This window comes from Fomitopsis serialis (genome assembly GCF_022376445.1).
Source record: "Fomitopsis serialis strain Sig1Antser10 chromosome Unknown B0H18scaffold_85, whole genome shotgun sequence".
Classification (NCBI taxonomy): Eukaryota; Fungi; Basidiomycota; class Agaricomycetes; order Polyporales; family Fomitopsidaceae; genus Fomitopsis; species Fomitopsis serialis.
The window spans coordinates 1-137,642 of record NW_025955045.1 but is presented as its reverse complement, the minus strand read 5'-3'; the positions used below and the strand labels follow the sequence as shown (position 1 = coordinate 137,642).

General features: G+C 51.8%; 27 protein-coding genes across 27 annotated transcripts; 11 read left to right on the top strand and 16 right to left on the bottom strand.

Annotated features, from left to right (window-relative positions):
* Positions 1-1,520: 1,520 nt before the first annotated feature.
* Positions 1,521-2,610, top strand: B0H18DRAFT_957801 (uncharacterized protein; the record flags this gene model as incomplete). The annotated part of the gene is made up of 3 exons (XM_048042623.1): positions 1,521-1,539; positions 1,619-2,018; positions 2,190-2,610. The coding sequence occupies 3 exons, from the start codon at positions 1,521-1,523 to the stop codon at positions 2,608-2,610; spliced, it is 840 nt and encodes a 279-aa protein (XP_047889137.1).
* A 6,084-nt stretch (positions 2,611-8,694) lies between these two features.
* On the top strand, positions 8,695-9,600 carry B0H18DRAFT_957800 (uncharacterized protein; the record flags this gene model as incomplete). The annotated part of the gene is given in 5 exon segments (XM_048042622.1): positions 8,695-8,700; positions 8,754-8,923; positions 9,028-9,214; positions 9,234-9,332; positions 9,376-9,600. The coding sequence occupies 5 exon segments, from the start codon at positions 8,695-8,697 to the stop codon at positions 9,598-9,600; spliced, it is 687 nt and encodes a 228-aa protein (XP_047889136.1).
* Positions 9,601-9,925: 325 nt separating this feature from the next.
* Positions 9,926-11,122, top strand: B0H18DRAFT_957799 (uncharacterized protein; the record flags this gene model as incomplete). Its single annotated transcript, XM_048042621.1, has 6 exons — positions 9,926-9,928; positions 9,981-10,127; positions 10,174-10,332; positions 10,407-10,641; positions 10,728-10,862; positions 11,055-11,122. The coding sequence occupies 6 exons, from the start codon at positions 9,926-9,928 to the stop codon at positions 11,120-11,122; spliced, it is 747 nt and encodes a 248-aa protein (XP_047889135.1).
* Positions 11,123-14,497: 3,375 nt separating this feature from the next.
* Positions 14,498-14,894, bottom strand: B0H18DRAFT_957798 (uncharacterized protein; the record flags this gene model as incomplete). Its single annotated transcript, XM_048042620.1, has 3 exons — positions 14,498-14,538; positions 14,580-14,828; positions 14,882-14,894. The coding sequence occupies 3 exons, from the start codon at positions 14,892-14,894 to the stop codon at positions 14,498-14,500; spliced, it is 303 nt and encodes a 100-aa protein (XP_047889134.1).
* Positions 14,895-15,620: 726 nt separating this feature from the next.
* B0H18DRAFT_957797 (uncharacterized protein) lies at positions 15,621-16,823 on the bottom strand (the record flags this gene model as incomplete). The annotated part of the gene is made up of 7 exons (XM_048042619.1): positions 15,621-15,733; positions 15,793-15,808; positions 15,940-15,995; positions 16,152-16,257; positions 16,437-16,457; positions 16,598-16,642; positions 16,677-16,823. 7 exons carry the CDS (start codon positions 16,821-16,823, stop codon positions 15,621-15,623), a joined length of 504 nt encoding a protein of 167 aa, XP_047889133.1.
* Positions 16,824-20,137: 3,314 nt separating this feature from the next.
* Positions 20,138-22,341, bottom strand: B0H18DRAFT_1122877 (uncharacterized protein; the record flags this gene model as incomplete). Its single annotated transcript, XM_048034599.1, has 6 exons — positions 20,138-20,640; positions 20,687-20,761; positions 20,817-21,018; positions 21,074-21,276; positions 21,721-22,132; positions 22,189-22,341. The coding sequence occupies 6 exons, from the start codon at positions 22,339-22,341 to the stop codon at positions 20,138-20,140; spliced, it is 1,548 nt and encodes a 515-aa protein (XP_047889132.1).
* Positions 22,342-23,704: 1,363 nt separating this feature from the next.
* Positions 23,705-25,121, bottom strand: B0H18DRAFT_1122876 (uncharacterized protein; the record flags this gene model as incomplete). The annotated part of the gene is made up of 3 exons (XM_048034598.1): positions 23,705-24,129; positions 24,179-24,890; positions 24,948-25,121. The coding sequence occupies 3 exons, from the start codon at positions 25,119-25,121 to the stop codon at positions 23,705-23,707; spliced, it is 1,311 nt and encodes a 436-aa protein (XP_047889131.1).
* A 751-nt stretch (positions 25,122-25,872) lies between these two features.
* On the bottom strand, positions 25,873-26,517 carry B0H18DRAFT_839225 (uncharacterized protein; the record flags this gene model as incomplete). Its single annotated transcript, XM_048039477.1, has 2 exons — positions 25,873-26,354; positions 26,412-26,517. Coding segments are annotated over 2 exons (588 nt in total), but the record flags the coding sequence as incomplete, so codon positions are not given.
* Positions 26,518-33,740: 7,223 nt separating this feature from the next.
* On the bottom strand, positions 33,741-34,780 carry B0H18DRAFT_1122874 (uncharacterized protein; the record flags this gene model as incomplete). The annotated part of the gene is made up of 4 exons (XM_048034597.1): positions 33,741-34,216; positions 34,263-34,337; positions 34,387-34,588; positions 34,637-34,780. The coding sequence occupies 4 exons, from the start codon at positions 34,778-34,780 to the stop codon at positions 33,741-33,743; spliced, it is 897 nt and encodes a 298-aa protein (XP_047889129.1).
* A 731-nt stretch (positions 34,781-35,511) lies between these two features.
* On the bottom strand, positions 35,512-35,986 carry B0H18DRAFT_1122873 (uncharacterized protein; the record flags this gene model as incomplete). The annotated part of the gene is made up of 2 exons (XM_048034596.1): positions 35,512-35,603; positions 35,659-35,986. 2 exons carry the CDS (start codon positions 35,984-35,986, stop codon positions 35,512-35,514), a joined length of 420 nt encoding a protein of 139 aa, XP_047889128.1.
* A 2,217-nt stretch (positions 35,987-38,203) lies between these two features.
* On the bottom strand, positions 38,204-38,945 carry B0H18DRAFT_882567 (uncharacterized protein; the record flags this gene model as incomplete). The annotated part of the gene is made up of 2 exons (XM_048040915.1): positions 38,204-38,784; positions 38,834-38,945. The coding sequence occupies 2 exons, from the start codon at positions 38,943-38,945 to the stop codon at positions 38,204-38,206; spliced, it is 693 nt and encodes a 230-aa protein (XP_047889127.1).
* Positions 38,946-40,658: 1,713 nt separating this feature from the next.
* Positions 40,659-41,206, bottom strand: B0H18DRAFT_1122870 (uncharacterized protein; the record flags this gene model as incomplete). Its single annotated transcript, XM_048034595.1, has 3 exons — positions 40,659-40,703; positions 40,762-40,982; positions 41,041-41,206. 3 exons carry the CDS (start codon positions 41,204-41,206, stop codon positions 40,659-40,661), a joined length of 432 nt encoding a protein of 143 aa, XP_047889126.1.
* A 3,655-nt stretch (positions 41,207-44,861) lies between these two features.
* Positions 44,862-45,864, bottom strand: B0H18DRAFT_882536 (uncharacterized protein; the record flags this gene model as incomplete). The annotated part of the gene is made up of 4 exons (XM_048040913.1): positions 44,862-45,164; positions 45,212-45,417; positions 45,470-45,639; positions 45,689-45,864. The coding sequence occupies 4 exons, from the start codon at positions 45,862-45,864 to the stop codon at positions 44,862-44,864; spliced, it is 855 nt and encodes a 284-aa protein (XP_047889125.1).
* Positions 45,865-51,506: 5,642 nt separating this feature from the next.
* On the bottom strand, positions 51,507-55,986 carry B0H18DRAFT_1122868 (uncharacterized protein; the record flags this gene model as incomplete). The annotated part of the gene is made up of 9 exons (XM_048034594.1): positions 51,507-51,633; positions 51,685-51,968; positions 52,019-52,583; positions 52,645-52,786; positions 52,849-52,927; positions 52,983-53,114; positions 53,166-53,525; positions 53,579-54,684; positions 54,738-55,986. 9 exons carry the CDS (start codon positions 55,984-55,986, stop codon positions 51,507-51,509), a joined length of 4,044 nt encoding a protein of 1,347 aa, XP_047889124.1.
* A 297-nt stretch (positions 55,987-56,283) lies between these two features.
* Positions 56,284-59,348, top strand: B0H18DRAFT_1122867 (phospholipid:diacylglycerol acyltransferase; the record flags this gene model as incomplete). Its single annotated transcript, XM_048034593.1, has 16 exons — positions 56,284-56,427; positions 56,497-56,551; positions 56,608-56,900; positions 56,954-57,174; positions 57,237-57,383; positions 57,715-57,769; positions 57,822-57,863; positions 57,914-57,919; positions 57,970-58,042; positions 58,095-58,174; positions 58,222-58,413; positions 58,471-58,574; positions 58,622-58,682; positions 58,744-58,754; positions 58,817-59,111; positions 59,163-59,348. 16 exons carry the CDS (start codon positions 56,284-56,286, stop codon positions 59,346-59,348), a joined length of 1,965 nt encoding a protein of 654 aa, XP_047889123.1.
* Positions 59,349-59,508: 160 nt separating this feature from the next.
* Positions 59,509-62,663, bottom strand: B0H18DRAFT_661236 (uncharacterized protein). Its single transcript, XM_048039015.1, has 10 exons — positions 62,274-62,663; positions 62,110-62,219; positions 61,964-62,060; positions 61,868-61,910; positions 61,334-61,757; positions 61,155-61,282; positions 60,650-61,105; positions 60,422-60,575; positions 60,256-60,368; positions 59,509-60,187 (listed from the first exon to the last, which is right to left on the bottom strand). Exons 1-10 carry the CDS (start codon positions 62,295-62,297, stop codon positions 59,670-59,672), a joined length of 2,067 nt encoding a protein of 688 aa, XP_047889122.1. The 5' UTR covers positions 62,298-62,663; the 3' UTR covers positions 59,509-59,669.
* A 4,796-nt stretch (positions 62,664-67,459) lies between these two features.
* Positions 67,460-69,481, top strand: B0H18DRAFT_1122863 (uncharacterized protein; the record flags this gene model as incomplete). The annotated part of the gene is made up of 1 exon (XM_048034592.1): positions 67,460-69,481. One exon carries the CDS (start codon positions 67,460-67,462, stop codon positions 69,479-69,481), a length of 2,022 nt encoding a protein of 673 aa, XP_047889121.1.
* A 7,128-nt stretch (positions 69,482-76,609) lies between these two features.
* Positions 76,610-77,355, top strand: B0H18DRAFT_1122862 (uncharacterized protein; the record flags this gene model as incomplete). The annotated part of the gene is made up of 2 exons (XM_048034591.1): positions 76,610-76,934; positions 76,997-77,355. The coding sequence occupies 2 exons, from the start codon at positions 76,610-76,612 to the stop codon at positions 77,353-77,355; spliced, it is 684 nt and encodes a 227-aa protein (XP_047889120.1).
* A 135-nt stretch (positions 77,356-77,490) lies between these two features.
* On the top strand, positions 77,491-79,257 carry B0H18DRAFT_882563 (uncharacterized protein; the record flags this gene model as incomplete). The annotated part of the gene is made up of 2 exons (XM_048040914.1): positions 77,491-78,877; positions 78,962-79,257. Coding segments are annotated over 2 exons (1,683 nt in total), but the record flags the coding sequence as incomplete, so codon positions are not given.
* A 3,951-nt stretch (positions 79,258-83,208) lies between these two features.
* B0H18DRAFT_957787 (uncharacterized protein) lies at positions 83,209-86,242 on the top strand (the record flags this gene model as incomplete). Its single annotated transcript, XM_048042618.1, has 5 exons — positions 83,209-83,238; positions 83,356-83,898; positions 84,313-84,802; positions 85,141-85,420; positions 85,687-86,242. 5 exons carry the CDS (start codon positions 83,209-83,211, stop codon positions 86,240-86,242), a joined length of 1,899 nt encoding a protein of 632 aa, XP_047889118.1.
* A 957-nt stretch (positions 86,243-87,199) lies between these two features.
* B0H18DRAFT_957786 (uncharacterized protein) lies at positions 87,200-90,335 on the bottom strand (the record flags this gene model as incomplete). Its single annotated transcript, XM_048042617.1, has 10 exons — positions 87,200-87,315; positions 87,411-87,845; positions 87,896-88,463; positions 88,518-88,614; positions 88,659-88,849; positions 88,908-89,040; positions 89,091-89,319; positions 89,383-89,584; positions 89,634-90,139; positions 90,188-90,335. The coding sequence occupies 10 exons, from the start codon at positions 90,333-90,335 to the stop codon at positions 87,200-87,202; spliced, it is 2,625 nt and encodes an 874-aa protein (XP_047889117.1).
* Positions 90,336-90,581: 246 nt separating this feature from the next.
* On the top strand, positions 90,582-93,039 carry B0H18DRAFT_957785 (uncharacterized protein; the record flags this gene model as incomplete). Its single annotated transcript, XM_048042616.1, has 8 exons — positions 90,582-90,824; positions 90,881-91,031; positions 91,083-91,264; positions 91,400-91,455; positions 91,515-92,292; positions 92,342-92,512; positions 92,542-92,709; positions 92,761-93,039. 8 exons carry the CDS (start codon positions 90,582-90,584, stop codon positions 93,037-93,039), a joined length of 2,028 nt encoding a protein of 675 aa, XP_047889116.1.
* Positions 93,040-99,500: 6,461 nt separating this feature from the next.
* Positions 99,501-101,979, bottom strand: B0H18DRAFT_957784 (uncharacterized protein; the record flags this gene model as incomplete). The annotated part of the gene is made up of 7 exons (XM_048042615.1): positions 99,501-99,779; positions 99,831-99,998; positions 100,028-100,198; positions 100,248-101,025; positions 101,085-101,257; positions 101,289-101,473; positions 101,526-101,979. The coding sequence occupies 7 exons, from the start codon at positions 101,977-101,979 to the stop codon at positions 99,501-99,503; spliced, it is 2,208 nt and encodes a 735-aa protein (XP_047889115.1).
* A 246-nt stretch (positions 101,980-102,225) lies between these two features.
* B0H18DRAFT_882580 (uncharacterized protein) lies at positions 102,226-105,362 on the top strand (the record flags this gene model as incomplete). The annotated part of the gene is made up of 9 exons (XM_048040917.1): positions 102,226-102,373; positions 102,422-102,927; positions 102,983-103,178; positions 103,242-103,470; positions 103,521-103,653; positions 103,712-103,895; positions 103,955-104,043; positions 104,098-104,631; positions 104,736-105,362. 9 exons carry the CDS (start codon positions 102,226-102,228, stop codon positions 105,360-105,362), a joined length of 2,646 nt encoding a protein of 881 aa, XP_047889114.1.
* An 8,485-nt stretch (positions 105,363-113,847) lies between these two features.
* B0H18DRAFT_957782 (uncharacterized protein) lies at positions 113,848-116,007 on the bottom strand (the record flags this gene model as incomplete). Its single annotated transcript, XM_048042614.1, has 6 exons — positions 113,848-114,069; positions 114,097-114,209; positions 114,267-114,472; positions 114,680-114,939; positions 115,024-115,659; positions 115,714-116,007. The coding sequence occupies 6 exons, from the start codon at positions 116,005-116,007 to the stop codon at positions 113,848-113,850; spliced, it is 1,731 nt and encodes a 576-aa protein (XP_047889113.1).
* An 8,961-nt stretch (positions 116,008-124,968) lies between these two features.
* B0H18DRAFT_882531 (uncharacterized protein) lies at positions 124,969-125,361 on the bottom strand (the record flags this gene model as incomplete). Its single annotated transcript, XM_048040912.1, has 1 exon — positions 124,969-125,361. A coding segment is annotated over one exon (393 nt), but the record flags the coding sequence as incomplete, so codon positions are not given.
* A 1,296-nt stretch (positions 125,362-126,657) lies between these two features.
* Positions 126,658-128,128, top strand: B0H18DRAFT_957781 (uncharacterized protein; the record flags this gene model as incomplete). Its single annotated transcript, XM_048042613.1, has 9 exons — positions 126,658-126,771; positions 126,920-127,013; positions 127,101-127,208; positions 127,352-127,415; positions 127,493-127,532; positions 127,559-127,581; positions 127,675-127,744; positions 127,850-127,912; positions 127,973-128,128. The coding sequence occupies 9 exons, from the start codon at positions 126,658-126,660 to the stop codon at positions 128,126-128,128; spliced, it is 732 nt and encodes a 243-aa protein (XP_047889111.1).
* Between the last annotated feature and the right edge of the window lie 9,514 nt (positions 128,129-137,642).

Below are 137,642 nucleotides of genomic sequence, written 5' to 3'. Positions count from 1 at the left end.
ATAATGATGCCACGTGTCTCATTCGCCGCCGCTGCGCCCGGGTCCGACGAGCGTCCACAACCCGTGGCTTCGCCACGGGCTGACAGGGCGGTTCTTTCACTGCTTCATGTTACTCTTAAGATTACATGCTTGGGCAATGCCAGCCCATATCTGGTTCATTCAATGCTGTGTGTAGCTCTTGTGGTTACATTTTGATTCAATATTTCCTGGCTTGCTGTACACTTTGTTCCATATTTTTGTATCCTTGGTTTTTATAATCTGCTGCAGGGCAATTGTTTGACATTACCACTGTTGTTCCCATTATTTCCCAGTACTGATGTGTCCTATTTTCCTAGTACTGAGGTTTCCTATTTTCCCGGGATTGATATCTTATTTCCCTGAGCTAATATCTCCTGTTTTCCCAGTGCTGATCCACACTGTTTTGCTGGACTGGGATGTGCTTTTCCCCTGGTACTTAGTCCCATTATTGCCAGTGAAATGTGCCTTCCTGGTGCAGACATGTCATATTTCCCACCATTGATGTCCCCTGTATATTCTATTTAGTGGTATCCCATTATTTCCTGTTACTGAGGTCTCCTGTTTTCCCAATATTGATCTTTCCTCATGTCAAATTTATACTCCCCAGGACTAATCTATACTGGTTTCCCCGTGCTACTCTACACTATTTCCCCCAGGCCTGAGATGTCCTGTTCAAGTTTTCCTAGTACTGACATTGCTTGTTTTTCCCGTTACTACCACTGATTTTAGGCATATACTCAATTTTTCCCATTGCATTCCCTTTGTGGTCTTTCAGTGTTGATTTCCCAGGACAAGGATATATTTATTATTTGTGACATTTGTTTTCCTGGTACTGAGAAACTATTGTATTGTGTTTTCCCAGTCCTCATGCATCCCATTTGTAACCTGTGTATTTTTCTACTCATTTTTCCATCACTTCCCCCCTTTTCACATGGAAATTCCACCTCGGGGACACCTCAAGTGGGGCTTGCACAGGCACCCATGGGTGGCAGACACTGGGAGCTTATGGGAGGCAGGTGCACCACATGAGGCCACACAGTGAACATGGATGTCATGTGTGCTCCATGTGGGTGTACACAAAAACCATGCAAGTTACATGCACCACATTGACACTGCCATTGCACTGCTTATAGATATGCAAATTGTCATGTCACTGGAATGCTCCCCATGTGGCTGCACTTGGGCCACACAGGTATTGTTCCTATGAAAGCAAAGGCAAATCGTCTGTGCCCATTGTAGTGCCAACACCTGACAGAACGAGACTTGCCCAATCTGTCATAACATTTCCAAAAGTTGAAGCACCCACATCCAAAAGCAGGGCCACTCTTCTTTACTAACTATTGTTATTGATTTGACCTCAGCAATCTGTATTTTTATTGTAGCATAACAATATTGGCAAAGCCATGTTCATAATTAATGAAACTTGAAGGGAATGGCTCATAAACTTTACAACACTGTCACTATTGGAAATTACTCTGAAGAAAGCTTCAGGATCACCCTAAATGCTAGCAGACTATGAGAGTGGGTCTGAGTGACACAACACTGACTACCTTGCCAGGAATTAATATTTACTAGTAGTACTGCTGTATAAGCACTGCAGAAGTCCATGGGTTCCATGGGTACATGGGTCAAATTCTGGCTACCCATACCCATACCCATGACCCAAATGGGTTACTCACACCCATGCAATGCACTATCTGGCCACCAGTCAGGGAAGCTGTTCAATCCCAGATCAATTTCCTCTCGACTTGGATGCTAGACATCATTGCCCAAGACATCACCAGCACACTGCAGCCCAGCACTGAGCTGTATGGTAGCAGCATCCTCCACCCAGACAAGATCTACAAGTGTGAGGGGAGCTGTGGTCACCTCCATGTCATTAGAGGCTGTGATGAGGATGCTCTTGACATCATCAACCATGACTTGGACAAGATCAGGGAATACAGATGGCTTGCCCAGGAATGGGTGCCTACCCTCCAAGATGGAGGTCAGCTCAGGGTGTTTGTTGCCAACTGGATTATGCACCATACTGTGCATACAATTTCTCCCCTGGACTCATGTTGGCATTACTGCATGCTCACCAATTGATTGCTGCCTGATGAAACACAGTACATCTCCATCCTTGCTCACCATTTGTTTTCTTGCTCATGTGGCTGTCTTCTGACACTTAGAATCCAACTGTGTGATGGTGGTGACAACTATGTGAATGAGGACTGCTTTGCCCATGATGGAGGCACACATGCCCAGTGGACCACTGCAGCACTGCAAGATTTTGTCCTGATGACTCTCCAGCATGTCATAGACAGCAAGACACTCCTGCTTAGGATGGTTGAAGAGAGCTCGTTGGAGCAGTACACCCATGTTGACATCAGAGTCATGCCTGGTGCAGATGGCAAGCTGGCTTGGTTTGTCAACAAGATAAAATGGGGTGTCAGTGCAACTGTGTTTCTCAATGCTGATCCTGATCTCACCTGCCCGATGATCAATGAGGCAGTAGACTCAATACTCACACTTGCTGGGGAGTGGGCCATGCATGGCAATACAATCCCAGTTGTATTGTCTATGTCTTTTGTCTTCTGGCTCATGAAATAATGGCTTCAATCTCACTTATCAAAGGCATTGATATATACTAGTTTGTGAGACCAACTTCCATGTAGTTGTCAAACTGTGACAAAATCATGAGGGAGTATTATAGTAGTAACAGGGGTGCTTACATCAAAGTTGCTCAGCTCATTCCTTATTGCTGTAACACAAGATACAGAGCAGTGAATCCTAAATATTGAGTATCCTAGAGAATGCAAAATGTACACATTTCTTTATCAGAAGGGTTTATTGATCATAGATAGCTATGCCAATATTGCTACACAGCCATTACCCAATGATATGTGTAGTTGCAATGGTTGCAGACTTGTTCTTGCCCAACTGTAGCTGAGCTGCACTGTTTCATCATGTCTGGGACTTTATGTATTATTTCAAAACACTGAACAATAATACTACTTCACTAGTGGGAGACTTGTGTTTCATGGACTGTTTAGGGACTGTTAATTAACCCAATGATGACAATGATCAGCATTGATTGTATAACTTGAACTGAGTAGGTCATATACTTCCCAACATATTGACACTACATTGGCCTAGACCTCCCAATGGTAGAATGTCAACCATGCTGATTTTGGTACACTCATGATACCTCTTCATGGATTTTGGCTCATGCTGTGGAAAAACAGTCACATGTTCTAGATACAGTATAATGGAGTGCCCATCTGCATTTTCCTCCTCATGCCTTATCCTGACATCATTCCATGTTACTGTCAAATATGTAACAAGTTACTAACAGCAATCTGCTAAATGCATTAGATGGGCACGTGATGTTCAACAGGTGCTTCACAAGTTACACTGAGGAGTTCACATTGTTAACAAATGAGGGCATCCACAGATTAGTATCAAAGCTATGCTACTGTCAAAGTTTCCTAATTCATGACTGAGTGATATGTCACAGGCATTATTATGGATATTCAATGGAGAGCAAGAACCTGTAAATGAGGATTTTATCATCAACTTTTTCTTGCACAGCAGCAGGCTGTCTGCATAAGTCTTGCACCCCTTCATATGAATTAAGTGTAGTCCCATACAAGAGCATGGTACTTATGTTGCAAAGTGCTGCCAGAGCTTTCAGTGAGCACAATGACCACTCATTAGTACTTCACTGATTTTTGGGGTGTTTGGGGCCTTTATGAGCCTACACAAGGAGGTTATGTGGCCTCAGAATGAATATCCTGCACATGTGCATGCTTTGTTCCATGCATAATGAAGGCTAGGGAAATTATGGGAGGGTCTGTGAAGCAGGAGCTATCACACAACTTGACTCAGGATTACTACATATGGCAGGTGCCCTCCCTATTGGCAATTTCACACTGGGCAATGCTTTGTGGGCCCAGTAAATACTGTAGAAATGATGGAATATTCCCAGAGTGCATGATTGCATCAGTTCAAGCAACTGGCATATGGTGAATCATTAACCAGCATACATGCATTATATATGTACTGTATCCCACTCTTGTAGTGCTATTGTGAGACATCAAGAGATGCTGATACTCCTGCTCATGAATACATGGGCTATATCAGTGTTTATGTGACCAAATTTGCAGCTTTCCATGCATTTGTAATTTTCTCAATCATTTTGTTTATCTGCTCTGTGCTTGTATTAAGGACAAGTAGAACAGTATACATTCCTACACTCATTGATTCAGGATGCTACGTAAGGCAGTTGCTGAGGAAAATAGTAGAACCACTGTGTTGTGATTGTGAATATACATCAGACAGGGGCTGCGTGGTGTAGTGGCAACATCACGCGCAAGCTCAATGAACCCGGCACCAGATTGCAGAACTGGGTTCGAGCCAGTCCCCTCCAGGAATTAGCCTTCCCATTTGCCACGTGGGGTTTTAGCAGGTATGGGGTGGTCGGATCACACCACTCGAGCCCTGCACTACTTCCAGAACTCGGCTACGGCCGAGGTCTGGAAGTGTGCGTAAGCGCATTTCCTCCCTTTGGTCGGAGTTCAAACACAGGTTTCATCCCTGCTTCCTTAGCGGCCCCAGAGAGACGACTTGTCGACTGCCGAGGGGTGCATCTTGCAGCCAATCTTAGTTGAGCAAATATGTTCCTAAGACCGGGGTGCAACACTCCACCAAAAGAAAAAAAAAGAATATACATCAGACATATTGGGAGCACACACATGGCTGTGTCTAGTCATATTGTTAAATGTGCATAACTCACCAAACCATATATGTACTGGATACCTCAATATCACACTGTCTCAATCCTCAAATATCAAACATTGTGCTCTCATTTTAACTAAATCACTCCAAGATGTCATAGCTCAGTACCCAATGTGGTACTGTATCTTGTACCCTGACTGGCAGCCTTGTGGCACCTGTAATTAAGATGATTTTGACTTCATATGACCCAAAAGCACTTCAGGATGGCTGCACTGAGCCCTTCCGAGTTATTGGGAATTTATAGAATTCTTCTGGGCCCAAAACAGTAGGTTTTGTCCTCAGAATGAAGATTCAGTGCATTTTTGACCGCTTTTTTGCAGTGCCGCGGTGCCAAATGTGACACAGGAGTCACGGCATGTGGCGGCTCGGATATGAGCACCGGGCTTAATGCAACTCCTGGGTTCAGCTTGGAAGATTAAAAGACAAGAGTTGGTATATACACTCTATAGGTAGATAAATAGCAGTTCACGCAATGAATTATTGTGGGCAATCAGTATTGCACCCAGGAGTTGAGTAAGTATCTGCAGTGGCTCAGTGCTCAGCCACCGCTAGTGCAGAGCATGGGTCGTGGGAACCTGCGTGGGTAGCGGGTATGGGTATGCCCAGGTACGGGTACAGGTCACATTTTTGTGACCCAGACCAAACCTGTACCAATGACCACACCCGCCACTCACGCAAACACCAGACACCACTGGCCGTGCCACTGCTGCCACCAACTCAAACAAGAGCGACGCACCAGGGGCAGTTTGCGCATCCCGCCGCGTGAATACCTGCATGTCCGTCGTCCTCTCACTGTTCACGCCCGGCCTCTCATACCCAGCCTCTCTCACCTGCTTGCTCTCGTCCATCTCACCTGTCTCACCCACTTGCCCACTCACGTGCAAGAGCCCCACTTGTCTCACCCACTTGCCTGCTCACGCGCAAGAGCCTCACTTGTCTGCCTACTAGTACTCATGGCTTGTTTGCATACCCACTCCCACCTCTGCTACCTGTTGACGACGCTGCACTGGACAAGTGCCTCGAAAGGATGGACCGCGGCATCAGCAATGCCAAATGTACAGAAAGGAACAGCGTGGAAGACGTACCTTTGCAGCTGACAAAAGGATGGTGGGCACACAGGCGAAGGGCGGGAAAGGTGAGTGCAAACATGGTTGGGCAGGTTTGCTAATAGCGAGCACAGGGTCACGGTGCAGTGACTCCGCGCAGCATTAGTCTGCTGTGCGATGCGTACAACGACCGCCAGTGCGTCGGGCCAATGCCCTGCATGCAGACATAGCCGACAAATGGGTGAACGAGGAGAACACTGGGCGGGAAAGCAGATGGGTGAGTGGACGGGTGTGCAAGTGTATAAGTGGGGATGCGAGCGGGCGTGTGAGCAAACAGGAAAGCGGGCAGGCAAGTGGATGGACAAGCGGGCGGGTGTGCAAGCAGGCGGGAGAGTGGGTGACTGAGCGGGCGAGTGGGCAGGCAGGTGGGCGATTGATCAGGTGGGAAAGCAGGCAGGTGGACAAGTAGGCAAAGCAAGCACACAGGTGGACGAATGGGCACTGGGAAAGCTGGCAAATGGACAAGCAGGTGAGCGCAAATGCTGGTTAATGGGTGGGGATATCATTCATTTGCTCAACAAGCCTGCGCAGGACATGAAGGCTCGTGCTGACACACAATCAGAAGCTGGTGAGTCCCTGGGTTATGTACTGTATCTGCGCACAGGAAAATTGAATGCCCATCCCAGGCTAGCACATAGACAGCCTCGCATGTCCTCCTTGAGCACCGGATGAGGACCTTGCATGTTGATACACCTCTAGGCTATCTAAGCCCCAAAAACGCGATCTAGGCCTCTACGATGCTCCGAAGCTCTTAGAAGATCCACTACAACTGTTCGAAGATTTCGAAGTTTGTAGCCAATCCTGGCTCACCTTAGAAGCCTATCCATGACCTTCTGACACCTCAGTGACCCTATAGGAGCACCTACCCACCTATCTAGACGACCCCAGAGCACGCAGGTTACTCAAAGATGCACTATGTGTTAGAAGACACTCAAACATGTTAGAAGACATGCTACAATGTTAGAAGACGTGCTACGGTGTTAGAAGAACTCCTACAAGACCATAGGATGCTACAGGATGTCCAGTGAGTCCTTGCAGGTCGTCTCACATCCTCGACAAGTGGTTTCGGTTTCCGGTGTCGTGTGATAGCCGGTCGGCCTTTGGACCACTGGTTAGCGAGCCCAAGAGCAGTTGTCACGTGTTATAAGCCATAGCCGGATGTTCGGGGCCATCGGAGGTCCGTAGTGGTGATAGCCGTGTTTCCCTGTATATACCTGGGGACTTGTTCCCCTCGAATCTCAGAGACCCCCTTACCCTCTCAATCTCACCTCGCACGGGCGAGGTTCGTCAGTCAGCCAGTACGTCCGAAGTCAGCAAGTTCGCCAGTCAGTCAGTACGTTCAAAGTCAGTCAGTCAGTTCGCCAGTACGTTTGCCAGCTCGTAGTTGCCCCGAGAGGCTCTACACTTCTTCCCCTGCCGTCGCTCGCCTCCCTTGTCACCTTTCATTCGACACATCTGTCGAAAACCTCCTTCCTACCTTCGAGGCTTAGCCCTCGTCTTCGAACAGTCTTCGATGTCTTCGAAGCTCTCACGCGTTGTTCGGAGTCTTGTCCGTCCTCCTCCTTCTTACCTAGACCACTGTACAGTCCCCTGTACATCTCATAGATGCAGAGGCCTCGCATACCACTGCTCGACCTCACGGTTGGGTTTTTGTGTGGCTTTTGTGTTCTTTTTGGTTGTGTCAACGTATATGGAGGCCCCTGCGCCCAGCGCCCAGCGGAGATCCCAGGGGTGGAGGACTGGGGTGTCCCGCTGCCTGCAGACCATGGGCTCGAGCACAAGAGCGGGCGGGCAAGCCGGTGGGCAGGCAAGTGGCCGGACAGTGAGTGAGCAGATGGACAGGGCAAGCCCGGGGCAGCACCACAAGCACAGCGACCGTGAGCATGCAGGGCAAACACCCAACGCGCAAGCACAGCCAACGAACAGGAGCCGGGCATGTGAGCAAACACGGTGACCGCGATGGTGGTCAACCATGAGCACCTACATGATTGCCCATGCATCCATGTGCCCACCAACCCACCTACTTGCCTGTGGACCCACGGACCCGCCTGCACCCGTACAAAACCCATACCCATTGTCACGGGTCAGTACCCGGGGCGGGAACGGGCACGGGTACACCTCAGGACACCCGCGGGTGTACCCATGCTCTGCACTAGCCACCGCACCAGCACTTGTTGTCCGACTCTGTGTTTTTGAGTGCCAGGCTTAATGCACCTCCCAGGTTCAGCTTGGAAGATTAAGAGACAAGGCTTGGGCTATACATTTTAAAGGCAGATTAATAGCAGCTCACGCAAATAATCATTGTGGGCAATCAGTATATTGCACCTAAGAGTTGAGTAAGTATCTGAGGTAGTAGCTCAGCCACCGCACTGGCACTTGTTGTTCAACACAACACAACTCTGTGTTTTTGTGCAGCCAAACATTCCTATGCTCTGGGTTCAATCCAGGATCAAGCATACTATTCCATTGACCACTATTAGATGTGTCTATATATCAAGGTCAAAGATCCATCTCAGCCTGTCCTCTGCACTATCATCCAAGTCCGAAATTACTAGGAACTATCTTTGATTATCTGGTGCTCAAACAGTCACATGCACTGTGGGAAAAACCTGCCACATTGGGCTCCATGCTAAGTGTTACATTCTCTCCAGTCATAAGAACAATTCCTTTGTACCTCAGGGATTGTAAAACCAAGGTAAATGGGACTCAATATGTCCAGCTGCTTTGGTGACCTTTTTGGGGTTTGAAAACAATTCTCATCAAAACAGCTGGAACAAGGTTAGTCAGGAACATGACAGTGAGTACTTAGCACCCTTTGGACTGCAATTGGGATGTCTCATGTGGGTTCAGATTCTTCAGAAAATCTACCAAAGCACACTGCAATGTGCAGCAACATCAAATAAGTCAGCAGGTCTCATTTCAGTGCTGGTAGAATTGAGACTCAATGGATTCACTCACCGGCAGCATGAGATTTGGTGCACCATGTTTGGGATGGCCACCTGTGGCCCCTTCAAGGGTGGGTTACTCATAGGTACCTGCACCTACCAGGGTGAAAGGTTCTGAAATTGATGGATAGGCCCAAACTACATCATAACAATGGCCAGATGTTGCACTGTAATGTTAGACGCACCCCACCACCATTGAGTGCCCATGAGCACCTAGTTCGGGTGCCTCCAGTGCTCTGTGCTTCCTCCCACCATTTTGGTGCACCTACCACTCCACCTCACTTCTTGAGGATGCTGCCAATCAATGGTAAGGCTCAGCATTCCAAGGCTGTGATCCGTGCAGGGCCTCAGGAGTACCCGCTCAATGTGTTACCACTGTTACCAGTGCAGTGGCCTCATCCGCGGGTGCTGGAATCAACCCCACCCAAAATGGGAGCAAGATGAGGGTGTCCACAAGGCTGAAGGAGAAGATGATGATGATGATGTGATTCCTCTGGCCATATTGTTGAATGAACTCCAGTCTCCAGGTCATCGAGGATGCACTCAAAGCCTATACAAAGATGTTTCCCCAAGCTATGTCAGGTGACCACTTGTGGAAAGAGGTGTTGGACACTTCTGACCGGATGTCAGAGATTATGTCGCTCAGGATTGCTGACCGTGTTGACATTGTGGATGAAATGGGTGTCTGGAGGGCCCGTGTTGCCACATGCTACAGTGAAGGCATACACATCATGAACCACTGTGCAACATAATTTGGCTACCTTGTTGACACCATGAATGGGTCCTCGGCATGACAAGGGGCCCAACCCTGGGGTAACAAATGGCCCCACTGCATCACTAGAAGCAATGATCCATGGGACCTTCCAGACAGAATGGTGTGGAGTGGAACATCTGTGCGGATTCTACAGAGTGAGGTTATCAACTGGGAGCAGGAGGAGATCAGGCTCACAAATAGGTAATGATTGAGAATGCAACCCTCAGCTCCATATTTGGCCCGTTGCATTTGATTGTGACCCTGGAGACTTGAGCTCCATGGCATAACCCAAGGCAGATCATGCTTTGTCAAACACACCCATCATGGTACGTTGCCATTGTAACATGGCTTCAATCTCACCATGCTGATTCTCTGCAGCCCCATGATGGTGATTCCCCTGAAAGTGGAGATGAGGATGCCTTAGGAGAGGACAATGACATGGACAAGGAGGGATCCATAGAGGGTGGTCCACCTGCTGTCTGGGTACCACCCATGGCCTTACCTGCACCCATCAAGAAGACATTGGTGAGCTCTTACATTTCTGCTCCTGAAATGTGATGTTCTGGATGAGTTTCAGAAGGACACAGAGCTGGAGAATGTCATACATGCAGGTGTTGGGAGCCACAAACATCAAAGCATGCAGGTACAGGACTCAAACAACATCCAGCCCAGGCAGTTTCAGAATATGCAGTTGCCAATTCAATGTGGAGCCAGCAACAAGGTCGAGATGGTCCGCACACAGCTCAATGTTGTGCACATGGGTGGCCTAGTGGCCCCTGCCAGATGGACAACCCGCACATGCAGCCTCAGGTTGCGGTGCTGTACACTCTGCCTCAAATTAATTCCCCACCACCCTTGTCTAACCAAGACATTGAGGATGAAACAGAGATGAAGAAGGGGAGGCTTGCAAAGTGCCCTCACACAAGTAATGCCAGCAGAAGCTCATCAACTCCAGCCTCTCCTGACCACAAGAAGATCCAACTGGCCAAACCAGTGCTCTTGTTCCCAACAGAAGTTGCTCTGGTGCATGTTACCAATGGTGGGCAACTCTGTTTGTGTCAAGAAAGAAAAGGGGGGTATTGCTGTTAGCCACCAATATGATTCACATCTGCACTAACAGCACAGTAGCCATGCACCTTATCAATGAGTCTGTTCTCATCTACCTTCCGATTGTGGAGCCATTACAATCCCTGAGGCACAAAGGAATCATTCTTATGACTGGAGGGGATGTAACACTTAGCATGGAGCTCAATGTGGCAGGTTTTTACCACAGTGCATGTGACTGTTTGAGTGCCAGATAAGCAGAGATAAGGAACAGGTACTATGCTATCATTAGCTGAGTCTCAAATTTCAGACTCCCAGACAACGTGACTTGCACCAACACACCAACACACCCAAACAAATGCTGTGGCTGACAATTCCCCATGGACTTGGGCCTCCTGTAATGTCTAGCTTGGAGCCCAATATGGAAAGTGGTGAACATGGCATGTGACCTAACCAATGGCACTGGGCTCCATTAAGATTAATCACTTCATGAACAGCAACCACTCACTAATGGGTATGGCAATTATACAGTCACAGTGTAGCCCTTGTTTCATAGAGTCTACAGTAGTTTTGTTGGGCCCCAATAGTGGCTAGTTGGGCCAGAAAATGCAAAATACAAAAAAAAAACACAAGTGACTTTGCAGAATTTGAACTGCTCATTTCCACCCTAGATATGTAGCACATGACCCATACAGTATAGCCATGTGTGTCAGACATCATGAACATGCTTTATGGTGCCATAACAGAGCTGAGAATGGGCAGTATTGGCTGATTTCATGCTTGTACATGGTATTATTGCTTACCTTCCATATATGGTAATATGTTTTCAACATCAGCATGCCATAGTACTCTATGAATATCTTCTGATTTATCTGCAATTTATGAACCACCAGACATTCACTTTGTGGAGAATTACTGGATTTGGAAGGTTACTCACCATTTAGGGCAATGTGAGTGTTTGTGATACTTCTTGTGCAAAAGCCCTCCCACAACTTGCCTGGAATGTGTATGTTCCTGGAAACATCAGTTACAGATCACTGAGTATGTATACATATCTCTGTTGCACCCAAAAAGGCACAATGGCCACTGTGTCTAGCCAGTCACATGATCCATGACATGGGGTCTCAACTAGGGTAGCGTATGAAAGGGGTGTGTTTGAAACATGGCAATTCTTTACAGTAATTTACATGTTTATTACCTGTAAAATACAGCACTTCCAGAAGGCCATGTGAGAAAGTGTAAAAAACAAAAGTCATGTGAAAATGTTGGCTGCCTCTCGATGCATTGTGTCGGGCCTCGGGCAACGGCTCTTGCATAATCTTCAATCTGGATTGATGTGGCTCAGGGATCTCGATGTGTACAGATTTCTTGTGGGTTTCCTTCCTCAAACAAGCTTTGCAGCAAACATGTAGACTGGATGTAACACTGTAGTAACTGACTGGCATGTCTCAGGCTGACTAGTAACACTTACTATGCCATCATTAGCTGAGTTTCATATTTCAGACTCCCAGACGACATGACTTGCACCAACATCACCAAACAAATGCTGTGGCTCAGTGCTTTGTCCTGGGGTGAGGGCCCAAGAAAGGCTTCGAGTGGTGTCCAATATGGCAACTGGTGAGCATATCATATGACTGGCAGCCAAGCAGCACACAGTCACTGCTGCTAGCACTCACAAATTGTAGTGCACATAGTATACCTATAGCTAGAGTGGCTGGCTGGTCCAGAAAATGAAAAATAAAAAAATCCCCATGTGCCTCTGCAGATGTCACAGTGACTTATTGTGCCTCAGATCTGTTCCATATGCATGTAACCATGTATATATGTGGCACTGACACTGTACAGCTCCGCTGATATTGTGATACAGCCAAAAGCAACAACACTGAGCCATTTGAGCCTCTTTTAATCGATTGGTGTCCATCTACACAATGTATCAATGTCCATGAGAATTCTAGGTACTCATATACTTTTCCCTGATGCTTCCATATATTTGAGAGATTTTCTGTATTTTTGTGGGCTCCATACACCCCATTTCTTGCCCTAATTCCTCTTTGCCAGTGGGTAGTACTCTATATGGCAGTTCCACTATGACAGGCTTTATCTTGCACATAGACACAATCTGGGGATACGTAATGGCCATCCATGCATATGTATTCATGCTACTATGATGTCAGGCTTTCTGTGCTGCAGAGACACTGCCTGAAGCTTGATAATAGGCTTGCATGAGTTCCTGACTGTGAATTTCACCTTGTTATTGAGTATACTGCCCTAGCTGATGCAACAATTGTATCATGGAAGACTATAAGCATGTTGCCTGGTTCATTTTGAATATTGGCTGAATATTCCGCTTTTTTCTGAGTCTATAGAACCACAGTTAAGCACAGTAACAGTCTGCACTTAGATTGCTTACTAAGCACTCATTAAGCACCTGTTGCTGAAGCGGACTTGTAGACAAATGCAGCCCTGCATTTGTGTGCAACTCAGCTCACCCAAAGGGGATTTTGGAGCACTGTCATTGGTTGAACCAACAGCAAACCTTGCCTTCTAAGGGAATCATTCAATCTCAGCTCCCCATGCTGAGTTTTTTGATGGCTTGCCTAATGTGGTCAGCAGCACTGTCTGGACTCTTACTAGAGCACATTCAATGTGGAAAAATCTCACAATATTGATTCTCATGCAATGCACCATGCACACAGGTATGGAGATCCAAATTAGGTATCCCAGTGCTTGTTCAGTGTACTGACCATGGCAAGTGATGGAAAGGCATATGTGCAAATGTTGTTTCACATTACAATCCCTGAGGTACGAAGGTATCGTTCTTATGATGGACCACCATGAAACGCCTTAGTGATTCCTCCGGAATGGCAGTTTGTTCCCACAGTGCATGTGACTTGCAGCCACCCCTATAAGCAGAGATAAGTAACTGTTAGTATGGGTTGCTTATCTGAGTCTGAAATTTCAGACTCCCAGACGACGCGACTTGGACCAACAGATACAAACAAATGCAGTGGCTAAGCGCTCAGTTATGGATATGAGGCCCATGAAACACCTTAGCAGTTCCCCCAATAAGGAAACTGGTAAACATATCATGTGACTGGCAGCTTGGTGGGCCATTGCTCCAAGCGCTCACACACTGTAGGGCCTATATAGCCTCAGCCAGTAACAAATCATAGTATACATAGTATGCTCATCTGATAGCCCTTCATTGAGAGAGTATACAGAAATTCTATTGAGTGTATACAGTGGCTGGCTAACCCAGGAAATGCAAAGCAAAAAAATGCACATGTGCCTCTGCAGATTCAATCTGCTTGTTTATGACTCAAATATGGTCTATATGTACACTGCAATGTATATGTGTAGTTCAGACACTGTGGACTACTCAGTAGCTTCAATAATACAGGTGACAAGGACTATAATGGGTAATCTGAGCATCTTTTGCCATATTATGGCCCTCGCATACAATGTAATGGTAACCATCGCAGCTCAAAGCAATCATACACTTGTCTTTGATGTGTCTGTATATTTCATAGGTTTTCTGCATTTTTCTCAGCCCTACATGCCCCTGTTTGTGTATGATTCCTCTTTGGGAAGGTCACATACTTCATATGGTAATTATGCATCCACTGCTGGCTTTGTCTTGCTCACAGACACAATCTAGGGATACATACCTGAATGTGTACTTACACTACCATCTTATAGGGTTGTCCAGTACATGAGCAGTTCCAAGAGTGAAGTAGCAGGCTTATATAAGCTCACTGGGGCCACAGCAACCATCTTACCAGGTTATTGAGAATGCTATCTGATCTGATGTCAAACCCATGCCATATACAGCTTTATTCACATTGCCTGGCTCATTTTGAATATTGTCTCAATTTTCCGCTTTTTTCTGAGCCTATACAAGCTCTCTTAAGCACAGTAACAGTCCGCACTTACATCGCTTACTAAGCGCCCAGATGCCGTTCGGAGGTGCAACCGTGCGGAAATTTGGCACGGTTGCACCTCCGAACGGCACGAGAGGGATGCCGAGCTGCTCTGATTGGTGCAACAAGCCCTTTTCTGCCCTAATCAGGCAGGCTGCCGAGGTTTTGAGCTGAGTTTGAATCTCAGCCACAGGCTCCTTAGTGGCACTGTACCTGCTGTACTGTGGCCTCACTAAAATGCGGAAAATTCCCAAAATAATCTCTGTGATAGGTATGATGTCATAGAGTCTATAGCTGCTGTGACTTGCCCATTACCTTCACTGGTCATGGCACAATTCACAAAACAAAAAAACATGCAAATGCCTCTGTGCACATGAGTGCATCCCTTTTCACCTCAAAAGTCTCTCTTTTGAAGCCTATATGCTGCCCACAGATTCTCTGACATCTCAAACCTGCTAAATAGGGTAGCTGACCTTCCTAAAATGGTAATTTTGCTTAACCTGCTCAGTCTGGGCTCACAAAATGCAGATAAAATTAGGGAATATTATGTGTAATCAGACTCATCTGTATTTCCTTGTATATGAAGGCAATTCATCTTGTATGGAGGCCCCCACAATATATCACTAGTATGACTTGCCCAGTTGTTTGAAATTCAGGAAACAGAGAAACACATGCATGAATGTGTGGCATTTGACTGGGATACACTGACTGAAATCTAATCAACTCTTATAGCGGTTATAGAGATGATAAACTCATTTGATAGCCCATCATTTCAAGGGTTAATCATACATTGGAGGAATGAAGAACAAAGGACAACATTTAGAGAATCACAAGTGACTGTGCAGATATGAATGGCTTGTTGTCTCTGGAACACATTGCCTATGACCTGTTACGATCCTTGAGGTACGAAGGTATCGTTCTTATGATGGACAGGCCTGAAACACTTCCAGTGGTGCCCAATGTGGCAGTTTTTTCCCACAGGTACACTCATTTGCCCCCAGCTTACCATGTATAATTAACATTTGTTATGGTCAGTTAGCGGAGTTCAAATTTTTCAGACCCAGACGATGCGACTTGCACCAACACCACCAAACAAATGCTGTGGCTCAGTGCTTTGTCCTGGGGTGAGGGCCCAAGAAACACTTCCAGTGGCGCCCAATATGGCAACTGGTGTGCATATCATGTGACTGGCAGCCAGGCAGCTCACTGCTAGCGCTCACACTTACAGGCTGCCCCATAGCCCTAGTTAGTAACAATAGTGAGTGGACTTAGTATACTGATCTGATAGCCCTTCATTCAGAGAGTATACACTATCATTATTGAGTAGCTAGAGTGGCTGGCTGGTCCAGCAAATGCAAAATAAAAAAACCCACATGTGCCTCTGCAGATGTCAAAGTGCCTATTCGTGCCTCAGATGTGTTCCATATGTCTGTGATGACATACATATGTGATTCAGACACTGTACAACTCAGTGGGTGCTACACTACAGCCAAAATCAGCCACAATGAGCCATTTGACCCTCTTTTCACATGTTTTAGTCCATGTACATGGTGTAGTGATGTCTATAATAATCCCAAGCACTCACATTCTCCTATTGGGTGCTTCTGTATATTTGACAGATTTTCTGCATTTTTGTGAGCTCCATGGGCACCACGTCTTGTCCTACTTCCTCTTTGGGTAGGACACCTACTCTATATGGTAGTTGTGGCATGTAGCTGGCATATAGACACATAGACACAATCTGGGGATATATAATGGCCATCCATACATATGTATTCATGCTACTATGATGTCAGGCTTTGTATGCTGCAGAGACACTGTCTGATGTGTGATCATAGGCTTATATGAGCTCACTGAATGTGAATCTCACCGTGTTATTGAGTATACTGCCCTAGTTGATGCAACAATTGTATCATGGAAGGCTATAAGGATTTGACCTCATTCATTCTGAATATCTTTCGAATATTCCGCTTTTTTTGAGTCTATACAAGCCCTCTTGACACAGTAACAGTCTGCACTGACACCACTTACTAAGCACTCATTAAGCGCCCATTGCCGAAGCGGACTTGTATACAACTGCAGCCCTGCATTTGTCTGCAACTCAGCTCACCCAAAAGGGATTTTGGAGCAATGTCATTGGTTGAACCACTGGCAAACCTTGCCTTCTAAGGGAATCATTCAATCTCAGCTCCCCATGCCGAGTTTTTTCTTGCCCAATGTGGTCAGCAGCACTGTCTAGACTCTTACTAGAGCACATTAAATGTGGAGAAATCTCGGAATATTGACTCTCATGCAATGCTCCTTGCACACAGGTATGGAGGTCCAAATTAGGTATCCCAATGCTTGTTCACAGTGTACTGACCAAGGCAAGTGATGCAGAGGCATATGTACAAATGTTGTTTTGCATTTACTGCCCTTACTGGAGAGTCCTACAGGCTGACAATCTTATGCAGGGGCCTATGGCTACCAGATATGAAAAAATCACCATATATGGTAGATCCCTTGCCTGTTTGGGAAGTTGATGATAGATCACCTTTACAGTGTTGCATAAATGGCGGGAAAATGAGCAAAGTATTAGATAACACTATTGTCCCATTGTGGGTTGACAGGACTTATGTGTGTACTTGTGGATGAGATGCAAAGGGATAGCAGAAACACAGAGTCTGGTGCAATAGGCTCAGCCACATGCCATGTGAGGTTCACTCGTCCACAGGTCAAAATTTTGACCTGTGGACGAGTCATCTTGCAGTGTAGTCTCCCAGACTCCACTGAAATATGCTGTTTAAGGGAATTAGCCTCTGACTGGCCTTACTGTATTTGACCAAAGGCTCTCAAGTCCATGTATCTGCTGTACTGTAGCCTTCACAAATACGACAAATCCCCAAAATATTCTCTCTGATAGGTATGATGTCATAGAGTCTGTAGCTGCTGTGACTTGCCCATCAACTTCAGTGGTTATGGCACAATTCACAAAACTCAAAAACCCACATATGCCTCTGTACACATGAGTGCACTGCTTTTAACCTTCAAAGTGACTCTATCAAAGCCTGTAGACTGCCCATTGATTCTCTGACATCTGGGATCTGCTATATAGGGAAGCTGGCCTTCCAAAAATGGCAGTTTCCATTCAGCTGCTCAGTCTGGGCTCAGAAAATGCTGATAAAATCTGGGAATATTATGTACAATTGAATTAATCCATGATTCCTGCTGTATCTAAGAAATTGATCCTGTATAGAGCCCTCAGAGTCTATAACTAGCATGCCTTGCCTATATATTCATAATCCAGAAAAGAGAACCTCTGTGGACAGTGATTCCAAATATGAATAGGTTGTTGTCTCTGAAATACATTTGATATGACCTGTATAGACCATGCACATAGTCCACACAGCATGAGTGTGTCTGGAATGTGCACAGCACTGCTATGAGTGGGGAAATATTGTCATAACATGCCTGTGTTGATTTCTTATAACTGAATGACCATGTATTGAGGTTCCCTCTACTTCAAATATGCTTAGGGATATTCCACAGATCTCCTAGAACATTATCCGATTTTCTGGGACTTTTTTGAGCCCCAAACAAGTCAGTTTCACTGCAGAAACAGTATACACTTACATTGCTTACTAAGTGCTCAATTAAGCGCCTGTTGCCAAAGCGGAGTCGTCGACAGGCCGGAATTCCCACCTGCGCTTCCCACACTATGCCATCAATTAGGCTTGACACATGATAGCATGTGATCGCCCTAGTTAGGCTTCGTCCACACTGATCACCTTACACTGCGTTAAACACTGCGTTAAATCTGGGACTTATCAAACGAGTCCCTGGGCCCTCCGGCTATTCCGGGTACGTCCCGTGCGAGCGCTTGGCCGCTGCTAGCGAGGCAGGGCGCCCGATGCCATCAGGTCCCGTGATGGACGTCCCGTATGGTTCCTCGCTGGATATGGCAGTGCCTCTGGCCTCGCCACATCATCAGGCGCACTCGCCGTCAGCGCGCTCCCGCCACCCACCCCTTTCCCGTTATAGACAGCCCACACGTGACTGCCCATTTCGGTTCTCTGCTGGCACTCCCGCGTGATCCTGGATGATCGGAGCCCGGTGCTCCGCAACGTGATCGCTGGCCCGTGTGCACCGTGCTCGCCGGCACTTCCCCTCTCCTCCCTGCTTACCGCCTACACCGTCGTGCCAGCTCATCACACCTGCTGTCGTGCTCGCTGGCACCCTTGGTCTCGCCCAGTGCTGCCTCCTCGCTGCCGGGTATGTCTGTCTCGCTTCTGGTCGTCTTTGTGCTAATGTCTCTGCCTTCAGCACCGTGCTCGCCGAGCCGGTCCCGCTGCAGCTCAGTGCCATGTGCACTGAGTTGGTTGACGACCTCTGCTTGCCGAGTCACCACCTTCGCCGCCACGGCCGCCTATGTACTGTGCCCGACTTAGCAAGCTCGCTATGGTGAGTGTCATGCTCACCGTGTTCTCCCCATTTCCTTCCCCACTCCCATTCTGTCGACCTTGCCCCCTTCTTGCCTGCCTCCCGGTTTCCTTCCCCACTCCCATTCTGTCGAGCTCGCCCCCTTCTTGCCTGCCTATGTCAAACAAATATGTAGTAGTAAATTCGTAGACCTGTAAGTAGATAGACAATGACATGATTGGGTCCACATAGCATGAGCATTGATGGTGCGATGTGTAGCTCGGGAGTGTCGTGCTCCCGGGCGCGATGTTTGAGGGGCGGGCTAGTCTGTTGCTTCCGGGGTGGAGGAAATGTGGGTGGAAAGGGGTGCATGATGGTCGAGGGGAGCTGTGCCAATGACGTGGTCTCGTACGACGCCTCAGGGTCGCAGACCTCGTTCTCGGTTCTCCAAGCCTCGCTGTTGACCCCATTCCTGACTCGTTCCGTGGTCTCTGTCCTATCTCGCTCTCGTCCTCGTTCCGAACGTGCCTCACTCTCGCTCTGTAGTTGCTACGCTTGCTAAACTTGTTCCACAGTGGTCTTGTTCTCGTTCCGTGGTCGCCCTCCTCGTTCCGCAGGTTCCTGTGCTCGTTCCGCGAGCTCCTAAGCTAGTACTGCTGATCCTTGTACTCGTTCCGCAAGTTCCTATGCTCGTTCCGCGAGCTCCTGTGCTCGTTCCGTGAGTCCTTGTACTTGATTACGTGCCACTGCGTCCACCGAAAGATTCTCGATTGCCCGAGTCGGTCAACACTGACTGACCCGGGGAGCCTCTCCCAGCTCCAGCGAGTGTATGGGGAAATGCGCGAGCTATGCTCGCAGATGTCTAGATTCGAGGTGGGGAGAGCTGAGCTATGTACATGTCTTCGTGGCACTGTATGCCGCCGAAGCTGACTAATAGTAGGTACTTGCTATATATGGTAAGTAATGCGAAATCGCACGAAGTCCATCAGGTACAATAGAAATGGGGTATCGGAAGGAATAGCGAAGGTTGTCAATATGCTCGGAGGGAATGGCACTGACCAGGTAGCTCAAAATAAGGGATATACGTACTGTCCGGGCCTATGTGGGGGGCACTCCCCACAGCGAACACGAGAGATCATACAGCAACATTCGGAGAGGTGAGTCTTACGCATGCTAGTCATCCACATCGTCGGGGACGAACTCAGCGCTCTTCGGTTCTGCGACACGGCGACACTTGCGTGATTGACCCTCGCCATCATCTCCGCTCTCGTCGTCGTCACTGCTCTCCTTCTCCACATCACCGCCCGCCGTTGCCACTGCCGCCGCCGTCGCTGCCTCCTTGCCCTTGCCCTTGGCCCTCGACTTCTTGGGCCGCACGTGCTTCTTTCCCTTGTCCGAGTGCTCCTTCCGCTTTTTGACCTGCCCACCCGCAAGCTTCTCGGCGAAGGATGCCTTGAGCTTCTCACGCTCTTCGGGGGTGGTCTTCTCCCAATGACAGGCACCCGACTGAAGGGCTTGCCACTGTGCTTTGAGAGGGGGGATGCTGGTGCTGAGCTCAGATGGGTTCTTGAACTCGCTGAGGAGCCAACCACGAAGAATGACGCCGCGACGGAAGACGATCTCCTGCTCATAGTTGATGTAATTCATTTGGATGTTCAATTCACCAGTGATCGTGGCTGCAGAGCTGTCAGCATAAAACTTGTAGGGTGCATTTGAACATACCTAAGCCTTCAAGGATCTTCTGCCTTATGAGCTTCTTGAGATGCTCGGCCTTCTCTCGAGCAGTGCGATAGAAGGCTATGTGATTGATGTCATGGTTAGTTGAAGAGACATAAGCAACACACGTACTCACACATGAAATCACAGCCTGCAACCGAGAAAGCCTCCACCAGTGCTCCAATCTTCTCTAGGTCCCATCCCTTGAAGTTGGTACCAAGATAATCGTTGATTTGCGATGCCGTGATGTACCATCGCGGGTCCATAGTGAACTCGTGGTTGTTACGGACCATGAGCACCATGGCCTCAATCCCGACGCGTGCCTTCAAACCTTTCAACTGGGTATTCATCATTAATACAAATGTGACTCGAGCAAAGATTAATGTTGCGCACCAATTCGGTGATCTGTTTCCAGACGTTGTTCGCGTCTGCCAACCGCCCACGCTGATTCAACCGGAAACCCATCTGCCGCGACTCCCTTGCATCCTGAACCTCTTCCTTAAGCTCCTCCTTCGTCTCGTCGGAAAGTTTGTGATACGAGTCTCGATACTCGGTAGACATCTCGATGAGTCCCACGCGATCTCCAGGCTGAGCACCTGTAGTAAGTAGTTAGACTGATAGAATTCTGTCGATTCATGTGTACATTATCTTTATTGGCCTCCATCATGAGTTGACGTTGCCAGCCATTGTACGCGTTCGGTGATGAGCCCTTAGCTCACCTACCCACCGAAAACGCGATTTACGGTCGATACGACAGTACATTAAGTCAGTCCGGTCGACACGCAATCTGTCCTTTCGAGGGACCCGCCCGATGTCCCGTCCGTTCGAGGGAACCACCCGACGTTCGAAGCTCGAATGTCCGTGTTCGGGACCCTTAGTGCCAGAGGCAAGCGGTTTAGAAGTGTCGCTACATTGGTAGGACTCCGAGGCAAGTACATGGCTACGTCAACCTAGCTAGTGACGACCCCGGCAATTCTCGTATCTATGTCCTCGACCACCACACCCATGACCTCCACCTCTACCCCTACGAACAGACGGACCGGCGTCGAAGCCGCGGTCGGTGTTGACGCGTTCGAGCAAGCTCTCGAGCAATCTGACGAGGGTGCCGTGCGTGCGGCGCTGGTCGACTGCGATGTTGTGAATCGCTCGACCCATGGACTCGAGGTTGTCGGGCAGCTGGCGGAAGTCGGAAAGGATCAACAACTCGCGCTGATACTGCGGGTTCGCAAGAGGACGACGCTCGGCCTGGTTAACTTGTTCGAGCAGCACCAAGGTCTCGGACCAGGCGATCGTAGGGTAGGGCGAACCTAGGATATCTCCCTGGTTGCCATCGCGGTGGAAGACCTCGTCGAGGTAACGCATCAACTCGTCGATCTCGGGGAACGACCTAGGAGCAGGAAGTGTATCGTTCGCCAGCAGGATGGCCCAGCTGCGGGACTCGAACAAGAATCGCTGTTCGAAGGTCGGTTCGATGGTTCGAACGATAGTCTAAGTTCGGAGGCACGTACGATCATCCAACGGACTCCGTGGGCCCAAGCCAGCCACTCTCCGGGACTGTTGGCATCGTATCGCGGCTCGACAAGTCCCTCGGTCTTGAGGACCTCTAGGAGGCGGTAGTAGCGGGCAGCATACGCTTCGGAAGTTGGGTCGAGGTGCGGCATGTTTGTGTAAGTCAGGCGAACTCCTGCAGCTGTCTCATATCTTCGAGGACTGTCACCGGCCCCGGTTATGACCTTCGCCGCTCGGGGACGGTCGCCCGTTATGCAGAACCTGCGGAAGGCCGAGTTGGATTCTCTCATGTGTTAGTAGGTCCGGGTCGAGCATTGTGACATTCTCCGATTGGCTGCTTTCCTTATCACTTTCATTCATCATTTCTTGTATTTCTCTTGGCTCTCTTGGTCTTCAGACCGTATTTTCCTGTATATACTCTGGGACTTGTTCCCTTCGAATCTCAGAGACCCCCTTTCCCTCTCAATCTCACCTCGCACCGGCGAGGTTCGTCAGTCAGCCAGTACGTTCGAAAGTCAGCAAGTTCGCCAGTCAGTCAGTACGTTCGAAGCCAGTCAGTCAGTCAGTTCGCCAGTACGTTCGCCAGCTCGTAGTTGCCCCGAGAGGCTCTACACTCTTTCTCCTGCCGTCGCTCGCCTCCCTTGTCACCGTTCGTTCGACACGTCTGTCGAAACTCTCCCTCCTACCTTCGAGGCTTAGCCCTCGTCTTCTAACAGTCTTCGACATCTTCGAAGCTCTCCCACGTCGTTCGGAGTCTTGTCCGTCCTCCCCCTTCTTACCTAGACCACTGTACAGTCCCCCGTACATCTCATAGACACGGAGGTCTCACATACCACTGCTCGACCTCACGGTTGGGTTTTTGTGTGGCTTTTGTGTTCTTTTCGGTCGCGTCATCGGTTTTCGATTTTTTTGCTTCTTCAGGCCACCGGAGAACATAAGGCCAAGGAAATGCTGGGCATCCTTGTCATACTTTGCTGCAAGCTCGTGAGCGTATGCCTCCGAGCTGTCATACCATTTCTGAATGTCGGCATCAATCGCCTCCGACTTAGCTCTTGAAGCTGCCTGCATCGCACGGAGAGTGGCCGAGTCGTGGTTCGGGGGCTTCCTGGTCGTGGGAGCAATTGGCCTCACGGCAATAGCTGCCTGCGGGCCATAAGTGACCTCAGTGGGCATGTGGTCTGAATTCGAGAAGCTGCAGAACACGTCAAGTGACACTCTCAAGCCAATCACGAATTTCAACGACTTACTGTTAAATGAATGGTTGGGCATGCTCAACACAGTGAGCAGAAGACGAGAGGAACAGAAAAAAAATCCAGAGGGTATGGGGAATGTCAAGACAGGCTGAGCTGGCATTGATAATTGCTACATTGGCAATGGGACAACACGTGAGGGGAATCATATAGGTGCATGTGACAGAATTCAACAGACAGATTTTACAAAGTGATATACAGCAGAGCAGTAGACAGATGTACGACGTTCAGAAAGCAAGATTGGTATATCGACTTAGCACGAAGCTCAAAGTCCCTGGTCCTTCTTCATCACAGCCGCCAGCTCCCTCGCCACCTCCATGTGAAGACCATGAAGGTTGATCTCGTGAACATAGTTTTCAGGAAGGGAGTTGCGTTCGAGCTTCCAAAAAGTCTCGTACCAATTGTCGGGAAGACCAAACTCGGCAAGGGCCTTCTTGGAGTGCTCGCCGAAAGGCACAAGCAGAGCGTGTACAGGGTGACACGGAGAAGCCGGTTGCCTGAAGAGAGGGACTCGCTGACTAGGCGGAACATTGTCGCCATACGTCTGTGGGGCGCACGCGGCGGGACTCGAGATGGACGAGATGGACGAGACAGACGGCATGGTATCAGAGATAACAGTCTGCGCCCGCGCCCCAGAGGTCTCCGAGTCAGCGAGCGCCACCGGTACAGGCGTCGGGTTGCGCGCGAGAGCTATTGCAGCCAATTAGTGTTAGAGTCGAGGGGACTGGTGGCCACTCACCAAGCTGGAGCTTGAGGATCTCCAGCTCCTCACTGCGGCACGACAGCTCGACGAATTGAATGCTGCTGCGCCGCTCGAGCTTCTCGAGCTTCTCCTTCAGGAGCCGGATCTCCAGCAGGTGTTCCTGCTCGCGAGTGCGAAGTTCATCGCTCTCGTCGAGGGTGTCATCGCTGTCTGAGGCCACACTCCCTTCCGATGGAGGGGCGTCACCCTCCGGCACCGATCCCGGCCCTTCTGACGAGGTGTGATCACTCTCGTAGAGAGGCAATAGGTTCGTCGTGCAGGGCTGGTGCTTCTCCTCCTCGGCCGTGATCATATCCTCAACCTCGCCATCCGGACATCCATAGAACATGTACTGGGTCATTTTGTGCAAAGGAGGTGGGATGAGGGGCGTCCGAGAGGCAGAGCGAACACCGTGGTGAGGTGTTGATGCGAACGGACCTTCGGGGTGCTCGATGAGAGCATACGACTTGATGGATGTGTTGTAGGCAGAGTGGAATTGACGGATAGCAGGGATACCGATTTCCTTCGCGAACTCTTGTGCCATGCGCGCGATAGAGTATCTTGCTTGTCGATCTTCGATGACGAGAGGAGGAGGAATGTACGCATGGATCTTGACGTTCTGGACGTGCAGGACCGTGTTTGGTGGAACATTGGCATTGACATGCATCATGACAGTGGCACCACCGGTGAACCGATCCCATGCTGTCAGCTGCAGGAACAGCAACAAGTGAGCACTCTATATACTTGTGAGAATCAAGCCACGCACCACGTCATATACGATCTCCTCGAACATAATCCTAAATGCCATTTTCTCCACATACCCCTCCGAGTCCGACGTATTGTGCTCCCGCGCGGTGAAGAAGAGTTTGTGGAACTCCCCGTGAGGGGGAACGTGCTTGCCGTCCTTGTGGCAGTCGATGATGAAGTATAGCATGTCCATCTTGTCGAACTTATCGTGGTTCTTGCGGTAGTTGTCGTTGCGCCCCCAGTGAGTATGCACAGATCAAATGCCAAGTGGGTTGAACGAGCATTGCTCAAATGGGAGAGCAACTGCTCTGCTCATTGCACGATAGGTTTTAACCATGAGACGGAAGCCGAGAGTGGCAGAGTTTGAGTAGTGACTGCAGAAGAGTAGGAGTGAGCGAGATGATGCGGTGAGAGCACGAGTGATGAGAGCGGTGCGAGTGTGATATGGTGAGAGCGCAAGTGTGGCTGGCGCGCGGTGAACACAATTATGCCTGCACGACTGCACGCACCGTACGTGCAGCGCATAACAGTTTCGTCAAATGCCTCCTTCTGTGGCCGCAAATTCCGTGCAATGTCCTCTGCATTTCCTAGAAGTAGGGCTGCATTTCCTTGAAGTAGGGAATCCCACTAATGTAGCAATCAAAAAATGGCATTACATTCATTTGTTCAAGTTCGTTCGTGTATACATGCTAATCGAGAAGTTCCGCCGCACTCTCTGTAATGTCTGCCGATTGTGCTCCGAGATTATCTACGAATGTAAGGAATTACGCAGCCTCTTGTTCACCCTCCATCCCTGGTACATCCTCATCATCGCCACTCTCGTCGTCATCAGTGCGAGCCTCGTCGCGCGGTAGTAGAGTGGCACCATTGCTCCATGCTGCCCACGTCGGGAGAGGCAACCCAAACGAAGACGCCAGGTCGCGACCTGGATGGCAACCGTGCAGCAGATTCCCAGTGTAACCTGGGAGCTGCGTGACCTTGTAGAGACGGTGCACAATCGTTTTGTTTACCTGATTGCGGTAAAGCCACCTTGTCGAGAGTTCGTGAGCGAGTTCTGGCCTCGAGATGAGGTTGCGAGAGATGGCATGATAGAAGTCGTAGTGCTCGTCAATAATGAAGGTAAAGAGCCGTACCATCTCCACATTGAGATGTTTGATTTCTTTGCCCACTCGTTTGACATTGAAGTACGCTGTCATGGCTTTGCAATTCGCTCTGCAAGCCCATGGGAGCTGTCGGATATCTTGACGTGCGTCTAGTAGCAGGTCAAACTCTGATAATGTTGTCATTTCCATCACCTCGGACCATGTCAGCGACGGCCATGGCAGGACGAGCTGGGCGGCACGGTGATTGTACTCGGTGAGAGCTTTTCGGACTGCTTCTGCGCGGGTCTTCAGTGCCTTCCCAATCTTCTCGCGCATCTTGTACCCTGTGAATGCATGAGAATACAAGTGGCCGCGAACTGTGAGTAGTACTGAGTACTCACCTGTGCCACTCATTCCCAGCTTCGTGAGCTCAAGGAGATGCTGCACGACCAGGCACTCGAGGTTGTTGAGCGTGCACCTGTATTTCCATTGATCGAGCTCACCGAGGTACTGCCTGTATATCGCGTCTGCTGGCTGCCAACGGTCGGCAAGCTCGAGCTCAAGCTTGATGATTTGTGCTTCTTTGTCAAGGGCTTTCCAACGCCCAAACGTGCTTGAGTAGAGTGATAGAATGGTTGTTTCGTTGGGGTTTGCGGCACCGATGCGCTTCATGTGTTCAGCACAGATGTATTCTGTCTTTGCAGCTTGCAATTTTTGCCTGCAACCAGAAGTGAGTGCAGGTAGGATCTCGAAGATGACACTTACCAGGCATTCTCTAACTTCAGCAATACCTCCAGGTAATCGATCCGACGGCTGACCGACAATGGTTCCGCCTTCAGGCGACGTAGATACGCGCGCTCTTCTGCAACATAGTTCTCGTATTCGGCTGGTCCTGCTCGTAGTTCATCTGACAGCACTCGGACGACCTCACCATCAAGACAAATGATTTCTAGAGCTTGCCGGTAGTTGTTCCAGATGAACAAGGCTGAATTGGTCAGCAACACCAGAGACAAGTACGTAGTACTCACCCGATTCTACATGTTTTCGCTCAGCCCAGTGCCCAAAAAACTCCTCAATTGCTTGATGGCGGTGGAAGGCAGTCGAAAGCCGTGTACCCGCAGCAAGTGCATTGGATTCAGAAAACAGGTGTTCACAACCTTTGAAGTCTTCCTTACCGACACCTTCCGTATACAGAGGATGCCAGTCCAGTTGGCATCCCCTGTTGTGGCTATAGCCATGGAAGGCGGCTACGACACCCGAGAAGCGCGCCGCCCGCGCCTTTGCACCAATGGGAGCTTGTCTCCACAGTCTTCGCGAACACGCATGCTATGTCATAGCCGAGTTTGATGTCGTTGCCGTATACGTCGATCATCTTCGCGATGATGGCGAGCGGATATTTCATGCTGCAAGCAACAATCAGATCAATCAGTAGCTATACTAGAATGATGTCAGAAACGTACAGCTCACCGCTTTGGATCATGTCGCACATGATCAGAAGCTGGCCATGTCGGCAAACGGCCACGAAGATCCCAGTGATGGAGAACAGCGCGAACATCTTCTTTCGCACCTCGGGGCCAGCGTTGCGCCAGCGTTCCATGCAGACAGTGACGGGCTCGGCGAGAATGTCGCCTTGATTGACGTTGAGCCAGTCCATGTCATCATCTTGTGGAGCAGCCGCACCTTGGGTACTGTTGGAGGACGATGGGCCGGCATCGCCAGGCACTGATGTGGCAGGCTTTGGCGGCCCCTGGTTGGATCAATCACCACGTCATCTATCAAATGTTTGATGACGTACTCGGCTCGAATGGACATCATCCTTGTAGACGTCAACCTCCTCTGGGGATAGCCAGAGGTCTGTGCGCGCGGTGCGGGGATCCTCACGTGTTGTGCCAGGGCGGAACACGTCATCGACGAGCTTGAGGGACTGGTTACCGTCCATGGTGGCGAGGAGAGCTGGGGTCAATGGATCTTCGCCCTCGAGCACATAGAGGCAGGGTGCACAGGCATGCCACATGCACCAATCCGGGAGGTCGTGCCCAAGCGCTGTGTTAATGAGGCTGTCGACGCGATATAGATGTTGAGATAGACGTCGTAGGCAATACAGAATTGTGTACAGAGATAGGGCTTGTATGGAACCTAAAGGGATAGTGATCAATGACATGTTCCAAAAGAAATGTATGACTTACAGCCTGCAGGCGGCAGAGGGCTTTCACCTGCGCCTGGATGCTGAATCGAGGGCAGGCATGATGCTGGGCGCAGAAGGCCTCAAGGACATGGAAGGAGATCGCGACGGAGGGTTCGAGGGGTGCTGTACCAATGTAGCCATACCGAGTGAGCGTGGGGTTGATGCGCATGTCGATGCCACAGGCCACAAACGTCTTCGACTCACTCCCTGTATCTGATATCATGGCAAGAAACCAACACAGAACACGAGGAACATACCAAAGAAATCAATAGCCCAAAGCGGCCATGCACAATGCTCAGGTCGTGCATCCACCACGTCGCCTGCTCTCCAAGCAAGATACCCTTCAACCAGGTCATCTCGCTGCTCCCTCCACTCGTTCTCGCGGATGGCGACCTGATTCTTCCGCGACCGAATGTCCCTATGTTTCCTTCACGAAGAATGTTGACACGTTGTCGAGATTTGACAGGAGTCTGACGCACCTTTTCACCCCATCTTCAAGGAAGATCGTTCTGCAGAGCTCATCCTCACCACTCAATACCATGCCTTCCTCGCCCGGGGGTATGATATCCACGCAATCCTCCTCCACAGAAGGCTCCTCGTTCGACTCTGTGACGAGGTGTCTGTACACCTCCTGATCATCGAGACACATGCCTGATTGTTGAAATGAGCACTCAGAAGGGTATACACAGCAAAGACATACCAACAACTGTCTCCCGCTGTTCCCTTTCCCTTCGCTCGCAGCGTACGCCAGAGCTGCCTAAGCGGAGCCGAGTCGTGGTTTCAGTTCTCCCGAAGGGAGAGCCATAGGTGACTTTGATCGCCTTCGACAGCCCGGTCTTCCTCTTCTTATTCATGGCGGAAATGAGGTGTCGAGACCAAGGGCAGAGCGAAGCGGAGATGCCACAAGCTCCCGTCTACAGGCTGTGACGAACACTTGCCTGCAGGGCAAGAAGCTTGTCATGTCAACCACGACGATGCGGGGTAGGGAAGAGCAGAAACAGATACGTACATGGCGACGAGTCGTAAGGATAGCAAGGGGACTGGCAAGCGTGACACGTGATGGTGCTACTGGGGAACGTTGTCGACCGAGCACCGTGCTGGTTGATAGATGCGGCACGGACAGCGGGGCATTGAATCCTGAGAGAAGGTGAGGCGGAGAGGCGAGACGTACACGGCAGCGGGGAGGCGGCACTGGGCGAGACCAAGGGTGCCAGCGAGCACGACGGCAGGCATGATGAGCTGGCACGACGACGGGGGCACCGGCTGGCACAGCACACGTGGCACCAGGCCGGGGAGGGGCCAGTACAGCGAGCGCGGTGCTAGGGGCAGTGAGCAAGCAGGGGATGGAAGGCGCCAGCGAGCACGACAACGATGGTGTCGACGATGAGCGGGCACGGCGAGCAGCGAGCGCGGCAGTGGAAGCGGTGAGCAAGCAAGGGGAGAGGAAGTGCTGGTGAGCACGATGGTGTAGGCGGTAAGCAGGCAGGAGAGGGAAGCGCCGGCGAGCACGGTGCGCACGGGCCAGCGATCACGTTGCGGAGCACCGGGCTCCGATCATCCAGGATCACGCGGGAGTGCCAGCAGAGAACCGAAATGGGCAGTCACATGTGGGCTGTCTATAACGGGAAAGGGGTGGGTGGCGGGAGCACGCTGACGGCGAGCGCGCCTGATGATGTGGCGAGGCCAGAGGCACTGCCATATCCGGCGAGGAACCATACGGGACGTCCATCACGGGACCTGATGGCATCGGGCGCCCTGCCTCGCTAGCAGCGGCCAAGCGCTCGCACGGGGCGTACCCGGAATAGCCGGAGGGCCCAGGGACTCGTTTGATAAGTCCCAGATTTAACACAGTGTTTAACGCAGTGTAAGGTGATCGGTGTGGACGAAGCCTAACTAGGGCGATCACATGCTATCATGTGTCAAGCCTAATTGATGGCATAGTGTGGGAAGCGCAGGTGGAATTCTGGCCTGTCGACGACTCCGGTCACTCAAAAGGGATTTTGGAGCACTCCCATTGGCTGGGATGCTGACAAACATTCCCCTTTAAAGTAATTCTTCAATCTCAGCTCTTCATGCCGAGTTTTTTGATGGCTTTCAGCCACACTAACTGAGCTCTTACTAGAGCCCCATTAAATGCGCAAAAATACCCAAATATTCCTTCTCCATGGGATGCTTCATGGATACTGATGGGGGTGGTCCATATTAGGTATCTTTGAGAGTACTGACCATGAGAAGTGATACTGAGGCATATGAGCAGATCTTGGTAAGCATGTTTACTAGAGAGCTCCACAGGTATGAGGAGAGTCTTTGAAGCAGACATGGAAACCTGCCATATATGGTTAGTCTCCTGCCCATTTAGGAAGTTGGCCATTGATGGCCTCTGCAGTACTGGATAAATAGCAGGGAAATCAGAGAGAAATCCAGGAGTACTATACATTCATATTGTGCTCACTATTGAGGCTTGCATGTGGCAAAAAACCTATGATAGTGCAGAGTTTCCCATGCATGGCCTGATATAAGCCACTCTTTCAGTGAGTCTTTGTATGTCTTGTAACCACCAGTATCACCTGGAATTGTCAGGAACTGGCAACTCCAAACAGGATCCTAAGCTGTTGTGTTAGTTCAACAGCTCAACAGGCCCTGAACATGCAGGCTGCCAAACTGTGGAGTGAGCTTGAATGCCAGCCACAAGCTCATCAGTGACACTGTATTTGCTGTGCTGTGGCCTCCCAAAAATGAAAAAAAACTGTTGTGTATATTCTCAGTCACATATATGATGTGTCATAGAGTCTGTACATAGTATCCTTCCCATACTTTCATATAGATATGGCACCATTCAACAAAGCACAATGAAAATCACATGCTCACTCATTCTTTTACATTGTTTGTGTTTCCTGTGATGCTTACCAATTACCTATGAATTGTGTGAATACTATGTAGTAGCTGACCTGGAAAGTTTGAATTAGTTGTTGAGTCTGGGCTCAGAAAATGCAGACAAAACAAGGAAATGTTATGTATGATTCCCACCTTGTACTACTTGCTGTAACTAGTAATTGGCTTCTCAGCCCCTTATGTGGACCATGATCACTCAACAGTGAATACCTGCAGCACAAAGGTACCATTCAATGCTGGAAACACTCATAACATAAATTTGCTTTGCATGTCCCTTGTATAATGGCATAGCCATCACAAATATGGGTTCCAGAATTTGTTCACACTGTACTGATCCTAGAAGTGACGCAGAGACACTGTACTGTGCACTTGCTACTCTTTCTAGAGAACTGTATACACCACCAGTGTCATGAGGTGAGCAACTAGACATGCAGACTTACCATACATCCCAGCCCTTCATAGTTGCTGCAGTGCTGGAGGAGAATGAGATGACACCAACTCTATTCCCTCATGTGATAATTGCTTGGAGCATATCTAACCTCTACCATCATATTATAGGCTGATGTGTTACCAGGTCCTATTGTTCAAGTTATGCAATGAGCCTTGGGTGATATAATTGGCAGCTCTGGGCTTGCTCATATGGGCAGGGAATGATTGTACCATGGATTGATGATGTCTATTTGTACAATGTCTACTGTCACTCAGACTTTCTTTGCTTACTAGGCAACCAGCAACAGACCATGCTTATAGTGGACTTCTGGGCAAATATCTGACTGTCCTTTTCTAGATCTCTAGTCAATAATAAGTGACTTTGGATTACTCTCATTGGGAGCAACATTTCCCTTCACATGTTATCATAAAATGTTAGCTACTCATGCTGGATTCTTTGATGGTATATGGAAAGGCACACAATAACACCATAACCCAGGAGTGAACACGTGTGCCATTTTAACAGTGTTGTATATATCATGGGAGGGTCCAAGAAGCAGGTATCATTACACATGGTGCATTGTGGTAATATCTGGTGAAGTACCTGCCATTCCAAACAAACAGTAGAGAATCTGTATATATTGAGAGGGTGGTTGAACAAGAGCAATATGATGGTGAATTGTGCATGCATACAAAAGAAGTAAGTGTCAGCCAGCAGATGAAACCAAAAGTTATCTCACAAAGGTTGAAAACCTTTGTGTTCATGGGACTTATGACTGGATGCCATGACCATTGAGTAGGCATTACTGGAATACTGAGCAAAAGCAATAATGATTCCATGTGCAAGTCTCAGTGTAAGTATGTGCTCTTCACAGACAGTTTCCTATGAATATAGCAATGACACACAACACATGGTGGCTTACTTGCTCAATTGTAATATTGCTCATGATGGAGCACTGAAATCAACAATGTAGATAAACAGGATGCATAGAGTATTTGGGCTGCCAGGCAGCAACTAGACAGTGAAAATGGGAAATACTGAATTCTTCACACCTCAATGTGTCTAAACCAATGGGATCGTACTGCCAGCCATGGCCCTCTCCCCAGCAAGTATAGATATGTGCATAGTTTACAATGCATGGATGTGTCTGGAAGTTGCACAGCACAGCTATTGGTGGGGGAAAATGGTAATAACATGCATGTTTTGATGTCTCAGCACTGAATGACCATATAGGGAATCTTCTCCACTTGTAAATATGCTCAGGGATGCTCCACATATATCCTGGAATATTGTCTGATAAATCCGCATTTTCTTGACCCCAAAACAAGTGAATTGTGCTGCAGTAACAGTGTGCACTTACATCGCTGACTAAGCGCTCAATTAAGCGCCCGTTGCCGAAGCGGAGCACCTGATCATCCCACGATCAGCCGCTGATTAGCCACATCGTAGACCCCCATGTGATCCGGCCTATTAGCCCCGATCGGACAGATTGCCTTACCCGTAGAGAAACCTCCTCAGAAAGCCGGGGAGATCTAAGCCACTTACCTCGCCGCAAAGGGCTAGCTCACGTGCCTCTGCCTAGCCCGTCCCGCACGTGTCTCCCTTCTCAATCTCACGTGTCTTGGCCGGTCTTGCCCTCACGTGCTGCCCTCGGCACTGTCCGCACGTGCCCGAGTCCCCGCTCGCCGCGCGCCTACCCTTATCGGCGTCAGGCTTCCGCTCCCGCCCGCTGTTCCGCGCCCATCTCCCGCCCCTTCCTGTTTTGGAAGCACGGTCCAGACTCCCCGCCGGCACTTCCTCTCCCCGCCGGCGCTCTCTCTTCCGTTCCCTTTCCGGTAACGTGACCGGGCTCCCGCCGGCGCTTTCCCTTCTGGGTAACACGATCGAGGCTCCCCGCTGGCGCTTCCGCCACTACTCCTTCCTTTCCCTTTTAGGTAAGACGGTCCAGCCCCGCCGGCGCTCCCTTCTGTCGAGTCAAGGCTAAGTCATACTTACCTCCTGTACATAGTTAGCTTTGTAGGTAGCTTTGTACTATGTAGGATTGGTTGTTAGGTCTTATCATCACATGTGAATGGTGCTGGGAACATGCATAAGATGATAGAGTATTACAGAAGCATTCGTACCACAAGGAGAATCGACACAAGGTATCCACGAGCATGGGCAAGGCGAGTACGAAACAGCAGAGCCACCACGAGGACATACTAGCTATCTCCACCTCCAGTCCTATTGGCCCTCGCCCGCCCCGCCCGCCTGCACAACACGACGGCGCTTGCGTGGCCGCGGCACGCCCTCGTCGTCCTCGTCCGAGTCCTCGCTGGAGTTGGAGTCATCGTCGCTCGGCTGATCACTGCGGTGTTTGCCCTTCTTACGGCCCTTGCGCTTCGGCGGCTTCTTGTGCGAGCCGCCTTTGTCCTTACGAGTCTTGCGTGTCACGACTTCGCCGGCATTGACGCGAGCGTCGTACGCCTTCCTGCGTGCCGAGACTTGCTCCGCGCTGAGACGGATGAACTTGCAAGTCCCCGACTCAAGCGCCTCGTGGAGAGTGCGTAGGAGGGGGAGGCTGTCTGAGAGGTCCGAGGGATTGATGAAGCGATCCTTGCCGGGGGTCCACCCTTCGATGTCAATGCCGTATTTGATGACGATCTCGTGTTCGAAGCTCTTGTAATTCATGATGATCTTCGGGTTACCGGTGATGTTGACTGCAGATTGTCAGTGATGACGAGAACATATTACTGATGCACTCACCGAGGGCAGTATGTACCATGTCGCGGATGTCAGTCTTCAAGAAGTTCGCTTGGTCCTTGGACGTGTGGAGGAAGGCTACATGATTCAGTACTAGCTCAGACAACAATGCATCATGACAACTTACTCATCCAGTCGCAGCCGGCCACCACAAATGCCTCCGCCAATAGCCCAATCTTCTCGAGGTCGAAGCCTTTGATATTAAGCCGAAGATACTTGCCGAGTTGCGCCGAGCTGAACCAGAGGTGAGGGGACACATTGTACTTGGTACTCGACCGCACAAGACAGAAGAACCCTTCGACGCCAACGCGTGCCTTGAGACCCTTGAACTGCACACAGTGAGAGGGGACCACCAGTGAAAGTACACGACAGCTTACCAGACAAATGATAAGATTGACAGTCGCATTGAAGTCAAGCAAGCGGCTCCGCGCGCTGAGCTGCACGCCGCGCTTCCTCGAGTTCCTGGTGTCCTTCAAATCTTCAATGAATTGATTCTTCTTAGTGTTGAAAGTCCAGTCCATGGACTGGAAAAAGACTGGGACTGAACTGGGACTGGCCTTAGAAAGACTGGACTGGACTGGTCAAAGTAGGACTGGTCCTATCCAGTCCAGTTGCAGTCTTCCAGGGTTGGGCAAATTGGAGGGACTGGTCAAAAGACTGGTTGCAACCAGTTGCAACTGGTCTTTGGCCACCCCCCTAATATGCTGGTGTACATGGCCAAATGGGATGTTTTTGGGGTCATAAATAGCAGTAATACATAGGATAGGCACCAGATGGTGGACACATGGATGATGTGGCCTATTTAGGCAACATGTATCATCTGTCTATGCACCTCCACCTATGCCTAATATGGTAGGTATACCTGTCTCACCCTTACTGACATCATATGCCTTGCCTGTATCAGTCATTATGGACTGAACTCAGTGAACTGTGATGCTCCCATGGGATACACACCATTGCCTGTGGTCATATACCATATCACAGTAGCGTGAGTCACTTTGTCAGACACAATTGCTTGAAAAAACCAGTTGCAACTGGCAAAAGACCAGTCAGGACCAGTCAGGACCAGTTGGGACTGCATGTGCAGTTGCAACCAGTTGCAACCAGTCTTTGGAGGCAACTGGACTGCAAAGGACTGGTTGCAGTCAGTCCAGTCCCAGTCCTACCATTTTGGGGTCAATCTAGGACCAGTCCCAGTCCCAGTCTTTCCTCCAAGGGGTCAAAAGACTGGACTGGACTGGACTTTCAAACACTAATTCTTCTGTTCCAGGGTCAACTTGTCGTAGGAATCGCGGTATTCGGACTGCAAGTCGAGAAGGCGAGAGGTGTCTCCGGGATCGGTGTCTGGGCAATGGTGTCAGCACTGCAAAGCGCACAAGAGGATACCGATGGGACTGACCTTCATTAGCTTGAGTTGCCAGAGCACTCAGCCAGGCATTCCAGGCCGACGGCTTGCGCGCATGCATCCACTTGTCTGCGGAGGAAAACATCTGATTCATATAGTGCTGGGGCTTGTTACCATATTGCTCTGCGAGGCTGTTGGCGAGCGCCTCACTGTCGTCGTACCACTTCGAAATCGCTGCGTCGATTTCTTGGTTTTTGAGCTTGTTGCGGGCTGCCATTTTGCGGACTGTGGCGGCGTCACGGTTGACCTTCTTCCGCTTCGGTGGAGATTGTGGCCTCGTGGGGGCTGCCACAGTCACACCATGTGCCACAGTGGAAGGCATCGCGAGAACGCGTGGCAGCACTCAGCTGACCACACACCCACGGCCTAGAGTCAAGAAGTTGAAGAGACGTCCAGAAGTCGAAGGGGAGAGTGAGAGTAAAGACAGCAGTGGGCGTGTGACGTGGGCGGTGTGAGCCAACCAAAAATCATCATTGCTGGTGCACGTGTCAGGGGCCTAAGTACACGTGGTGAAGTGACACTAATAGAACTAGGAACTCATACAGCCTGAGTGACGGCGAGCATACATGTCGGAGCAGCATACAAGTCAGAGCAGCAAGATGGTGATCTACATGCCACCATCCTCGACCATCGCATCAACAATGTCCTGCGCAACACGGGCAGAAACCCCCATCCGCGCCTCGATCTCGGTACCCCACATGTCCCGCAAAAACTCCGCCTCGATTTTGAAGAGAACACGATGAAATCTGTCGGGGAGTCCATGGGCACGCAGGAGTTCAAACGTCTCGGGACCAAAACTGTCCAAACGACCTTCGTGAAGAACGGAGGGCGATGCGTGTGGCACCCTCTCGTGCTGCACGCATTGTGGTGTGGTGGGTGTGGCAGGCACTCGACCGTGCGCAGAGCCCCGCCCAGTTGGCGTAGAAGGAGTGTTGGGCTGGCTGGCCATCGGCTGAGGTGTCGTTGCCCTCAACACAGGAGATCTCTGCCGCGAAGCCTCTAGAGCAGAATGTTCGCGTTCTCTCGCAGGAGTCGCGCCGCGCGCACTGTAGACTACGCGAATCAGCCAATGCCTAATAGCAATTATAGCTCGACTTACTGTGATCGAAGCGAGCACGGTGCAGGTCAAGCATCTCGTGGGCCTGCCCTATGTAACGAGACGACATCGCCTCGAGGTGCTCGTTGTTAAGGTGCTGTATCACCTTGAGGTCGTCGTTCTCGTGCCGCAGCACATTCTTCTCCTCCTGCAAGGTATGATTGGCGTCCTCGAGTTCTGCAATACGCGCTTGCAGCTCGCCGATGGTCTGCATTGACACCTCCTCCCGCACGCGGAGCTCTTTGATTACGCTTGCATCACGGTCGCGGGTGGTCACACGAGAACTGGTTGCCGTCGTCTTGCGAGGAGTGAGAGGTTGACCACTGGGCTGGTCCGACTCGAGAAGCTGCTTGAACGTGCTCTCCGTGTGGCCCCAGAAGACATAAAGAGCTTTGTTCGACTCAGGGCGAGGGATAAGAGGACGGGTAGGAGGGATATGCCTCGGAAACGGCTGCGACCCTTCCGTGTATCGCCACCCCTCAGCGCGAAACACCCGATCACAACGAGAAATCCACAGCGGAGCAATATTAGTTGCGAATTCTTGAACAATTCGAGCAAGTGAAGCGGACGTCTCGGGGAATTCAGCAAGCAAGGGCGGGGGAAGATACACCTGGACCTTGACGTTGTCGGGAGTGTTCACGAACTCAGGCCATACACTACCATCGATGTGGAGCATGATACTCAAGCCTCCCGTGTGTCGATCGGAAGCTGTGAGCTACGAGGGCATTAATTCAGAGGATCACAGTTACGGAGGTATGATAGATGCACCACATCCAGGGCCAATTCTTTCACTTCCCCTCCGAAATCCTTCCTAACCTTCTGGGACTCCTTCGTCACCATGTAGTGCTCCCGACCTGTTATGGCCAAAGGATGGAATTGATCCTTCTCGACGGTGTGACGGCCGTCCTTGTGCATGCCGTGGATCATCATGGCCTTGATTCCAGCATCGAACTGCGCCTTGAATGGTGCAATCGACTGCTCCGACCGTCCAAAGAGTTGGTCGAAGATGAAGTCGGCCCCGAGCTTATTCAGCTCAGGAAGTCTGAGGCATTCATTGAGAGTGAGAGTCTTGTCGGTCGTGGTCATGGCGGTTGAAGCATCGAGAGTGCACATTCGAAACACGTGCACGAGTGTGTGGCTGAACCTTGCAGTCACGCGCAGTCCAAACTCATGCACGTCTGCCACTTGCGAACGTTCAACTCGACTGCACTCTCGAGACCTCACTTCTCACATTTTATTTCAGTTCTTCATGGTACGAGAGGTGATGCAATAAAATATGACATGACAGTATTCATACAGACGACAGATACGACGATATTCAACTACTAACGGACCGACCCAGCTCGTCCATGTACCCGACCAAAGTGTTCGCCGCCTCGCTACTCCCAACGCCAACAATAGGCGACTCATCTTTGTCCTTGTCCTCGTCGCTGCCGCCATCAGCTACCACTGGAGTGGGCTCCGCTCCGTGTATTTAACCCAGGACGGGAGTGAGACACTGTCCAAACCTGCGAGATCGCGACCAACTCGTTGGCCATGGAATAGCTTACCAGAAAACCCGGGCAGTTTCGACATCTGGTGCAGTTTAACGACAATGTTGCTGTTGATACGATCGCGGTACGCGTGCCGCCTCGACAGCTCTTGCGCGAGGTCGCCATCGACGAGGCGAGTCTTCTCGATCACGCGAACGAAGTCGACATGCTCGTCGACCATACTGGTAAAGAGACGTGAACTCTCGACGTTGCACCAGCGGATCTCCTTGCGAGCACGCTTGACATTGAAGTAGGCGGCCATCGCCTTGCGATTTGTATGCTGTGCCCAAGGCAGTCGACGGATGTCTTGGCGAGCATCGCGCAGCAAGTCGAATTCTGACAGAGTGGCCATCTCCATGAGCTCGTGCCAAGTAAGCTTGGGATGCGGAGGGTTGAGACGAGCAGCAACACGGTTGTACTCCGAGAGAGCCTTCCGGATAGCTTCGGCGCGGGCCTTCAACGCTTTGCCTATCTTCTCGCGCATCTTGTATCCTGCACCCATTTCGTTAATTATCTGAATATCGTACACAGCCACACTCACCAATTCCGCTCATGCCCAGCTTCGTAAGCTCGAAGAGACGTTGAACAACAAGGCGCTCAAGGTTATCGAGAACGCGGCGATACTTGCGCTCGTTGAGCTCGCTCACGGCCATGTTCCATTCCGCAGAATGGGGCAGCCAACGTTGCACGATCAAGAGCTCCTCCTCTATGAGGCGAACACCCTGTTCAAGGGCCTCGTATCGTTCATATCGCGTCCGGTAAAGGGTAAGTATTTTGTTGACGTCCGCGTTGCTGTACTGGTGATACGTCCGATAGAAATTGATCTTCTCATACTCGGTCTTGGCGGCTTGCGCTTGAGCACTATCAGATGTTCGTAAAATGGACATTCCATGTGTTATCTCGTGTACGTACGTACCCGGTGTGTAGGTTGCGAGTCTCCCGGGTCGGAAAGAGACCGGAAGGAATCGATGGTGTCGGTAGAAACGACGGGCGGGGGCTGTTGGCAAGTGGATGGGAAGGGATATGACGATTCGGGCCCGGAGGGACGTACGAGCTCAGACTCTCGTAGCGGCACTGTAACACGGTCGGAGGAGGATGGTGGAGTCGTCCCGCAACGCAGAGACTCGGAATGAACGCGTAGAAACTCGTTGAAGCCGGATGAAACGCAGAGAGCCGGGAGGAAACGCGGTGCTCGTTGAAGGTGAACGCAGTGATCTATTCGCAACGCAGTAAACGCAGTAAACACAGGACGCAGTCAGAAACGCAGGGAATCGCAGTTGAGCTCGCTCTCTACTCCTAGGTGGTAGGTCGGTAGGTTCTCCCCCGGTCCCCGGCTCCCTCCCTTATGTTCCCTCCAGCTCGCTCTCCCACGCCTCCGCCTCGCTGGCACCCCTCCCCGTACTTCCCCGTTCCCTCCGGTCCCTCTCAAGCCCCCTCCGTCCCTTCCTGTACCGTCCCCCGTCCAGCGCCATGCCCTCCGATGCCCCAGCCAACCCCTCCGCCATCGTCTACTCTACTCGCTTCTACCGTCTTCTTGCTCTCCTCCGGGATGAACGAGTCGTCGAGCCGCGTCTTGTCGCTGACAATCCTACCGAATGGTTGGCCTGGGCCCACGGCGCCCGCTGGATCGTCGTGGGTGATATTCATCTCGTATACTCTCCTTCCGGCGGGCTGATGCTCCTTCCGGTGCGTAGCGCATGCTCTTCGACTCCCGGGCGCGAGCTACTGCGCATGGCGACGTGTCCCTCCCTCTCATCCGCCGGTTCTCCGACGTCCAGGATCTGATCGACTACCTTGACCAGGTGTTCTCGACCATCGCGTCTGAGCATAGCATCGTTGGCGAGCCGTACCCTGCTATCGCCTGGTCCGCCAACCGCGTCGCTGTTGAGCAGTCCGATGTCGAAGTGGGCCGTCCGTTGCTTCCGGTCCGGTACCTCGAGAGGCCCATGCAGCTCTCTCCCCTCCGGGCTTCCTCCGACAGCCTCGACGCGCTCATCTCCCAGCTCCAGCGTTACGCTAGCGTTCAACGTGACGCGTCCGCCTCCTTCCAGTCCGAGGCTCAACACACCCGCCGTATTCTCTCCGCCCTGGCGTCCAGTGTTGCCGGCGTGCACGATCGTCTTTCCCGTGGCGTGTACGTTCCGGACACTGACTATTCCGGCATTCCGCGTCGCCTTCAGTTCCCTCCGGCGCGTACTAGTGACGACTTCGAGGATGCGGGTGTCGAAACCGAGACCGAGACTGATTTAATGGATGAGGGGGAGAGTGTGCGTGAGGAGTAGTTTGTTCCTGTACCCTCCGGTGCCGTCCACGGCTGCCTCCGGTTGCCCTACCGAGTTGCTTTCCGGTCGTGCTGTCTGGGTAACCTATCCTTCGGCATTCCTTCCGTGTGTAATGTCGTCTGTTGTCTCCTGTGGTTGTGTGCCCTATATCCGTTGGTTCCGGGCCTGCTCTGTGGGGCTTCCCCACACCGGCGTCAGCCAGCGTCATCAACGCTTCGATGTAGTCGAGTCTTTGCGTGACTTCAGGCGGTTCGGACTTCAGTCCTGCGAGGTATGCACGTTCCTCGACTAGGTACCTCTCGTAGTCTGCCTCGTTGGTGCCTAGCTGCTGCCCCAGCACCTCCACGACCTTCATGTCGTCGTACATGATGTCGAGAGCTTGCTTGTAATTATTGTACAGGAACTTGCCTATACCAAGATTAGTACATGTGAGATCACGAGATCACGTCGGAGGAGATGTGATTACCTAACTCGGTGTGCTTCTGCTCGCCCCAGAAACTGAAGTGTTGTTCGATTGCTTGAGCACGGTGGAAGGTGGTGGCGAGACACGTGTTCCCGGCGAGCGCGTTAGACTCCGAGAAGAGCCGTTCGCATCCCTCGAAGTCCTCCTTGCCCACGCCCTCCAAGTACATGGGGTGCCAGTGTGACTGGCACCACCGGTTGTGGCTATATCCGTGGAATGCGCAAACGATGCCGCGCAGGCGAGCAGTGCGCGCTCGCTCACCCAAGCTGCCACATTACTGAGTGGAACTTGACCGTTTCGAACGGTCCACCCAGAGTGCATTTGGCCCGTTTCTAACGGTGTACCCGGGCTCGGCCGGAGCACTCCGGGTCTACTGTTTGGAGCGGCCGCCGCCAGCAACGAACCGGCCGGAGGAGGGTGGTGGTTTGGAATGGTCCGGCCAGAGTGTTGGGTAATGTTCCGGCCGGAGCTCTGGTGAACGTACCGGCCGGAGGCCTCGAGAAATATGGGTTTCCTACAGTCCGGCCGGACTGTTATCCAATGTTCCGGCCGGACCCCTGGTCAACGGTCCGGCCGGAGGCCTCGAAAAATTAGTTTCCTACAGTCCGGCCGGACATATACCCAATGTTCCGGCCGGACCTTTGATCAGTGTCCCGGCCGGAGGCCTCGAAATTTGAGCTCTCAACGGTCCGGCCGGGCTCATCACTAACGGTCCGGCCGGAGCACTCAGCAATGATTCAGCCTGGCCAGGGGTTGGTTTCGGACGTCTGGCCGGCCCCAGGTGAAACGGTCCAGCCGGGCAAAATCCCAACTTCCAATGTGAACAGGCCGGCCGGAAGCCTTGCAAAATCTGGGCTGTAAATGGTCCGGCCGGGCTAGTTTCTAACCATCCAGCCAGACCCCAGATGAACCGACCAGCCAGGCTTCTCCCAGCCAGACCCCTCAGAATTGATACACTAGTAATATAACAACAAGAATTGTTAGTTGTAACAACCAAGCTCAATATTTAACCACCAAGCCCAGAGATGAGCCACCAAGCTCGGTATCAAACCACCGAGCTCATAGTGAGCCACTGAGCACAGTATTGAACCACCGAGGTTAAACAGCTAGGCTCGGTGGCCGAGAAAAATTGGCCGGGCTCGGGCCGAGGATAAATGGCCGAGGCTCGGGCCGAGGTTTCGAGCGCCGAGCTCGGTGAAAACCGCCGAGGTCAGTATCAAAGCATTGAGCTCAGTGTTAAGGGGCCCAGTTAAAGGGCCGAGCTGAGTGTTCAATGACCGAGTTTGTTGTTGAAGCACTGAGCTCAGAAATGGCCGAGGTTAAACCACCGAGCTCGGTGAAAAACGGCCGGGCCGTCAGATTGCCATATAAGGAAATTTGGTATCATCTGGTAGCCCTTCATTCACAGAGTACAGTATATGTTCCCTAGTGTACAGAGATGCCTAGTTAGGTCAGAGAATACAAAAAAAATATGCTCGCAGGCTTCTCTGAGAACATACTATTCAACTCCTGAGGCCAGTTTTCTTTTCCCACAATGTTTGACTATCTAGAATGTGCTATTTCAATGCACAGCCTACATCCCCAACAGGAATAGTCTTATTCTTTGAAGCTGAATGCAGGACAAGAGATAAGGGGCATATAGGTATGGGATATGCATGTCTGACTTGAATGTTGGTTCCTGCAGCCAATATTCTTTCCAAATAGGGTTTCACCATCTAGAGTGGTTCATTTACTCACATGGAGTAAGTGCTCCAAAGGAACAGTCTTATTCACACAAGCTGAATGCAGTACAGAGTTAAGGTGTCAAGGGTGGAGTGGGATACAGATGAACTATGTTTACTTTGTAAAGCCAATATGCTTTGCCCACAATGTTTGACAAACTAGAATGGCTTAATCCAACATGAACAGCAAAGTCCTCAAGAGGAATAGTCTTATTCTTCCTAGCTGAACTGAGCATGGAGCTAAGGGGAACATGCATTATTGTGTCATGATGGGGCCTGCTTCGAATGATTGTCTGTATCAAACTGTGATGTGCACCCATGCGCATTGCACTGGCCACAGAAACATCTCTCCATTGGTAATGGTCCGGCCGGACAATGCTCATTGCCAATGGTCCGGCCGGCCATTGCTCGTAGCAAACGGTCCGGCCGGTGCACTGTCCTAGGCCAGCCAGAGCAAAATGCGACACATCTGTCCAATGTATAGACTCTTCAGCTATATCATGCATGGATACAGAAGTGATGATCAGCATTGTTCAAATTGAGTGATACTCATATGAGACCAGATTCCCTTGACTCTGTACTGCATTCAGCTTGTGTGAATAAGACTATTCCTTTGGAGGACTCACTCATTGTGAGGAAATGAATCATTCTAGATAGTCAAACACTATTTGGAAAGAATGTTGGCTGCAGGGAGTGAACATCATTATCCAACATGTATACCCCTTATCTCCTGTCCTGCATTCAGCTTCAAAGAATAAGACTATTCCTGTTGGGGATGTAGGCTGTGCATTGAAATAGCACATTCTAGATAGTCAAACATTGTGGGAAAAGAAAACTGGCCTCAGGAGTTGAATAGTATGTTCTCAGAGAAGCCTGCGAGCATATTTTGTTTTGTATTCTCTGACCTAACTAGGCATCTCTGTACACTAGGGAACATATACTGTACTCTGTGAATGAAGGGCTACCAGATGATACCAAATTTCCTTATATGGCAATCTGACGGCCCGGCCGTTTTTCACCGAGCTCGGTGGTTTAACCTCGGCCATTTCTGAGCTCAGTGCTTCAACAACAAACTCGGTCATTGAACACTCAGCTCGGCCCTTTAACTGGGCCCCTTAACACTGAGCTCAATGCTTTGATACTGACCTCGGCGGTTTTCACCGAGCTCGGCGCTCAAATCCTCGGCCCGAGCCTCGGCCATTTATCCTCGGCCCGAGCCCGGCCAATTTTTCTCGGCCACTGAGCCTAGCTGTTTAACCTCGGTGGTGGTTCAATACTGTGCTCAGTGGCTCACCATTGGGCTCGGTGGTTTGATACCGAGCTTGGTGGCTCATCTCTGGGCTTGGTGGTTAAATATTGAGCTTGGTTGTTACAACTAACAATTCTTGTTGTTATATTACTAGTGTATCAATTCTGAGGGGTCTGGCTGGGAGAAGCCTGGCCGGTCGGTTCATCTGGGGTCTGGCTGGATGGTTAGAAACTAGCCCAGCCGGACCATTTACAGCCCAGATTTTGCAAGGCTTCCGGCCGGCCTGTTCACATTGGAAGTTGGGATTTTGCCCGGCCGGACCGTTTCACCTGGGGGCCGGCCAGACGTCCGAAACCAACCCCTGGCCAGGCTGAATCATTGCTAAGTGCTCCAGCCGGACCATTAGTGATGAGCCCGGCCAGACCGTTAGTGATGAGCCCGGCCGGACCGTTGAGAGCTCAAATTTCGAGGCCTCCGGCCGGGACACTGATCAAAGGTCCGGCCGGAACATTGGGTATATGTCCGGCCGGACTGTAGGAAACGTAATTTTTCGAGGCCTCCGGCCGGACCGTTGACCAGGGTCCGGCCGGAACATTGGATAACAGTCCGGCCGGACTGTAGGAAACCCATATTTCTCGAGGCCTCCGGCCGGTACGTTCACCAGAGCTCCGGCCGGAACATTACCCAACACTCTGGCCGGACCATTCCAAACCACCACCCTTCCTCCGGCCGGTTCGTTGCTGGCGGCGGCCGCTCCAAACAGTAGACCCGGAGTGCTCCGGCCGAGCCCGGGTACACCGTTAGAAACGGGCCAAATGCACTCTGGGTGGACCGTTCGAAACATGATTTCCCACTCAGTAGGCTCTCCATATGTCCGTCCGCGCCGTTCGATGATCAAGGTGTGCGGTTCCAGCCCAGAATGTTTCGTCAACCAGCTTCAGCGACTGGTTGCCATCCATGCATGCAAGGAGCTTCGGCTTCAGGGATTCTTCTCCTTCGAGGGCATACAGACACGGGGCGCACACATTGAGCATGCGCCAGTTGGGCGTGTTGCGGCCGAGTGCATTGTTGACAAGCATGTCGACGCCGTGCAAGATCTCGAGGTAGACGTCAAACACGACGTTCAACTGTTCGACAAGAGAGCGATTGAAAGGAACCTGGGTACATCATTAGAGACGAAGGCGCGAGGTACTACTTGACTCACCTGGTGCAGATAACACAATGCCTTGACCTGTGCTTGAAGACCGAACCTCGGGCACACACGATGCTGCTGCCGATACGCCTCGAGAACATCGAGAGACACGGCGACCGATGGCCGCAATGGTGCCGATCCGATGTAGCCGTGACGAAGGAGAGTGGGGTTGATGTGGTCTGTCGGCGCTGCAGGGCAAATAGACCGGTAACGCATGCCTACAAGCTCGATGACGACCTGTAAGGTACAGTGAGATGCTGGTGGACGTACTAAAGAAGTCCACCATGACGAATTCCCACTGCTCCAGCTCCTCGCTCTCCATTGGCTCCCTACCAGCTCGGTACTCCAGATACGCGCGGATAAGCTCCTCCCGTTGGGCCATCCAGTCGTGGTTGCGGATGTGGACTCGATCGCGCCAGCCGCGTCCGTCCTTTCGCTTGCTGGATACTCAAGATGAGCACAAGGCGAGAGAGTAAGGAAGCAACGTACCTTGATTGGTCTTCCAAGAAGATATTGTTGATCAGCTCGCTCTCGCCCCCTTCGTGACTGAGGAACATGGACTCCTCGCCAGGTGGCAAAGAGATATCCTCCCAGCCCTCCACCTTGGCAGCTGTGCTTGTAGACGGGGCTATCTGACTGATGAACTCGCGATCGTCGAACGACATCCCTGTACAGCTATAAGATCAATCAGTACGACGTGTACGACGACGGACACTCACCCGTCATGATCTCTGCGCGAGTCCTCTCGTCCTCCTGTCGACGCTTCAACGACGTACTGACGTGCATCTTCTCCGAGTCACTCTTCCTCCCAATACCTCGCCCATACATCAGTGTGACCTTCGACGAAAGCCTGGGTTTTGACTTGTTGCCCATGAGAGACCAATAGCAAAGGCTCCGTGTCGGAGCCCCCAAGAGCGACTAGTCGTGTGGTGCGGGTCGATGAAGGGAGCGTTGACAAGAGGGAAAGACGGTGAGAGCGGTAGTTGGAGAACAAGAGCGCGAAGCGCCAGCGGGGAGCCTCGATCGTGTTACCCAGAAGGGAAAGCGCCGGCGGGAGCCCGGTCACATTACCAGAAAGGGAAAGGAAGAGGGAGCGCTGGCGGGGAGCCCGATCACGTTACCCAGCAGGGAAAGCGCCGGCGGGAGCCCGGTCACGTTACCGGAAAGGGAACGGAAGAGAGAGCGCCGGCGGGGAGAGGAAGTGCCGGCGGGGAGTCTGGACCGTGCTTCCAAAACAGGAAGGGGCGGGAGATGGGCGCGGAACAGCGGGCGGGAGCGGAAGCCTGACGCCGATAAGGGTAGGCGCGCGGCGAGCGGGGACTCGGGCACGTGCGGACAGTGCCGAGGGCAGCACGTGAGGGCAAGACCGGCCAAGACACGTGAGATTGAGAAGGGAGACACGTGCGGGACGGGCTAGGCAGAGGCACGTGAGCTAGCCCTTTGCGGCGAGGTAAGTGGCTTAGATCTCCCCGGCTTTCTGAGGAGGTTTCTCTACGGGTAAGGCAATCTGTCTGATCGGGGCTAATAGGCCGGATCACATGGGGGTCTACGACGTGGCTAATCAGCGGCTGATCGTGGGATGATCAGGTGAGCGGAGTCGTCGACAGGCCGGAATTCTGGCCTGTCGACGACTCCAGTCACTCAAAGGGGATTTTGGAGCACTCCCATTGGCTGAAATGGTGACAAAGATTCCCTTTTAAAGTAATCTTTCAATCTCAGCTCTTCATGCCGAGTTTTTTGAGATGGCTTCAAGCCACACTAACTGAGCTCTTACTAGAACCCCATTAAATGCGGAAAAATCCTAAAATATTGCTTCTCCATGGAATGCCCCTTGAGTACTGACAGGGGTGCCCAGATTAGGTGTTCTTGTTGTTTTTCACAGAGTACTGACCTTGGCAAGTGATACTGGGGATATAAGCAAATGTTGGTGTGTGTATGATGCTTGTACAAGACAGTTCCACATGTATGGGCTCTGTGAGGTGGAGGATATCAAACATACAAAACTGCCATATATGGTTAGTCCCCTGCCCATTTGGGAAGTTGGCCGTGCATGGCCTCTGCAGGACTGGATAAATAGCAGGAAAATCAGAGAAAAATCAGATAGTACTATGAATTCATATTGAGTTGACTGTTGAGGCTCCAATATGGCAGAAAACATATGATAGTGCAGAATGACCCATGCATAGCCTGATACAAGCCACTCTGTCAGTGAGTCTTGGTCCATCTTGTAAGCACCATTATCACCTGGAATTCCCGGGGACTGGCAGCTCCAGACAGGATCCTAGGCTATTCTGTTCAGTTCAACTCTTCAATAGGCCCTGCAAAGGCAGGCTATTGGGCTGAGTTTGAATGCAAGCCACAAGCTCATTAGTGACAATGTATTTACTGTGCTATGGTCTCCCAAAAAGTCAAAAACAATTGGGAATATTCCCAGTCATGTATATGATGTCAGAGAGGCTGTACATAGTATGCCTTCCCATGGATTCATATCAACATGGCACCCACCATTCACAAAGCAAAATAAAATACATATTCCTCTGTACACACTGGTTCTTTCACTTTGTTTGTGTTTCCTGTGATGCTTGCCAACTGCCTATGGATTGTGTGGCTATATGAGACCTGAATGAAACCTGCCATATGTGGTACCTGACCTTCTCAAAATGGAAAGTCCGAGTTATCTGCTGTGTCTGGGCTCAGAAAATGTGGATAGAACAAGGAAATATTCTGTATGATTCCACTCACCTTGTACTGCTTGCTGTCAGTAGTGATTGGCTCATGTCTAAACCCTTGGGCAGGCGATGGCATATGCAGAAAATGGTGAACACCTGTGGCACAAAGGCCACAGTTAATGCTGAGTATGTTCATAATATTGGCTTTGTCTCACATGTGAATGGCATAGCTATCAATATTATGGGTTCACAGAGCTTTATGACACTGTACTGATCCTAGAAAGTGATAGAAAGACATTGTACAAGTTGTGTTGTGCATCTACTACTGTTGCTAGAAAGTCTATAGGCTAGCAATGTCATAAAGTAGGGACACCACACATAGGTGATCAAATGCTTTGATGGTCTCTGCAATGCTAGATAAATGGTAGGAAATGAGATAAAATCAGATGATCCCATGACATCATATTGTGCTGACTGTTGTAGGCCAATGCATGACAGTACATCTCAGATGTGCTAATGCAGAGTTCACAGAGCACATCCTTGATGATCAGTGAGAATTATTGGCACATCTACCCTTGCCTTACAATAAGCCTGTGAGCTTATTGTGCATCTTGAATGGCCTTGGAAAGTGGTGTACTGAGTCTTCTACTATTTTGTAGGATTCTATGAAGTATTTTATGTAGCTAAAAGGCTGTGCATAAATGCACAAAAGGAGCATCCCTATGCGCATGTCCAAACATTTATCTCATCTACCACTTGCTTCTGTACTCTTATGCCAGTGTACCTTCAATTCATCAGTGATCAATCCTGCCCATGACTCTATCAGTCTTGATGGCACTTACTATGGTGATACATTGCTTCACATTGTACTACATGAGCCCATTACTATTGACTCAGGAGCTGAGCTCCAATCCAGTAACATACCTTAGTATGGCTTTGTACTACTGGTCAGTGTCTGGTAACTGTTCACTTATGGTGAGAGCAAACTGCACAGTCTTTGGTTGTATTCCTTGTATAACACATCAATTCTTGACAGGCCTTTTTCAGAATTCCTTACTGGTATACTTCTCCTCTGTATATTGGTTCCATCCTCCACTGTTGATTGGTTTGGACTTGGGGAAGTACTGTTAACAATCTACTGAAAGACATCCTTTGGTATCAGAATTTCTCTGATCAAGGGCTAATACTTGTACAACAGCACTGACAGCAAGTCCCAACTGAGTAGTGGTTACTGTAGTCAACCCCCCAGATTCCCCTTCCTTGAGTTCTAGTTGATCTAGAGGCTCTCCTTACTTCTTTGCAACATTCCCAAGCTATTTGCTCTATGTTACTATCAATACAAACCAGTAACACTGCTCATTAGTATTCAGATCATATTGATAAGCAACTTGGCAATTTACCAAGTAAGAAACAGATCCATAATGTCTGTTGCTCATGATTGCAAGCTATGATCCTCATATTACAACAACCTAATAAATTAGCAGGCTACTCTGAAGTGCAAAATGTGGAAGATATGTCAGTACTCTATGCATAGACAATATACTAGCAGTCTTGCCAAGCATGACTTCTGATGCGGGCAGCATGAAGTTGTTCATGAATTGACATATCTCCTACAAAAGGGATCGTACTGCCAGCTATGGCCCTCTCCCCAGCAAGTTTACTACCCTTACTGCAGAGCCCTACAAGCTGAAAATATTATGCAGGGATCTATGGCACCTGGGAGTCTGAAAATTGAAACTCAGCTATATCTGGCACTCAAACAGTCACATGCACTGTGGGAAAAACCTGCCACATTGGGCTCCATGCTAAGTGTTACATTCCCTCCAGTCATACACTGGGGGCAAAACACGTCGGTCGGAGCGCGAACATTGGAAGGATATTGTACGAATTATGATACATTTTCTCATGGTTTTCCATGGCCGAACACTGCGAGGACATTTGCCATGTTTGGACACCGGACATGCAGCATGTTCGTAGCATGTACTGTATGGAAACAGCGGGGAATAATAAATACTGGCCTTGGTATGTCCTGATACAGAACATGAGGAATACAGCCAAGATGTTCCCACCTATGACATCATGCAAACATTGCATGTACACTGGAATGACATAAGCATGTCCGGAGCGAGGACATACTGCATGTCATAATGCAAGGCATGCTAAGAAAATTCAAAGAACATTGCTGGATTTGCGGACATGTTGTATGGTCTCGACATGTTCCATTTGTGGACATGCAGCATGTCCTCGCTCCGGGCATGCTCAGGACATGCTTATGTCATTCTAGTATACACGCGATGTTCGCACAATGTTGTAGGCACCATCATTTCGGCTGTATTCCTCATGTTCTGTATCAGGACATACCAAGGCCAGTATTTATTATTCCCTGCTGTTTCCATACAGTACATGCTACAAACATGCTGCATGTCCGGTGTCCAAACATGGCAAATGTCCTCGCAGTGTTTGGCCGCAGGAAACTGTGACAAAACATATCATAATTCGTACAATGTCCTTCCAATGTTCGCGCTCCGACCGACGTGTCTTGCCCCCAGTGATAAGAATGATTCCTTCATACCTCAGGAGTCATAATGTAGGGTGGTGCAAGTGGATTGCCTCTTGTTTGCACTTTGTGCAAACTCCAATGATTGGTAACACCATGTAGGTTTGCATTTGGGTAGGTATTGTAGTACAAGCACACATTAAAATTGCTTGAGTATCAGGACACTGGCCTGCAACATTGTAAAACAGCATACTGCCACCAAAATAGACCTGGGGTGCATGCCTAGGTGAGCATCTGTGCTGAGCATGCCCCTTGTGCACAGCATTGCATAACCTCAAGCTTTTGACAAACTAACTGTGGTGTTGGGACACAGTGTGATCCCCCACCTGCCACACATGATACCCCACTGGTGGTCACATTTGTTTCCCACCCACTCTTCTCTCTTTCCTCAGTTGGGTATCCTACACAACTGAGGTCAGATGTTCATTGCACTCATACCTACTCTGATCCTGATAGACTCAGTAGCTCCTTGTCAAGTACATCAAAATATCTATACAAGTATGGGCATTCATGGTCACATTCATGAGTTATGCAGGACAGAACATCATGAATTGTAGTTGTGCAAAACATGTGTAAAACATGTCACCAACTAATTTGCAAATAGCAAGAATGACACCCAAGAGCAAATATAAAATGTACAGTTAAGATGCCTCATAATAATGGCTTATCAACTGATGCAGTTGCTCAATGGTTTTGAAGCACTCCCATTCACCAGCATGCTGACAAATTTACCTTTTCAAGTGATCTCAGCTCTTTATGCTTAGGTTTTTGATCACTTGCCCAATTTGGCAAACACTGTCTGACTCTTTTGCTATATGGAAAATTGAGCAGATGTTAAGTGCACACACACATTGCAGGCAGAATACAACTGTTGAGTCCTTAGCAAGTTCATGACTATTATAAAGATCAATAGCTCATGTACATTGACATCAACTAAGTGATTGGTGTAAGTCACATCAGATGCAACTGCTACAATCTCCACCTATAATGTCATATAATAGACAGCTTGGGCAATGAAGCTACTAACACAGAACAGTGAAGGTCGAAAGCTATAGATAGGATAAGGGACAAGTCATGGCACTTAATGATGTAGTGCAAGAACACCATGGCCCTGTGTGTGCTTCCCAGCTTCTTGTCTCTGCCACAACATCTCCGCCCACAGTGGATTCTGCGGCACCCGCCGCACAAGAGCTCGCAGTGTCTCAACCCTGCATTACTGCGTGTGAGATGCTTTGTACCCTTGATAGTAGAACACATACCATCTGCTCTTCTCCTCCTCCGTGTCAGCGAAGAAGGTGATCTCTTGGTCGTGGAGGAAAACAAGCCGGAAAGACCGCTCAACACCATATGGAATGTCAAGTTCGTCTACATGTCGACTGCGGTTGCTCACTCCCGACTGGGGGCTGAGAGCGTTGTTCGCCACGTCGTCATCCTCCACCGACACAGCTTTGCGCAGGTCAATAGTTGCCGTTACCTTCTTCGTGACATCGTTGTACGCAACCAGGTTCGCGCCGACCAGTCTCAAATGCCGTCGACGCCAAGACTAGAATCAGTCCGTCAGCACCTGTCCAACGAGACTGCTCGAGAACTCACCATACAATCGCCTCCAGACTGCGTCAACGTGCCCTCGAAATACGTCTGCTTGTGCCAGTTGCAATGGCGTAAGCCCTTGTGGCACTCATCTAGGCTTTGCGGCAGCTGCTCAGATGGAATGCCAGGCAGAGGCGGTAGCCGGAAAATCTGCAGCATAATCTCGCCCACCTGGAAAGTCCGGGTGGATGTCCGTGATTCGAGGCGCTGCCCGATCAGAGGATATGCGACCTCAAAACGTGTTGCATCGCATCGATGGGCGATGTCACGGAAGGAAATGAAGGCACGAGCTAGTGTGCCGTCAGGTTTGAGGTAGCGGGCCAAGTTATTAACGAGCTTGAACTCCGGTACAGGCACAGCGGGGGCAGACATTGGCCTGGCAGGCTTCTTCGGCGACGAAGAGCGGAAGAAATTCAGCATTCCGCCTTTGGAGGGGGGCGGAACAGGGCGAGCAGCGACGGATGGAGCGGGAGGAGGTGGCGGAGTGTTTGTTTTGAACTGCGCCACCACATGCGGGTCACGTCGAACTTTGATCGTAAGCGTGAACTCGAGCTTGCTGTGCTCGATTCTGATTATCGCCGCCCGCGAAACCATCAGCATGATAACTTTCTGACAAGTGGATTACGCACAGCTCAAATTCTTGCTCGATACGACAATCCTTGCCCAAGCGACACTCCGGAGTGGTGACGAAGTGGATGCCGTTGTTCAGCGTACACGTTATGATGGTTGGCTCCCGCGGAAGAGGCACCTGAACCCCCTTTAGACCGGTCACTAAGGACAGGCGAGCAGATGGGTCAGATAATTGCAATCGACACACAGCGACGGCTCGTTACCTCTGACGAACACCTTGCCGTGTGCCTTTCCTGACTTGTCCTGCGCACGTAGCTCCTTGAGTTGCCTCGCGTATTCGTTCTGCGACAATTCATGTCAAAACAAAGCTACGTCAAAAGCAAGCAAAGCATCCCACCATGTCGGAGGGCCGCTTCACGATCCTCCAAGCCTTTCCCCCGTTGACGTCACCTGCGTTGCCTACATGAGAGATCTGCTCCGCATCGGAACTTGCGTAGATGGTCTCCTGATGTTGACGAACGTGATACTTCTGAAAAGCAGTCAGTGTACCGTTGCGGAAATTCAACGATGCACGGCGTACGCTCTTGGTCGGATCCTCGAGCTTGCGCAACTCCCGGTTGATACTGTCCGCAAGCGGATCGTCCTCCTGCGCCATGTTCAGATCGTCGAGGAGGCCTTCGCACCTCAGCGCAGCCGCTCGGCGCTGAGCCGCTGGTGTCCGCGTGAGCAAATCCTCTGCATCGCCCGTACTCATACTCCTGCGCCTGCTCGGGCGACCTGCACGCCTCGCCTGTACGGCACTGGGAGTCGAGTGTCCCAGCGATGCGAGTTCGTCCTTCCGCTTTGCCTCGCGCTTCTTCGCCTTGATCAGGTCCTCCCGCGCACGAATAGCCTCCTTGGGGGGCGGAGGCGGCGGCGCGCTGTTCACGGTCGTTCGCGTCTATGAATAGGCAGTCAGCGCCACGAGAATTCCGGCAGGTAGCATTTACGCACGGGAGAGGCCATCGCAGCATCGTCAGCTTGCCCGTCTTCAGTTTCCTGAGGGAAGGTGAGCGGGGTTGTTCGCCGGGCTCTCACACCGCCCTCAGCCTGCATCGCCTGAAGCTCCGCACCCGTGTCACCGGGTAACCCCTGCGCGACGTTCTCCATGAGCCTGTCAAGCGCGCTCACGTCACCCAAGTCAACGTCGCCCCTACTGGATACCGAGCCTGCTCTGCCAAACATGTCATCCTGGCCGAGCCCGAACGCGCTGTGGTCGAACTCCATCTGGATGCCCTGGAAGACAGATCGGTCCTCGACGTCGCTCTGCGCACGGATGAGGACGTTCGGGCGCGGCGGGTCGATCGGCTGCGGGTTGGGGTCGAGGGACATGACGCCGTCGTAGGTGTAGTTCTTCTCTCTGCTCAGTGGAGGCGGCTCCCGAACGCTGTGGTCGCTGACCGTGCTGGCGTTGCTGCGGCGATCCTCGTCCATACGCATGTCATCCTCGGGGATGACGCCATTCTTTGCCTCCTCTCTCTGCGGCACAACACCGTCCTCGGCCTCTCCGGGAGTCTGCTCGCGCAGCGGGTGGCCGGACGTCGTTTCGGGATCCACGCTCCAGCTCCGCGAGGCCGGCCTGCTGGTGTTCGAGCCGTTCGCGGGGGATACCCTGGGAGATGCTCTGGGTGAAGACATGATCTTCTCGGGAGTGAGCGAGTCTCCCGGTCGAATGGCTTTCGGCATGTGTATCTCGCGACGCGGCGAACTCGACCGCATCAAGGTAATCGGCGATGTAAAGTTGAAGTCCTGGGCCGTTGACGCGTGCGAGTCACTGCGCTCCAGCGGGGTCGACGTACGCGAGGAGACAACGCCATCGTCCTGCTTCATGGCAAAGAACGGCGGTTGTGGTGGGAGAAGTTCTTCGTCGTCCGTAGCATCTTCCTCGCGCGATGTCTGTTCACGGTCGAGGCCCTCCAAAGAAACCTCGGAATGTCCGATGGACAAGTTCGCAGGGTCCATGCAGTCGTCTCCCGAGGAACCGCCAGATGCAAACGAGATCTCAGGCGGAAGCGATTCCTCCTTGACGTGTGGCACGGAAAACGGATCCTCTGCGAAGGCTTTTCACGCGTCAAAACGAGCATAAAGTGAGTAAAATTGGTACGTCACCTACAGGTTGTGCCACCGAGCCTCACTTGCTCGAGCGAGAACCTCGGTACTAAGACATGCTCGCCCGGGACACCAAACGCCTTGCTCGGTCGTTTAGCAGGAGAGGGAGAAGGTGGAAGCATGCGTACATCCTCATCAAGCTCGCTCGCACTGGGACGTTCCGGTGTGCCACTAAAGCTGCGGGAAGGCGATCCAACATCGATAATGGGAGACGTAGATCGGGAGCGGGGAGGGGTCGATGTTGACATGCCGAGGGGCTCCGGCCCAGGATAAGCGTCGTGGATGGGATCTGACTGGTGGGCGGCGTTCAGCCTTTCGGAATGATGTGTGCGCCCGAAGGGAATGCCGTCTTCGGTGTCGGTGTCGGGAGGGAGGGAGCTTTCGCGGCGAGGCGGGGTGTGCGGGTCATCCGTATCTTGCAGGAGAGTCTCAACGAGCCCTGTGATACTGTCATTAGCGGCGTGCGAGCTGTCAAAGCTTTCGTTGGTGGGAGACGGTGCGTCCGGAAGGAGATGAGGTTCTATCGGCTGCAGTACGCCCTCCTCATCGTCGCCAGACTCCTCATCGGTCGATATGACGTCCTCGCCTATCTCGTGTTCTTCGACGTGAAACTCGAGAACGTCGCAGTGCTCGTCGAACGTCACAGTTTTGCGGCGTTGACGGCGACTGAACGAACCGTTCCCGACGGTGCGCGGACCATGGAGGCGCTTGGAGACGAGCGAGGACCGACCGGGCGAGGCAGATGCAACAGGGATGCGAGTGAGCTTGGGAGGCAGCGGAGGTGGGAGGGCGTCGTCGGAGTCGAACTCGGGAGGGACTACCCTGAAGGGGCTCTTGGTGACGGGCTCCTTCTCGAGCAACCCCTGGAAAGCCCGGGACTGGCGTCTCTTGAAGCCGAGAGGGTGCTCGTTCTCGGTGGCAACCATGGAGTGGGGGCGCGGACGTTTCTCGCCACTCACTTTACGCGGCGAGGGAGAGAGCCCGGCAGATTGTCGAGCAGGTGTGGGTCTAGAGGGGGTCAATTTGGCTGGCGTGGGGAGCTGGGACCTGAAGGGAGACTTGGAGACAAGATTGTTGGTGCGCAGATGCTTGTAGCTGGATGACTGGCGGCGGGACAGGTGGGCACCCTGCGGCGAGTCGCGCTTGGCGATACGGAGCGGGGTGGTCGGACGACCGAGCCATGGGCTGCCAGGCGGGGGCGGGTCAGGCGAGTTGGACTGGAGACGGTCGCGGAGCGGGAGGCCAGAGCTCATCGTGCGGAACGGCGGCGAGAGAGGCGGGGACAGTGGTGGCCTGGTGAACGCGGAAGATCGCAACAAGTCCCAACAACACGGTTCGACTCTCCGTGGGAACCCGTCTCTTCAACTCTCGCGACGCGCCACGTGATCGCGTATGCTGGCCCATGACGTCGTGCTCGCGGCCCGCAGCTGCCAGCGACGACGCCCTCCGAACGACGCCCTCCGAGTCCCACTCGACCGCGACGACGCCATCCCACACGACCGCGACGACGCCATCCCACACGACCGCAACGACCACCCCCCAGCACAGACATGCCTCTGCGCAAGCGAGCCAAGGCGCACGCCGAGGACGAGCCCGGAACGCCGAGCGACGAACACACCGGCCATGATAAAGAAGAAGTCCGGCATCTCAAGCAAGAGCTTGCACACAAAGTAGACGATCTCAAGAAGAAAGAGGTATGTTCGCAAATGAGCTGCCTTGGTGGTCATTTGCACCGTCTGCCGGTTGTCTCACAGTCGTCGTAGAAAGCCCGGCATTGGTTTACAACCCGCCGCTTTCTCTTTCCATTAGGCGTCATCCGTGAGTACCATATCATCAGTAGTTTGCGTCTCAATGTATGACGGCATGCCTCGCAGTGGGAGTCATGCTGGGCTTCGTCCTCATCCAGCCCTCCGACTTCACCGATCTGCAAACACATCTAGCCCTGCTCCTCGACCAATACGACTTCACTCTCCCTCAGATGCCCCAGATCGAACTGCAGATAGACCTCACCCGGTTCGAGACGGAGTGGCGTAGACTTTGGAGCAGCATCCCGGAGCCCTGGAAACTCAACACCAACGGTCTTGAGTTCTCCGTCGGAGAGAAGGTCGCGGCAGAAGGCCTCACCGCCAAATACCCCGTTGTCCTAGTACCCGGTATCATCTCCACTGTGAGTGTTGACGTCGCATATTGAGCGTGTGCGGCCTACCTGTCTCACCACAGGGACTCGAGTCCTGGTCAACAACGCCAGAGTACAGGCCGTTCTTCCGCCAGAAGGTCTGGGGCGGCTTCTCAATGCTTCAGCAAGTCATGTTCAACAAGGAGAAGTGGATGGCGGCGCTCATGCTCGACCCGGTGACCGGCCTCGATCCCCCCGGCGCAAAGGTGAGGTCTGCAGAGGGCATCGACGCCGCAAGCAGCTTTGTCCAGGGCTACTGGCTTTGGTACGTGTCATGTAGATGCAGCTCGTACCCAACAAACTTACGCGTCCCCGTACGTTGACAAGGTCGAAGATCGTGGAAAATCTAGCCGTTGTGAACTACGACACTAACAATCTACACCTCGCACCTTATGACTGGCGCTTATCATATTACAACCTCGAGGAGCGCGATGGGTACTTCACAAAGCTTAAGATGACCATAGAGGGCTTTCGGTAGTTACTGGTGGCTTCCGTAGGTGACCGTGTGCTTAAAGCGGTGTTGTCAGGAAACGTGAAGGAAGACGCGTCGTTCTCGCCGCGCATTCCATGGGTAGCACTGTGCGATCCGATTTACCTATTGCTTCGTTGCACGACTGATATCCTTTCGCATCAGGTAATGCTGGTATGCAAGATGAGCTCTACCAGCCTGTCGCAGGCAATATTACTGACAGTCACTCTAGTACTTGTATGTCATCTGGGACGCAGCCTTCCGAGCTGTACACTGACGTTGTCATTTCAATATTGCTCGCTGCAAACCCACCCCCATGTTATGAACTTGACATAGCTTCAAGTGGGTAGAATCGCCTGAACATGGGAACGGTGGTCCAACGTGGGTCGAGGTGCGTATCCGTCTTGTTGTGTCAGTGATTTGATACGACCTGGAATTTGAAGGACAATGTCGAAGCACTGATCACCATCGCTGGTACTCACTTGGTAAGTCTTTCCTTCGCTAACAGTAGACGAGTGCTCATCGGGCACAACAGGGAGTGGTACGTTTGCACACATACTTTCTGCAGTATTGTTCATAGCCGGTCTCTAGGTCAAATCTATGTCGGCTTTCCTCTCAGGGGAGATGAAAGATACTGTCCAAGTTCACCCCGCTGGAGCATATGGTGCTACTCTCCGCTCACTCGCACGTATGCATACTAACGGCACGATGACAAGTTCTGGAGCGTTTCTTCTCGCGTCGGGAACGTCAAACGCTCTTCCGAAGCTGGGCAGGCAGCGCCAGCATGTGGATGAAGGTAACGTTGCCCTCCTCTCACACTTGGCCGTCTTCTCACCAGACTAGGGCGGTGACGCTGTCTGGGGCAATGCAACTTCCGCGCCGGACGACATGTCTGACGATGCGCGGAGCCACGGCGAGCTCATCCTCTTCCGCGAGTCCGTCCTAAGCACCGAAGGCGCAAAATCTGGGCTGCGGAACATGACTGCCTCGGAAGCCAGCACGTGGATCTTGGAGCGGACGCCGACTCAGTTCCAGGTGCGTCCCATGACTGCATGTCTTGGTATGAGTGGTTTGAAACGTCTGCCCATGCAGAAAATGATAGACTCTAACTACTCGTTTGGGATTGAGCGGGACGAAGAGCAGCTGAAGCGGAATAACAAGGATCATCGGAAGTGGAGCAATCCTTTGGAAATACAGTATGTCCCAGCGCCGTTCTGTTCCGTCCCGTGACTGACATCGATAGGCTGCCTGATGCGCCTACGACGAAGTTTTACTGCGTCTACGGACATGGCAAAGAAACGGAGGTGTGCCGACATTCGTACCACGCGTGTTACTTATATCGCTCATCACTATTCCTTGCTCTAGCGATCGTACTGGTCCGTCCCCGCCACGATCACACACGGCGCTCTGATTGACATGCCTCCGTTCACTCCTCCAGGTATACCCGCGAAGGCTACGAGCACGATGAAGTCCAAGCAGATAGGCTCGACGCCCAATGCGCCAACGTCACCGACTGCATGACCCCTCGAGCTCCTCTAGATCTGCCGCTTTTACGCAAGAGCCAAATCGACGCCGAATACACTGCCGAAGGGGAGTCTCCACAAGTCATCAATGGTGTACGGATGGGCGAAGGGGACGGGACCGTCAACCTCCTGAGCTTGGGTGCGATGTGCGTCGAGGGCTGGAAGCGGAAGCGGTGGAACCCTGCTGGTATCGAGGTAGTGACAGTCGAGGTGCGCCCTTCAGCAACTCTTTCGGTCTCACTCGTTAACATCCTCTGCCAGCTCCCACACGAACCGTCACTCACGGTTCCTCGAGGTGGCGGGACATCGGCGGACCACGTCGACGTCCTCGGGGCGACCGCTCTTAATGAGATCATTCTTCGAGTGGCGACGGGCGGCGGCGATCAGATACACGACTCATTCGTCTCGCGGATTCGCGACTACGCGAAGCGCATCCGATGGGATTGAATATATATGCCGTATGTGGCTCGAAGAGAACGCTACACTAGAGTTATACTAGCATTACACCGTATCTATGATAGAATGCTTGAAGCTACAGAGCTTCAGACGCAAAGAAGACAGGCCCTAGAAGGCTTTCGACCCTGCGCTAGCCACCATCACATTCTGATTTGTAGAATACAACGCACTGGCATGTATGTCATACTTGCTACACACAGTTTATCCTCGATACCCGACCAAAACCGACCGATTCGCGAGTACGGACCGTCCAACATACGCTCATCAAAGCACCCAAGTCCCAAAGCCCGAATTCGACCCTACCATCAGTCCTCAGACCGTCCCCGCCCGCCTCAAGCCCAACTTACCCCTCTCCAGCTTCACCACAAACCCATCCACCGCCTCCTCCTCCAAACTATTCACCGCGTCCACGTGCTCCGAATGGATCACCCGCCGCGCGTTCACCTTCTCCAGCACCATCCTCACCTCCGCGTCCTCCATCCCCGGCGCGGCCCCCGCCACGCCCGTCGTCTCCGCCCTCTCCAGGACGCGAGGATCCGCAGACGACTCCGAGCCACGGCGGGACTGGAACCGCAGTAGCTTCTCTAGCTTCGACGGGTCCACGATCGGCGCGCGGACGTCCAGGAGGGACTGGCGTTCCCTGGCCTCACCGCGTTCGACGTGGATCCCTGACTCAGCGCCAGGATGCACGGCGAGGCGCGCGAGCGTGCGGCGGACGCGCTCGTGCTGCTCGGGCGTCGTCGGGTCGAAGAGGTGGACGCAGAAGTCGAGCGCGCGCTGGAGCTCGTCCTCGGAGAGGCGCGTGCCCATCTCGGCGCCGCCTTGGATGACTGCGGGCGCGGGCGCGCGACGGTGGTCAACGAATGTTCGGGGAAGTAGAGCGTAGCGGGGTACGCACCGGGTCGCAGGCACGCGAACGCCCTGTCGAAGTTGTTCTCGGAGATGTCGCCCAGGACGTTGGTGGACTGCGAGCGGATCTGCTTGTATGCGCTCAGGACGACCACGAGGAACCTGCCCGTACACCTCCCGTCAGCACACGCTGTCAACCGTGAGGTCGTACGGACCTGGTGTACGACACCGCCACGCGGCTGCTATGCCACCGCGCCGCCTCCGCCTCCGTGCAGTCCCCGCGCACGCTCGCACAGATCGACGCAGCCGCGCTCAGCCCGCCCGTCATCGCCAGGTGCACGCCCGACGAGAAGAACGGGTCTATGAACGCTACCCGCACCCACCCACACCCACCACACATCAGCCACCAGCCCACGCCGACGTCCGCAATGAAACGAACGCACCTCCCGCATCCCCCACGAGCCTCCACCCCTCGCCCGCATACACGTCTGCGTGGTAGCTATAGTCACTCGCGCTCCTCACCGCCCTCGCCTCCTCCCCACCGGACCAGGCCCGCTCATGCTCGCTGCCCACGCCCATGCCCATGCCGGGGCCCGCGACATCCACGAGCGCGCCTTCGCCGATCAGCTCGCGCACGCCCGGCGCGAGCTGGAGGAAACCCAGGTAGCGCTCCGCGAGCGTCGACGCCGTGCGCGTGGACAGGGTCGACAGCGAGCGCGGGCGCGCGCTCGCACTCCCTGGGGCGGCGGCGGGGTTGGTGAAGGATGGCGCGGGAGAGCAGGAGGGCGAGGCGGAGGAGGACGCGCGCGAGCGGAGGCCGAGCTCTTTCTGGGCCATGACGACGCCGACGGAGGTGAGCCCGTTGTGCAGGGGGATGAACCACGCCCAGCCTGACTCGTCTGCCCGTTGCTCAGTGTAAGCGCAAGATAGTGGGAAGGAGCGACTCGCCGCTGAGTGCCTCGAAGTAGGGCGCGTTCTCTCTCGCCGTCCCCTTGCCGTACATGCCCGTGCCGCGCCAGTAGCCCCACACGGCGACGTTCTTGAGGCTCTCGTTCACCCTGCGATTCTTGAGGTACCTGGCGCGCCATCAGCCTGCATGACCCAGTGTCACACCCGCACATACGCACTTTGTGCTCATCACGCCGGCGCGCCCGCTCGCGTCGATCAGATACTCAAAGTCGATCTCGCCTCTGCCGCCGTTGGCCGTCTCGTAAATCGCCTTGATCGGCCGACCAAAGCCCACGTTTTGTTCGCTTTCCTTCGACGTCTTCCCACTGCTCGCAGCGTCAGCAGGAAGCGGGCTCTCCTCGGCGACGGCCCTCAAGCTCGAGCTGCCGGCGGACACCTTGCGGTTGAGTGACGGCCGATGCGCACTCTGCCGGGCGGGCGTTGTTTTTGCAGGCTGTGCGTCGAACAGGAGCTCGGTGACGCGGGTCTGCTCGAAGACGCGTGCGCCGGAGGCGGCAGCATGCTGGAGCAGGAGGTGGTCGAACTCTGCGCGGACGACGTTCCAGGCGGCGTTGTCGGATCCGAGCGCGACGAAGTCCGTGTCTACAAAGCGCAGGGAGAAGACGTGTTAGTCTAGACAGACGAGTCGGGAGGCGTGAGGCGTGAGTAGCACAACGGGAGTGATGGGAGCGTCAAGAACAGCGACCACTCACAACCTTCGCGCATATATTGATTGAATTTGATGGCGGAGCCAGGCTACGGAGTGGATGAATATTGGGAGCGTCGAGGAAGGTAGGTGATGGGCGCACCTTGGTAGCAAAGCCATGGGTGGCAATGAGCTCCTCTGCGCCAATGAAGCGTAAGTAGTGTCGAACGGAGGGAATAAGAGACTCTCCGATATGGTATCTGAGAGGACCGTCGTGAGGGGCGCTTGGGAAGAAGGGAGAGAACGGACCGGGGAAAGATGGACATCTCGAGGAGGACGACGTCGATGCCTTCTCGGGCGAGAGCGGCGGCGGCGTAGCTGCCTGCGGGACCGCCGCCGATAATGAGCACCTGGGTTTTCTGAGGATGGCATTGAGTGGGTAAGGTGTAAGAGAGGGGGGCCCGGCGACGGACCTTGGGAACATGAGCAGATGGCATGGTGGGGAAAGCAGAGCAAGAGACGATGTGGTGGGAGCAGGCGAGAGCAGAGCGGTGTGCCGGTGGGCAGTCCGCTCTGATTTAAGGCTGGGAGCCGGGGGAAGACACCGGGCTTCCCATCGGAATGAGGGTGGAGGAAACGGCGGCCTGGAAAGACGGTGGCCGTCCACTAGCTCGTCGCCTGTCCAGCTCGCCTTCTGTCCCCACCCCGCCCCATCCACGTCGCCCGCCACGCACCCTTCGCGGGCGACGACGACCGGCGGCCCCCGAGGCCCGAGGCGCGGTGGCGAGCGGGCTGCTACACTCGTCGTGCTCGACAGCGTAGGCAGGGCGGGGGAGGTGGCGTCGACGACAGAAGCTGTCACCGACGCCGACAGCCTGTCCGCACCGCCGTCCAGAAGCACGTCCCCGCTCACGACATGTCATCTCCACGTGACCGTGTCTGCCCCTCGGTCCCGCTCCCAGAAAGTCGAATCCACAGGGAGAGCCGTTGCGCGCAACGCGCAACGTCACGCGAGTCACGATGTGACTAGCCCTGTTGGCCAAAGTGGCAGGTCAACGGTACACGGAGTGGCAATGTTAGAGTACAAGAGCTCATCTTTGCTAAGTAACTTACCTGAGGAATATCTTCTTTGCCGAGAGCAAATGTCACCTCAGTGTGCATAAGTAGTTGGGAGTGACTACAGTGGTACTTACTTGACGCGCCCGCCACATGCTTACGTAATCCACTGGTAGACGCATCACGCCGCAGCGGAGACTTTGGGGAATCGGTCCTCCGCAATCACAAATTTCACAATTGAGCTGAAAACTGGGCTGAAAACTGTGTTGGAACAACCGGGTGAGCGCATACCCAATTCCCGGCTCGCCGACACACCACGCTGCGGCGCGATATGACTGCACCCGATCTGTACCTTACTTAGATAAGGAATCCATTTATTAGCCCGGCTTTTGCATGTATTTACTGTGAGAACAAGCGGAACAATGGTCGACGGGCGCGAGTGTCCCGGGCGCGGACGATGCCCGATGGGCAATCACGTGAGGTAGGTACATCGAAAACTACGGTTTATATACCCTGACCTCCCTTATCTTCATTCAGGAACTATCTCGGCCGAGCTTGCGAGCTCGTGCCTAAACGCATGTTCCAACATTTACCTCACATGTTTGCCTCCCTGTCCCGAGGACGAGACAAACCGCACACGTTTATTGCTATACCCCGCCGCTCGCACACTCTCACTTGCTCATTCCCGCCCGACGCCGATGTATGTTCAACAAACTGCTGGTTGTCTGAGAGCTATGGCACAGTCAGACATTGCTCAAAAAGAGATGTATATTTGTCACGACGCACCCCGCCACATGCCCTGATTAGGCAAGTGGTCGGTCGACAGTAATCTTAGTTGAAATTCACGCACAAGACACATCAACGTCAACCCAATGTACAGTATTCATGAACATCATCCCATTGATACTCAACTTATATAGCTCTATGTTCAGTCTGTTGAAGTGAAAGAGATTTAGAAGGGCTGTAAAGCCAGTGGAAGTGAAGGACTAGTAGATGGAGTGAACAGACCTATCCCAGAGGGAAGTCTCTGATGCTAGGCAGGCAGAAGAGAGGAGATGTTAAGGTTACAGAGTCTCAGTTGCGTCCTCGTGGTACTCGACTGGATTGCTACACTACCTGTTAAGGTTACAGAGTCTAGGAATACAGTATCAGTGCCCAGCATCCGAGAATAAAACTACAAACAAGCTTACCTCAGTCGTGTCCTCGTGGTACTCGACTGAGGTAGCTCTACTCTACGCGCGTCCGTTGAGTCCGTTCGTTCGTCACGTGTCTGTGTCATCACAAGCGCCCGCGTCTCGGTCCCACCTCAACACTCCCCCGGGACTGCGACGCGCATGTAAAGTAGGTGTTTAAGTAGCGTAGGTAAAGTAAGGGCCTTCGTAAAAATGTCCGCAGGGTTCTCTGAGCCCGGAATATGAATGATCTTCAATTGCTTACCACGTATTGCCTCTCGCAACCAGTGGTACCGGATGTGCAAGTGACGCACTCGCGAGAAGTTCGTCGAGCGCATCGCTAAGCTCTCTCCCCAGCACTATCCATCCGAATCACCACTGGACGCGCGATCGGCACATAGATCTCGTCCATGAAGTTCGCGATCCACACGCCTGTCTGCCCCGCATGTACCGCCGCGATGTATTCGGCCTCGGTCGTCGACAAGGTCACGACTGCTTGCCTACGTGAGCTCCACGAGACGGGTCCGCCTGCCATCATTACCACGTAACCGTGCGTGGACCGCCCCGTGTCAACGCAATCGCCCTGCGACGCGTCCGTGTACACCGTGGGCTGAAGACCTGCCGAGTGGTTGCCGTCGTAAGTCAGCCCGTAGTCGAGGGTGCCTTTGACGTAGCGAAGCACACGTTTGAGCGCACGCCAGTGCTCGTAACTCGGGTTTGCCATGAACCGACTTAGCAGCTGTACAGGGTATGCGAGGTCGGGGTGAATCGCAACGGCGAGGTACATGATTGCGCCCAGAGCCTCACGGTAGGGGATCTTCTCCATCTCCTCGCGCTGTTCAGCGGTCGCCGGCTCAGCCTCTTTTGATAATTTGCAGCCTGGCTCGAGTGGTGTGCGGACCGGGTTAGAGTCCTTCATCCCGAACCTATCCAGCACGCGTTCGGCGTAGGTGCGCTGGGACATCCGCATCGTCTTCTGTGCCCGGTCTCGCTCGATCAAAATGCCGAGCATGTACTTGAACTCACCTCCCCCGCTGAGCCGGTACTGCACAGCGAGTTCGGATCGCACGGTCACCAGCCCCTCGACCGAGTCCGCTGCCTCCCCGATGTTGTCCGTGTATGTCGCGGTGATTGCCAATCCGTCCTCATCGAACCTCGCCCGCACGCATTCGTCTGACCGCGATTGCGAGAACCCAAGGTCCTGGTACGTCTCATCCAGATGCTTCCACCAGTCATTCCCCGCTTGCATGCATCCATACAGTCCGCGCACCATCCTGCAGACGTGCGTCGGGAATTCTTTGGAGACGTATCCGGCCGGTTGCTCCATGTAGATAGTTTCCTCCGGGGACGCGTTAAGGTAGGCCTTCTCGACGTCGTCTTGGGCCATTTCCATATCGCGTACGACCGCCGTCGCACAAACCAGACGCAGGGATTCGAAATGTACAACTGATGCATGAGTCTCGAAGTAGTCGACTCCGGGTATCTGCTGAAACCCTTCGCCACCAGCCTCGCCTTCAGTTTCCACCTTCCGTCGGCTCCCTCGTCTCCGTCGAATTTCCGTGCGTATACCCATTTATTCCCAATGACGTTCATGTCGGGCGTGCGAGGTACGAGTTCCCAAGCATTGATCTTTGATAAGCCGTTGATTTCGCTGTCCATCGACGGCGTCCATACCTCCGGTTCTCGCGCCGCCTCCTTGTAGGTCTCCGGTGTTTTACCCCCGCGGTACCACTTCACTCCGTCGTCATGACCAGCTGGGACCGCCTCCATGAACATCGCCAGATATGCGCCTTCCGGGCTCAGGTTGCGACCAGACTCCCCCAGTCCGTCAGCTGCCCATGGCTCGCCCTTCTCTCGTGCTTCTGCCTCGCGCGCATCCAACTCGTGCGACTCACGGAGTTTCACACTCGGTACAGGCGCTCTCGCTGATCGACGAGGAGCGATAGGCTCGCGCAGTTCCAAGACAGGCGCGGTGTTGACATTGTCCATTGGCTCGGGCTCCACGACTTTGGGTGCCAACGCCTCGTCCGTCGGCTCGGTGACTTGTGTGCCAGCGGACACCACCACGGAGACATCTTGGGCCTCCTGGGTCAGTGTCCGATGCCCCGGACCCTCCTCGAATATGACGTCTTGGCTTCGGATTACGCGGTTGGTTGCTGGATCCCACAGACGGTAGTTAGCGTTCTCGGTATAGCCCACTAAGATGCATCGTATAGACTTCGGATCGAGTTTCGTGCAAGTTTCGTCGGGCACCTTCGCCCAAGCTATAGAGCTGAACGCTCGTAGATGCGCAACATCCGGCACCTTTCCGAACCACAACTCGTAGGGAGTTCGCCCGTCTTGCCTTGCCGACGCCGTCAGGTTCTTCAGGTACATCGCAGTTCTGTACGCCTCTGCCCATAGGCTCACGGGGAGACCGGCGTCGAACAGCATCGACCTAGTGTGGTCGCCCAAGGTGCGGTGGCCGCGTTCTGCCACTCCGTCCTGCTGCGGCGTATACGGCGTCGTCATCTCGTGTATGATCCCGTGCTTACGCGTGAAGGCTTCCCAAAGGGTGTTGTCGAATTCGTGGCCATTGTCGGTGCGTATGCAACAAATCTTCTTCCCCGTGTGCAGTTCTGCCATTGCTTTGAACCCGCTGAATGACTCGAGGGTCTCCGACGCTTCCTTGGTTTTCAGCGTGTCACATACTTCGAATGACGACTTGCCATCGTGTAGGGTCATCCCGTGATACGCTCCACCCATCGATGGTTCATGTGCTCGACCGGTTAGGTCGATGTAGATGCGTTCACATACTTCCTCCTCGACGCAGGACGAGGTTGTTACGGACGCGGCGGACAGAGTGAAGTCCGCCTATTTACACATCTATTCTTCATTGTACAATAACCGCGACCCTCATCTATTCCTCCCTCGTCCCATATAGTAGCATTACCTTTTGTGTCACGTGTACAACTAGGTGCGCGCCTCTGCCAAAGACGCGCGCTATACGAAATAGACGCCAGACATCTTGCATCCTACTACCTCGTCCGAGTGCGATTCAGCCGCGCCGTACGACTTAGGATCAGTCTCTCCAAACGTCGGGCTTCTCGCCCTTCGTCCTCGACACGAGCTCCTCGCTGCGCTGTCTCTCGGAATCGTCTCCTCGTCGACTCCGTGGCCGAGCTCCTCGCCGACGGCCAGCGCGTTCCTCGCGCGACGACTTAGACGCGGGCTCCTCGCCCTGCCTACGCCTACAGCGGGCTCCTCGCCCTGCTACGACCTTCACGACCCTCACAACTTCAAGCCCGTGGCAGCCCTCTGACCACCACACTCGAGTTCACGGCCTAGCCCGGTCCCTTTCAGCGAGAGCGCAAACGGCTAACTCTCACATTGGTGGACACTCAGGGAGCCGGTCCACTAGTACGTGAACTCATCTTTCCCTTCCCTTCATCATGTCGACCCGGACGCCCGCCGCCGGAACCTCCTTCGTCGGCGATGCTAAGCGGCCTCTCCGGCCAGCTTCGGTCGTTCCGTCCGGCTCGACTACTCCCTTTACTCCTGTCTCCGCTCCCAACCCTGGAGGCTCCCTCAGGTTCTACGGAGCTCCTACTACCGTGTTGCACTCGGGCGGCCCACCCGCTCCATCGTCACGCTCGCCTGCCGCTGGATGGACTAGCGATTTTAGCCGCTTTCCGTCCACGCAGCCGGGTGGGACGAATCCGACTACTATCCCAAGGTCTTCTACAGGCAACCTACCCAAAGGAACAGAGGTCGACAGATCCACCGTAACGTCCTACGCGGTCCCTCCTATTTCGCCCCGTAAGGATGGTAGCTCCAACACGGTACTACCAGACGTTTGGACCTTTCGCAAGGCGGTTCCATCCCCCAAGCCGTCGGACGTACAAATGCCTGTGCCTGGACGTCCCCCGCCCTCCTTTCTTGACGGGTTAGGCCCGCAAGCTTCCTCTACGCCCGGACGTCCCTCCGCGACCCGATCGGAGAGCGTGGCTTCGACCAACTCCTCCTCGTCGGAGATCCGACAAGCCGCGAAGAGCGCTGTCGACAAAGTTCATCTGCGTGACCTCCTCGATAAGGACGGTAAATTCAAAGCTCATCTCCGCAGGCCGGATGAAGCTCAGCGAGTGTACCTCGAACTCAACACTCCGGACCCGCAAGGTCGATATCGCCTGCTCTTCGACGAATGCAACACCCTAGTCTGCGAGGACGTAGATCCGGACGATATCATTGACTCGAAGAACCTGGACGAAAAGGATGGTCGGTTCTATCTCGCTGGGAAGCAACGCGACCGCATTGAATACGTCACCGAAGGAATGGAAACCTTGGTGGCGGCGATGCTTCGTTTGGAATGCGAGAACCGATTCTGGAAGGTTGACCACGCCGAGTCCCTCACGAAGACTCTATCGGGAGCGTCCTCTAAAGGAATGGTTTCGGACGCCTACCGCACCGTCCAGTACCGAGTGGCTAAAGCATCGACGCTCATCCATCAACGTCTCGCATTACACGGCGGCTACACGTATCCTAAGTCCATTCAATCTACCGCTTCCGACTTCAGCTATGACCTAGCGACCTCCGCCACGAAGAGAGCCATGGTCGACAAGTGGCTGAAGCAACCGGACATTTTCCATAACCTCACTCCGGATTACCAAGCTGTGGTGCAGCGCCGCTTAAGTGACTCACGGGAGGTCGAAGATCCCGCCTCCCTCGCGCAAGTCCCCCCGGAGCTACAGTTCAAGATCCCTCCCAGCTTGCTCCTCACCAGCTCAGTAATCCTCAACGCTTCCATGACTCAGGACTACGATGCCACGGGAGCTCCCTCTCTCGCTTCGCCGGACCGAGTCAAACAGGAATTGACACACGGAGTTTCCCTGTCCCCCGCCGAGCCGTCTGTTTCTTCCAAAAAGATCAGACGAGTTCGATTACCTCCTCCTACGGTCGACACTCGCCCTCGTTACACGCAAAGGTCGAGCTACGGGAATCCTGATTTCGAACTACAGCCTCAAAGCGAGACGACCCGGCGAGTCCAATTTAAGGAACCACCATCTGTCAGCCAAGCCGGGCGCCCCGATCTGAGCTCGTCCTTCGCCTTTCCGACCCAACAATCCGCGATCCCTATCACTAAGGAAGAACGACGATCCTCCGGTCCCCACCCGCGCGGGCATTCACGTGCTCTACCCAATTCATCCGCCACGCAAGCGGTGCACGTCGCGGTGTATCCAACGGGAGCACCGTATTCCATGGCCCAACCACCACGAGTTATACCTCCAGCATCCGCGAATGCCGACCACTATCAAGATTTCAGGGATCCCCCTCCCCACCTACCTCAAGCAAACAACATTCCTCAGTCCTTTAAAGGACCGAATGGCGACCATTACTACGTCTACCAACCTAACTTGCTGGGGAGAGGGCCATGGCTGGCAGTACAATCCCATTTATTTAGACACATTGAGGTGTGAAGAATTCAGTATTTCCCATTTTCACTGTCTAGTTGCTGCCTGGCAGCCCAAATATTCTATGCATCCTGTTTATCTACATTGTTGATTTCAGTGCTCCATCATGAGCAATATTACAATTGAGCAAGTAAGCCACCATGTGTTGTGTGTCATTGCTATATTCATAGGAAACTGTCTGTGAAGAGCACATACTTACACTGAGACTTGCACACGGAATCATTATTGCCTTTGCTCAGTATTCCAGTAATGCCTACTCAATGGTCATGGTATCCAGTCATAATTCTCATGAACACAAAGGTTTTCAACCTTTGTGAGATAACTTTTGGTTTCATCTGCTGGCTGACACTTACTTCTTTTGTATGCATGCACAATTCACCACCATATTGCTCTTGTTCAACCACCCTCTCAATATATACAGATTCTCTACTGTTTATTTGGAATGGCAGGTACTCCACCAGATATTACCACAATGCACCATGTGTAATAATACCTGCTTCTTGGACCCTCCCATGATATATACAACACTGTTAAAATGGCACACATGTTCACTCCTGGGTCTATGGTGTTATTGTGTGACTTTCCATATACCATCAAAGAATCCAGCATGAGTAGCTGACATTTTATGCTAACATGTGAAGGGAAATGTTGCTGCCAATGAGAGTGATCCAAAGTCACTTATTATTGACTCGAGATCTAGAAAAGGACAGTCAGATATTTGCCTAGAAGTCCACTATAAGTATGGTCTGTTGCTGGTTGCCTAGTGGCAGTCTGAGTGACAGTAGACATTGTACAAATAGACATCATCAATACATGGTACAATCATTCCCTGCCAATTATATCACCCAAGGCTCATTGCGTAACTTGAACAATAGGACCTGGTAACACATCAGCCTATAATATGATGGTAGAGGTTAGATATGCTCCAAGCAATTATCATATGAGGGAATAGAGTTGATGTCATCTCATTCTCCACCATTTGTCCAGCACTGCAGCAACTATGAAGGGCTGGGATGTATGGTAAGTCTGCATGTCTAGTTTCTCACCTCATGACACTGGTAGTGTATACAGTTCTCTAGTAAGAGTAGCAAGTGCACAGTACAGTGTCTCTGTGTCACTTCTAGGATCAGTACAGTGTGAACAGATTCTGGAACCCATATTTGTGATGGCTATGCCATTATACAAGGGACATGCAAAGCAAAGTCAATGTTATGAGTGTTTCCAGCATTGAATGGTACCTTTGTGCTGCAGGTATTCATTGTTGAGTGATCATGGTCCACATAAGGGGCTGAGAAGCCAATTACTAGTTACAGCAAGTAGTACAAGGTGGGAATCATACATAACATTTCCTTGTTTTGTCTGCATTTTCTGAGCCCAGACTCAACAACTAATTCAAACTTTCCAGGTCAGCTACTACATAGTATTCACACAATTCATAGGTAATTGGTAAGCATCACAGGAAACACAAACAATGTCAAAGAATGAGTGTGAGGCATGTGCTTTTTATTGTTCTTTGTTGGATGGTGCTATATTAATATGAAAGTATGGGAAGGCATACTATGTACAGACTCTATGACACATTATATGTGACTGAGAATATACCCAATCAGTTTTTTCTTTACATTTTTGGGAGGCCACAGCACAGCAAATACATGTCACTGATGGGCTTGTGGCTGGCATTAGTGCATTGCATGGGTATGGATAACCCATGTGGGTCATGGGTATGGGTATGCATGGGTATGGGTATGGGTAGCCAAAATCTGACCCATGTACCCATGCAACCCATGGACTTCTGTGGTAATAATTCTGTGGTAAAATTTGGCAACTGTTGATTAGATAGTCTGTGCTATGTTTCTCTCACAGTTCAACAGCTATATGGTGATCCTGAAGCTTGCTTCAAAGTACTTTGCAATAGCAGTATGGGAAAGTTGACAAGTGTTCCCTTTCCGTAATGTCAGCCTTCAAGATACAGTTGGTACTTGCTAGAATTGCATTATATATTTGAGTCCATTTTCAAACATTCAATAATGTTCAACTTATGATTATGAGGATGATTCAGCAAGGCCAACCTGCAGGAATATAAGGAGTGTCAACTTGCTCATGGAAGACACACTTTTGCTCCACAAACCATCTATCTTGACCCACAACTAACAACTACAGTACTCTATACATTGTAGTTAGACCAATGCACTGTTCTTTCTAACCTAACTCTCTCCTTGTCCATCTCATCTACCTATCTAGCTCTCCTGACCCAAGCAATACCCTGAGTGACTGGAACCAAGTTTGTGCAAGACCTGCCTATGCCACATCCTGTCTTCTTATAAGTAACCAGAAGACAGATTTGTCATTTATTGTTATGCTCCAACCAATGATACACAGACTATTGAGGTTGTCCTATTGACAACAACAAGTGCATTACAGTGTATGTACCATTATGCTCAATTAAATGCAGTGCCATGTGCTTGGTAGCCCAGTGCAGCTGAGATACTATACTGGCACAAAATATTATCATACTGAATCTTACCATGCAATTGTCCATGCTGGACAGCCAGTAATACTGTATACTTAATTCTTGCTAGGTACATGTGACAGGGCCACTCTAGAATTTTGAAAAATCAGTATGAATACTGGTCATGGACCCCTTGAGGTGAGCCTAGACCTGCAGTTCCAGCACTACATTTAGCATAGATGCCTTGTTAGTTAATTTTCTAAATCCAGGATTTCAGCAGAGTGACCAGTGGCCACAGTTACATGCAGGTGGCAGGCCATTGAATACAGTAGGTCTATGATCATGCTTTTTATAAGACATCATGCTCCTTATTGTGTCACTTATCACCTGGCAATGTATTAACTAGGCTTGAATGAAAGTAATTGCATAATGGGCTGGTCACATTCATCCCCTGGCCCCACTTATCATATATTAGTGGAAGCCTGTGACATAAGACAGGATTCAGTGATGATGATCAAGAAATAGATTCAAATAATTTCAATATGATCCTCTTCTCAGGGGCTAGTCTGACAGACATTATCATATTCATGACACAATGCAACATCTTGTCTGTGTTTCAGTTCAATTTTTGTATACCCTGAGATACATTTGTTCTGCTCAATGTTGACCATTGTAATCCCACTACATCTGGGTGATCCAATATGATGAGCTTTAGAGGGTTCTGCCCATGGTATCACTATACATTTTGTGTTGTGATGTGTAAGACTTATTTGTGTATACAGCCTTGCTATTCCCCAAATGTTGTGGTTGTCCCACCTGAATATCCATATATGTTGGAAATATAGGTACAGTAACTGCCCTCATGTAAGTGACTCCCATCTAAGCAATGTGTCCTGGCTTGCAAAAGTGGAAGCTCCAACAATGTTGTGATTGACCATGCAGTCAGTGAAACTCACCTGGCCAGTATGATACCGACAAACACATCCCGTACCATGCAAAATTATGAGTACCATGAACTGCACATAGATCTACCCATGATAGTACCCATACCCAAGGGTACCCATGATACCCATGCAAAACCCATACCCATGGCATGGGTATGCAACCCATGTGGGTATGGGTATGGGTATGCCCTCAGACACCCATGGGTACACCCACGCTATGCACTAGCTGGCATTCAAGCTCAACTCCAGAGTTTGGCAGCCTGTCTGTTCAGGGCCTGTTGAACTGTTGAACAAAACACAACAGCTTAGGATCCTGTTAGGAGTTGCCAGTTCCTGACAATTCCAGGTGATACTGGTGGTTACAAGATATACGAAGACTCACTGAAAGAGTGGCTTATATCAGGCCATGCATGGGAAACTCTGCACTATCATAGGTTTTTTGCCACATGTGAGCCTCAATAGTGAGCACAATATGAATGTATAGTACTCCTGGATTTTTCTCTGATTTCCTGCTATTTATCCAGTACTGCAGAGGCCATCAATGGCCAACTTCCTAAATGGGCAGGAGACTAACCATATATGGCAGGTTTCCATGTCTGCCTCAAAGACTCCCCTCATACCTGTGGAGCTCTCTAGTACACATGCTTACCAAGATCTGCTCATATGCCTCAGTATCACTTCTCATGGTCAGTACTCTCAAAGATACCTAATATGGACACCCATCATTATCCATGAAGTATCCCATGGAGAAGGAATATTTGGGTATTTATTTGAGTATTTTTGCGCATTTAATGGGGCTCTAGTAAGAGCTGAGTTAGTGTGGCTGAGAGCCATCAAAAAACTCAGCATGAAGAGCTGAGATTGAAAGATTACTTTAAAAGGGAATATTTGTCAGCATCCCAGCCAATGAAAATGTTCCAAAATCCCTTTTGAATGACCGGAGTCGTCGACAGGCCGGGAATTCCGGCCTGTCGACGACTCCGCTTCGGCAACGGGCGCTTATTTGCGCGCTTAGTAAGCGATGTAAGTGTGCACTGTTTCTGCAGCAAAACTGACTTGTTTGGGGCTCAAGAAAGTCCCAGAAAATCGGATAATGTTCTAGAAGATCTGTGGAATATCCCTAAGCATCTTAAAAATAGAGAGAACCTCAATACATGGTCATTCAGTAGTGGGAAGTCAACACAGGCATGTTATGACAATATTTCCCCACTCATAGCAGTGCTGTGCACATTCCAGACACACTCATGCTGTGTGGACTATGTGCATGGTCTATACAGGTCATATCAAATGTGTTTCAGAGACAACAACCTATTCATATTTGGAATCACTTTGCAATTGTCCACAGAGGTTCTCTTTTCTGGATTATGAATATATAGGCAAGGCATGCTGGTTATAGACTCTGAGGACGCTATACAGAATCAATTTCTTACATACAGCAGGCATCATGGATTAATTCAATTGTACATAATATTCCCAGATTTTATCAGCATTTTCTGAGCCCAGACTGAGCAGCTGAATGGAAACTGCCATTTTTGGAAGGCCAGCTTCCCTATATAGCAGATCCCAGATGTCAGAGAATCAATGGGCAGTCTACAGGCTTTGATAGAGTCGCTTTGAAGGTTAAAAGCAGTGCACTCATGTGTACAGAGGCATATGTGGGTTTTTGAGTTTTGTGAATTGTGCCATAACCACTGAAGTTGATGGGCAAGTCACAGCAGCTACAGACTCTATGACATCATACCTATCAGAGAGAATATTTTGGAGATTTGTCTTATTTGTGAAGGCTACAGTACAGCAGATACATAGACTTGAGAGCCTTTGGCCAAATACAGTAAGGCCAGTCAGAGGCTAATTCCCTTAAACAGCATATTTCAGTGGAGTCTGGGAGACTACACTGCAAGATGACTCGCCCACAGGTCAAAACTTTGACCTGTGGACGAGTGAACCTCACATGGCATGTGGCTGAGCCTATTGCACCAGACTCTGTGTTTCTGCTAACCCTTTTCATCTCATCCACAAGTACTCAGCATCACACATCAACCCACAATGGGACAATAGTGTTATCTAATATTCTGCTCATTGTCCGGCCATTTATGCAACACTGTAAAGGTGATCTATCCCAAACGGGCAAGGGATCTACCATATATGGTCATTTTTCATATCTGGTAGCCATAGACCCCTGCATAAGATTGTCAGCCTGTAGGACTCTCCAGTAAGGGCAGTAAATGCAAAACAACATTTGTACATATGCCTCTGCATCACTTGCATTGGTCAGTACACTGTGAACAAGCCCTGGGATACCTAATTTGGACCTCCATACCTGTGTGCAAGGAGCATTGCATGAGAGTCAATATTCCGAGATTTCTCCACATTTAATGTGCTCTAGTAAGAGTCTAGACAGTGCTGCTGACCACATTGGGCAAGCCATCAAAAAACTCGGCATGGGGAGCTGAGATTGAATGATTCCCTTAGAAGGCAAGGTTTGCCAGTGGTTCAACCAATGACATTGCTCCAAAATCCCTTTTGGGTGACCTGAGTTGCAGAGAAATGCAGGGCTGCAGTTGTATACAAGTCCGCTTCGGCAATGGGCGCTTAGTAAGCGGTGTCAGTGCAGACTGTTACTGTGTCAAGAGGGCTTGTATAGACTTGAAAAAAGCGGAATATTCAGAAGATATTCAGAATGAATGAGGTCAAATCCTTATAGCCTTCCATGATACAATTGTTGCATCAACTAGGGCAGTATACTCAATAACACAGTGAAATTCACATTCAGGGAGCTCATATAAGCCTATGATCACAGTGTCTCTGCAGCATACAAAGCCTGACATCATAGTAGCATGGATACATATGTATGTATGGCCATTATATATCCCCAGATTGTGTCTATGTGTCTATATGCCAGCTACATGCCACAACTACCATATAGAGTAGGTGTCCTGCCCAAAGAGGAAGTAGGACAAGATGTGGTGCCCATGGAGGTCACAAAAATGCAGAAAATCTGTCAAATATACAGAAGTACCCAATAGGAGAATCTGAGTGCTTGGGATTATCATAGACATCACTACACCATGTACATGGACTACAACATGTGAAAAGAGGGTCAAATGGCTCATTGTGGCTGATTTTGGCTGTAGTGCAGCACCCACTGAGTTGTACAGTGTCTGAATCACATATGTATGTCATTACAGACATATGGAACACATCTGAGGCACAAATAGGCACTTTGACATCTGCAGAGGCACATGTGGATTTTTTTATTTTGCATTTTCTGGACCAGCCAGCCACTCTAGCTACTCAATAATGATAGTGTATACTCTCTGAATGAAGGGCTATCAGATCAGTATACTAAGTCCATTCACAATTGTTACTAACTAGGGCTATGGGGCAGCCTATAAGTGTGAGCGCTAGCAGTGAGCTGCCTGGCTGCCAGTCACATGACATGCTCACCAGTTGCCATATTGGGTGCCACTCGAAGTGTTTCTTGGGCCCTCACCCCAGGACAAAGCACTGCGCCACAGCATTTGTTTGGTGGTGTTGGTGCAAGTCGCGTCGTCTGGGAGTCTGAAAATTTTGAACTCCGCTAACTGACCATAACAAATGTTAACTATACATGGTAAGCTGGGGGCAAATGACTGTACCTGTGGGAAAAAACTGCCGCATTGGGCGCCACTGGAAGCTTTTCAGGCCCGTCCATCATAAGAACGATACCTTCGTACCTCAGGGATCGTAACTCTGCCGGTTATGCGACGTACGGAGGGAATCACCCTCCTACGCCTCATCCTCCGAACCCCAACTTCTACCCTCGAGGCCCTGGAGGCCCTAACCCTCCGCCTGACCACTCTCCCGGTCATCATGGAAGCTCGGGTCATGGCGGCGGTCCGCCATCTGGTGGTCCCCCGGGTGACGGCGGGGGCGGTGGTGGCGGTAATGGCGGTGGTGGAGGTGGTCCCGGGTACGATCCTTACGCTGGAAGCCCGTCTCCTGGATCACCCTATCACAGCGGAGGTCCTCCCGGTGGAGGTCCCCCAGACGGTGGACCCCCTCCTAACGGAGGCTGTTCCTACGGGTTCCTCCCTGGAAATCAACCTACTATTATCATCCATCATACTCCCGCTCCCCGTGAACAAGGCGTCCGCCTCGATCAGAAGATCTCGCGCGACTCCATCCCGGAATGGGACGGCAAGCTTCCTACGATCCTCGTCTATCTACACAAGATGAACAACCTTGCCTTCAAGAACGAATACGTCGCCAGGGATCTAGGAGTCGCCGCTCCCGACCGCTTCACGGGTCGTGCGGAGAGTTGGTGGCAAATGCTCGGTCTCCAACACCAACGGCTCTACTCATCGAGTTGGTGGGCTCTCTACCAAGGCATTAAGATTCAATTCTTCACACATAAGTTCCTCATGGCTCTCCGCACGCACTACGACGGCCAACATTTCCGACAAGAAGGACACGAGAAGGAATCCCCTCTGAGTTTTATAGATTGACATATTCTTTACCATCGACACCTCACCCGTGCGGAGGAAACTCCGGAGGATGAGATCGCCGCCATTATGCAGAATACTCCGCCCGCCTGGTCGACGGTCCTGTCCATCGACTCTATCTTTACCATCGCTGCACTAATGGCCAAAGTCGCGGACAAGACGGACGAACTCATCGCCTTCGCCGGCCTGGGTCTCGCTCGCTCTACTCAATACGAGCAAGTCCTCCGTCTCCCGTCCTCGAGGTCCGACTCACGTTTCACGAGCAAGTCCAAACGGGTACACGCAGCGGACGGTATCGGGGGAGGTATTGAATTCGACGACGAAGACGACTTCTCTGACAGCCCAGTGACCTCGAACGGACCAGGCGAGAGCGATGCAGCCGCTCCGCCGTCCAAATCTCGAGATGTCGCCGCCGCGTCAGCCCAAGGTCAATCGTCGAGCTCCAATCGAGGCACTGGTCGCAAACCGCCCCGAGGTGGCCACCACTTCAAGCGGGATGATTCCGTCAAAAGCAAGAAACCTCCTCCAGGGGACTGCCGAGTGTGTGGTAGTCCGTATCACTGGGATCGGGACTGCCCGCACTGGAACAAGTACGATATCGGACGTAATGCTCTCCTCATTGGTGCGGAATACGACTGCGACGAGCAAGAGAATGTCGACTACGAACAGGCTTTTGTAGCGTACATCTGTAATGGTTTGAACAATACCAAACTTTCGAGTGCGTTGTGGATGGATCTCCGTCAAGCGGAAGGTCTCTATCTGAAAAACATGACGACCTCTCGTCCCAGTTCGAACGCAGTAACTATCGAGGAGGAGGAAGAGACCTCGATTCCTAACTATGAGACTCTCCCGCCCGATCACCCTCGTATCATGGAGGCGGTCGAATCCGACCTATCCGAAGCCACTGAGAAGCTTACCGACTTGATAGCTGAAGCATTGACGGTCGACGGCTCCTGTCACGCATTCACAACGCGAGAAGCCCTATCCGGCACCTCGACGATAGAGAGCGGAACCGCCGCTCCTATCGGTCCTGGTCCCGGCCTCGCCAACAATCCCAAGGTGGTAACGTTGAATCGAGTGCGCGACCCCCCAGCCGGACACTCCACGGTAGGAGTATCAGCTCTGTCCTTCCAACTGCGATTCGGAAGTCCCTCGCACAGTCCGGTCCAATGTCGTGCGGATTCCGGAGCCGACATATCATTGGTATCGCAAGAATACCTAGATTCGCTCCCGTCCACGACACACCCCAAGATCCGTCAAGGCCTCCACATGAACTTGTTCCAGCTGACGGGTGGGTTTCGCATTACGGGATACGTACAGACTCAAGTATACGTCAAATCAGAACAAGGACACACCCTCAAAATGATGGCGGAATGCTATGTCGTTCCAGGGATGTCCTCCCCCTTGCTGCTTGGAGAAGACTTCCACGTTAATTACGAACTGGGAGTCACGCGAAGTCTGGAGGAAGGATCGGCCATTCAAGTGGGCGACACTGGGTACTCCATCCCGGCTTCCTCTGCCATCCGTAAAGACTGACCCCCTATCAAGATCATCGCTAGGGGAGCCGACTCTAGCTTCGTCAGAGCTAAATCGCACCGCAGGCGTCGAGCGGATCATTACCGTGAACAAACGAAGAAGCTGCGTCCCACCGCCATCGCGACTCAGGACGTGCGAATATCGCCGCACTCCTGTCGTCTGGTGCCGGTACAAGCTTCGTTCCTGGAACACGATTCTTGGTTCATCGAGAAGACAGTTCTCGGGCAATCGGACGGCTCCTTCTTACTCACGACCCCGTCCATTATCGATGCCGAACACGTCTATGTGTCTGTCACCAACCCTACCGACCGACCTATCATAGTATGCAAGGGCGAGTCCTTGGGCCTCCTTCACGACCCTTCGCAACATTTTATGAGCAGTTCCCCGGATCTCGAGACTCACGCACTCGCCGTTCAGACTCTCATCCGTGGCGCGATGGAAGAGCCGCGCGCGGATGTAGCAAGCGACCCTATGGTCGAGCTTCGAGACGACGAATGGGGACCTAAGACTGCGGAACTACCAGACCCCGAGACCTACCCGTCCGACAAACTCGCTGACATTCTGGATATCGGTCCCGAGTGGCCCGCAGACGAAAAGGAACGACTGCTCCGTATGTTGAAGGACAACCAAGCCGCATTCGTGTTCGACGGATGCCTCGGTCACAATCCTTCAGAGGTTGAGATCAAGCTTCAACCAGACGCTAAGCCCGTGTCGCTACCTATGTACGGAGCCTCTCCAGCTAAGCGTCAAGTGATCGACAAACAGCACGACTCCTGGATGTCTTTAGATGTCATTGAACCCTCCAACAGTCCCTGGGGGGCCCCGGTGCTGATAGCTTACCGCAACGGGAAACCGCGTCTTTGTGTCGACTACCGCCGTCTGAACTCTGTCACTATCCCGGACGAGTTCCCAATCCCTCGTCAGAACGAGATCCTGCAAGCACTCACGGGCGCTCAGGTGCTTACGTCTCTGGATGCGCTGGCTGGTTTCACTCAACTAACCGTCGCAAGTGACGACCGAGAAAAGACGGCCTTCCGGACGCACCGCGGTCTGTTCCAATTCAAGCGTCTCCCCTTCGGACTCAGGAATGGACCTTCGGCCTTCCAACGAGTTATGCAGGGAGTCCTGGCCCCGTATCTATGGCTATTCGTGCTGGTTTACATCGACAACATCGTAGTCTACTCGCGGTCCCGGAACGAACACATCTCACACCTCGATAAAGTACTCAAGGCTATCATCTCGTCAGGCATTACCTTGTCTCCTCCTAAGTGTCATTTTGGGTACACCTCAATCTTGCTGCTCGGCCAGAAGGTTTCCCGCCTCGGATTTTCCACGCATCAAGAGAAGGTACGCGCCGTGATGGAACTAGCCCGTCCAAAACGCGTACCTGAGCTACAGACCTTCCTCGGGATGACCGTGTACTTCGCCGCGTACATCCCCTACTTCTCGTTCCTGGTCTCCCCCTTGTTTGAACTGCTGAAGAAAGATCACAAGTGGGAATGGACAGCTGACTGTGAGGTAGCCTGGCAAAACGCGAAGGACGCGCTCCAGTCTGCGCCAATACTTGCCCACGCGATTCCGGGACAACCGTACAGACTCTACACGGACGCATCCGACATTGCTCTAGGGGCTTGCCTTCAGCAAGTTCAATCCATCTGTGTAGGTGACCTCCGCGGCACTCGCACGTATGACCGCCTCGCCAAGGCATTCGCTGACCGAGCACCGGTACCCGTACTGGTCGCAAAGACCGCTCGCAAGTTCGACGACTGCCCTCCTCCGTCGGAGTGGAGTCCCACATTGGACGATACCGCCGTCCATGTGGAACGCGTCATCGCCTACTGGAGCAGGACTTGCAAACCCGCTGAGCGAAATTACTCTGCGATGGAACACGAAGCTCTGGCAGCTAAGGAAGGCTTAGTACGCTTCCAACCTTTCATCGAAGGAGAACTGGTTACACTTGTCACGGACCACGCGGCACTGCAATGGGCCCGCATGTACGAGAACACTAACCGACGGCTGGCAGCCTGGGGGCGGTATTCGCGGTGTTTGCACCGAACCTAGATATTGTGCACCGAGCGAGACGAGTCCATTCCAACGTCGATCCGCTGTCTCGACTTCCTCGCGACCCTCTGGAACACCAATCTCCGTGTTTTGACTCTTCAATCCCCATCATCACTGACCAGACCACGGCTGCTGCTTCGGAATCAGCGGCCGAGCGAACCCCCGCCCCTCGCATGGCGGCCAAGGCGTCGATAGCAATCTCCTGGGACGATGTGCTCGAGGGGACGCCACCGACAGGATGGCAAACCCGCTCACTTCCCGAAGACTCAGGCCTCAGCATGGGGGGCGAGCTACAGGAACAGGATGGAACGAGTGAGGGAGAGACAACGCCTCCCCATGTCGAACCACTCAAGATCGCCAATCCAATCCAGACCCGATCCCGCTACACTAAAGACGCACAGGAATCCCCAGTCACCACTCGGATCGAACCTCGTAAGAACTCGAGTGTTCAAGACTCCCACGAGACCCCAGTTCGCTATATTACCCGGACAAAGATGTGTCACCGCCCACCATGCTCATTGAAATGAGTAAGGAGTACCGAGACAAGTTCGTTCAGGGCTATGCGAAGGACCCGTTCTTCCGGGATAAGTGGAAGAAAGCGCGCGAACCGAACGTACAACACTTCGCAGGGCAATGTGTCTTCATGGACAATCACGGGCTACTCTACATGCGAACCGGATCAGATCCAGCTAGACTATGCGTGCCACGCTCAGAAGTGTTCCCCTTAATCGCGCGGCTGCACGATTCGCCCCACGAGTTGGCGCACGAAGGCTCAGCGAAGCTGGCTCTACGAATCAACTCCCAATTCTTCTGGCCTACCTTACGCAAGGACGTACTGGAATATGCAACCTCCTGCGACGTCTGTCAAAAGACGAAGTCGGATCATCGAGCAAAAGCAGGTCTCCTACGTCCCAACCCGGTTCCTAACCACCCGTTTGAATGGATTTCCTTCGACCTCATTACCGGCTTACCTTCCTCGGACGGTTACGACGCAGTTTTCGTAGTAGTCGACAGATGCACTAAGCACGGGCTGTTCATTCAGTGTAAAGGAACGCTCAACACCGTGGAATTCGCCCACCTCTTCGTGCAACACGTAGTCTTCCGCTTCGGCATCCCAGAACATATCATCTGCGACCGAGACGGCCGGTGGATCTCGGAATTCTGGAGAGCCGTCGCCGCAGAACTAGGCATACACCTCTGCCTGTCAGCATCCCATCACCCTCAACACGATGGTCAGACTGAGATAGTAAATCAGAGGCTGGAAACTATGTTACGAGCTTATGTTCAAGGCGACCGATCGGGATGGGCTAAATGGTTGCCTGCTCTAGCCCATGCTTACAACTCTTCGATTCACTCCGCCACAGGACACTCCCCGTATTTCCTACTCTATGGCTACAATCCCAAGGGCGCCCTCGACTTCTTGAACAAAGACAGCCGATACGTGGAACGTCCGCTGCTCGCCAGCGAGCGCGCGACTGACTTCATTATCGAAATGGAACTTCACCGTCAAAGAGCCCGGGATGCCTTAGCTCTAGCCCAAGAGCAAGCCGCTCGTCAGTTCAACAAAGGTCGACACATCGAGACCTTCCCCATAGGATCCCAAGTCCTTGTCAACCCGCACTCTCTTGAGCTAGTCGACGTCAAGGGTACGGGTAAAAAATTCGTCCAAAGGATGTTAGGACCCTTCACTGTGCAAGAACAGGTCAACCCATTGGTCTACCATCTCGCGATTCCTGACACGTACCCGATGAATCCGGTAATCAATATCGAACACTTACGACGCTACAGAGGATCGTCTTCTGTTCCTAGTGAAGTAAACCGCCCTACTCTTCCCGATCCACGCAACTCGGAACTCCTCGCGTCCGAAGAATTCGAAGTCGACAAGATCGTTGCGTGGAGAAGGAACAAGTCTCGAAGCAACCGACTCGAATTCCTTATCCGATGGAAAGGCTATAGTCCTGTTCACGACACCTGGGAGCCCGCTTCTCACCTACAGAACGCCTTCGAAATCCTCAGGGAATACAAAGCCGCGGAACGATTGAACCGTTGATAGCCCTTTTTCTTTGTTTTCCTCTTTCTTACTTACTTGTTTCTCCTCTCCTCGTAAATAGATCATACACCGTCAATCCAAAATTCTTCTACTGTACCGTAACTACCCTTACTCATTCTCCCTCCTAATTCCCTGAGCGCTATTCGGACGTGTCGCGACTCATCACGTGAGCGCGTCGCGGATGTTCAAGACAGCCACAAGAGCGCTTAATGCGCTTCTCCTCCCTCCTCTCTCCCCCAGTGAGCTAGCGATTTCGCCGCTTCTCGCTTCCCTCCCGTAGCCTAAGCAAACATTTGGAATTGCCGAACTTTGCTCAGCTACTACCGTACTCCTCCTCGCTTCCTTGTCCTCCCTAGCCCCATGTCGTCGTCTTCCTCTGCCCCTGTTGCGCTAGGGTTCCGCACGTCGTTGCACTATCCCCGGGACTTCGAACACCTCCCCATCCGACTCCAAGCTGGCCAAACCGCCTGGGGACTCTACAGAGCGCACCGAGACGTCCGCTCGGCTCTACCTCTGGGCGATGGGTCATTCGCCGTCTCGTCCAATGCCCCGTACATTCCTTCACCCCCCCTGGTACGAACGACAAGGAGGAGGTCTATGCAGACGGTCGTGTAGGGTGGTTCAAACCCGGATACCATGCCCAATACTGGAGCAGCGCGTTCGAACACCGCGCTTTCATCTACGAAGCTCCGGAGAACAAAGAAGGCGTTGATGCAGCCTTCGTCCTGCTCGACTTCAAACGCGGACGATGCCCAGCTTCTTTCTACGTCTCCTGCGTCCAGAATGGGACTGGTATCCCAACCCGCAACTTCTCGCTCGCGTTACGGACCCTCTACGATGCAGAACTTCGTCGTGCAGAGGAGCTCTACAATCTCGACCGCTGCCCTCCCTCTGGTTTCGTTCTACGTCCGACCCGCGTTCAGAATGCCATCTACGACTTCGGCAGTCTAACCGTCGACCTTCATTCAATGCGCAAGATAGTCGCCCTCATCCAGCGCCACCTCCTGGAGTTGAGAGCCTATGCGCTTCACGTCTACGTACGTTGAGCCTTCGCGGAAGGACATTTCTCGATCCCATGTCCGGACTTGGTAGGAGTAGGTTGCTGGGTGGAGGAAGGAAATAAGGAAGTGCGGAAGCGTCTCGCTTGGTGCGGAGTCCCTGTTTGGTACGTCACCCGTTCATCCCCTCCGCCCAGCCAATTCGTCTCGTCCATCGCTCCTCTGGACGCTCGACTCTCCTGGGAAGAATGGGACGTAGCGGAGCACGCTCCGCCGCAGCCCGTAGGAAGGCGCACTTGTCAACGCATGCGCCAGCTTCAAGCTGACCTCGAGAGCGCCGAGGAAGACTCGGACCTCGACATGGGTGACTCCCGGCGACGAGATCGAGGACCTCCCCGGCTACCTTCGCTGGTGCCCTCCGCTCCTGCCCTTCCGGTACGACGAGAAGATACCCCGGCTGCGCCCTCTCTCGTCAACATGGAGGAAGGATGGGTGAATCATCCCGCTCATGAGTCGCTCGCGAATTCGACACCTCAGGCCCGGACCCCGCACAGAGAGTCGGAACCGCCGCTCCTGCACGAGGATTCAATCAAGGCCGTGGTCTCCCCAAATCCGCGCAGAGAGTCGGAACTGCCGCTCCTGTGCGAGGATTCGCCCATGGCCGTGTCGCTCCCGCCAAGCCCGGTCGAGTCGCTCGCTCCTCTCCCGATGGCCCCTTCTCCCAGGTCGCCTTCTCCGCGCCCCCCCATCAACAAAGGGAAACAGAGGGCAAGATCTCCGTCGCCTCTACCTTACAGGAGACACGGTCCGTCGTTCCGCCGACCACCCTCCTCGGATCCACGGCCCCGTCGCCGAGCGCTATCTCGATCGCGATCACCTCGGCCCTATCGCCCTCGACCCCGGTCGCCTTTCCGCGCTCGATCCCCTCTGCGTTCTCCCTCGCCCCGAAGAGGCGGCGATTTCTATAGACCCACCCAGTCGCCAGGAGCCTCTAGACGAACGGGTCGGAGCAGAATGCACCGCGCTGAGTCTCCGGAACGAGTTCCCTTAATCCCCGGGGACGCAGCCCGGCTTGGAGGACGAATCCCTCCCGTCCTCCTCGCTCTCCTCCTTGCAAGCCTGCCGCTCGGAACAGCCCAACAGCTCCAGGCCGACCCTTAGCGGAAAGGATACAACCGGGCCCCTCGCCCATTCCGACTCGTTCATTGGAGGAGCGTCTGAGAGTCGAAAAGAAGGACGGTCCCGACCCCGGCTTCGTCGAGGACATAGGCGAACCTGGGCCATCTCTCCTCTCGCACCTAAGCGACTCCCACTCCCTTTTCACCCGCTTGGGAACAACGCTCGAGGAGCGGATCTCTGACGCCCCGTCCCCGGAAGCGACAACCGCTCCCCCGATGTCGAGAACGAGATCGAGGACGAGGAGGTCATGGACTTGGGAATGGACGACCAGCTCGCAAACCCCAGCCGAATCGTCACCCTCCCTTCTGGAGCCCCGCTGAGGACGAAGCTCGCTCTTCACTCTCCGCTCGAAGTGGTCGAACACATTCGCCGACCCTTTGAGTGTGACGAGTTCACGCCCGCTCCTCGCTGACCTTGGGAAAACGAACTCGGACCGGAGCCGCACTTCCCTCCGGACGGCCTACTCCTTCTGCCCTCGCCCCAGCTGCTACTTGGACGGCCCGACGATAGGTACGGGGCCCTTCTAATGTGGCTTAAGTCGAGGGACACCCAAGTGGAGGCGTTAAACCGCCCGCCCGGAGAATGGGAGCCGCTCAAGTTCAAGGTCTGGAAGGGTCGTCTTCGCCCGGATGCCGCATTGAGCCGTACACTCAAGACCTGCCCCTTGCGTCCGCTCCCCGACTCCAAGCTCCCGTACCACCGCAACCCTCAACCGGACGAGGAGGACAAGGAGGTATGGGAGCTCCGCACCTTCCACTTCCGGTCGAACGTCGAGCGCGTTGTAGCGGCCAAGCACCCTGCCATGAAAGCAACGATGTCGGCGACCGCTCGTGGCGCGTTGTGGGCCGGGATCCGCGACCGAATTCGTCGAGTCTGGGGGGCGGGACTGTCCGTCTACCCCTCCTACTACGAACCTCGTTACCTCGACAGCGAAGACGACGTAGTACGACTTGCGCATTGGTGCGCTCTGGGACGGATTCTCTTGGAGCTGGACGTACGGGACAACATCGCTAAGGATCTGAGGCTCGTGGTGGGGGCCCTGTTACGGACGCGGTGGACAGAGTGAAGTCCGCCTATTTACACATCTATTCTTCATTGTACAATAACCGCGACCCTCATCTATTCCTCCCTCGTCCCGTATAGTAGCATTACCTTTTGTGTCACGTGTACAACTAGGCGCGCGCCTCTGCCAAAGACGCGCGCTATACGAAATAGACGCCAGACATCTTGCATCCTACTACCTCGTCCGAGTGCGATTCAGCCGCGCCGTACGACTTAGGATCAGTCTCTCCAAACGTCGGGCTTCTCGCCCTTCGTCCTCGACACGAGCTCCTCGCTGCGCTGTCTCTCGGAATCGTCTCCTCGTCGACTCCGTGGCCGAGCTCCTCGCCGACGGCCAGCGTGTTCCTCGCGCGATGACTTAGACGCGGGCTCCTCGCCCTGCCTACGCCTACAGCGGGCTCCTCGCCCTGCTACGACCTTCACGACCCTCACGACTTCAAGCCCGTGGCAGCCCTCTGACCACCACGCTCGAGTTCACGGCCTAGCCCGGTCCCTTTCAGCGAGAGCGCAAACAGCTAACTCTCACAGAGGTGAACGGGGTGCGTGGGTGCTTCCCCTTGATACAATCTTCGCATTTGCCGAGCGGCATGCCTCCGACGATCTCCATGCCCGACACTGCGCCGGACTTGGCCATCTCCATCACAGTGCGCTCGCTCGCGTGTCCGAAGCGGCGATGCCAGGTGTGGACATCGGCTGCTTTTGCGTTGGTCAAGGACGCTAGCGCGCTCGGCTCCTTAGTGCTTTCGGAAGGGATCGACTCATCAGCAAACTGGGCAAGTCCTGACGGTCTGGCCATCTGAGATGCACTGCTCAGAGCACCAGAGCACCTCAGATCTCACACATTATCAGACAAGTTCAGACGAGCTCAGACGAGTTCAGACAGCTCAGGTTCAGACAGCTCGGGTTCAGACAGCTCGGGTTCAGACAGTTCGATACGAGGCAATGTGAATAATACTTTATACTAGAATATAGATTCATGTGAATGATAGTCGCTGTAATTATTGACATAGAATGATTCAAAAGCATCAAGGGTATACGAAAAATGGAAGTCAATTGGCATAGAAACATCCCCATATACTGGCATAATATGGACAGCACGAACACACTGTCTAGATGTACAATAGATGATACCTGCTGTCCATTGTCTAGCTCGGGCTGAACAACGTACATACCCGTCATGTCGTCCAGATCGTCCGAGACCTCGAACCAATCGATCAGTGCGCACGGGTAGCGTTCACCACTGTATGGGATTGTCATCAGCCCCATGACACGGCCGACAGCCATGCCTTTCATGCTGGGCTCGTCCGCGTCGATGCTGATGAGAACGGTGTCGTAACGAGGGTGGCCGCGCCAAGAATGATTGCATCGAATCAGCTCCCGGTGCATGCCACGATCACCGGAGAGCTCGCTCGGGGCGAAGAACATTGCATGTGCTGTCCGATACACGGCGATCTTCCCGAGGAATCTTGGACACTCCGACAGGTCCACCGTGCTCGAGTCGACTTCGTCCGTAGCATGCAGTTGATCAAATAGGAATCGGCGAACCAAAACCATAAGATCGGGTCGCTGATATTCCGCGGCGAGGTCCTCCACAGAACGCATATAGACTAGACTCGTGTTTTGAGAAAGAGCTTCTGATCGAATAATTGATACTCACCTTGTCGTGCCGGAAGCTCGACGACACCCTCCACATAGCCATTGACATCCATCACCTCATCCTCAGGCTCGTTGTCGTCCGAAAGGAACACGTCTTCCGTTACGAATGGCCCCAAGTTCATTGCATCTGCGAGGACATCACCGTCAAGCATGTGGCGGTTGGCGAAGATCGACCGTGCGGCACTGAGCTTGTCGAGCCGTTGGTTGGTGCGAAGCATCTCGGGCAACGGGTTATTCCTACTTGACCGTTGCCACGGCTGCTTGACTGCGCGGATGTGTTTGGACTCGGTGATTGACGAGCAAATGCCATTCGGAGAACCAAAGAGTCGGATGTTAGCGATGTAGTGGACGAGAGCATGCTGTCGCGGGAGTGAGAAACCCTCGGGGCGTACACCTACGGTCTCGAAGACGACACGATGTCTGTGGAAGCGGTCTAATGCCTCTTGCATCTCCGCGAGTGAACTGTCGTCGTGAGTAGATCGTCTTGCTAAGTAACAGAAGTCGAGGTAAGCCGCAAAGCAGCGAACCATGTCGTCCGGCACGTGCCCCCGTATCGCTGGAAGGTAGACCTGCCACGACGAAACAGAGGTCAGTCTCAATCTTCAATATATTACTTTACTTACTTTCATTAGCGCCTTCGAGTCGTTCCCAGTCCACTGCTTGAAGTTCCGGCCCTCGGGAAACCGACGAAGCCCCGGAAATTGAGGCGCGGCTGCGATCCTACAGGTAAGCAAGTGGCCATCAGTGATTCGATCAATCCACACTGAGAACAGTCTCGCCTGCGATCAATGTCGTCCATTCTTCGACGAGCCTCGGCCTTGGGATGCACAAGGTACAGGTACTGCTCCACCCAGTCGACGAGGTGGTCCTTGAATGTCCCCTTGATGAGCTGATGGAGCAGATCGGGGGTAATGAGCTCATAGATGTCGGCGCGGGGGAAGTAGGTCGTGAACGGCTGCGAACGAATGCTAGCTGTTATGAAGATAGCGTAGTGTGGGTTGATTCATACTTACAATGATGTTTGCATCGACTCCCCATGCGACCCAGGCTTCGTCAGCATCGAATGTTCTGATAAGCTCCACGGTGTGCTCGAGACAGCGCGGCTCTCCTCCGGCTTTATGTAGATCTTCGGGTGGAAGGAGACATCTGCGAGGGAGTAGTGAGCAATCATACAGCACAGGTGACCGTGTACTTACTTCGGGCACCACCCTGTCACTATGCCTGCGAGGAGAACTTGCTCGGGATAGTCCGCAATAAACGGCCCGAGCTCGTATATTGTTCGCCGGAAGTGTCCGTCGGGGCAGCGTACAACGTCGTGGGTCTCCATGTAAGGTCGCAGCGGCGACATGATGTGTGCGATTGAGGCGTGGTACAATTGTTTGCGGAACGTTCGAAACTCATCAGTCTCGGCCTTGCCTCGTGCCGCTGTGGGGTCATGAATCTCATTAACAAAAGAAGCCAGCGTCGACTCGGAGGTAAACAACGTACCCTTCGGTATCGCTAGGAACGCAATCGGGATGATCGCGTCCTTGTGAGCGCGCCTGACCGCATTATGTACATTACCGATTGACATGTATAGCGGGTGGAACTCTGAGTTGCCAGTGCCGACAGATACAGTGGTCTTGTCAGCGCCGAGGATGACAGGTGTCAGCATTGACCCATGAGTTTCCGGATCCTGCGCGATCTTGGTCTGTGAACAGCATGAGTCAGAGCGAGGTTAATGCATGAGATACACGCACAGCCTGTCTATACGCCCACTGCCCTGACATCGTGTTCGAGAACGATACTTTACCGGGTGTGATGTACTCCTGATACGGAGTCGTATCGAATTGCCCAGTGAAGTCTTCGTTTCCGATCATGTTGTGAGCGACCTGTCGGGAGTTGCGACAGTGGACGACGTATTCGGTGCGCTTCCAGGACGGCGACTCCTCGTCGACAGGTCCAGAGTATTGAACAGTGAATGTCGTCCATGGCGCGTCGCCGTACGGAATGGCATCGATCGTCTCGTAGAGCTCTGCAGCATCCTCGAACGGCGGGTCGCTGCCACCTTGCGTGACATTGTATGCGGCTAGACTCCTCAGTAGGTCGTTGATGTTACCTTGCGATGCTTGTATCTTTTTGAAGATGAGTTCGGCGAACTGGAACGCCGGCCGATTCTCAAACGGCGCATATGAGTTGATAGGCTCTGGTTCCGGAGGGGGTGCACCAGGAGGAAGGAAGTGACCTTCCGAGTTGCAAGGTCGGCCTACGTGAGTGAGCTACAGCACAGCGAAAATGAGACAAAAAGACATACCGTTGATATGAGGATGATACCGGAAGGTCAACCTCGGTAGGCCAGCCTTGGGGTGCTTGTGTTGACGGGAGTTGTGTACAGCAAAGTTGCGGCGAGAAGGGAAAGATCTGGCACATATTGTGCACCAGTAGCTGTGGGGTCGAGGCATACTATGTGGATGATACAGTAGAATTGAACGTTAGGGAGTCGCATACACACTGGCAGGCGCGCGCAACAGAGACAAATATCATACAAACATTTTGTGTACGTTTTCTTTGCCAACGCATCCCTTCGTGGTACCGTGACACGTCCACCCTCCCCACTTCGGAAACTCCCACCATACATCACTTCCCATCTGTCCTCTCAGCTCGTACGTAGTCTTCTTTTCTCAGGCCGCAGCTCGCGCAGCGGGGCAATGGCAGCTTCCCGGGTGGCCAACACGCGGAACTTGAGGACAAGGACCGTGAATCTTGAGGACACCGATGACAGCGTGGCACCCGTAGCAGCTCCTGTGGCCAGTCCATCAGCAGAAGAAGCAGGGAACAATTCGACAGAGGAAACGGACGTTACCGTGAGCCGCCACGCCGGTATGCACTCGACCACGAACAATCCGCATCCTGCCCTGTCGGCAGGACTCAGCAAGCGAACGGGCGCCGAGGTACGGGAGGAGGTGCAGAAGAAGAGAGATGAAAGGGAGTTGGATTTGCAGCGCAGGAAGCTGAACTTGAGCAGCGAGAGCTCGAGGTAGAGCGGAAGTCACAATCCTTTGCCAGTGTTGAGCGAAAACTGAAGTCGCGTCGAGACGAGGACACCATGGAGCGCATCTTCGACGACGAAGATGCTGATATGGAAGATCTAGCACAAGGTGAGTGACGTATCTGCAATTCTAGATGTAATGAACTCACTGTCTTGGTAGGCGAAGGCGCGGTGGACGCTGGCTCCAAGTCCGATGTCGAGAACGATGAAGATTACCAGCCGCAGAGTGATCCTGGCGATGCATCTGACGCATCTCGGCCTATGCAGTCGGAGATTGGAAGACTCTGTGGTGACGATGAAGCTGTTGCTGGTACCAAGAGGAAGGCTGGTAAATCGACCAAGGTGAGCAGCTATATCACCGGTCTGTAGTACTGCACGCACCTGAGTATTCACAATACCTCCTTACCCGGCCCAGAAGCGCACTGCGAAGAAGAAGAAAACACACAGGAGCGTAGGAAGGAGATTTGGGCGAAGTAGAGAGGCAAAGGCGATACAGGCAGGGGAGACAAGGACGAGGAGGAGGAGGCCGCACGGTGCGCTCGTGCTCGTGTGATAAGATCGGGAGATGATCTAACACGCGTTATCACCGCAGACCGAAGGCAAGGCCCAAATCGACGACCAACAAATCGACGACCAAGCCCTCCTCCTCATCGAAATCTGCATCCAAGCCTGTATCCAAGTCCGCGCCTAAGTCCACGACAACCACAAACCGAGCCACGACCTCCAAGAAGACCTCCGACCTTCCATCTCTATCGCTTGATCTTCCGAATACCATGGGCTTGAAGGCGGACTGGAAGAACGCTGTCGCCTCACGTCGCTCACAGACTCCCAAGTCGCAGGCCAGCTCTTCTGCGACATCGGCATCCCCTGCGACATCGTCTAGTCAGCGAGGTACACCGACCCCTAGGCTCTCCGCTGCAGCTCACCGTGCAGGCAACGCCAAACGCACCCGGTGTCAAGACTCCATCGAGCTCATCGGAGGATTCACCGACAGCGACATCACTGTCGGCATGGGATCAGCGAAGGGCGGCTACGGACAGCTCGTGCAGGTCACTCAGAAGGCGAAGGGAGGTGATGATGAGCAGTTGGAGGGGAGTATGAAGAAGAAGCGGCGCGCAAAGAGTGTTGTGCCGAACGAGAAGTCGCTCTCGGTTCAAGCCTTACCGGCCTTCATCCAACCACACTGGAAGAGTACGTTTGTTCCTACAATGCTCCAACTGATCGGCGAAAGCGAGAATCCCTGGGTGTTCGCAAGCGGCAAGAATACTGCTGAAGAAAACCTCCTCATCGATGTCGTGCAGCGTCTGGTAGACGGATTTTGGCCGGAGGAAGGGTATGTTGTTGATGGGATGGACAAGATCTATCGTATTGTGAGTCCATCGCATCAGTATATGTTCTATGTTCTAACCAATTGTACAGGCACGCCAAGCCGTGAATGACTGGCGCGCTCGCTTTGTCTCTCGGATCAAGACATTTGTGAAGAACGAGTTCGTCAACACATATGGCTCAGCTGCGAAGATCGCAGCCTATGTGAACGGTGCATCCGGGCGAAGCCAAGGGCTTGCATTCTGGGCTGTTTACGATTCCGAGGTGAGTCTTCCTTCAATTCACATTCACAGTGGCTTTACCTGGGTGCATTACCACAGCTCGAGCGTCCTCTCGGGGCTCTCCAGTCCGCCTACGTTCTCAAGTCATTCGCGACGCATCTGGCTGCCATACAAGGAAGCCGCATCAAAGAGACCGATACGAAGCCGGCACGCGGCGCACTCGCACTCGCAGCCACTGCGGTGAGTGCTCTTGTGTCGTGTGATTCGTTTGTGTATTGACAATCACTGCAGGTGCAGTTTGTGTTTGCGGCCTGGACGACTGGGCGATACAACACCAATCTCGTCTTCAGTGGCGAGCGCTATCGCAGCGTCACAACCTATTGGCACGACAAGTCCGTCGCGAAGATCATCGAGCGTCGCCGATTCGATAAGTATGTAGATATGGCAATTCCGTACATCGAGGCTACATGGGCGCCGCGTGTTGTGGACGACGAGGACGACATTACCGTTTGTGATCCGAGTAGTCCAGTGCAGTCTGATGGCGAGGATGACACGTTCGGTAGAGGTTGACATAGTATTACATCGCTTATGTTTTGTACGACTTAACCCAGCTTTCAACAGCTGGTGTTACGATAATTGCTATTTTCGGTACTCATCTACTGGTAGCTGACGAAATGCATTCTGGTCTTCTGAATGATCTGGTCTTCTGAACGAGATCGTGTCTGTGACTCTGTGGCGATTTATGCACTGAGTATTCCTGAGGAGCTGACGAGCTCTGAGCTGCCCTGAGCCATCTGAAGATGTCTCTCTGAGGGATGTTTTTGTAAAAAAATCGAGGTCTTGACACCTGAAGTTCTGAGCCTTTCTGACGTCTTCTGAGCCTTTCTGAAGGTCTCTGACGTCCCTGACGAGGCCGTCAGAGACTTTTCACAAGAGCCTGATGGCCTTCCCATTGACGCGGGTCAAGACGACTTCATAGAGGTTGTTCGGCATCATCTTCCCGATGAGGATGGGATTCACTCCGCCTTGGCGAGCTATGCGCATCTCTCCGTTCTTGATCTGGATATCGCATCCACTTCCGTCAATCCGCGATAAAGATATCAGGTTCGCTGCGAGCTCCGGTACGTGGAGCGCATTTCGGAACGTCACAATCGACTGTTGTCCTTCAATGATCATCTCCGCGTGGACGCACCCGACTCCTACAATTGTGAAGTCGGCTCCACGTTTTGCACTGTTCCCGGAGTGAGGAGTTAAGGGAAGATACTCAGAGAAGTGAACTCGGTCGGTGAAATAATGGTGACTGGCCCCAGAGTCGAGGTACACTCGTATGGTGCCTGCAGGTGTATCGAGCTCTGCGTGCGTGACTGTAGCGGTAGCCATGAACACGTTGTAGTTCGGAGTCGATGTGATGGTTGACGCTGTCACGGTGACGTTAGCGGTCGGAACACTCGAGGTGGGGTGGGCTAGATCTGCTGGTGATCCTTTCTTTGGGCGTGGCTGCAACTTCCAGTGAGCCGGCTGCTGACCCGCCATGCCGCCTCCCTCGCAGAAGCAGCGCTCCTTCAAGTGGCCTTTCCACAAACACCAGTCGCAGATGAGCTGCGCTTTCGACGCGGTCATAAACACCGACGTAAGTTGCTCGCCCGGTGCCGCGGTCTGTGTGACTCCAAGAGGGTTCTGTGGCTGCCCGGTTTGTAGCATCTTGTTGTCATGCACGGCGAGGATCGTCAGGATGACGTCCTCGGGGTCAGACTTCGTAAGGAGACCGGCAGTGATATGGTTGTAAACGTTGCCCATGGATTGGCATATAATGATGGCGAATTGGTGGTCGGTGAGGGGCGATCCCATCTCGCGACACGCCTTGCGGCAATGGCGTAATTCTTCGAAATGGGCGTGGATATCCGCACCCGGGACGTACTTGCATTTCTTCAAGTATTCCTCCGCATTCAGCACCGCCAGTTCGCTCCGCCTCTCCTTCACCGCCAACAGCGCCTTCCAGAACTCGGCCGCCGTTAGGCCGAGTGGTTCGACCCCGCAACTCTCGATGTCCATGTTGAGAGTACACGTAGCCTTCGCGTGAAGGTCGTCCTTCGTCCATTTCGTAAGTGCTGTGGTTTCGGCGGGTGTGGGGGTGGCGCTGGCAGGCTGAGGAGCAGACATTTTTCTGAGAAGATGGCCAAGTTTACCCTGAAGCTCGACGATGGTGAGGACTTTACTTTTCCATTGGACCCAGTTTGTGCGACTCAGATGGAAGTTCTCGGGGAGTATGATGACCTTCTCCTTGTCGTCCAACATGGTGAGTGTATGTGTTGTTTCGATGACTATATGCGCGTGAAAACGATTGTTGTATCGTGGGAATGTCGAAGACGGGTGGTTGTACCCTTAAAGTGTCATCAGGGTGAACAAGGAAGCGGCTAAAAAAACGACACGGGGCTCATAACCTGTTAAGGTTACAGAGTCTCAGTCGCGTCCTCGTGGTACTCGACTGGATTGCTACACTACCTGTTAAGGTTACAGAGTCTAGGAATACAGTATCAGTGCCCAGCATCCGAGAATAAAACTACAAACAAGCTTACCTCAGTCGCGTCCTCGTGGTACTCGACTGAGGTAGCTCTACTCTACGTGCGTCCGTTGAGTCCGTTCGTTCGTCACGTGTCTGTGTCATCACAAGCGCCCGTGTCTCGGTCCCACCTCAACAGGAGAGATCATTATCCATTAGGAGGAATCACCCCAGTATTTATACATGTCTGGGACTGATCACATGCTACATCAGTAAGCAGATCAGTAATCACTAAGTCCGAGTTTTAGGGAAATGAGTAAGCCTTAACTCCAGAGATAGGGATATGCATAAGTGTCCATGTGATCAAGGAATGTACTGGAAGGTCATGGAACATGCCGGAAGGGAGTGGAATGATCCAGAATAAGTCTGGAACAGTGTAGATCGGTCTGGAGCGAGTCACAAGATGAGTCCAGACAGAGTCCGTCAAAAGAATGTATGTAATACTACATTGCAGAACACAAGTCCATATATGTACGTAACTGATAAGATAAGATAGCACTGGAAAGTTGGAAGTTCAACACTCCCACTTGTTCAAGATGTCAAGTATCTCATCATGCCAACCGAAGACCTGAATTTCTCAATTCCACTGAATGGAACATTCTTGGTCAAGGCATCAGCAAGTTGTTGAGGTCACACCGCGATCTCGATCTCCGCCACCGTGCACGTGACATACCGCCGGGGGTGGTTCGTCCGTTTCCGTCTCTCTCCCTCTTTCCTCAGTTGAAGTCACACCATGACTGAGGTAAGCCCTAGCACACACACTATACGATACATTCTGTAGCTGACTACCTAGCAGTGTCTGACTGTTTGTCTAGGTAGATCAATATCAGTCGAAGTCACACCACGACTGAGCGTCTGACCGTTTGTCTAGTCTCTACAGGTTATGAGCCCCGGGCGGTGTTTCTGAACCCGCCCGCTTACCTGAGACCTCACTTCGGCTTTTCAGACCCAGGAACGACTTTGAAGGACCCACAAACGTGTGCTGACCCCGCATATAGTCACCTTATCGACCAATGACCATCACCCCGACCTCGAGTCCCAAGGTTTCGGTACCCAAAATGCCAAAAACGCGCACAGATCTGCTATCTCCGGCCCCCAAAATAGATCTCAAGGCTGCCGCCAAGGAAAAGGTCGAGCTCATCCACCTACCATTGTCGCTTTTCAACGGCGGTTTCATACTCGACCGCAAGAAAGATAAGTGGTTCGAATGGAAGACATACGTCAAAAACTCACTCAAGATGTGCTTCGCGTGGGCCTACCTGTCTGGCGAGGAGACCGCTCCCTCCGTCGAGGACGACCCGGCTCGGTCACGAAGTTCAGACGGAACGAGCAGGTCATCATCGCTTTCCTCAGCTCGAAGGCAGCGAAGGAGGAACAACGCTTCATCGCCGGGTTCACCGACGCTCGCGCCCTATGGATTTCCCTGTGCGCTCGTCACGAGAAGCAGCCCGGCACATATGCCCAGGTTCGTCTTCTTCAGGATTTCTTCGCCTGCCGTTACAGCGCCGAGGAACACTTCTCGGAGACGACCACGTGGCTCCAAGAGTTGGCCAAACGCATCTTCCACATCGGCATTCCCAACTTAGAGGTCTTCATGACCATCGGGATGCTGAACTCGATGAACGGATACCTCCAGCATCTTCAGTCGCAGGTCGGCACGTTGCTCACGACATCCGCTACCTCGGGTGTTCCGTACACCTCCGTCGACATCGCCGCGCACCTCGATCTTGAACAGCGAATCATGTCTGACAACAAGGCATCTTCGTCCGCAACCGCTCTCGCCGCTTTCGCGAAACCAGGCAAGTCGATGTCGTCGCAGAAGTTGTGCACCAACGCCAAATGCCCGCGCCCGAGTGGGCACACTGCCCCCGAGTGCTGGGCCCCTGGTGGCGGCATGGAGGGTCGTCGTGAGGAAGTACTCGCGAACAAAAAGAAAGGCAAGAGTTCTGGCAAACCTGCCGTGTCCTCCTCTACCGACCACGACAAGCAGGGCCGCGCATACATCGTGGACGGGAAGACCGGCCATGCATATCTCTTGAGCACAGCCCCGCCTTCGGCCACTGAGTCCAGTTCTTCGAATGATGCTACCTCCGAGACCAACTTCGCCGGCCTTGCTACTGACGCGTCCCCAGACTGGCTCGCCACTGTGGCTGTCCCGGCGGATCTCTTCGAGTATGAGACCTTGGTGTCCGTTGAGGACGAAGAATTGGTCTCGCTCAACTGGTCTAACCACTGCCGTGCTCCTGACGACCCCGCCGCTTTTTCAGTGGCGCCTGTGCCCACTGCGACTCGTCGTATCTCGACCGAGGGGACTGAGCCCTTCGTGTTCGACTCTGGCGCTTCTACGCATCTGTCTCCTTGCAAGGCCGACTTCCACGAGCTTCGCCCCATCTCGCCTCGCGGCATCCGGGGGGTCAGTGGCTCGGTCATATACGCCTGTGGTCTGGGCAAGGTGCGCCTGCACATCGGTCGTGGTGCTTCGATCGTCCTCGAGAACGTCTTGTATGTACCCCAGGCCACTGTTCGCCTCGTGAGTATCTCGGCTCTCTGCGCCTCGACCTCTCGTTACTCCGTGCTCTTCATGGACACTGGGGTCCGCATCCTCAAGCCGGGTGGGGCTGTTCTCGCTAGGCATCAGGCTCTTGTGAAAGTCTCTGACGGCCTCGTCAGGGACGTCAGAGACCTTCAGAAAGGCTCAGAAGACGTCAGAAAGGCTCAGAAGACGTCAGAAAGGCTCAGAACTTCAGGTGTCAAGACCTCAATTTTTTTACAAAAACATCCCTCAGAGAGACATCTTCAGATGGCTCAGGGCAGCTCAGAGCTCGTCAGCTCCTCAGGAATACTCAGTGCATAAATCGCCACAGAGTCACAGACACGATCTCGTTCAGAAGACCAGATCATTCAGAAGACCAGAATGCATTTCGTCATCTTTGTCAGTTAAAGTGGATTAACAAGGGTACTTAGAAGTACCTTAGGTCAGATTAACTTGGTACACTAATGTACTTCCTAATCTGTGATCCAGTATTGATCCAGGATTAGCAAATTGGATTTAGAGGATTAGAGTTTGGATCAGTGTCATTAATCCTGGGCTAATCTGGGTGGATTAATACCAGCTAATCTGATTAGGCTACTGGATTAACTGATGATTTAAAGTGGATTAAGAAAATAAATGGCACCAGCCAGGATTGAACCCCTGACCTCATGAAATATTACATAATCACCTATTTGAGTCAGACTCTCTGCACTCTAACCACTTCACCATATGGTTGTTATAAACCTAGAAACACAATGCTATATGATACATTCTCTGAATACTGGACTTAGACATATTCTGGCCCTCTGTTACTGTGCTCTGCACATACCTGGTTAATCTGCAGATTAGTACTGGATTAACACAAGCTGATCTTTCTGGATTAGTGGTGCTAATCCTCAGTCCCATCTGGTCTTAGATCAGCTGTGTTGCTGCATGGATTAACAAAGTTAATCCAAAGTTAATCCAGTGGATCAGAGCATACTGATCCAAATCTCAGTGATGGATTAGTGTACTCTAAATCTGATCTCAAAACTGGCTTAAGTGTAGATAAATCCTGGTCTCAGAATTGGATTAACTGTGAGTGTAATCTTGGATTAGAGATTTGGATTAGTACAGTTAATCCAGTTTTAAATCCAATTCTGAGATCAGGATTAGAATGTATTGATCCATGATCTATCTACACTTAAGCCAGTTTTGAGATCAGATTTAGAGTACACTAATCCATCACTGAGATTTGGATCAGTATGCTCTGATCCACTGGATTAACTTTGGATTAACTTTGTTAATCCATGCAGCAACACAGCTGATCTAAGACCAGATGGGACTGAGGATTAGCACCACTAATCCAGAAAGATCAGCTTGTGTTAATCCAGTACTAATCTGCAGATTAACCAGGTATGTGCAGAGCACAGTAACAGAGGGCCAGAATATGTCTAAGTCCAGTATTCAGAGAATGTATCATATAGCATTGTGTTTCTAGGTTTATAACAACCATATGGTGAAGTGGTTAGAGTGCAGAGAGTCTGACTCAAATAGGTGATTATGTAATATTTCATGAGGTCAGGGGTTCAATCCTGGCTGGTGCCATTTATTTTCTTAATCCACTTTAAATCATCAGTTAATCCAGTAGCCTAATCAGATTAGCTGGTATTAATCCACCCAGATTAGCCCAGGATTAATGACACTGATCCAAACTCTAATCCTCTAAATCCAATTTGCTAATCCTGGATCAATACTGGATCACAGATTAGGAAGTACATTAGTGTACCAAGTTAATCTGACCTAAGGTACTTCTAAGTACCCTTGTTAATCCACTTTAACTGACATCACTGATTTCGTCAGCTACCAGTAGATGAGTACCGAAAATAGCAATTATCGTAACACCAGCTGTTGAAAGCTGGGTTAAGTCGTACAAAACATAAGCGATGTAATACTATGTCAACCTCTACCGAACGTGTCATCCTCGCCATCAGACTGCACTGGACTACTCGGATCACAAACGGTAATGTCGTCCTCGTCGTCCACAACACGCGGCGCCCCTGTAGCCTCGATGTACGGAATTGCCATATCTACATACTTATCGAATCGGCGACGCTCGATGATCTTCGCGACGGACTTGTCGTGCCAATAGGTTGTGACGCTGCGATAGCGCTCGCCACTGAAGACGAGATTGGTGTTGTATCGCCCAGTCGTCCAGGCCGCAAACACAAACTGCACCTGCAGTGATTGTCAATACACAAACGAATCACACGACACAAGAGCACTCACCGCAGTGGCTGCGAGTGCGAGTGCGCCGCGTGCCGGCTTCGTATCGGTCTCTTTGATGCGGCTTCCTTGTATGGCAGCCAGATGTGTCGCGAATGACTTGAGAACGTAGGCGGACTGGAGAGCCCCGAGAGGACGCTCGAGCTGTGGTAATGCACCCAGGTAAAGCCACTGTGAATGTGAATTGAAGGAAGACTCACCTCGGAATCGTAAACAGCCCAGAATGCAAGCCCTTGGCTTCGCCCGGATGCACCGTTCACATAGGCTGCGATCTTCGCAGCTGAGCCATATGTGTTGACGAACTCGTTCTTCACAAATGTCTTGATCCGAGAGACAAAGCGAGCGCGCCAGTCATTCACGGCTTGGCGTGCCTGTACAATTGGTTAGAACATAGAACATATACTGATGCGATGGACTCACAATACGATAGATCTTGTCCATCCCATCAACAACATACCCTTCCTCCGGCCAAAATCCGTCTACCAGACGCTGCACGACATCGATGAGGAGGTTTTCTTCAGCAGTATTCTTGCCGCTTGCGAACACCCAGGGATTCTCGCTTTCGCCGATCAGTTGGAGCATTGTAGGAACAAACGTACTCTTCCAGTGTGGTTGGATGAAGGCCGGTAAGGCTTGAACCGAGAGCGACTTCTCGTTCGGCACAACACTCTTTGCGCGCCGCTTCTTCTTCATACTCCCCTCCAACTGCTCATCATCACCTCCCTTCGCCTTCTGAGTGACCTGCACGAGCTGTCCGTAGCCGCCCTTCGCTGATCCCATGCCGACAGTGATGTCGCTGTCGGTGAATCCTCCGATGAGCTCGATGGAGTCTTGACACCGGGTGCGTTTGGCGTTGCCTGCACGGTGAGCTGCAGCGGAGAGCCTAGGGGTCGGTGTACCTCGCTGACTAGACGATGTCGCAGGGGATGCCGATGTCGCAGAAGAGCTGGCCTGCGACTTGGGAGTCTGTGAGCGACGTGAGGCGACAGCGTTCTTCCAGTCCGCCTTCAAGCCCATGGTATTCGGAAGATCAAGCGATAGAGATGGAAGGTCGGAGGTCTTCTTGGAGGTCGTGGCTCGGTTTGTGGTTGTCGTGGACTTAGGCGCGGACTTGGATACAGGCTTGGATGCAGATTTCGATGAGGAGGAGGGCTTGGTCGTCGATTTGTTGGTCGTCGATTTGGGCCTTGCCTTCGGTCTGCGGTGATAACGCGTGTTAGATCATCTCCCGATCTTATCACACGAGCACGAGCGCACCGTGCGGCCTCCTCCTCCTCCTCGTCCTTGTCCTCCCCTGCCTGTATCGCCTTTGCTCTCTCTACTTCGCCCAAGATCTCCTTCCTACGCTCCTGTGTGGTTTTCTTCTTCTTCGCAGTGCGCTTCTGGGCCGGGTAAGGGAGGTAGTTGTGAATACTCAGGTGCGTGCAGTACTACAAGACCCGGTGATATAGCACTGCTCACCTTGGTCGATTTACCAGCCTTCCTCTTGGTACCAGCAACAGCTTCATCGTCACCACCAGAGTCTTCCAAATCTTCCGACTGCATAGGCCGAGATGCGTCAGATGCATCGCCAGGATCACTCTGCGGCTGGTAATCTTCATCGTTCTCGACATCGGACTTGGAGCCAGCGTCCACCGCGCCTTCGCCTACCAAGACAGTGAGTTCATTACAATCTAGAATTGCAGATACGTCACTCACCTTGTGCTAGATCTTCCATATCAGCATCTTCGTCGTCGAAGATGCGCTCCATGGTGTCCTCGTCTCGACGCGACTTCAGTTTTCGCTCAACACTGGCAAAGGATTGTGACTTCCGCTCTACCTCGAGCTCTCGCTGCTCAAGTTCAGCTTCCCTGCGCTGCAAATCCAACTCCCTTTCATCTCTCTTCTTCTGCACCTCCTCCCGTACCTCGGCGCCCGTTCGCTTGCTGAGTCCTGCCGACAGGGCAGGATGCGGATTGTTCGTGCGTCGAGTTGCATACCGGCGTGGCGGCTCAACGGTAACGTCCGTTTCCTCTGTCGAATTGTTCCCTGCTTCTTCTGCTGATGGACTGGCCACAGGAGCTGCTACGGGTGCCACGCTGTCATCGGTGTCCTCAAGATTCACGGTCCTTGTCCTCAAGTTCCGCGTGTTGGCCACCCGGGAAGCTGCCATTGCCCCGCTGCGCGAGCTGCGGCCTGAGAAAAGAAGACTACGTACGAGCTGAGAGGACAGATGGGAAGTGATGTATGGTGGGAGTTTCCGAAGTGGGGAGGGTGGACGTGTCACGGTACCACGAAGGGATGCGTTGGCAAAGAAAACGTACACAAAATGTTTGTATGATATTTGTCTCTGTTGCGCGCGCCTGCCAGTGTGTATGCGACTCCCTAACGTTCAATTCTACTGTATCATCCACATAGTATGCCTCGACCCCACAGCTACTGGTGCACAATATGTGCCAGATCTTTCCCTTCTCGCCGCAACTTTGCTGTACACAACTCCCGTCAACACAAGCACCCCAAGGCTGGCCTACCGAGGTTGACCTTCCGGTATCATCCTCATATCAACGGTATGTCTTTTTGTCTCATTTTCGCTGTGCTGTAGCTCACTCACGTAGGCCGACCTTGCAACTCGGAAGGTCACTTCCTTCCTCCTGGTGCACCCCCTCCGGAACCAGAGCCTATCAACTCATATGCGCCGTTTGAGAATCGGCCGGCGTTCCAGTTCGCCGAACTCATCTTCAAAAAGATACAAGCATCGCAAGGTAACATCAACGACCTACTGAGGAGTCTAGCCGCATACAATGTCACGCAAGGTGGCAGCGACCCGCCGTTCGAGGATGCTGCAGAGCTCTACGAGACGATCGATGCCATTCCGTACGGCGACGCGCCATGGACGACATTCACTGTTCAATACTCTGGACCTGTCGACGAGGAGTCGCCGTCCTGGAAGCGCACCGAATACGTCGTCCACTGTCGCAACTCCCGACAGGTCGCTCACAACATGATCGGAAACGAAGACTTCACTGGGCAATTCGATACGACTCCGTATCAGGAGTACATCACACCCGGTAAAGTATCGTTCTCGAACACGATGTCAGGGCAGTGGGCGTATAGACAGGCTGTGCGTGTATCTCATGCATTAACCTCGCTCTGACTCATGCTGTTCACAGACCAAGATCGCGCAGGATCCGGAAACTCATGGGTCAATGCTGACACCTGTCATCCTCGGCGCTGACAAGACCACTGTATCTGTCGGCACTGGCAACTCAGAGTTCCACCCGCTATACATGTCAATCGGTAATGTACATAATGCGGTCAGGCGCGCTCACAAGGACGCGATCATCCCGATTGCGTTCCTAGCGATACCGAAGGGTACGTTGTTTACCTCCGAGTCGACGCTGGCTTCTTTTGTTAATGAGATTCATGACCCCACAGCGGCACGAGGCAAGGCCGAGACTGATGAGTTTCGAACGTTCCGCAAACAATTGTACCACGCCTCAATCGCACACATCATGTCGCCGCTGCGACCTTACATGGAGACCCACGACGTTGTACGCTGCCCCGACGGACACTTCCGGCGAACAATATACGAGCTCGGGCCGTTTATTGCGGACTATCCCGAGCAAGTTCTCCTCGCAGGCATAGTGACAGGGTGGTGCCCGAAGTAAGTACACGGTCACCTGTGCTGTATGATTGCTCACTACTCCCTCGCAGATGTCTCCTTCCACCCGAAGATCTACATAAAGCCGGAGGAGAGCCGCGCTGTCTCGAGCACACCGTGGAGCTTATCAGAACATTCGATGCTGACGAAGCCTGGGTCGCATGGGGAGTCGATGCAAACATCATTGTAAGTATGAATCAACCCACACTACGCTATCTTCATAACAGCTAGCATTCGTTCGCAGCCGTTCACGACCTACTTCCCCCGCGCCGACATCTATGAGCTCATTACCCCCGATCTGCTCCATCAGCTCATCAAGGGGACATTCAAGGACCACCTCGTCGACTGGGTGGAGCAGTACCTGTACCTTGTGCATCCCAAGGCCGAGGCTCGTCGAAGAATGGACGACATTGATCGCAGGCGAGACTGTTCTCAGTGTGGATTGATCGAATCACTGATGGCCACTTGCTTACCTGTAGGATCGCAGCCGCGCCTCAATTTCCGGGGCTTCGTCGGTTTCCCGAGGGCCGGAACTTCAAGCAGTGGACTGGGAACGACTCGAAGGCGCTAATGAAAGTAAGTAAAGTAATATATTGAAGATTGAGACTGACCTCTGTTTCGTCGTGGCAGGTCTACCTTCCAGCGATACGGGGGCACGTGCCGGACGACATGGTTCGCTGCTTTGCGGCTTACCTCGACTTCTGTTACTTAGCAAGACGATCTACTCACGACGACAGTTCACTCGCGGAGATGCAAGAGGCATTAGACCGCTTCCACAGACATCGCGTCGTCTTCGAGACCGTAGGTGTACGCCCCGAGGGTTTCTCACTCCCGCGACAGCATGCTCTCGTCCACTACATCGCTAACATCCGACTCTTTGGTTCTCCGAATGGCATTTGCTCGTCAATCACCGAGTCCAAACACATCCGCGCAGTCAAGCAGCCGTGGCAACGGTCAAGTAGGAATAACCCGTTGCCCGAGATGCTTCGCACCAACCAACGGCTCGACAAGCTCAGTGCCGCACGGTCGATCTTCGCCAACCGCCACATGCTTGACGGTGATGTCCTCGCAGATGCAATGAACTTGGGGCCATTCGTAACGGAAGACGTGTTCCTTTCGGACGACAACGAGCCTGAGGATGAGGTGATGGATGTCAATGGCTATGTGGAGGGTGTCGTCGAGCTTCCGGCACGACAAGGTGAGTATCAATTATTCAATCAGAAGCTCTTTCTCAAAACACGAGTCTAGTCTATATGCGTTCTGTTGAGGACCTCGCCGCGGAATATCAGCGACCCGATCTTATGGTTTTGGTTCGCCGATTCCTATTTGATCAACTGCATGCTACGGACGAAGTCGACTCGAGCACGGTGGACCTGTCGGAGTGTCCAAGATTCCTCGGGAAGATCGCCGTGTATCGGACAGCACATGCAATGTTCTTCGCCCCGAGCGAGCTCTCCGGTGATCGTGGCATGCACCGGGAGCTGATTCGATGCAATCATTCTTGGCGCGGCCACCCTCGTTACGACACCGTTCTCATCAGCATCGACGCGGACGAGCCCAGCATGAAAGGCATGGCTGTCGGCCGTGTCATGGGGCTGATGACAATCCCATACAGTGGTGAACGCTACCCGTGCGCACTGATCGATTGGTTCGAGGTCTCGGACGATCCGGACGACGTGACGGGTATGTACGTTGTTCAGCCCGAGCTAGACAATGGACAGCAGGTATCATCTATTGTACATCTAGACAGTGTGTTTCGTGCTGTCCATCTTATGCCAGTATATGGGGATGTTTCTATGCCAATTGACTTCCATTTTTCGTATACCCTTGATGCTTTTGAATCATTCTATGTCAATAATTACAGCGACTATCATTCACATGAATCTATATTCTAGTATAAAGTATTATTCACATTGCCTCGTATCGAACTGTCTGAACCCGAGCTGTCTGAACCCGAGCTGTCTGAACCTGAGCTGTCTGAACTCGTCTGAGCTCGTCTGAACTTGTCTGATAATGTGTGAGATCTGAGGTGCTCTGGTGCTCTGAGCAGTGCATCTCAGATGGCCAGACCGTCAGGACTTGCCCAGTTTGCTGATGTAGCGGCACGCTGACCTCCAAGCGCCTCTACTCTCTCGATGGCGCCCCTCCTTCCACCGAGCACGCCCTCTATTCGGGTCGTGTGCCAACACTCGACGTCTGGCATCGTCGTCTCGGTCACGTCAACCATCGTACGATCCACAACATGGCCCGCCTCAGATCCGTTTCAGGTATGCCCATCATTCTCTCCCCACCTGCCAAATGTGAACATTGCATTCTCGGCAAGCAGACGAGAAGTGCAGTTCCTAAGGTGCGGGTGGGAGATAAGGCGAAGCGGATTCTTGGTACGGTTTTTGTGGACGTGCAGGGGCAGCAGGATGTGCGTTCAGTGTTAGGCAACCTGTATTCTATGAACATCCTCGATGATTTCACGTCACATACTTGGGCCATTCCCGTGCCCTCGAAAGTCATTCTTGAACGTTTCAAGGCTTGGGTTCTCGCTCGGGAAGTGGAGACAGGCAAGCATCTCGGCATAGTGCAAGTGGACAATGGCGAGCTCCTGTCCAACGACTTCAAAACTTGGATCGAAGGTCGTGGCTCACAATGGCGCACGACGGCGCCGCATACGTCCGCGCAGAACGGGCGCATTGAGTGGTTTCACCGCACACTGATGGATCGCGCGCGCGCCATGCGTCTTGCGGCGAATGCCCCGCCAAATCGCTGGGATGAGTTTCTAGTCACTGCGAACTACTTGTCTGTTCGCACACCGTCTTGTTCTCTCGCTCCGGGCGTGTAACGCCCCCTTACTCACGCCGTGATACGCTGCACCCAGTCTCTATTCCAGAGTGGTGCGGTATCGGTGACGAGTGTAAAGGAGCTCGAACTCCCACACTCGCTGGCGCCGTCCTTAAGGGACGGCGCCTACGCACGCAATCGTAGATACATTATATGTCCTAATTTAGTAACTACGTGAATGTAACGTAGCCACGTTACACTCTCCCCCCTTGGACCCGTCCACGGTCCACAGCAATGTACAGTAGAATAGAAAATAGAAATACAATTGGAGATGCGACGACCCGACGGTGGTAGCAAATGGTACGATGAGGACAACACTGTACTGTAGACAACGACTCGCGAGTCGCGTCAGTGAGCAGCACATCCGCCATCGTCGTCACGCATAACTCGAGGGAGTTATGCGACCTTGGATACGTAGCGGGCCAGTGGCCGCTACATGTCACGCTCCGCACCCGGGTCGTTTGCCTGAGTGTCGTCGTCCATCTCGACGTCATTGACTACATCCGTGGGGATGTAGACGTTCGCAGGGATGGGGGGCATGTCGTTGATGTGGACGACATGCTCATGGACCACGTCGCTCCCTACGGACGGGTACGTAGCATACGGCGCCGCAGTATCAATTGCCCGGCCCTCGTGCTCGTTCCTCCGACGCCGATAGAAGTCCTCGAGGAATCCTACCTCGTCCGGATGGTACCCCATCCGCGAGAACCAACGGGCGACATCAAATATAGTGATGTCGGCCAGGCTCGCGGGGAATGCGACGGTAGCCCATCCAGCTCCCAGCGGGTAAGCTCCTTCCTGTACCAGTCGTCGGTACAGGCCCGGGATGGAGAACAGCCGTCCCGTAGCGACTTCCCAAGGACGACACGACTGCGTTGTCGTTGGGGCCAATCGGCGCGTGAGGTGCAGGGCCTCAACGTCGTCGATGTTCGGCCGTCCTCCACGGTCGACTCGCATACCCAGCGGTATGCGGTCGCGATTGACGCAGTACCACTCGCGCCATTCGAGTGCCGTCGACTGGTTCGTCGGCTGGGCCAACCCGCCCCTCGACTTCTTCTTGGGCGGAGCAGTGGCCGTTCGTCCCGCCGGCGACCTGGCCCGCCGCTTGCTCGACGTCGCTCCCGTATTCGACCACGTCGCCGTGGTCGTCGACGAGGCAGCAGGGGCCATTCCCGCTGAGGGTCCTGCCGTTGAGGCCGCGGTACGACTCCCCAACGGCCCTGCGCCCGCCGTTCCGGCTGGCGGTGCGTTCGCCCGTCGTTGATGCTCCTCGCGGCTCTCCTGCATGGCCCGGGCCATGTCGCCGACCTCCTGGTCCTGCGTCCGACGGGGGGGTTGCCATTGCTGCATCAGCCAACGCGGCCCCTCAACCGCTCCTATCCTCTGGTCCACCTGGGCCTGGTGGATGAGGTCCTGCACCCGGAACCTCGCCTGCTCGTCTACCAGGGCCCGTCGATGGATGATCTCCGCCTCGGCACAACTACGAGGGATGTAGTTGTGCCACTCGCCCGCCTGCAAGACGGTCGAGTTGTCGGGGAGTGGAGCGGAAGGCGGCCAGTTTGGGGGTGCCTCCGGTGGTGCACCAGTACTCGCCAGAGTACTGGTGTTAGTCGCCCGCGCCTTGCCCTTGCCCTTCAGGCGATGGCTGACGACGGCTTTCTTGAGACGGCGACTTTCTTCGTCGGCGTCGGCGTCGGTCGGCGTCGTCGTCGTCGTCGTCATCGTCGCTCGGGTGAAAGTCGTCCCAATCCGCGGTCATTGGATCGTGCGGCTGGGCCGGTGGCATCTGCGAAGATGCCTCCGGTGTTGGCCACCTCGATGGCTGCGGGGGCAAGGCTGGGGTGGGCTGCGTCTGCGAAGACGCAGCCTGGTTGTCCTGTCGAGCCTCCTTGGCGGGCTCGTTCGTCGCTGCGGGCTTTGGCGACGGCGGAGGGGGGCTTGGCGACTGCTGGCGGTCGTCCAGTCGTCGGCGGTAGTACGCGATGTCGTCGTGGAGGTCCTCGATGTCGTCCACGAGACGGCGGGTGTGCTCGTCCCTTCATCGCACCCGGGCTTCTTCATCGGCGAGCCGCCGCCGCATCTCCTGCTCGGACTGCACGGCGTACTCCACCTGTTCGCGCAGTCTCGCGATGATTTGGTCGTTGACGACCGCCTGGTTACGCAGTGCGTCGACCAGGTCCCTCCCCCCCTGCAACCAACCCTCCTGTGTCAGAGAGTGTGCCACGTCCGCCCGCATGTGGACGGCCAGACTCTCCGTGATGCGCTGGTACTCAGCGTCGCCACCACCTCGGGGCAGGTGGTGGACGAAGGCCTCGCAGACGCTGCAGAGGCTGGTGGGGTGTGTTGCCAGCGGCGTCACGGGGAAGTACGGCACCCAGTTGGTGCCAGAGGGTGCGAGCAGCAGGCTGCTCGTGGTCGCAGTACCAAACTGGTACTGTGACGATGCGGTCGGCCGGTTACGGTCGACCTGCATCATTGTAGCCGCCTCATTGCTGAGGACGACCGGCTCGTCGAGGTGCGGGGGAACGTGCAGCTTGGACAGCGTCAGCGACGTTAGCGGCAAAGCCGACGACGGCGGCGACGTCTGTGCGGGCGCACCACCGTCAGGTGGTGCGTCCGTGGTGTTGTGAGGCGCGGTGAAGTTGTTGGTGCTCATGATGAGGCGAGGTGCGGTGAGCGGTGAGGTGGGTGGTAGTTTGAGTTGGGGAGTGGCGGCAGCAAGAGTTGTGGCTTTGTTGGCGCCTGCCGCGGTCACCTGACTCCGAGCAGCGCGTCCGTGCCCAATCCGGTAAGAAGTCCCGCCCTCGAGCGTCTCCAGCCACCAGCTGCCGCAGCCACGACCACCACCTCGGTGGTCGTGCCGCCCTGCCTGGCCATCGCGCACCACCACTTTGCAGTGGTGGTACGTCTACTTGGGACTCTTCTTTGGGAGAGTTCGCCATGATTTGGCGCCATGTAAGGTGAGGTACTCGTCGAGTGCCGCTAAGTCCTTGCAGTGGGCGTACGGCTCCCAGGATGTGTCGCCGAGCGTCCATCGGACGTGGAATTCGACACGGTTGCCGTCCCATCGATGACCCAGTATATCGTCGACCAGCCATTCCTGCTGGTCGTCGTTGCCGAAGTCGTAGAACGACTTGGCTTCCCGGTTAGGGAACAGACCGTCATCGTTGGGTTCATGTCTCCTAAGCAAGGAGACATGGAACATCGGGTGTATGCGCCGGTCCTTCAATTCCTGCGGCAACTCCAACGTATAGTTGGAGGTGCTTGGATTGCACGCCGTCACTGTATACGGCCCAATGAATTTGGGCATCAGTTTCCGAGCACGACCCTTGGGTAGTGCTAGGTTCTGCGTGCTCAGGTACACTTGAGATCCTGTGTGGAACTCTGGTTCCTCTTGTCGATGTTTGTTCGCGTGGAACGTTTGGTGTACACAACTCTCAATTAGAGTGTCGTGTGCCATTTCCAGATAGTGCCGTGCTCGCTGGGCAAATTCACGGACTCCTGAGTACTTGGAGTCCGTGGAGAATCTGGCCATCATGCGGGGCATGTACCCGTAGTTCAACTTGAACGGCGCGAATCCAGTGGATGCACTGGATGCTGAGTTGATAGCGAACTCCGTGAGGGGTAAGCTATCTACCCAGTCGAGTTGGTCCGGTGAGACCATTGACCGCATTATCTGGGATACCGAACGTATCGCACGCTCAGTCATGCCATCCGTCTGAGGATGGAAAGACGTCGACATGAGTAACTTCACTCCTAGGAGCCTATGAACTTCACGCCAGAATTTTGACGTGAATTTCGTGTCTCGGTCGGAGACTATGGACTCAGGGAGTCCATGTAGTCGTACTATCTCGCGAACGTATAGTTCAGCGAGTTCGGCGGCCGTAGTCGTCGTTTTGATAGGTATGAGGTGTACCATGGACGTGAGGCGGCATACGACTACCCACAGGTAGTCGTACCCATTGACTTGCGGGAACGGTCCTACGAAATCCATGGACATGGAAATCCATGGCCTCGTAGGAATTGGTAGCGAGTGCAACCACCCTGCTTGTAGGTGGTTGCGCGGTTTCGCCATCTGACATGTTCCGCACGTTACGCAGAACATGTCGACATCCTTACCTATTCTCGGCCACCAGTACCAACGTCTGATGTATTCTGATGTTTTCTGCGGCCCGAAGTGCCCCAGTGTGGTGTGTGCGTGGTCGATCACTACCTCAGTGAGCGACCGTCGTTTCAACGGCACCCTCGGTACACATAGAACCTCCACTCCTTGGCGGTTCTTTGTGTAGATCAGACCGTCGCGCACTGCGAATGTCTTGAAGTGCTGGGGAGTCTCCAGCACTTTACGAAACGTATGGTCATTTCGGTACCCCGACTTCACTGTCTTGATGAAGTCGACGTCTCGTTCCACCTTCGTCCGCAAGGGTGGTCCCGACGTCAATGCCTCAGCCACCGTCGGGTCGCTGAGGTCGATAGCTTCATTGCTAATGTCCTTGTTCTGCGCCGCAGCCATTGCTGCTGCCTCAGCTTCACGTTCGTGACACTTCTCGTCCAACCCTTGAGCCGCCATCTGTCCCATTCTCAGTTCGAGAATGCGATTGGAAGGCAGATCGTCTCGCATGGGGTCGAGCCGTTCGTCCGCATTCACCATGTGGTGAATGGGGATCACGTCGTCCGGCGTGTTGTTCTCGTAGTACCTTGACAAACAGTCGGCGACCTTGTTGTCACTGCCTTTGATGTATGATATCGTACAGTCAAAGCGGGAGATGTACTCATACCATCGAACCTGCCGGTTCGATGGATTGGCGACGCCGTTGAAGAACGTCAGGGCCTTATGGTCCGTGACAATATTGACCTTTCGGCCAAGCAGCTTGTCCTCCCATTTGAGGAGGGCTTCCATAATTCCGAGTGCCTCCTGCTCGTACGTATGGTACGCGCGTTGCGCACTCGAGAACTTCTTGGATAGGAACCCTGCAGGTCGACACGTCTGCCACTCGGGTCCTTGACCATAGACGGCTCCGACTCCGAAGACGGAGGCGTCTGTGATGACCCAGATGGGCTCATCGACCTTCGGGTCGATGGGCTTGAGTATGGGTGCGCGACTGGCGAGTGCTTTGATGGCTTCAAAGCACTTGACCGCGAAAGAAATGTCTGGACGAGTACTGAGCATAGCATACATGATGCTGCCAATAATGCTCTGGTAGCGGGTACGGAAAACCTCAGATGCAGTGTGTCCTGGACAGCCTGCAGTCCAATGATGGGGCAGCAAAGCAGGACAGTTTTATGGTGCATATCTACTGCTACCACTTTGAGAACAACCCCACTGACTGCATGGTCAATCACAACGCAAGCCAGGACATACATCAATTAGATGGGAGGCATCTACATGAGGGCAGTAGGCTGTTATGCAAGCAATTTATATACATGCAAGAACAATGGAGCAGAGAGGTCAATTGAATGGTCAAAGCAAGGTAACATAGGACAAATCCATCCAAGATGTGACAAAGGATTAAAGAACCTGATAAACAGTGACTGTACCTTTATTTCCAGTACATATCACTACTTAGGTGGGGAGACCACAAGATTTGGGGGATAGCAAGTCTGCATATACAAATGCACATCACAACACAGAGGGGATAGTGATGCCATGGGCAGAGCCTTTTGAAATTCACCATATCCCAATGGGTCACCCCAATGTTACTGTGGGTCAACATTGAGCAGAAACTCAGGGTAGACAACAATTTAACTGAAACACAGGCAAGATGTGGCATTGTGCAATGAATATGAATAGTCTGCCACATAGACTAGCCTCAGAGAAGAGGAACATATTAGGTTGATTTACTAATCTTATCACTGAATACTGCCTTATGTCACAGGTTTTTCACCAACATATGATAAATAGGGCTGGGGGATGAACATGACCAGCCCATGATGTGGACATTTTCATTGAGAACTTAATGCATTGCTACTTAGTAAGTGACACAACTGGGACCATGATTTCTTATAAAGAGCATGATCATAGCCCTACTACTATATCGGGCCGGGATCTCGGCCACCTTAGCACTCGACAAGCCCTCCTTACTGTGTATGGGCCGTAATGCCCTAGATCCTTGTTCAGAGGTATGCTAGAACACCTCAGGAATACAAGAAAAATAATAGAAAAAATTCAGCATCATTGAGTGGAGCTCAGTACACAGATTTCTCGTTGAGAGTAGGGTGAGCCACACAGACTAGGAAGTCGGCCACACCCTTGGAAATAGCTCACTACATTGAAGAGGCCCATCTGCATGGACTGTAATCCTTGAAGATATATTCAAGTATATGATTCTGATTATTTCTAGGCCGCAATGCGCCAGAATCCGAGTGAGGTACCCAGTCATGGGCGAGGGGTTCGGGATCCCAAGCCACTGCTTACCAAAAATGGGTATCATCGGACAAGATGATTTTTCCTGCACCCGGATCTTGGTGTATTGGCTTGAAAGTTTGTACAGGCAGTAAAGGAATGTATAGAATCATGATACAATTTATTTCATGGCTGTAGAGTAGGTGGTAATTGGATGAGACTCGAGTGACCGACTACCTAGGGTGGCCGAGATCCTGACCCGATATAGTACATCGCTGAAATCCTGGATTTAGTGAATCAACTAACAATGCATCTATGCTAAATGTAAAACTGGAACTGCAGGTCTAGTGTTCATCTCAAAAGGGCCTTGTCACAGTATCCATACTGATCCTTCTTATGCTATCAGGAGTGGCCATGTCACAGATGCCTAGCAAAAGATTAAAGTAAACAATATCACTGGCTGTCCAACATGGACAATTACATGGTAAGATTCAGTCTGGTCATATTTTGTATTTCAGCTCATGAATACATGGCACTGGAGTAGCTATCATTGTGAGTTAGAAAGATGAGGTCAGCATGATGGCACCCACACTGTAATGCACTTGTTGTCATCATTTTGACAACTTCAGCAGTCTATGTATACACAGCACAGACTATCTGACTAGCAGTTACCATATTCTACTGTTGAGCTCGGAATTTATTCCGCATTTCTGCGAATTATTCTGAGCTCCATTGCCCTGTCCAAGTCGTGGAATGTGTCCTGGTGTGTTCTCCTTTATTCTACATGGACACCATCACTATACCGTGCATACTGTACATTTTCCGACGTCATTCCCTTCAGTCTACCATTTTCCATAATGTTTGCATCTTCAGGGATTTGAACCCTTGCACTCATCCGGTTTTTTCACTGCTTCGTTGATTTCGACTTTGTGGCTGTTTCTACTGTACAGTTATGGTCACCTTACGTAACGCACACCGTAGACAGTCCGCCTTGTCGAGCTCTAAGTCCCTAAGACTTTACAGAGCTCGACTTAGGCCTTTGGAATTGCTCTGAGGCGCACTGCAGCCAACATCTACTGCAGGATTAGCACTGCAGTAGTCCATGGGTCACATGGGTTCATGGGTCAGATTTTGGCTACCCATACCCATACCCATGCATATCCATACCCATGACCCACATGGGTTATCCATACCCATGCAATGCACTACTGAAGTATAATCCGAACACCAGCGACAAGTTTGCAGAAGTTCTCCCAGTATTCTGTCGGCATTATCCCATGCAGAAGTGCTGGACCGAGTCCGTACATCCAATGCAGGAACTCCCAGCACTTGTAACCACTCGAGATCTTCTCGGCTGGATTGCGTGGCGGGCGGTCGAAGGACCCTGGAAGATATACCCTCACCACTGCAACCTGCTTTTCATGGTGCTGCCACACATCTCCAATGAGACATACCCAGCCCCATGACACCTTGTTATCGCTGTTACCCGCGTCGCAGTTGATCGTGCCCCGGAGTAGTTTTTGCATGAGGCCGGTGATATTCAGCCCAGTTAGATGCATGATATCACCTGGGAAAAGACACAGGATAGGGAGTGTGCAACCACGCACCAGGCCAGAGAAGATACTTGGCTTTGAGATCCCTGTATCAAGTCGCTGCACCCGGTAGTCGGTAGCTGAGAAAGATGCCTGTACGCAAAGGACATTGTGTTCATAATCAATGGGCGATGCTTCGAGTACGTCTGAGGGATCGTAGTCAGGATGATCACATCCAGACTCATCATAATTGTCGGGCTTCGCGCAGACAGAGTAGTAGTGTGATCCACCAGGTTTCCTGCATCCAGTACAATCACATCACAGGCGACATCCTCTCTTTCCATGGTGTCCTACATAGCCTGTCAGTTCAGGTGCCCCAACTGCATCCGCTTCAGCGAGGATGATACGGGGACGCAATCAAAATGTGACACGCCGTGCTGCATCCCAGATGACCAGCCCTTCATTCTGCAAGGCAGCAGCATGATGGAGACCAGTATAGAGATACAAGTCGGAGTTTTTGGGCTTCAGCGGGCCAGGCACGATTGCGCCTTGGAAGAGCTGCTTCTTTTTGAAGCGTAGGTCAGGGAAGACATCAACCAGGATCCATATATAGATCCAACAATTTGATGCCTTGTGCTCGTAGAGCTGGGCCCCATCCATAGAGAAGATGAGGCACACATCATCCGGTTTGATATCGCCACACTGGTAGGCATCCCAGAAGTCCGACCCGTAAGGTATATCCTCAATGATGTCCAATTTGCCCATCTAGCGCAGCTCCACAAAGATGTTGTCCATGACATTCCTGTGATATGCCATGTTCTCTGCACCCTCAGGGGATCGAAAGTGCACCTGAATTTGAGGGCCGATAGGAAACGTACTGAACTGCTGTCGCGCCTTCTTCTTGCCAGTTGAAGCGAGAAGTGCGGGATCGTAGCAGGGCTCGCTGCAGTAAGGGCACGTCTCAGTGTATGCAAGACAACTGTTGATGCACATGTCCTCGAGGATCACAACAACCCCCGAGAGCTCAGCGACCTTCTTCTTGACAAGGTGGTGAGAGAGGACGTCGCACTCGGCGAAGCGCTCGAGGATCACGTCGTGTATGCCATCGTAGATCTTCTCGGATCCATCGGTGTCTGCAAGATATAGCTTGATGGACAGTTGTTTGTCGGGACTGAGGTCAGGACTCTCGGTTATGGGATTTTGCAACTGTGAGATGTTGTCTGCGTCAAGCCTCTCGTCTGCGAGACAAGGATTCAACCAGAGTTTATGGATGAATTTGAGGGCTGTGTCAACTGCTGGTATGTATGATGACGGCATGGCGTCCCCTACAGGTGGCTGGTGTACAGGCTGGTCTTGGCCAGGTTCGCCTGCCTGACCACTTGGACCGCCATTGGCTGCCGCCTGCACCGGCGGACCACCTTCGGGGGGCTCCTCTGCTGACTGCGGGTCCGCGCGCTGATCTGCGTTTGGCACAACAGAAGTGTCCTAGAAATGATACACGAGTTAGTATGTTCAAAACATATACAACCAGTGACATACCTCTGGTTCTACATCCACAGAGTTCCCGGCCATCTCCTCCTTCGAGAGCTGTCCCGGTACAGAGACACCCTCTGCAACCGGATCTGGGATGTCCCTCGCCTCATCCGTGGGAACCCTGTCCGACTCGGATGCAGGTGCTGCTGTGCCACCTGCCTGTGCCGGAATCTGTTCATGCTGCATAGATTGCAGGCCACTGTTGTTGTTGTCGTGTTTGCGCAAACACTTCAGCGGAGTAGCGCGCAAAGGATCTGGAAATGCCTTAGCAGTTCCCCCAATAAGTAAACTGGTAAACATATCATGTGACTGGCAGTTTGGTGGGCCATTGCTCCAAGCGCTCACACACTGTAGGGCCTATATAGCCTCAGCCAGTAACAAATCATAGTATACATAGTATGCTCATCTGATAGCCCTTCATTCAGAGAGTATACAGAAATTCTATTGAGTGTATACAGTGGCTGGCTAACCCAGGAAATGCAAAGCAAAAAAATGCACATGTGCCTCTGCAGATTCAATCTGCCTGTTCATGACTCAAATATGGTCTATATGTACACTGCAATGTATATGTCTAGTTCAGACACTGTGGACTACTCAGTAGCTTCAATAATACAGGTAACAAGGACTTTAATGGGTAATCTGAGCATCTTTTGCCATATTATGGCCCTTGCATACAATGTAATGGTAACCATTGCAGCTCAAGGCAATCATATACTTGTCTTTGATGTGTCTGTATATTTCATAGATTTTCTGCATTTCTCTGAGCCCTACATGCCCCTGTTTGTGTATGATTCCTCTTTGGGAATGTGACATACTCCATATGGTAATTATGCATCCACTACTGGCTTTGTCTTGCTCACAGACACAATCTAGGGATACATACCTGAATGTGTACTTACACTACCATCTTATAGGGTTGTCCAGTACATGAGCAGTTCCAAAAGTGAAGTAGCAGGCTTTTATAAGCTCACTGGGGCCACAGCAACCATCTTACCAGGTTATTGAGAATGCTATCTTATCTGACGTAAACCCATGCCATATACAGCTTCATTCACATTGCCTGGATCATTTTGAATATTGTCTCAATTTTCCGCTTTTTTCTGAGTCTAAACAAGCTCTCTTAAGCACAGTAACAGTCGGCACTTACATCGCTTACTAAGCGCCCATCAAGCGCCCAGATGCCGTTCGGAGGTGCATCCGTGCGGAAATTTGGCACGGTTGCACCTCCGAACGGCACGAGAGGGATGTCGAGCTGCTCTGATTGGTGCAACAAGCCCTTTTCTGCCCTAATCAGGCAGGCTGGCGAGGTTTTGAGCTGAGTTTGAATCTCAGCCACAGGCTCCTTAGTGGCACTGTACCTGCTGTACTGTGGCCCCACTAAAATGCGGAAAATTCCCAAAATAATCTCTGTGATAGGTATGATGTCATAGAGTCTATAGCTGCTGTGACTTGCCCATTACCTTCACTGGTCATGGCACAATTCACAAAACAAAAAAACATGCAAATGCCTCTGTGCACATGAGTGCATCCCTTTTCACCTCAATAGTCTCTCTTTTGAAGCCTATATGCTGCCCACAGATTCTCTGACATCTCAAACCTGCTAAATAGGGTAGCTGACCTTCCAAAAATGGTAATTTTGCTTAACCTGCTCAGTCTGGGCTCACAAAATGCAGATAAAATCAGGGAATATTATGTGTAATCAGACTCATCTGTATTGCCTTGTATATGAAGGCAATTCATCTTGTATGGAGGCCCCCACAATATATCACTAGTATGACTTGCCCAGTTGGTTGAAATTCAGGAAACAGAGAAACACATGCATGACTGTGTGGCATTTGACTGGGATACACTGACTGAAATCTAATCAACTCTTATAGAGGTTATAGAGATGATAAACTCATTTGATAGCCCATCATTTCAAGGGTTAATCATACATTGGAGGAATGAAGAACAAAGGACAACATTTAGAGAATCACAAGTGACTGTGCAGATATGAATGGCTTGTTGTCTCTGAAACACATTGCCTATGACCTGTATAGATATGTGCATAGTTTACAATGCATGGATGTGTCTGGAAGTTGCACAGCACAGCTATTGGTGGGGAAAAATGGTAATAACATGCATGTTTTGATGTCTCAGCACTGGAATGACTATATAGGGAATCTTCTCCACTTGTAAATATGCTCAGGTATGCTCCACATATATCCTGGAATATTATCTGATTAATCTGCATTTTCTTGACCCCAAAACAAGTGAATTGTGCTGCAGTAACAGTGTGCACTTACATCGCTTACTAAGCGCTCGATTAAGCGCCCATTGCCGAAGCGGAGTCGTCGACAGGCCGGAATTCCGGCCTGTTGACGACTCCGGTCACTCAAAGGGGATTTTGGAGCACTCCCATTGGCTGAAATGGTGACAAATGTTCCCTTTTAAAGTAATCTTTCAGTCTCAGCTCTTCATGCCGAGTTTTTTGATGGCTTCAAGCCACACTAACTGAGCTCTTACTAAAACCCCATTAAATGCAGAAAAATCCCAAAATATTGCTTCTCCATGGAATGCCCCTTGAGTACTGACAAGGGTGCCCAGATTAGGTGTTCTTGTTGTTTTTCACAGAGTACTGACCTTGGCAAGTGATACTGGGGATATAAGCAAATGTTGGTGTGTGTATGATGCTTGTACAAGACAGTTCCACATGTATGGGCTATGTGAGGTGGAGGATATCAAACATACAAAACTGCCATATATGGTTAGTCCCCTGCCCATTTGGGAAGTTGGCCATGCATGGCCTCTGCAGGACTGGATAAATAGCAGGAAAATAAGAGAAAAATTAGATAGTACTATGGATTTGTATTGGGTTGACTGTTGAGGCCATATGGCAGAAAACATAATAATGCAGAGTTTCCCATGCATAGCCTGATACAAGCCACTCTTTCAATGAGTCTTGGTCCATCTTGTAAGCACCATTATCACCTGGAATTCTCAGGGACTGGCAGCTCCAGACAGGATCCTAGGCTATTCTGTTCAGTTCAACTCTTCAATAGGCCCTGCAAAGGCAGGCTATTGGGCTGAGTTTGAATGCAAGCCACAAGCTCATTAGTGACAATGTATTTGCTGTGCTATGGTCTCCCAAAAAATCAAAAACAATTGGGAATATTCCCAGTCATGTATATGATGTCAGAGAGGCTGTACATAGTATGCCTTCCCATGGACTCATATAAACATGGCACCCACCATTCACAAAGCAAAATAAAATACATATTCCTCTGTACACACTGGTTCTTTCACTTTGTGTTTCCTGTGATGCTTGCCAACTGCCTATGGATTGTGTGGCTATATGAGACCTGAATGAAACCTGCCATATGTGGTACCTGACCTTCTCAAAATGGAAAGTCCGAGTTATCTGCTGTGTCTGGGCTCAGAAAATGCGGATAAAACAAGGGAATATTCTGTATGATTCCACTCACCTTGTACTGCTTGCTATAAGTATTGATTGGCTCATGTCTAAACCCTTTGGCAGGCAATGGCATATGCAGAAAATGAAGAACACCTGTGGCACAAAGGCCACAGTTAATGCTGAGTATGTTCATAATATTGGCTCTGTCTCACATGTGAATGGCATAGCTATCAATATTATGGGTTCACAGAGCTTTATGACACTGTACTGATCCTAGAAAGTGATAGAAAGACATTGTACAAGTTGTGTTGTGCATCTACTACTGTTGCTAGAAAGTCTATAGGCTAGCAATGTCATAAAGTAGGGACACCACACATAGGTGATCAAATGCTTTGATGGTCTCTGCAATGCTAGATAAATGGTAGGAAATGAGATAAAATCAGATGATCCCATGACATTATATTGTGCTGAATGTTGTAGGCCAATGCATGACAGTACATCTCAGATGTGCTAATGCAGAGTTCACAGCCTGATGTCTGCCGCTCTATTGTCCCAGTCCAGTATAAGCATGTCTTTGACTGATTGTATCAATATGAAGCAGTGCCAATTATACAGTATGATGGTGCTATGCTTGGTTGTTAATTGCTCATATAATTTTTGCCTGGGGCATATCTAATGTCTGTATGCACTACCATCATCCTATTCTCATGCAATGGCCCTTGGTATGTGAAGATAGAATAGGCAGCTCTTGGCTTGTTCATATGGGCAAAAATGTATTGACAGTGGTGTCTGTTTGTGCAATGTCTACTATCACTCATATTGCAGTGTATGCCGTGATTTCTTCCTGATTGGGCTCAGAAGAAGTCATGGTTGCCATGGAAATAATGCAGACTTGCATTGCTTACTAAGCAACAGTGAAGAGGCCATATTACAATGGACTTCTGAGCCAATATATGGCTGTCCTTTTATGGATCTCTAGTCAATAATATGACTTTGGGAGTGCTCACATTTGCTGCAGCTGTTTCCTTTTACATGTGATGATAAAATATCAGCTACTCATGTTGGGTCCTTTCATGTTATATGGAAAGTGGAAATATAACACTTTAGACCCAGGTGTGAACATGTGTGATATTTGAACAGCATTGGAAATTTGTGGCACTGTGCCTACCAGTACACCATTTGGCAGTTGATCCTGGGTGGTATCTGCCATGCCCAAGGAATGTCAACATGAGAAATATAGTGCGTAATCCAAATATAGTACCATACATTGTATGTGCACACAAAATAATGAACAGTCAGCCAGAAAATGACACTGGTGATTATCTTGGGAGTATGTCTGAAGATATAGAATCCTTGGACTTATGATCAGAGAGCATGACCATTGATAGTAGGCATTACTAGAATACCCAGGAAAGGCCCATGTGCAAGTCTTAGTATGCAGTCTGTTGTTAGGGACAAGGCATTGAAAACCCTTTTTCTACAAGAAATTCCATAGATATGGTCTTTGAATAGGGTAGGCAGCAGGAATTGTTATCACTCCTGGGCTTTGTTATCTTTATTGTAGATCCTTTTAATGGACTTCATTTGGGGTTCACAATGCTTTCTGACCAGATTTCAGTGATCTTTTGTTCCCACATTGTTATTATTTGTGGCACCTATTGGTGTATGTTCTGACTGGACTATTACTAAGTTTCTAGTGCTCTCCTTAGACCCCTTGTGACCAGATGCTTTGAAAGATATTACTGGGGTTCTATTAGCTCAGACTATGTTATCTATTGATATATTATCCCAGCTGGCAGGCAATCTATGAGTGACTAGTGTTCATAAGGCTGTGCTAGTGTTTCAGGACAACATGCAAGTGGTGTGTCATGAATCACAGAGCACATCCTTGATGATCAGTGAGAATTATTGGCTCATCTACCCTTGCCTTACAATGAGCCTGTGAGCTTATTGTGCATCTTGAATGGCCTTGGAAAGTGGTGTACTGAGTCTTCTACTATTTTGTAGGATTCTATGAAGTATTTTATGTAGCTAAAAGGCTGTGCATAAATGCACAAAAGGAGCATCCCTATGAGCAAGTCCAAACATTTATCTCATCTACCACTTGCTTCTGTACTCTTATGCCAGTGTACCTTCAATTCATCAGTGATCAATCCTGCCCATGACTCTATCAGTCTTGATGTCACTTACTATGGTGATACATTGCTTCACATTGTACTACATGAGCCCATTACTATTGACTCAGGAGCTGAGCTCCAATCCAGTAACATACCTTAGTATGGCTTTGTACTACTGGTCAGTGTCTGGTAACTGTTCACTTATGGTGAGAGCAAACTGCACATTCTTTGGTTGTATTCCTTGTATAACACATCAATTCTTGACAGGCCTTTTTCAGAATTCCTTACTGGTATACTTCTCCTCTGTATATTGGTTCCATCCTCCACTGTTAATTGGTTGGACTTGGGGAAGTACTGTTAACAGTCTACTGAAAGACATCCTTTGGTATCAGAATTTCTCTGATCAAGGGCTAATACTTGTACAACAGCACTGACAGCAAGTCCCAACTGAGTAGTGGTTACTGTAGTCAACCCCCCAGACTGCCCTTCCTTGAGTTCTAGTTGATCTAGAGGCTCTCCTTACTTCTTTGCAACATTCCCAAGCTATTTGCTCTATGTTACTATCAATACAAACCAGTAACACTGCGCATTAGTATTCAGATCATATTGATAAGCAACTTGGCAATTTACCAAGTAAGAAACAGATCCATAATGTCTGTTCCTCATGATTGCAAGCTATGATCCTCATATTACAACAACCTAATAAATTAGCAGGCTACTCTGAAGTGCAAAATGTGGAAGATATGTCAGTACTCTATGCATAGACAATATACTAGCAGTCTTACCAAGCATGACTTCTGATGTGGGCAGCATGAAGTTGTTCATAATTTGACATGTATCCTACCAAAGGGATCGTACTGCCAGCTATGGCCCTCTCCCCAGCAAGTCCTGCAGAGGTTTGGAATCAGACATCTCCGGAGACTTGATCACCGACTGGAAGAGACTCCAGACGAATGCCGTGTCGGGTGTACCAAATGCTGATTTAAGGGCCGCCCACATTTCCTTAGCGGTCTTGAGTTCACCACTAGATCCCTCGAGCAAATGATGCATTGAGTGATCAGTCCGCATAAATAGAACACCCTGAGCACGGGCATTCTGTTTCTTGTACTCTGTGTCAGTAGTTACTGTTGCAACAACAGTGGGCCAGGCCTCTATGAATATTAAATAACCGCGCATAGCGGCAGACCAGTCAGCGTATTGGGACACTGAAGAGAACTTAGGGATATTGTCTGGCTTGACGTCACCCATGGCAGCGGATAAGAGGATAAATTTGCCTTGTGTGTCAGGTGAAGAAGGAGGTTCTGGTGTAAATAACTCGAAGGGTAATTCCTCCGGTTCAGGTGTTTGAGATCTCGACTCAGGGAGCAAGATTAGATGTTCAGGTTTTGCAGGTGAATCCAAAAATTCATTGGCAAATAGAAAATTGTCTTGCCAAGCTTCGACAGTGATACCAGCTTTAAAGCCTCAAGGAAAATCACCAGATGGTGTGTGGTAACAGTTTGGACAATGAGTGTTGTCACAGTTCCACCAGGTTTGATTGTCGTCTCTATAATGAGTGTCGCAAACCTCCTCATAGTCGTATAGATGGTAGTGGTTTGAACAATTGTATGAGTCGTCTGACTCTTCGCCTGAAGAGACCTGAGTCTCTGCAAATGTCTCCTCTTGAGATGTTGCCACAGTTGTGATGCTTCACTGAAAAATATTCCAGGAACAAAGATAAAATTTGTGACACAACTACAAATACTTGTCTACCCAAGCCAAGTGATTGCCCTTGTGCAAGTCCCCAACTTCCTTAGTAACCTTAGAAAGGTTCCTTCTAAGCTCCTTGAAGGAGATCTTCCCAATCAGCTCGCAGACAAGCTTGACGTCGTTGAGCGCATTGTGCAACCACAAAAGACCCTCTGTCTCAAAATGAGAACAGACCCAATTGAACCGACATCCAAAAGTGTTGAGGTTGTCAGTGAGCGACCAGCGAACGGTGTTGCGCAGCTTGTGGGTGAAGAGAGGGTGAAGGCACTTCTGAACGGCGAAGAGACACTTTGTGAGGATGGCGGCCTTCTCCGTCTGAGACTTCTTCTTGAAGTCAGTGTCAAACAGCTTAAGGGCGGTGGTAGGAAGGGGAAGAGGTACACCTTTGATGCGTGCGATAAGGGAAGCCTTGGCAGCTTCTTTGGCAGCGGTTTCAGCGGCAAGCGTAGCAGCGTACTCCGCATGTTGAGCTTCAAGGAGTGCCGTAGAGTTGTCTGCCTTCAACTGGAGCTCCTCAAGCTGCTGCTCAAGGGTCTTGCGACAGGACACCTTCGGGGGATGAGAGGTGTCAGGCCGACGATAGGTGGGACAGCGAGGGCGTGGGGTAGGAGTGAGGATGATATCGATCTGGCGATCAATGGGTAGATGACCGTATACACACGCTGATGACGCTCAGCAACAGCACTAGTGTTGGTGTTGCCTACATCGTATCTCTCACGACAAGACAGTGGAAAAACTTCGTAATTGCTCTTGCGAGCTACCCTGGAAATGCGCTTGGACAAGGCTTTGGGCACTTGTCACAGAGCGGCTAAACAGTAGTCCAAATAAGGACAAAATATGCCAACTCACTCTTTCAAGAGTTGGGCTTTGGTTGCGCAAAAGGTACAGGTGATATAAATGATCAACGCACGGGGCTCATAACCTGTTGAAGTGAAAGAGATTTAGAAGGGCTGTAAAGCCAGTGGAAGTGAAGGACTAGTAGATGGAGTGAACAGACCTATCTCAGAGGGAAGTCTCTGATGCTAGGCAGGCAGAAGAGAAGAGAGATCGTTATCCATTAGGGGGAATCACCCCAGTATTTATACATGTCTGGGACTGATCACATGCTACATCAGTAAGCAGATCAGTAATCACTAAGTCCGAGTTTTAGGGAAATGAGTAAGCCTTAACTCCAGAGATAGGGATATGCATAAGCATCCATGTGATCAAGGAATGTACTGGAAGGTCATGGAACATGCCGGAAGGGAGTGGAATGATCCAGAATAAGTCTGGAACAGTGTAGATCGGTCTGGAGCGAGTCACAAGATGAGTCCAGACAGAGTCCGTCAAAAGAATGTATATAATACTACATCGCAGAACACAAGTCCATATATGTATGTAACTGATAAGATAAGATAACACTGGAAAGTCGGAAGTTCAACACAGTCTCCGTGGCTACGACGGCATCGAGGAGGGATGAGCACTTACATGGATGTCACAGCATGATGTGTGTGACTGTTGCACGTTGCGTGTTGCACGCAACACCCCTCCCAGTCGATCAGACGTTCTCCCCACTCCCGACCTAAGGGGCCACTCAATTCTAAAGGGGGGATTTTTTTTTTGGAGGGCTTGAAGTGGGTGGCCGCAACTAACAATTGGTTAGCCTGGGTGCCCAGCCAGCTAGCGGGTTCCCCCGCAGATGCATCCAGGGAGAAAATGTGTTTATGCATGGTCAATTTCTCGACCAGTGTGGGACTCGTTACCTTGCACGTTGTCGGTGCATAGGCTAATACCCACTAAAACCTGGGGCCATTGTATCCAACCTTGTGGCAAGGCTGTCTCGTCACGTAGTGCACCGCCCCATGTGTTTAGCACTTTATTCTGGGGTATGGCGGATTGGCCAAACCGTTGGTGAGTCATTGTTATTTCCTTGTGTAGTCTCTTGTTTAATACATAGTTCCATTGGTTCATGATTTCTTTCTCGGAGTGTTCCCAGTCTGTGTCTTCCCCATGTCTGATTACTCATTTGCAGCGTAATTTCCAGATGAGGAAGGCTGCTTCCAGGATCAAGATGTGCCATAACCTTGTGGCTCCGTGTCTGGGAGTTGTAGAGTTGGGGTTTGTCCAGGTCTTCAGTCCTGCTCCCAGGACATCCAGGAGTGTTAGTTCCTCAGGCCAGGGTAAGTCTTTCCTTTTCCAAAAGTTCTTGGTTGTGCTCCATACAATGTTTTGGCCTATCGCTCCACAATTGGAGAGGATGTGGTCTATTGATTCCATTGTTTTGCAGTGAGGGCATTTGGATCGGTCTTCGTATCCTGGTATCTTTGCCCAGAGTTTTCCGCAGCACAGGGCACCATGCATCAGTTTCCACATGAAGTCAGACACTGTGTGTCTTATGTATAATGTCGGTATGCCGGATCAACAGCCATATCTGTGGGTGAGGGTGTTTCCAGTCAGTTCTCTTTGATGTGTTTGATCATGCTGGAGATTACTTACTGTCTCTGTCAAGCATTGCTGGTTTAGTTTGTGAGATGCTCAGATTCCTCAGTACACTATTCATTGTGTTAGGCACACCAGTCTGACCCCCATGAGCGAGAAGAGGGGGTCTGGAATGAATTTGATTTTGTGTACTGCGTGCTGGGGTCTTGGATCTTCCAGCTGAGCTTCTCTGGCTTTATTTATGTTTTCCCAGTCAGTTTTGCGGGATGCTGTTATGATCCCTGAGGTACGAATGAATCAGTCTTATGACTGGAGAGAATGTAACACTTAGCATGGAGCTCAATGTGGCAGGTTTTTACCACAGTGCATGTGACTGTTTGAGTGCCAGATAAGCAGAGATAAGGAACACTTACTATGCCATCATTAGCTGAGTTTCAAATTTCAGACACCCAGACAACATGACTTGCATCAACACACCCAAACAAATGCTGTGGCTGACAATTCCCTATGGATTGGGGGCTCCGGTAACATCTAGCATCAAAAGTGGTGAACATGGCATGTGACCTGACCAGTGGCACTGGGCTCAATTATAATCAATCACTTTTTGCAACAGTAAGCACCCACAAATAGATATGACAAGTATATAGTCAACTTGTAGCCCTTGTTTCATAGAGTCTACAGTAATTTTGTTGTGCCCCAATAGTGGCTAGTTAGGCCAGAAAATACAAAATACAAAAGAAAACACAAGTGACTTTGCAGAATTTAAACTGCTCATTTTTTACCCTAGATATGGAGTACATGACCCATACATGTGTGTCAGACATCATGAAAATGCTTTATGGTGCCACAACAGAGTAAGAAGAGCTAATTTGATGCTTGGACATGGTATTATAGCTTACCTTCCATATATGGCAACATGTTGTAAAAATCACAGGCCTCATCAACATGCCATAGTACTCTAGGAATATCTTCTCATTTATCTGCAATTTATGAAGCACTAGATATCCACTTCATTGAGAATTACTGGATTTGGAAGGTTATTCACCATTTAGGGCAATGTGAGCTTTTGTGATACTTCCTGTGCAAAAGCCCTCCCACAACTTGCCTGGAATGTGTATTTTCCTGGATAACATCAGTTACAGATCACTGAGTATGTACACATATCTCTGTTGCACCAAAAAAGGCACAATGGCCACTGTGTCTAGGAAACACCACTGCGAGTGCTGCGACCCGCACATCATGGATCATGTGACTGCAAAAAAGTGGTAAAAAATGCGCGGAATATTCATTCTGAGGACAAAACCTACTGTTTTGGGCCCAGAAAAATTTTATAAATTCCCAATAAAATGCAGGAACCTCAGTACAGCTATCCTAGTGGATTTCAAAGTCAGTTGGCACCAACATCATTCCAATTGAGGGTGCCACAAGGGTGCCAGTCAGCTTTCAAGATACAAAAGTAACAGTACTGCATTGGGTGTTACCTATAGCCACTCTATGATACCTTGGAGTGATTTGCTTAAAATTGAGAGCATAGGTTGACCACAAGGATGGTAGCCAGGAAGTTGGAGGGGCTGACTATGTGCAGTGGGGCATCAAGTGGTACCATTTTTATGGTGAGGATGGCTGTGGTGAGTTCTCCAGTGTGGTTCTGTGGTGTGTTGTGTTTTGGAGGGGCTGTGGCGACTAGCGTTTGTGGTTTGGGTCCGAGGATGTAGACACTACCACATGGGGGGGAGTCTTGCTCACGGTGCGAGCTGTTGCCTTTGAGGTCGTAGATGTCCGCAACATATGCGGTTGTGGATTTGTCATGCACTACGCCGCCGGTACGTGCTTGTATAGCAGGTGGTCTGTCGTGAGCGGCCGGGTTGACAAAGGCTCTAAAGGCTTCTGATATTTCTCCTCTTTTGGTGACCGAGGGGTTGAAGCACACCATCTTTTCTGCTCCATGTGCTTTGATGTTGTCTAGGTGTCTGTGTTCTCTTGACGTGTTCCACCTGCTCTGAGCTGCCCCCACCTGCCACATTGGTTCTGTCAGCATCTTTTCACTGTGTTTTGTTGCTTGAGACACCATCTTAGCTCACTAACGCGCTATGACCATAAGCCTTAGTGCACTAATGCCACTCCCACATCTCATTAACGCACTGATTGTAAGCCACACATGTTAGTGTGTTAGCACATTGGCTGTCAGGCTGTCTTGTAAGTGGAACAGTGCCACCCTAGCTTGCTATCTCACACTAAGTCCCTTCATTACCTTTGTTCCTTCTGATGATTGCTTGTGTCGACTGCTAGTGGCCTCATATACACATTCCAAGTTGGCAGCCATGGAGAAGTTACCACTTCCGGTGTGAGTTTCCCAGAGGTAAGCAGAGGGACTTGCTTGATCGCCGTATGGACAACAGAAGCAAATCCTGGGTCAGAGGTGGGCATTTGAGCGGCTATATGCGGATGGATATCAGTGTTGGAGGTATCTGAAGAGGAAGCTTCCAAGATCTGGGGTGTACCTGACCAGCTGGATGTTGGCGAGGGTGTAAGTGGCGAGAGGGGTGACAAGCGCTCAAGAGACTGAGAATGTGAGTCAGGCGGAGAGGGTGTCAAGCGGGGATTTGGTTGTAGATTGGTTGTCACCCGAGAGGCAGCAGCAGAGATGGAGCGAGTGACAACCACAGTGGGCAAAGAGGACAAAGGTGAGGAGGTGACGGTCAATGGTCAAGATCTGGCAGCTGCTCTAGCGCACGTGGGGTGACAAACGAAGGTTCCAGTGAACTGCTCTAGTGTGCACGGAGCTTCCAGGGATCCTACAACCACTCTGGCTGATGAGGGTAGCCAAAGAGAGAGAAAGGTACAGTGTCCCTGCGACTCGCACGCAAGGAAGGTAGACACAAGGTTCAATGTTCACAAAAAAGGTGTAAGCCTGGCGTACCACACACCGGGAATCACTCAAAGCGAGAACAGAAACCTGTTGTCTTCATGGCGCAACAGTAGAACTCTGTAAGTAGATGAGACTATCAAATATAGTGAATGCTTACCTTTGTTGCACAACAGTAGAACTGAAGAGCAACAAAGGACAAAACTGAACATATGAGGGGAGGGTTGGCTTAGGTAATGTGAAGTACATGAAGTGTCTGGAACTGGGCGAGAGCATGGTTACATACTCTCTGACTTCCGTCAGCTACCTGACAGCCTTGAGTCTATGGGTTGAGCACCAATTCACAACATCATGGTTGACCAGTGTCGCACACACAGCACCCTCGTTGGGTTGCTCAGAAGCCTACTTGAATGTGTCAATACTGACCGCAGCTTTGACACCAGTCTGTCTGTTCATAGGGGTAGGGGTGGTGGTCATGGATGTGGGAGCCAGGGACATAGGCACAAAGGATGTAGCAGCCACCACTAGTTAGCTCAACATAGTCTTGTACTAGCCTAGCCATCCTACCAATGTAGTGACATCTCTAACATGCGTGACTTCACTCCTAAGGCCTCGAACACGGACACTTGAGCTTTGAACATCGCACACTTGCTTCAAACAGATGAGCAGCACATTGAACGTGCTGACTTTAACGGGTTGATGTATTGACCGTGCATTGACCGTGAATCATGTTTTCGGAGTGTAGGTGAGCTAGGGGCTCATCAACGTACCCACAGAACCTGAGCCCATGTCTGCCAGTGGTTTCAATGGTGAGTTCAGCTCTGTCCCTACCACCACAATTATGATGTTGATCAACTGTCAACTTTGACACATGAAGCTGAATGTTGTGGACAGCCTGCAGTTCATGAGGAGTCTGCAGTTCATGACTGGGATCAACCTTTGGGCCATGAGGAGCTGGGAGTTCATGAAGAGCTGGCAAACTTTTGCAAGCAGGCTGTGGTTTGTGAGCTGCAAGCAGGCTGTGGTTTGTGAGCTGTTAAACCTTGAAAAAATGTTCATCCTGATGCTTTATGAGATTTGCAGGAGCCAGAAAGAGCCAAAGAGGCACCTCACCCTGGGAGTCTAGAGGATGTGCATGCCAGCAGAGGTGGAAGATGTGAATGAACTGGCCAAACCCCATCACACACCTTCTGACACTGGAGAAGATGTCGAAGTGTTCAAGCTCCCAGATGCAGTGCATCTGAAAGAGCCTACTGAGTGGGAAATCATGTTTCAAACGGTCCACCCGGAGTGCATTTGGGCTCAGCCGGAGCACTCCGGGTCTACCATTCCAAGTGACCGCTGCTAGCGATGAACCGGCTGGAGGGAGGGTGGTGGTTAGGAATGGTCTGGCCAGAGTTTTGAGTAACGTTCTGGCCGGACCTCTGGCCAATGTCCCAGCTGGAGGCCTCGAAAAATATGGGTTTCATATGGTCTGGCCGGACAGATACCCAATGTCCCGGCCGGAGCTCTGGTCAACGGTCCAGCTGGAGGCCTCGAAAAATTTAGGCTTCCTACGCCGTAGTCCAGCCGGACAGATACCCAATGTTCCGGCCAGATCTTTGATCAATGTTCCAGCTGGAGGCCTTGAGAATTTGGGCTCTCAACGGTCCAGCCGGAGCACTCAGCAATGATCCGGCTGGAGGTCTCCAAAAATTTGGGTTCTCAATGTTCTGGCCAGGACCGGGGTTTGTTTCTAACCTTCCCGCTGGACCCCAGATGAAATGAGATGGTCCGGCTGGGCAAAATTCCAGCTTCCAAACATCCACCCGGAAGCCTTGCAGAATCTGGGCTGTAAGCGGTCCAGCCGGGCTGGTTTGTAATCATCAAGCCAGCCGGACCCCAGATGAACAGACCAGCCAGGCTTCTCCCAAACCAGCCAGACCCCTCAGAATTGATACACCAGCAATATAAGAACAAGAATTGTTAACCACCACCAAGCTCAGCAGGAAAATGACCAAGGTTGTAACAATCATTCAGCTTCAAAGAATAAGACTATCCCTGTTGGGGATGTAGTCTGTGCATTGAAATAGCACATTCTAGATGGTCAAACATTGTGGGAAAAGAAAACTGGCTTCAGGAGTTGAATAGTATGTTCTCAGAGAAGCCTGTGAGCATATTTTGTTTTGTATTCTCTGACCTAACTAGGCATCTCTGTACACTAGGGAACATATACTGTACTCTGTGAATGAAGGGCTACCAGATGATACCAAATTTCCTTATACTTCCCTAAACCCAAGCCAAGTGATGTCTCGCCAGCCTAGATGAGAAGAAGGGTTGTGGCAAGGTGCAGTTACCAGCTTGAGATCTCAAAGGCATGACCCCCAAGCCACATGCCTTGAGGAAACATTCACATACAGCGAGAGTTATGGCAAGCTGAGTTAGCTGGTGGGTTGAACTAGGCTTGTTCATCTAAATGTGTATATGAATTGCCTGGGATGCTGTCACACAGTGACAAAGCAACACAGATACTACTCCCACTCTGCACGTCAACCTATGCTTGTCATCGGTAAACATTGATCTGTGACACAGAGGGGCTTGCCACAAAGGAAGGACCATGCTACTCACATGAGGCCAGCATATGTCATAGCTTGGTGGAGTTGGTTACTATGTGCTGAGACGGGTGTCTATGATGGATGTTGCAGAGCCTGTGATTAGGTTCAATGAGCAGTGCATGGAAACTGAAGTTCTCTTCCCCAGAGAACAGCATACAGCACGGATTATAATGATTTTATTGGTATTTCACAGGCAGTGAGCAGTATCACACTCTATGCAGCAGCAAGTGGAAATAACGTTGTGGGGAAGCCCCACAGAGCAGGCCCAGAGCGAACAAATATCGGATATGGGATGACAGGAGAAGAACAGGCAACATTGTGTACGGATGGGACATCAAAGGGCGAGCTACCGAGGCAACAGTGTTAGGGACAGATAACCCATTATCTGGCCTCTAGATTATATTATGAACTGATTGATAGTGTACATCTCATCTTATCTCCATGTACCTAGCGATCTGACTTCCATTTCGGGAAGTAATCTACTCTTAAACCTGAACTACCACCTCATCCGCATGTGAATTTGCACTGTCCAAGTAAGTTCTCTGAGTCCTCGGCTAGGCTTGTCGCCCCGCCTAGGAACCATCCTCGGCTTAGGCTCGTCACCTTCGCTCAGGACTCCCCCTCGACCGGGCCCAACAGCCCAGTCTAGGACTCACCACTTGGCCCAGCTCATCGCTGGCAACCAAGGACCTCCTTGTGTGTGCTCCCTTATAGCACGGCTCGTTGCCCTGCTAACAACACTAGCAGGCGCTCCTCGCCCTGCTCACGACCTCAAGACACCCTTTCCCCCTCTGGTCGTGTCGCGACCACCAACTGTAGGTTCACGAGGCAGCCGGGCGGCCCCTGAATCTAGGGTTCCGAGCCCACTTGCCCTAACAAACAGAATTGGTACACAACACAATAGGGCAACCAGAGGCAGCCGTGGACGGCACCGGAGGGTACATGAATGAACTACTCCTCACGCACACTCTCGCCCTCATCCATCAAATCCGTCTCAGTCTCGGTTTGACACCCCCATCCTCAAAGTTGTCGCTAGTACGTGCCAGAGGGAACTGAAGGCGGCGCGTAATACCAGAATAGTCAGTGTCCGGAACGTACACGCCATGAGAAAGACAATTGTGCATGCTGGCAACACTGGACACCAGGCCGGAGAGAATACGGCGGGTGCATTGAGCCTCGGACTGGAAGGACTGGAAGGAGGCGGACACATCGCGCTGCATGCTAGTGTAATGCTGGAGCTGGGAAATGAGCACATTGAGGCTGTCGGAGGAAGCCCGGAGGGAAGAGAGCTGCATGGGCCTCTCGAGGTACCAGACTGGAAGCAACAGACAGCCCACGTCGACATCGGACTGTTCAACAGCAACACAGTTGGCAGACCAAGCAATAGTAGGGTACGGCTCGCCAACAAGGCTATGCTCGGACACAATGGTTGAGAACACCTGGTCAAGATAGTCAATCAGAGCCTGGACGTCTGAGAACCGGCGGATGAGGGGGAGGGACACGTCGCCATGCGCAGTAGCTCGCGCCCAGGAGTCGAAGAGCATGCGCTATGCACCGGAAGGAGAATATATGAGATGAATATCACCCATGATGATCCAGCGGGCGCCGTGGGCCCAGGCCAACCATTCGGTAGGACTGTCAGCAACAAGACATGGCTCGACGACTTGTTCATCCCGGAGGAGAGCGAGAAGACGGCAGAAGCAGGTGGAGTAGATGATGGCGGAGGGATTGGCTGGGGCATCGGAGGGCATGGCACTGGACGGGGAACGGTAAAGGAAGGACTGGAGGAGGCTTAAGAGGGAGCAGAGGGAACGGGAGAGCATGGGGAGAGGTGCCAGCAAGGCAGGGGCGTGGGAGAGTGAGCCGGAGGGAACATAAGGGAGCGAGCTGGGCACTGGATGGGGGAGTGACTACCTACCTACCACCTAGGAGTAGACTGCGAAGCTCAATTGCATCTCTGTGTTTTCTCTGTGTTCTCACTGTGTTTTACCTGTGTCTTACTGTGTTCACTGTGTTCACCTTCAACGAGCCCCATGTTTCACTCTGAGTTTCCTGAGTTTCACTGTGTTCACTCCAAGTTCCCCATGTTGCACGACGAGCCCACTGCCCCTCCATCTGTTCTGCAGTGTCCCTGTGAGTATCCACGCTCGTATGTCCCCTCTGGAGCTGTATCAACACATCCCCTTCCCCTCTGCTTGCCAACAGCCCCTGCCCATTGTTTCTACCGACACCCTCAATCCCTCCCGGTCTCATTCCGGGAGACTCGCAACCTACACAACAGTTGAAAATTGGAAATGTGTACTTGTTTGTTGCCTGCCTCCAAAGTATGCTCCCTTCCTTCACCCACAACTACACAGATGAGCAGAAGCACTACGTAGGGGTTCAAGGATACCAGATAATGCAGAAATGTCCAGAGGCAAGCAATACTCAGGGCACCAGCCTCATTGGTAAGCTCCATAATTGGTAGCTGCCTAAGTTGGTTGGGCTCTCACAGTTTCCTCTAGAATAGACCTGACATGTCCAGAACCAGTGTTGTGAAGATTTGAACAGACATCGACAACCTCTTGAGGAACCAGCTATGACTAAGCACACTAATGTATGCCCATAAAGTTCTGCCCAATATGTTTGCGTGGAAATGGGCAACACACCTTCACTATTAATGCTCACCAAGCAGTGATGGAGAGTGATGTCCGCGTCCCTGGGATGAATGTCCCCTTAGTTCCAACTTTCTGCAGGGCAGATGCTGCCAGTGTTTAGCTGCCTCCCTGGGCACTCACTGTGTGGTTATGACCAATGTTGCTGAGCGGCCTAATCGGGATGACATCCCAGCCCAATATGATATGCATTGTCCCCGTCCGTGGTTTTCAGCCGCGGGAACTGCCATGCCTCTTATACAGAGGACGGTGCTACTAATGCTGACTGTCACTTCTCATTGTACACGACATCCTCCCACACACACATGCTGCCAGCATCTGCATTGTTCCTCACTGATATCAAGGCATGGCTACACCAATGGAGCAGCCTGAAATGGCACAGGGTATGTGGCACAAAACCAGACATCTGATGCCCAGGGTTGACCATATCAGGGACCAATACCACTGCTGGGAGCTTCATCGCAACCTACACTACTGGCCACACCAATGAAGAATATCTGGACCTCCTTGAGACGTCAAACTTTCTAGGAAGCTTTAAGGATACGTCAGGAAGAAGCATGTTGATGAAAATGGAGTCAGAGGAAGAGCAGGCATGCCCCAAACTCCTTTGGAAGCTGCAATGCAATCATACACTTCTGAGCACTGTATCACCAGAAGTAGCAGGGTGGCTTTGGGCAAGGCACACGATGCAACTCTCTGTTGGTACAACAGGAATGATGGCCAGGTGCCCAAACAAGGCACATGTTGTCATTGTACGGGAGCTGCTATGCCACGCCTTCATCTGCCTGCATGCAGATTGTTCTGCCAGTGGGCTATTCAGCAACACACACGAGATTTGTTGGCTGCAGTGCGCCTCAGAGCGATTCCAAAGGCCTAAGTCGAGCTCTGTAAAGGCTTTTATATTCAGGAATCAAAGATACACACCTAAGTCGAGCTCTGTAAAGTCTTAGGGACTTAGAGCTCGACGAGGCGGACTGTCTACGGTGTGCGTTACGTAAGGCGACCATAACTGTACAGTAGAAACAGCCACAAAGTCAAAATCAACGAAGCAGTGAAAAAACCGGATGAGTGCAGGGGTTCAAATCCCTGAAAATGCAAACATTATGGAAAATGGTAGACTGAAGGGAATGACGTCGGAAAATGTACAGTATGCACGGTATAGTGATGGCGTCCATGTAGAATGAAGGAGAACACACCAGGACGCATTCCACGACTTGGACAGGGCAATGGAGCTCAGAATAATTCGCAGAAATGCGGAATAAATTCCGAGCTCAACACTCCCCCCTGACCTGTCAAGTCCCCAGCCCAAGCATCTTCACCATCTCCAGCACCTTCGGTTTAGCCAGCGACTTCGTCAGGATATCAGCAGGCATGTCAGAAGTGCGGAGGTGTATGATCTCAATTCGACCTTTGGCGACTTCGTCCCTGAGCCAGTAAAGCGCAAGTCGAGGTGCTTTATGTGTCCATGGTGCTCGGGATTTTTCGCAACAGAAAGCGCAGAGAGATTGTCGATTCGAAGCTTGGAGGCAAGGGAGACGTCGAAACCAAGCTCTGTGAGGAGATTGCGAAGCCAGAGGATTTCCTGGCCTGCTGAGACCGCTGCAACGAACTCTCCCTCCGTTGTAGAGAGCGCCACAATCGTCTGAAGACAACTGGACCACGAAATCCACCTGTACCATTTTAACGACGTATCCAGAGGTAGAGCGACCAGTGTCAGGGCAGCCAGCATGGTCAGCGTCGGTGTAGGAGGCGAAAATCTCGGAATCGGACGAAGGGGAATAGGTGAGCTTGTAGTCGAGGGTGCCCTTGATGTATCGGAAGAGGTGCTTGACCGCCTTCCAGTGCGTCATGCCAGGGTTCTTGTAAAACGCGCCAGGTTGCCCACAGTGCGTGCGATGTCTGGACGAGTTGCCACAGCAAGGTAGAAAAGCGAACCCACTGCCTGATCATATGGGATGTTCTGCATCTCCCTGACCTCGGACGACGTCTTGGGAGCCATGTCTGCGCTGAGACGAAGGCCAGGCTCCATCGGGGTGCCCACAGGGTCGCAGTTTGCGAAGCCATAGCGCTCCAGGACGTCGAGAGCGTACTGTTGCTGCGAAATCTAAAGCGAACCTTCGCTCTATCGCGCTCAATCTTGACTCCTAGGAGCCAGGACGTCGGCCCAAGGTCCCTGAGCTTGAAGTGCGTACGAAGGTCGTCCTTGACGAGCTGAATCACGGTTTTGACTTCGTTGCAATGGTGATATCGTCGACAAAGACAGGGATGATGATGCGCACTCCATCTCAAAGGTAGACCCAGACACTGTGCTCGCAATCAGCCGCGAAAATCCGAGTTTGGTGAGTACCTCGTGCAGCTTTCGTGCCAGCATCGTCCAGCCTGCTTCAGACCGTAGAGGGCCTTCAGAAGAGCCACACCCAGCTGCGAGTTTTCTGCTCAAAGCCCTCTGGCTGCTGCATGTACACCTCCTCCTTCAGCTCACCGTTGAGGTAGGCTGAGGAGATGTCCACAGACTCGAGCTGAGGTCCTCCAGGGCTGCAAGCGCAAGAATGGCTCGAATCGACGCCCACTTCGGCGTAGGAGCGAAGGTCTCGTTGTAGTCGAAGCCAGGACGCTGGGAGAAGCCTTTGGCAACAGGCGGCCCTTGTACCGCTCGATTGAGCCGTCAGCATTGCGCTTGACACGGAAAACCCACCGGGAACCAATGGCTTTGCGTCCAGGAGGCAGCTGAACGAGCTCAAAGGTCCCATTTTCACGAGGGACTGGCTCTCGTCCTGAGCAGCCTTGAGCCACTTCTCTCGCTCGTCTGGGGGTCCTTCATCGCATCTGCGAAGGTCCTAGGCTCGCCGAAGTGCTCCTGGTCCGCCTTGCACGCATTCTGAGCCACAGACTCGAACGCAAAATCAGGGCTTCGTCATAAGACAAGAATCCTCGCTTTCAGCGGAGTACACGTGCTCAACGCCTGCGATCATCGCGTCAAGCGAGCAGCCAAAGGCCTCCTCATGTCCATCTCCACGCAGGAAATCGAGTTCGTCGTCACTGGAGGTAGGAGAGGGTGGATGGACAGGCTCAGGAAGCGGAGCAGGGGCAGCAGGTGGACTCAGTGGCGCTTCAATGAGGGGATCAGGCGACGGAGAATTGCGCTGAGGCGTTTCGTCGTGTTGGCCAGGCTCGGGCGTCGAGGCAGGGGACTGAGAGTCAACTCTAAAACGCTGGGGCAAGAGATTTCGCCGCTGCAAGTCGTCGTCATTCAGGGAGCCTTGAAAACACGTAGAACGAGCTGGGAGTCGACGTGAAGGCGCAGGATATGGCCTGTATCCGTCATAGTTGTCGAGTTGACGACGAACTGCCGGACGCTGTGGGGCCGGCGGAGGCGCAGGAGGTGCAGGAGGGCTGGGCGAACGTGCCGGACGGTCAGGGGAATTCTCGCGGACGTCCTGGGGCGCAGGGAGCTGATTTTGCGGTGGAGGTGCAGGAGGTGCAGGATCATCAGAGTCGTCTCCCCCCTGATCATGCAGCTCTGGCGCATCAGGGACGTCTTCAGCGGGTTCGCCGTCGTCGTCCGCGGGTCCTGGGACGTCGACCTCGTCGAGAGGGAGGCCGAAAACATTTATGAAGGGCGAATTTCCAGGGAAACAGTGTTCGTCAAAGACAGCATGCGATGAAATGATGAATTTCTTCGCAGCAGGGTCCCAGAATCGCCAGGCCTTGGTGCCCTCAGGATAGCCGACGAAAATGCACTTTCTCGTGTGTGGCTGCATCGCCTTGCGGTCCTTCTTCCGTACCAACACATAGGCAAGGCAGCCAAAATGCGGAAGTAGGAGACATCTGGCTTGCGCCCATCGCCTTTCCAGGCAGCCAGGGCACAGCACCTCACAGGGACGACGTAGGCGTGCGGTTCCTCGTGTGGACAAAGGTAGAGACGGCATGGCCCCAAACGACGGAGGGAGCTTCGACTGAGCAAGGAGGGCAGTCCACCCTCAGCAATCGTCCTATTAGCTCGCTCTGCAACCATTCTGGTGGGGTTCGTCTGGTTCAGTGTGCTGACGCTGGATCCATGCTGAGCGCAAAATCGACGAACTGCTTGCCCATGTACTCCCCACCCTTGTCGTCACGCGTAGCCTTCAGGACGAGGCCTAGGGC

What these genes read in the sequence shown, in the direction of transcription:
- B0H18DRAFT_661236 (XM_048039015.1), bottom strand. Translation starts at nt 62,297, where the DNA reads ATGCCATCTGCTCATGTTCCCAAG. An exon ending in CATCTGCTCATGTTCCCAAG is followed by an intron (nt 62,220 to 62,273) that starts GTCCGTCGCCGG and finishes TGCCATCCTCAG; the next exon opens with AAAACCCAGGTGCTCATTAT. An exon ending in GTTCGCGTGCCTGCGACCCG is followed by an intron (nt 60,188 to 60,255) that starts GTGCGTACCCCG and finishes CCGCGCCCGCAG; the next exon opens with TCATCCAAGGCGGCGCCGAG.